General features: G+C 39.0%; 1 protein-coding gene across 2 annotated transcripts; it reads left to right on the top strand.

The window, feature by feature from the left end:
* The first annotated feature begins 29,568 nt into the window (after positions 1 to 29,568).
* On the top strand, positions 29,569 to 33,868 carry LOC149243873 (lipase-like PAD4). 2 transcript variants are annotated; one of them, XM_089374644.1, is made up of 4 exons: positions 29,569 to 29,989; positions 31,065 to 31,392; positions 31,514 to 32,248; positions 32,818 to 33,868. In XM_089374644.1, exons 1-4 carry the CDS (start codon positions 29,982 to 29,984, stop codon positions 33,580 to 33,582), a joined length of 1,836 nt encoding a protein of 611 aa, XP_089230770.1. In that variant the 5' UTR covers positions 29,569 to 29,981; the 3' UTR covers positions 33,583 to 33,868. The 2 variants fall into 2 exon arrangements, with proteins under 2 accessions (XP_089230770.1, XP_089230769.1); XM_089374643.1 differs by having other exon boundaries at positions 29,570 to 29,989; positions 32,815 to 33,868.
* Positions 33,869 to 144,179: the final 110,311 nt, after the last annotated feature.

Here is a 144,179-nt window from a genome sequence, read left to right as displayed (position 1 = left end):
CGATGCCCATTGACAAGCATGGGAATGGCTTCCTCATCAATGGTTCGAATGAGGAAAGATCCATTGTCATGGCATTTCTCCACTGCATATGGTCCTAGCCATCTGGTTCTCAGCTTCCCCTTGAAATCTTTGTATCTGGAGTCATACAACAAAGCCCAATCTCCCGGCTGAAATTACTTGTCATGGAGATGTTGGTCATGCCACACCTTTCTCTGAAGTTGAACCACTTCTGAGTGAAGGAGGGCCTGCATTTGGTGCTCATCCAGGCCATTCAGCTGCAGTAGCCTTTCTTGTTGTGCATGGCTGAGATCTAGGTCCAGCTGAGCTGCCATCCTCAAAGTGTTGTATTCAAACTCAATGGACAGCAAAGCTTTCTTCCCATAGACCAGCTCATACGGTGTGAAGCCGGTGGTGGTCTTCCAAGTGGTGTTGTAAGCCCATGTGGCTTCAACCAGGCGATCTGCCCAGTCCTTTCTGCTGCTACTCACCACCTTAGTCAAGATCCCTTCTAATGCTCTATTGGTGACTTCCACCTACCCGTTTGCTTGAGGGTGATAAGGGGTGGAAGTCCTATGCTTGATCTTGTGATGAGCTAGTAGATCTTCAACCAGGTTGGAGGTGAACTGGCTCCCTTGATCGGTGATCAGCTCTCTTGGATAGCCAAACTTATAGAAGATGTTTTCTCTTAGGAACTCGGCCACCTTTTCTTCTGTTGCTGCTTTGATTGCTTTGGTCTCTGCCCACTTTGTCAAATAGTCAGTACACACAATGATGTAAGTCCTTTGCCTCGAAGAGGGGTTGATTGGGCCCACAAATTCCATGCCCCACTTCTCAAATGGCTCAAGAGTCACTTGAGGTTGGAGAGGCATCTCATCCCTTTGGGTCGGTTTCCCCATTCTTTGGCATTGGTCACACTGACTGACATATCTTCTGACATCTTGATGAAGTGTGGGCCAATAGTAGCCTGCCTGCAGGATTTTGAAGGCAGTTCTCTTTGCTGCGAAATGTCCTCCACAAGGCCCATCATGACAAGTGAGGAGGATATCAAAGACTTCCTCCTCGCTTACACAACGCCTTAAGATCTGATCGGGGCCAAGCTTGAACAGATTGCCCCCGATCCAAGTAAATGAGGCACTTTTTTTGATGATTCTGCTCTTCTCTCTGGAAGATAGGTGTGGAGGGAACTGTGCTGAAACAAGATAGTTTGCTATATCAGCAAACCATGGAGAGAGTACTGAAATAGCAAACAGATGTTCATCGGGCATCTGGTCATCCACTGTTCCATCCTCATCTGCAGACAAATCCAATCTAGATAAAAAGTCAGCAACAACATTTTCTCTACCTGGTTTGTCAACAATGGTCAAATCAAACTGCTGCAATAAAAGTAACCATCTAATAATACGAGCATTCACATCTGGTTTATTCATTAAATATCTAATTGCAGCATGGTCAGTATGTACAAAGGTCTGGTAACCAGTAATATAATATCGGAACTTGTTCAGTGCATGGACCACTGTTGTAGGGAAAAGTATCCGACTCGGATGACCCTAACCCACTCTAAGGGTGACAGTTCCTTAGCAACAACTGTAAAACAAACTACTGAAGGTTTACTTCTTTATGAAAGAAAAAGAGGATGGAGAGAGCACTAACCGTTGCCTTGCGCTTAATGTCGAATCCAAACTCTTCTCTTTGGCCGCTTGCTCCTAGCTCTTTGTCCTTCTGCCCGCCCAGCTACAATGAGATCCTGCACAATGACAAAGAAGGAAACTACAAGAGGCATGCAATCATAACTGGTTCATGGATTAGTGTAAACCAAACATGCAATCATCACAATACATAATTGAAACAAGAGCACATAGAAGAACCTCAATAGCTTTTATTAATGAAGAAATAAAGGTTCTGAGAGGATTACAACCATTGCAGGCTCCAACCCAGCAACACCTCCCAGCAGAAAGAATTGCTCTTCTTCACCTCTCTCAAACAATCACCCAATAACTCAAGAATGAAACCAACAGCATATCATTACTTTGCACAAAATTCCCGCCTCCTCAGCTCATAGGAGAGAGCTCAATATATAGATGAATTGAGAAAGGATGAGTCAGCTTGCAACTGATGTGTAGCTGCCTTGTGTCCTCTCTCTCTTCAGTTAATCTTTAGTTGATCTTCAGTTCTTGAGTCCACTTGGTGAACCTTGCTTCCACTTGGAGAAACAAAGCCTCTGACTCATCACAAGGCGAAATACCTGACCCAAGTGTCATTTTTGGAAGATTCCAAAGCAATGACTCACTGTGCCACATGTCCAAACTCGCCCAACGCATGTGGGCTTTGTTCTGCCTGCTTTGCAACGTAGGTACACCATGGAGCAGTTGTGTTTCAGCGCAGAAACCCAGTGGAGCACCTGCTTTGATTTCAGGATTGCTTGTTTTTGAGTGTTTTCAGGTGGAGAACTGATCTGAGAGCTTTTGGTTTGCTGACCTTGTTTCTCTAGGGGTAGGAACATCATGTTTAGGGAACTTTGGATCCCTTGGATTATTGACAATTCATGCTTGTTGCTGTAAGGCACAAAATTGTCTATAACAGATGCCCCCTAAAGTATGAGGTCGTTTATCGGGTGAAATACTTTATTGAGAGGATCCGAAGTTCATTCGATCTGCTCAGAAGTGTCCTGTAATAAGATACAATACAATACATTATTTTTCATACATTTTTCATGATCTAGCTGAGGCGGGCATTCCCATGCTCAGCCTTATAAATACATTTTGGTACATAGAACAGACGATCGTCTGATGCTAGACTGATAATTCTCTGCCGAATTTATCATCCTTTGAAAAGGATGATCATCTGTTGCAATGATGTACATATCAAATGTCTTTATGTCCTGAATATATATCGCAGCCCGGATGGATGAAACTAGATCCTGGGTCTTCAGTCTCTTCCGATCTTCACTCGATGTACAAGTCGATCCATGTGAGAATTTATTGAAGTCGAACATGGAAAGACATCGCTTGATTACCGGTCAATAATGTAAACCGTTAACAAGCGCGAGAGGAATCACCGATAAGGATGATGACCCTCAAGGTACAACAGTACAATCTACATGGTGGGAATAAAGGACTTGGCGTCGACCACCATGCAAAATCTTCTGGTCGAAGGTCATTGATGTATACCTGTCGTCGGAAGTGAGAAGCTTGCCATTGAGGCATGCAAGCTTCAAAGTACTGAGGGGGGTGTTCCTAGATCAACTCCTTGGATAATGAGTTGATGTCGACAAGGAGCGATCCGTCAAAGGAGGGCCTTAATGAATCCCACATCAGTGACACAGAACGGAGCTAGTGATTATGATGAGGTGAAAACAAACTGTGATGTATGATTCAGGGTGGCGGTCATGAAGTGGATGAAGGATAATGTATGGCAGTGGGTGGAACACGGTTGACTCTTTACAGAACCACATCTCTTGAACATATAACGACACTGATGTGATGGATTGGTAGCATTACCCCAATTGTGGACGGTGTGGCGAGGACCATGGTTCTGAGACCGGTGAATGAAACAACCCAACCCGAAGTGCTACGGAGGACAAAGTGTCATGTTCAAGAGCGACTTGCTACCATTAATGCTGTGAGGTTCTCCCAATTTTTCCCCAGTCATTGCTGACCAGTACCTCTTTATCTTTGTCAAGCTTGAGGAGGATAACATATGCTTGTTCTATAACCTGCCCTTCAGGCAAGCCCATCGCTATGTTTTAACGAGCCTAGCGATAGGGAAACTCGTTCTCGTCTAAAGACAATTTTGTCGCTATTTAATCATTTTAACGAGTCTAACAACAAGGAAAACTCGGTCCTTTTCATTTTTAGAGAGTCTGAAAAGGTACGGAAAGTTAACTCCAAAATTCCTTTTTCGTCTTCTAATCCCTTAAGTCCGAAAAAGTATAAAACAATACAGAAGGGATGAATTTTCGGTTGCTTTAACGAGCCGAACAAAACAAGCGCTCGATCTTTTTGTGCAATAATCCCTCAGGTCCAAAAAGATTAAAATCTAGAGGAGGGATAGCTTTCCGGTCGCTTTAACGAGCTGGAAGGCCAAAACTCGGCAAACTTTTCATATTTTACGAGTCAGTGAAAAGAGCTCAAAGAAGACTCGTCTTTTGAGGAACGAGTGATGAACAGGGATAGCAGCAGATTCCAGGTACAGGTTGGAATTTTCCAATCACGGCAGTGTCACAAGGATGGCTAAGTGAAATCACTCTTCGCAGCTGTTCCTCAAAATGGGTAAACAAACATATGGAGGTGAACGATTGGCCAAATGAACGGATGGAGGTGATGGCATAAAAACACGACCAAGGGCTTTTAATATGGCTTTCAAGGGTTACATTTCTCGAGGTTGTTTACCGGTTCATTTTTTCTAGATGAGCTTGAACTGCTAGGGAAAGATTGCTCACAAATTATGTTTATTTTTTAACGAGCATGAACTCTACACAAAAACTGCTCAATTCTTGCGTTTATTTTTTAACGAGCATGAACATTGCTAAAACTGCTCGATCCTATGTTTGCATGCCCCCAGCATAATAACGCAAATCGAGGTGCATGCCCCCCAAGCTTCATTGCATTCAAATTTGTTGGTTGGAATGAAGGTTTACCATTGAGATCTGGAAAGGGGATCGTTTCATTTTTTAATGAGGTTGACATAGTGAAAGAACTATCCTCATTGCCCACTGTATTTACAGTACTCGATAAAAAATCGAAAACTGAAGGATGATAAAGGTTATTTTGAGTATCTTCCCCACAACCCGGGAGAAGGGAACGATGGTGGGAATCATTCCATGGTGCCCCGTCAATCACCATTGATTGGACTATTCCTTTGTCGGTTCCATGCACTCGCGACCAAGGACTTAAAGGGGTGCCATATTCTCTAGACCTATCTATCCAAACGCTTGATGAGCGTTGATTTGGGGTTGCCCCCCAGGCCAAGAAAATTGATTGCTACAATATTTCCATTAGGCTTGGGGACCAAACCTTTGCATGATCCATGCTGATATCGTTTCCTGACATCTTTTGTGCGGAAGATATCATATTGCAGGTTCCTACTGTCACCACTTCTCCCACAATGAATGTTGGCGGAAGGGTGAAAGTTCCCATTAATGTAGGATCTTTTAGTAGGCCTACTCCGATATTTTGAAACGAATGGTCGCTTCCATGGATCAGAGGAACGCTTCCTGTAACTTGTGAACCATTAGGGAGGAAATTTTGTTGGTCAATGATCGTAATCCCTCCTTGAAAGGGGAATGCGATTTTCCTAAAATAGGTCGACACAACAGCTTCCATGGCATAAATCCATGGTCTTCCCAGTAGGATGTTATAGTCAAGATTGCCATCGATGACTTCAACATCTATTTCTATTGTTTTTCCCCCTAGTTCAACTTTCAAGTTACTAAGGATACCGTAAGGGGTATATGTCCTTCCGTCGAATGCTTTTAATGTTGTCGATGATCGCGACAAGGTTGGAGATCCTAAAGTTTTCCAGCAACTCATCGACATAATACATGTCGATGCCCCTTCATCAATAATTGTTCGATGAACAGTTTTGTTGAGGGCTTTCACTTGGACGAGGAAAGCTAGTTGAGCTGGTAACTGAGGATCATATCCTTTGTGATCAAAGGATACAAGATTGGAATCTTTAGGATCCACCCCACCAATTGCTGATAACAATGCCTGCCTTTGGGATGGGCAATTTTGTAGTACTTCAAGAGTCGACATAGCAGATGGCGATTGCGCCAAATCTTCCACTATATTATAATGTTGTGCCGCTCTGGCACGAGGATTAAATGTCGACTTGTGTACTACTCCCTTTGGCAGTTTTATTGTTAATTCATGTGTGATGGGGGGTACAACTTCTGCCGAAGTTGTTGTCGAACTGCTAGGTTGATCTTTACCTTTATCGTTCGATACCTGTGGATTCCCGTAATCTTTGTTCCTTGTCGAAATCAAAGCATCATTCTGTTGCTTCGATATCGATAACATAAGCACTTGCGACGGTGAAGCATTTCCACTACCAACCAGATTTTTTCCTCGATCGGGAAACGGATCAGTTAACACAGCTAGAGTTTGCGAACTCTTTAAGAATCTTTTTAGATCAGCTTTGTATGGACATTCTCTCGTCCAGTGATCCTCATCACATATCTGACACCCATAAGGTGGTTTCCTATCTCGAGGAGGGCTTGAAGAAGTTTTTCGAGGAGATGACTCTCCTTGTTTCTTCTTCTTCCCTTTGTTTTGACTTTTCTTGCTTCCTGGTTGATTGGTTTCTTTGCCCTTATCTGCTGATACGGTATTTACTTCCGAAGCAAGAACTTCTTCATGCGCATTTTGATTTGAATCCTTACGGGCCTTCTTTTGATTGGTCCTTTTCGGATTCGTGTTTGCCGTGCCAATCACGCCATCGCCGGCATGAGAGTCACTGTTTGATTTAGGAGGAGGAGGGATTGAAAACTCTGGTCTAGGGGCGTCTGGTATTTTGTCATAGAGCGTGCTGGACTGAGTATATACTAAATCCAAGTATTGTGCACGAGCGATAACCTGCTCTTCTATTACGACTCCTCCCTTTGCTACATCTTCCGTTATAGCCGGAAGTAATGACTTTATAAACCACTCAGCTAAAAGCTGATCAGGAACGTATGTTTTAACCATTCTTCGTCGACGTCGCCACTCATGTATATGATCTGATATATGAGTCGCGGTTGTTTGTTTGAAGTTAGTCAATATCTCTGTTCCTGTTTCATACCTTATTGGTAATTGAAAGTGGGTCAAGAATGTTGTGGCAAGGGAGCCAAAATTGTCGAACGAAGCTCTAGGCAATTCTATATACCATTTTGCCGCCGGACCTATCAATGTCCTCTGAAAGAGGCGAAGCCTTATCGAATCGTCATTCAAAGTGTTCGACGAACACCATAGATGAAATGTCATCACATGATTCGACGGGTCTTCACCTGGATTTCCATTGAATTTAGGAATGTCGGATGGAAGTTTGTGCGGAATCACTGGCCACCAAGGGGCGTAAGCAATTGGATCGTTTGTTAATCGATGTAAATCAGGTAACTCTAAAGTTGCCACGAATGGTAACTGCTGGTTCAAGTTAGGTGAAGCGTAACCAGGATACGATGGAATCGCCTGAACAGTCGGTCTTTGCATACCAGCATAATGGAGTTGATGTTGGTATGATGAATACGGTTGATGGAGTTGACCACTATAAAGTGGTTGATTTTGACCATTTTGAATATATGGTTGTCCAGTATTCGCAAATATTTGCTGTTCAGAACCTTGGTACACTTGTTGGAATTGCGGCTGTTGGTATTGCACTATCCACGGTTGCGACACCATGGGTTGTTGCGCTACACTAACCATTGGACCAAGATGTGGGGTAGTTGTACCCAACTGTACTTGTGTTGCCCCACCAGTAGGCGATTGTGGTTGGGTCGCAGGGTCAAGGGGCTGTTGCATGAGAACCTGAGAAATCTGAGGTTGACATACAACAGGCATTGTTTGAACTTGCGACACGGTCACAATAGCCGGTGTAGTTGGGATGTTTGTCACAGGTACACACTGTTGCATAGAATATACAACTCTCGGTGGCTGGGATAGCATAGGTACCCAAATACTCGTTGCAATTCCGCCATAACTTGAATAAGGTTGAGAACTCCCGTATGGGTACTGCCCCCCATACGGTAGCAACCCAGAACTCAAGGCAATTGACTGTCTTGGAGGACTGGATGGCCTAATTAGATTCCCAAAAGGGTCAATTTGATGAGCCTCACCATGAGAGTTACCAGACATTACTCCGGAACAAACAGGAACAGACCATACTGTCGAGATAGTCTCTTGGTGGACTCCTTCTAGCGACTGAGAGCTAGTTGGGACAGATGGTATGCCGGCGAACATTGTTGGATTTGCAGCAGGTAATTCTGCCGTCGCCATGTCATTTGACACAGTCCTAGATGTCGACGGTTGTTCAGTCATTTTTAGTCTATCCAATTGATCACCTAGTGATTCTACAGGAACTTCCACTGGTGATGGACAAACTTCTGTTGTAGCAGGAAATAGAGTGACCCCTACTCCAAATTGAATTGGAGTGGATACTTGCGGTTCCTCTATAATTTCCTCTATCGCAATCAGACCAGGTGGAAGAGGAAGACCGTCAGGTCCGTAAAAGATTTCCGGTGCCGAAGAAGGGGTTGTATCGACCGCGACAGATGTTTGAGGAACAAAACTCTCTGGACCGGTTACAGATGGAACTGGTTCAGTCATACAAGTATTTGCCCCCAGACTAAGATCAGTATTACTGTCCCTCTATGGCGATTGAACTTCTTCTATGGAGGCAGGGTTTCCGGAAATGTTTGGAGTAACCAGAATCTCAGATGTTGTTGGAACACTTGTTCTAACTTTTAAAGGAGATTTTGAACTGGTTCGACGAGCTCGCTTTGTCTGGATTGTTTTCGATTCCAGAGACAAAGACGGTTGACTCGCAAGCCTCCGAGAACGACGGATATTCAATTGACTTTCTTCCACGATTGCGGATTACTCGATCAACTAAAATATGAAGGGGAAATTTGTGTTTCCGATTTGAATGAATTTTATTAGACGCTTTTAAACATAACTTTGCTTTTTCATGTTTTAAGAGTCGAGAAAAAGCTAAAGATGACTCTAGTCTCCTTCGATGTATTAACGAGCCCGAAGTGACAAATGCTCGGTTGGACCTTTTCAGTTATAGAGTTCGAAAAGGGCCAAAAGAAATTGTTCTGGAGATCTAGGCAGAGGGTGTGCCAAACCTTTCGCGAAACCACAGAATACGTTTTACGGTACGGGTGGTCGATCTTCGTGAATGTTGTGTTCACTGCATCGCGATTAGTAGGGCGGCCGACACGGCTTCCTATGGATAAAGGATAATTGCCTATAGGGGTCCCCCGATATATACTCGACAGTACGTGGGAGCACAAGTCCGTATTAGTGCCACCGACTCTCAGGAGGAATCACCCACCTTCGTAGAGATCGATAGTCACTATGTTTAACGACGCCGGAACACGTCTCTACCTAGACCTCTAGATGTTTCCGTTATGTTTCAAATGCGTTGTTAGGTTCATTCAGTATATTTTAAGTTGATCTTTTTAAAGTTTGCCTTTCAAGGTTCACCACGAGATGTATATGACAAATTCCTAAATGCAGCCTAAGATGAGAAGCAAGCTTTTTCAAATCTTTTTGACTGATGAAAATCTTAGCTACTGAGGGAGAAGAAAGGCAAATTCTTTTCACACAGTTCATACAGCACAAACTAATGCACTTTCTCCTAAATCATCATGCAAACTTTTTCAAATGCAAAATGCACAATGCATGTATTTTCTTTTGCCTTTCTTAATGTGGGTGGATTACAAAAAGAAAGTGGTTATATAACTTTGATTTCGATTTAAAGCGAAAGTAAACAAGTTTGTCCAAAATCAAAAGACACCTTAAGATTCACTTGCTTAATCACTGGAAATACATGAAATCAAACCATACTAACGAAAGTAAAATGACTAATCAGCTATGGACAGCAAGCAAGCTAACTCCTTAGACCAGCAAAATGCCTAACACAGGTTCAGATCTAAGAGGCCAAAAGCATGACAAGTTTACTTTTCGTTATAGGAAATTGTAAATGAATAAGAAATACAAAGAACAAGTACAATTTCGTTATATAACAGAGGCAGAATGATGGCAAGTAATATTGATTTCAAAACAGGCACAAGACTGACACCTAGCAGCAAAACTAAGTGAAAACAGGCAAGAGAAAGGAGGAAACCCCAAATGCACTAAGCAAATTTGGGCCAACGCAGGCTCTGCACAGCCAAACTGGCTCTTAGCGCAGGTGGTCCCTTCGGGACCTGCGTTGCAAAGCAGGTAGCCTGTGTACTACCTGCTTTGGAAAACGAGACTTGCGTTTTCACAGTTTCCGGGTCATAATTTTCTCAAAAATGCTCGGTTTTTGCTCAAATCAGAAGCAATCAGTCAAGCACACTCAAAGGGATGATTTAGAAGGTGCAAAGCTATCACTAAGAGCTTACAAGGATCTTTGTAGATCAGCTCTTCAAATCATGAATTTGCTCAGAAAATGAGCAAGAGTAGCTGCCCTCTACTTCGCTTTTGATATAGTCAAAAGATTTTCGATTTGGTACTCTTTCGTTTAGTAAATGAATAGCAAAATACTACAAACACAATCAAACGGATACGATCCCCAGCGGAGTCGCCAGTTTTTTGTAGGGAAAAGTATCCGACTCGGATGACCCTAACCCACTCTAAGGGTGACAGTTCCTTAGCAACAACTGTAAAACAAACTACTGAAGGTTTACTTCTTTATGAAAGCAAAAGAGGATGGAGAGAGCACTAACCGTTGCCTTGCGCTTAATGTCGAATCCAAACTCTTCTCTTTGGCCGCTTGCTCCTAGCTCTTTGTCCTTCTGCCCGCCCAGCTACAATGAGATCCTGCACAATGACAAAGAAGGAAACTACAAGAGGCATGCAATCATAACTGGTTCATGGATTAGTGTAAACCAAACATGCAATCATCACAATACATAATTGAAACAAGAGCACATAGAAGAACCTCAATAGCTTTTATTAATGAAGAAATAAAGGTTCTGAGAGGATTACAACCATTGCAGGCTCCAACCCAGCAACACCTCCCAGCAGAAAGAATTGCTCTTCTTCACCTCTCTCAAACAATCACCCAATAACTCAAGAATGAAACCAACAGCATATCATTACTTTGCACAAAATTCCCGCCTCCTCAGCTCATAGGAGAGAGCTCAATATATAGATGAATTGAGAAAGGATGAGTCAGCTTGCAACTGATGTGTAGCTGCCTTGTGTCCTCTCTCTCTTCAGTTAATCTTTAGTTGATCTTCAGTTCTTGAGTCCACTTGGTGAACCTTGCTTCCACTTGGAGAAACAAAGCCTCTGACTCATCACAAGGCGAAATACCTGACCCAAGTGTCATTTTTGGAAGATTCCAAAGCAATGACTCACTGTGCCACATGTCCAAACTCGCCCAACGCAGGTGGGCTTTGTTCTGCCTGCTTTGCAACCCAGGTACACCATGGAGCAGTTGTGTTTCAGCGCAGAAACCCAGTGGAGCACCTGCTTTGATTTCAGGATTGCTTGTTTTTGAGTGTTTTCAGGTGGAGAACTGATCTGAGAGCTGTTGGTTTGCTGACCTTGTTTCTCTAGGGGTAGGAACATCATGTTTAGGGAACTTTGGATCCCTTGGATTATTGACAATTCATGCTTGTTGCTGTAAGGCACAAAATTGTCTATAACAACCACAACCAAGAATTCTTTCTCGGTTACAGTGTAATTCAGCTCAGCTTTGGACAAGTTTTTGCTAACAAAGTAAATGGCATATGGAAGTTTTTGCTCAACTTGTCCTAAAGCTGCACCTATGGCTTTGTTCGAGGCATCAGTGTGGATGTGGAAAGGTAGGGCCCAGTTTGGACCTCTCAGGATTGGGGCTGACACCAACTTGTCCTTCAATTCATTTAAAGCCCTCTGACAATCGTCAGTCCAATTGAACTCCACATCTTTTGCCAACAGGCCAAACAATGGCGAGGCTAGCTTGCTGAAATCTTTAATGAATCTCCGGTAGTATCCTGCTAATCCAAAGAAACTCCGGACATCCCTTACCTTTTGAGGAGGTGGAACCCTCTTGATGAGAGCAATTTTGTTAGGATCCACCTGCGACCCTTGGCAAGAAATGGTATGGCCTAGCACGGTCCCTTCAGTCATTAGGAATTCACATTTTTCAGGACTAAGGGACAAGTTCATCTCGGTGCATTTGGTTAGGAATTTTCCCAGGTTGGACAATGCTTCCTGGAAGTTGGCCCCATAAGGAGTAAAGTCATCCATATAGATTTCTACCGCATCATGGACCAGCTCCAAGAAGATGCTCAAGACAGCTCTCTGGAAGGTAGCAGGAGCATTGCATACCCCAAAGGGAAGGACTCGGTAGGCAAAGGTACCCCAAGGACAAGTGAAGGTGGTCTTATCTTGGTCTTCCGGGCTGATTTGGATTTGGTTGTACCCGCTAAACCCATCCAGGAAAGAGAAGAACTTCTTTCCTGCCAGTCCATCCAACACTTGATCGATGAAAGGTAGAGGGAAATGGTCCTTCTTGGTAGCTTTGTTCAGTTCTCGGTAGTCCACACAGATTCTCCATTTCCCATTTTTCTTGGGAACCAACACTAGAGGGGACACCCATTCACTATCTGAGATGGGGTAGATGAACCCGGCATCCAACAGTTTTTGCAATTCTTCCTTGAAAATGTCCTTAAGGGCTGGATACATTCTCCTCTGAGGTTGCCTAACCGGTTTACAATCCTCTTTGATGTATATATGATGGGTACAGACCGAAGGATGGACTCCTTTCATTTCCTTATAGCTCCAAGCAAAAGCATCAAGGTGGTTGGCCAACAGACTACACGGCTCCTTTTCCTGGGAAGGAGATAGGGAGGAGCTGATCTTCAATGCTTTCTCAGGGCCGAACTCCACATTCTTGACTCTGGGAGTAACAGGGTTGGTTGTACAAAGATCCACTAAGGTGCTGGCTTGGGCATCCTCCACCAATCTCTCTAAGGGTAGTGCACTGGAAGGTGGATTCTGGATCAAGGTCTCGATCAAGTCATCCTCGGTTGGGGGGTCTCTTCTAGTGGTATCTAAGGTGCACAGAGGTGCTGAGTACACCTCGTCTTCCTCTCCTTCTTCTAACCAGAGTGGTAAGTCATGCTCTAAGGAGGGTTGGGCAGGAGGGTATAGGACTAGCTGCTTGGACATGGGACCATTTTTGATGGTCATGTTTCCTGCACGACAACTTATGTAAGCATTTGCAGTAGCTAACCAAGGCCTTCCAAAAATGAGAGGATATCCAGTAAGCTTTGCCTTTGGTTGCAGAACCAGGAAGTCTGCAGGGTATTCCCAAGAGTCAATAGAGACCAAGACATCCTCCACAATCCCTTCGGGAGTCACGGTGGAGCGATCTGCTAATTGCAGTACTGTCGAGGTCTTCCTCACGGAACCCTGAAGATTAATTTTAAGCATGGTATCCCTAGTCATCACATTAATGGCAGCCCCCAGATCAATCAAGGTGTGAGGTATAATGGTGCCATTGATGTGAACATCTACTACAGGACTTCCAGGATCTAGGTACTTTGGGCAGATGACTTGTCCTAACATAAGGTCAGATAGTTGTCCTATGACATTGATAGTTGAAGCATCTTTCTTCCGTCTGCCTGGGTGTTTGAAACACTTCTCCTTAACCAGTTTGTTGTATATTGGCACATCCTTGATGGCTTGGAGAAGTGATATTTTTACACACAACTGCTTGAGCTCACCCAGAAGCTCATCCTCCTCTGGGTTGGGTTGTGTGGTGGCTGTTAGTCTCTCAGGAAAGGGTGGAATAGCCTTTGGTTCACTTTCCTGTTTATCTTCCTCATCCTCTAGGGGAGGAGGTTGGCGATCTGGTAGATTCTTTCCAGATCGAAGATTGATCTCCTGGATCTCCACAGCATAGGTAGGGCATGAGGTTTCCCTAGTGTATACCTGTTGGGCCTGTCTATTGTTGGGGTTCAGGTTTGGTTGAGCAGGCATTTGAGGTTGCCTTGGAGGAGCAGGAGGCAATGGCTGAGGTTGAACTGGTGGTGGAGGCAAGATGGCAGGAGGAGTGTTGTATTGGGGCCTCCACCCCGACTGAGGTGCATTCCATTGAGGTTGTGGCTGGGCATGTGAGTGATATGAATGAGAAGTAGGTTGAGTGGGGTACTGAGGTGGATAAGACCATGGAGGAGGCATGGACCATGAAGGATGAGCAGGGGGTCCCCAGGAAGGCATAGGAGTCGATTGGTTGGGGTTGTAATAAGCTTGAGATGCCCCTTGCATCCCCTGCTGATAAGGTCTAGATCCTTGTGGCCTCCTTTGGTTGAGGTAATAGAGAGGTTCAGTGGGAGCTTCTGTCCCTTGGTACATGGCTTTGAACCCAGGTAAGGTTGGACACTGATTTGTGGGATGGTCCTCCTCACAAATGAAACACACTTCAACCGAATGCAATGGACATTCGTTCTTAGGGTGTCTCCTTGTGCACCTAGGGTAGAAGACAGCCAAGGCTCTCTCAGCTTCTTCTTTCTTTTGCTGAATCCTGAATGTGTCAAGCTGCATGGCAATGGTCTGTCTCACCTCACTCTTAAGATCTTCTAATTGATTTGCAAGCTCATGTTTGGAGAAAGGGACACTAGTTGAGAGGTGGTTTCCTCTACCTCGTTTCCGAGCTGCCCTGGAGTGGTTTCTAAACACAGTCTTGATGTACTCATAAGGCAGTTGGTAAATGTCCCCCCCAGCTAACAGGTGAAGGGTATCTAAGATGTCTTCAGGGACTCCTCGGAGCAGGACCAACTTGAGGGATTCAGGGTCAAGTGTGCACCTGGCCCGCTTATAGCTTAGTTGGAACCTCTCCTCATAATCCTCTAAGGACTCATCATTTCCCATGGTCATCCGAAAGATTTCCCCCTTTGTTTCCTTGGACCTACAGTAATCCCGGTACTTGGTATTGAAAGCTTGTTGTATCTGAGCCCAAGTGGTGATGCTATTCCCAGGTAAGCCCATGAACCAGCGTAATGTTGCATCCTTAAGAGTGGAAGGGAAAAGTTTCAGCTTTTTCTCATCTTCAGTATAGTCATAGGTTCTACAAAGGACAACAAACTCAAACAGGAGGGTATCCGGATCTTCAGTGGTCAGCCCATGGAAGTGAGGTAAGGCGGAGGGGCTAATGTTCTTCATTTTCATCTCTCCATTGGTCTCTCGGATGGGGAAGGCACCTTATATTCTCTCATCTTCTCTTCTATTGTCAGCCATAGCTTCAGATGGAGTGGTCTCTAACTCTTCTTCTACTATAGGATCTTTGTATATCTTAGGATGTTCACCTATAGGTTCCTCTGGGTCACTGTCACCAAAGAAGAGAGAAGGGTGACTCAGTGATGTGGTGGGGGTGTTTGGTAGGAATTTGCCTGATCTATCTCGGTTCCTACGAGGCATGAAATGGAAAAGACTTTCTTTTTCTTTTGATTGTTTTTGCTTTGCTTTTCTTTTGGTACCTGCAAAACTGAGACAGATTGATCTACACTAACTATGAAAGATGCAGAATTAAACTGAAAGCAGGAAAGAACTATTCTACTTTGCTCAAATGAAATTGCAGAAAGGAAATGCTAGTCTACGCTTGCGAAATTGAAATGCTAATCTACGCTTGCAGAAATGAAATTGCGGAATTGAAATGCTAATCTACGCTTGCAGAAATGAAATTGCAGAATTGAAATGCTAATCTATGAAAGCAAGAAATGCTAATCTACTTTTTCATAAATGAAATTGCATAATGGAAATGAAATAAACTACTTAGCAGAAGGTTGTAGTAGAAAATAGAAGAATAGCAACAATCACCAATACTCTGCCGCTTCCCCGGCAACGGCGCCAAAAAGATGGTGGGCTCCAGTATTGTAGCAATAATTCTACAACTCTTGGAGCTTCCTATCTCTAATTTTATCAACCTGGTAGTTCGTACAAACTTGGAAGCGACGGTGATGTATGCACAAGTACTAGCTCTTGTCGCAGCTGTCACTTGGTCAGCTGGCACAAGTCCGCTAGGGCTCAAGCCAACTACTATATGCTCACAGAAGAAGCTTTATGAATGATAGACGAAAGCTAACTCAAAGGAGACTAGTCTATTTGCATAAAGAAACTGAAAGCCAACAAAGCATGAAAACCCTAGTAAACCCTAATTTGACTAGCTAGACCCTTACAATGCAAAACTGTGAATGAAACCACTACCAATAATGCCATTACTTGCAGTGAACTGAAATACATGTATCTAAGCTACTTGCATCTGAAAAGACATGTTTTTGTATTTTTTCATTAAGTGGTTGGATTTATTGTGATGATGCTTTTGATTAGGGTTTGGTTGTGCAGGAGCGGTTTGAATGGAAGGAAAGCATGGGCAAGGTCAGGATGGCTAGGGGAGGTCCCAGAGGGTCTCTAGCATCAGTCCTCAGAATTCTACCACGTTCAGATGCTTAGCAACCGAGTTTGCAGGCTTCTACAGGAAGTCTGCAGGGGATCCTACAGGAAACTCAGGGATTCTACAGGAAGTCTGTGCAATTCTACAGGATGTTCAAGTTCTTCTTGTGGACAGTTTTGATGTAACTCTTCATTTCTTGATCAATAAAGATGAATCCAGCTTTGCACCAGCTCTAAATCTCTCTTAGGAGGCTACAACTCTTGGGGTTGGGCCCATCTCAAGCACCCAATACCTCCTTTGATTATCTTTATGTGTCTTTGTTGCATTCTTAGAATAAAATTTGCTATTTAGATCTAAATCTTGTTTTGTTATTTAGTTTGTTTTTTGATAAGTAAAATAGATTTTCATGCTCAAATTTATTTGATAGGTTGTTAACAGAAAAAGCTTCAAGAAAAGGGCCAACAAACATCTGTGGTTTCACCTCTCCCTTAGTGGGATCAGGAGCTGTGACTAGGATGACTTTGTTGCCCACAAAAACACTGACTTTGCTTTACCATGCAATCATTAGTGTTTGGTTTTCATTTGCAGAAGTTGGTTACATGTTCAGAGCTTTGAATTCTTCAGTTCATAGTTAATATACATGGTCTCCTTGCAAATAAAGTTGTTGTCCATTCTTATTACTGTTCGCTAGATCATATTAGGGTAGCATAACTAGATCTTTGTTTTTTGCATGTCTTTGTTTGTTCAGTTTGGAAAACCACTTGCAGAGTACCTATTACCCTTCCTTACCTGCACATACTCCATCCAACTTACCTGCTCCACCCTCTACTTAGAACCCTTGCTTCACGTTTGCCATTCGCTCCCAAAACCCTAATTTTTGTGCAACATTGCTTCACTCTCCCTTGAACAAATCCAATCGCTCCTTAGCCTCATCCACCGAGCCTTAGACCTCTTCACATCCCCATTTCACCTCCATACTCATTCCTCCATCTTTTTCCCTCCATCCATGCTCCAAAATCCCATTTCGAAACATCCTGTAGAAGACTTACAGAACTTCCTGTAGAAACCCCTGCAGACTTCCTGTAGAAGTTCATAAGCACGGTTGCATGGCCTCCAGACTTTGTGAAACTCTAATAAAGAATGCTAGGGATCCCTTAGACCCTCTCTGTACCATCCCAACCTTTCCCAAAGCATTTCATCCCTTGATCCATCCTTGCACAATGGAAAACTAGTTAGAAGCACATGCATGATAATTCCAACAACTTAATCAAAAATACAAAAAGATGTTTTCTTCAGATAGTGATAACTTAGACACATGCATTTTACCTTCCTAGAAGTAATGGCATCTCTTCTCATAGTTTGCATTCTCATTTTTGCATCAGTAGGACTAGTTGGTAGAATTAGGGTTTGCTAGGGTTTGCGTTTCTTTTTGGCTTTCAGTTTCTTTCCGCAAGTAGATTAGCTTCCTTTGAGTTAGCTTTCATCCATCAGTTAAAAAGCTTCTTCTAAGAGCTCATAGAAGTTGGCTTGAGCCCCTAGCGGACTTGTGCCAGCTGACCAAGTGACAGCTGCGGCAAGAGCTAGTACTTGTGCATACAGCACCGTCGCTTCCAAGTTTGTACGAACTACCGGGTTGATAAAATTAGAGATAGGAAGCTCCAGGAGTTGTAGCATTATTGCTACAATACTGGAGCCCACCAAGGAGCAAAGAGGAACACGCAGCGAGGAAAGAGCCAGCAGGAAAAACAACTGTCAGAAGAGCAGGGGTAGGAAATTATGACGCAAGTCCCGCACTCGTGAAGTCCCACAAACCGTCATTTGTGATAAAGTTTTGGACCTGGTTGAGTTATCAAAAGAAGCTTATTGGAATACCGCATCGCAAGTTATGAAAGGCTTGTCACATGGGATCCCCCGACTGCGATATAAGGGGTGGACCTTATCGCTCCATTATAAACCGCCCTGTTGTAATATCACATTCGCATGGACCCGTTATCATATTATGGACCCGTTACACCATTAAAACATGATTTAATGTTATATCGCATTCGCATTGGAAGTCATGTATTAAAAAGGAATGCCACTTGAAATCTGCGATTGCGATATATATATGGACCCACGGGACCATTACAATACGTTGTAATACAACATCACATCTGCCACATTATAAGTTGTTAAAGCTATTGTCACATTAAAACCCCAATTGCGACATAAGTATGCAGACGCACTGTACCATTATAATACACCCTAAAGAAGTCTCGAATCTGTCGCATATCGCAAGTCTTGAAGAGATGTAACAATGGAAAATCGTTGATTGCGATAAGATTATGGACCCGATGGGGTTATTAACAACTACTTAAGATCACATCGCATCAGCTCCATCAACAGTAGCGGAATCACTATGTTATGTGCGAACCTCTGAAAAATTGCGATTGCAATTAAGGTGATGATGTGGCTGGTGGGACCACCCATTATATGTTTTTTTTTAACTATGTTGATATATGAAGATTGATGATGTTGATATCGGAGGACAGAGTATGTTATGGGCATGACTTGTAAAAGACCTCCGGAAGCTGCGATTGTGATTAAAGGAATGATGCGGCATGTGGATCTCCAATATGGGTATAACCTCTCCTGTGATGCAATTTCCGTGAACAATTAATGTATATTGTATGAATATTAAAAAGGGCCTCTCTGATATATTTTTTAATATGCAACACTTTTGTAATTCGACCTCTCTTCCAAATGAACATGTCCTTTGAGTATTAGTGAATTCGAAGAGACAGAGGAAGCCGAAGAGCGAGTGTAGAGGAAGCCGAAAAATCAAGCGAGCGAAAAGGAAACCAAAGGTCAGGTGTATCTGGAATATATATCAGAGAACAACGAAAGTTTACAGGTTGGTGAAACTGTAAGAAATATTGGAAGTACAAGGTCTGGCAGATGTGGAAGAAGCAGGAGGACAGAAGTAAGTCATAGGTCCAGCAGGGTTGGGAGCAGAGAATTACTACCAAACAGAACCAGACAATTTACAACAGAGGGTTGGTGCCTCAGAACTAGAAGGATTGGTGTCCTGGGAGTTGGTGCTCCTAAATCCAAGGTTGGTTCCTTGACAAGACATGGTTGGTGCTCTGGAGGTTGGAGCCTCACAAAAAGTCCAAGTTGGTGCTTGGCAACTGGTTGAAGCTATATATATATATATATATATATATATATAGATATATATATATATATATATATATACATTGTACTTGATTTATTGCAAAGATTATATTAATAAAAGCATTCATTCCTGTTATTTATTTATGTGTTCTAAATATAAATTATTTAACTGAAAAAATTAACAATTGAAAAGAAATATTGATTCACCCCCCCCCCCCAGTATTTCCAACAATTGGTATCAGAGCAGGCTTCTTCATATCAGCCTAACAGCTTGAAGAAGGATTCTTAGTCATGATGAGAAATCAAGAAGTGTTAGGAAGACCTCCTCTGTTCGATGGCACAAATTTTGGTTTTTGGAAAGAGAGAGTGTCCCACTACTTAATTTCCCTTGGACCTAAAGTTTGGCATTCAGTTTTAAATGAGTACATAGCTCCTTCCACTCTTCCAATAGATCAAGACGAAAGGAAAGCCTACATTGCAAATGCAAAAGCCTTAAACTCCATCACTAGTGGAATCACTGATTTTGAATTTACAAAAGTCATGAATTGTAACTTGGCCAAAGAAGTATGGGATAAGCTAATTAGCTTATACGATGGGGACTCCAAAGTTAAGAAGGCTAAGCTTCAAACTCATAGAAGGCAATTTGAAAGTCTGAAAATGGATGATAAAGAAGATATTGCATCATAATTTCTTTGAGTAGCTGAAGTAGTCAACTCTCTTAAAGAATTGGAAGAAAACATTGAAGAACACACTATTGTTCAAAAGGTCTTAAGATCTCTCCTAGACAGATTTGACTCCAAAGTAAGTGCTATAGAAGAAATGAAGGATCTAGATACTCTCAAGATGGATGAACTTCATGGAATCCTCATTGCCTATGAGATGAGAAAAGGATGCCCAAGTTCCAAAGATGCAGCATTCAAGGCCTCAAAATCAAAAAAGGGGAAAGAATGGAATGCTAGCAATGATGACTCCGATGTTGAATCCGAATTGGTGCAATTTGTATGAAGACTAAAGAAAGGATCTAAGCTAAAAGGTAAGTACCCTCTTATTTGTTTCAAATGTGGAAAAATAGGTCATTATGCTGCAAAATGTCCTCATAAGCATGATAGTGATGGTGAGGAAAATTCTAAAAGGATGGTATACAAAAAGAAAGGGTTCAATAAGAAGAATTTCTTCTCTAAGCAAGATGAGTCTGATGAAGATGAATTTGTAGTCATAAAAAAGAAATCAACTAATCAGTTCCCTCACTGCAAAGGAGGTAATGAAGAATCAGATGAAGAAAATGACCATGCTGGAAGCCAAAGAGTATTATTCATGGCATTCAAAAATTATGATGATTCAAGGCTAGAAGGAAGTGTAGATGAATTGCTAATGAGTGCCATTCAAGAAAATGAGAAATTACGAAATAAAATCATCTCTCTCAAGGTAGAAAATGAGGAAACAAAAAGAAGGAAAGACCTCTTGAAAAATAAGCTAAAAGAAAAAGAAGAAGTTTGTGAAGAACGTGAAGCCGAAATAGTATCTCCGAGGAATGAATTGGAGCAAGTCAAGAAGGGTTGGGAAAGCTCTCAAATAGTTGACACTATCCTAAGTAATCAAAAACCTCAACATGACAAATCTGGAATCGGTTTTAAAGGAGAATCATCAAGTACTAAGAACAATGCGAAAAGCTATGCTGACGTACTTTCTAGCAACACAAAAGAAGAAATATTATTTCATCAAAGGCCCATCTCAGATCCAAAGAATGAAGAGAGAGTAACTCCAAGGAAGAATGTTGATTCGAATCATGGCTATTACAACAGGTACAAAACATTATTTCATCAAAGGCCCATCTCAAATCCAAAGAATGAAGAGGGAGTAACTCCAAGGAAGAATGTTGATTCAAATCATGGCTATTACAACAGGTACAAAACTATCATTTTTGGGCATTGTTTTTATTGTAAAAATTTTGGTCATCAAGCTAGACATTGCATGGCCCGTATGTAAAAATTCCCACTGTAGATCAACAAATTATGCAATATACTAAAACACAATACAAGATCTACTTCTACAACACTTTGCGGAAGCTTAATCGAATTGATCAAGATCAAGAGAACACATATAACTGAGAATGAGAAATCAATCACACATAACACAGAAGAAATAACCCGGGGAAAGCCTCAGCCTAAAACCCCAATCTCTGTATTAAGTGGAAATATGTCTGAATTACACAAATCTTTAGCTCACAAGCTATCCAGCTATCAATACAATCCCTCAATGCTGCTCATAGATAGAATAGACAATGCATATGCCTTCCTTCAGTCCTCCAATCCTCCTATTTCCTTGCGCAATTTCTCCTAGGTTCTCAAGTTGCCACCTGTGTGTAATAATCCCTCGCACACTGCTCTGACCTCTGAAATAACTACACAAAACTGAAGGAGATAATTCCTTCTGCATGGATGAACTTCCTTTATAGGAAAAATCCTCCAACTGATAGTACATTGTCCCTTCCTCTGATCTCAACTGGGTCTCTGACTGAACTGACATGCATGAGTTATTTATGAGAGAATATTCAGTTATCTAGAGAGCAACAGTTACATGCATGCAAGCATTAACTAACTGAACTCACAATTAATTCCACAAACTGTTGGAACTAATCTAATTGGACTTAACTCGGTTCTTTGAGATAACTAATTACAACTCAAATTACAACTCATCCTTATCTCTTTAACTAAGAGATAAATTCCTCAATCAATTGAGAAACTATTGCATGTCCCCACATAAACTTCATGTTTGATTTTCTACAACTAATTAACTCAAAATGAATTAATTAATTATTTTACAAACAACTGCTAAGATCAAATTCGAATTTTACTTCTCAATTTTAGTTCAGGGACAAACTAAAATTGGAATCCATCCTGAAATGCTATTTATAGAAATGTTATTTTTAGCACTTCCATTTTTCATTCCTTGTTGCTATGTCCAACACTGGTACCCGAACTGCTATTTATAGCAGTGCTATTTTTAGCACTTCTATTTTTAGCATTTCTTGTTGCTATTTTCACACAGTAAGAATGAAAAACCAAAATTGAAGGATCAAACAAATAAATCATATGGTTCCAAAGGGCAAGGACAAATCAAGACCTACAACTCTTTTGATCCCTTGGCCAAATTTGATCAAATTTGCTCATTATGTAATGATAATGGACACAATGAACAAAATTTCCCCCTCAGAAGAAGAAAAGCAAAAAATGAGAATCCCAACATGGATAAATGTGGCCTAACTCTATGTGCTCACAGTGATGAAAATCATTGGTTTGTAGATAGTGGGTGCTCCAAACACATGAGAGGGGACAAAAGGAAGTTTGTCTCATTTAACAAAAAGGAAGGAAATGTATCCTTTGGAAGTGGATCTACCAAAATTACTGGAAAAGGAACTGTTACCCTTATAAATGGAAAAGGAAAAGCTCAAAATGCTTTACTAGTAAATGGGCTCAAACACAATCTCCTGAGTGTTAGCCAAATCTATGATCAAGGACATAAAGTTGTCTTTAGCACTAAAGACTTTGAAATAAGGAACTCCTCATCAGGGGAACTTGTGGTGAAAGGGGTTAGAACACCAAACAATATTGACATTTTGAACAAAATTCAAGAAGATAAATGTTACTTAAGTCAAACAAATGAAATTTCGCTGTGGCACAAGCAACTTGGACATGCAAGCTTCGATAACTTGATCAATATCAGCAAGATTAATGTAGTATGAGACATCCCAAAGATATTGAAGCCAAATCAAGGAGTATGTGGTCCATGTCAACATGAAAAGAAAACTAGAACCAACCACAAGACCAAAGAGTTTTCTACATCAAAGCCTTTGGAGATCATCCATGTTGATTTATGTGGACCAACTAGAACTTCGACACTCCAAGGAGAAAGGTACTTTGCTTTATTTGTTGATGACTATACTAGAATGATGTGGGTATATTTCATAAAATATAAATGCGAAGAATTTGAGTGTTTTAAGAATCTTAAAGCTCTTGTAGAAAATGAAAAGGACTCTAAGATTAAGTGTCTCAGAACAGACAGAGGGGGAGAATTCACATCAAAATAATTTGATGAATTTTGTAAAGAACATGGAATCAAAAGAGAAATCTCTGCTGCCAGAACACCCAAGCAAAATGGGGTAGTTGAAAGAAGAAACCGAACAGTTCAAGAAATGGCAAGAACAATGTTAATAGCAGTTGACTTGCAGCCAAAATTCTGGAGAGAAGTAGTCAGGACAACTGTCTATACCTTGAATCGAACTCAATTAAGACCAAATAATGAGAAGACTCCCTATGAATTATGGAAAGGAAGACCTGCCTCAGTAAAATACTTCAAGATTTTTGGAAGCAAGTGCTTCATAAAAATCAATGATGGCTCACCAGGAAAATTTGATTCTTGGGTTGATGAAGGGATCTTCCTTGGATATTATACAAGGAGAAAAGCCTACAAGTGCTACAATAATTGACTACGGAAAATAGTGGAAAGCATTGATGTGAAGATTGATGAAGACCTTCCAGAAAAAGAAATTGAAGAACATGAAGTTGACCCTCTCATTGAAGAAGAACTTGAAAAAGAAGAAAAAGATCAAGAAAAACCCAAGGAAAAAGAACCATCTCAAACCCCTTCAAAGATGAAGTTTCTCCAAAAATATCACCCAGAAGAGCAGATTATTGGGATGAAAACCTGAAGAAGGATGACAAGTACACCAAAGAAAAATGATGTTACTCTACTATCCATGATAGAACTAGAAACATTTACTCAAGCAAGTAAGGATCCTCATTGGGTAAAATCCATGGAAGAAGAAATGTCTCAAATCGAGAAGAATGAGACATGGGAGCTGGTACCTCGTCCAAAGGATAAAAATATAATTGGAACCAAGTGGGTGTTCAAAAACAAAATGAATGAAGATGGACAAATCATTAGAAATAAGGCAAGGCTTGTTTGTAAAGGCTATTCACAAATTGAAGGAAATGACTTTGAAGAAACCTTCACACCAGTACCTCGTGTGGAAGCTATCAGGATGTTCTTGGCATTCTCTTGCTCAAAAGGATTTAAAATCTATCAAATGGACATAAAATCAACATTTCTGAATGGGGAACTCAAGGAAGAAGTCTACATGGAGCAACCAGAAGGGTTTAATCTAGCAGAAGGAAAATACTTTGTTTGTAAGTTGAAAATGGAATTATATGGGTTGAAACAAGCTCATAGAGCTTGGTACGCAAGATTGGATCACTATCTACAACAACAAGGCTTCAAGAAGGGGGTAGCAGGAAGTAATCTCTACGTAAAGCCGGATGAGGATAAGTTACTAGTGACACTTCTCTATGTTGATGATCTAATTTTTGCTAGTAATAATGATGAAATGAACCATGAGTTTGCTCAAAATATGTCAAAAGAGTCCAAGATGTCGATGATAGGAGAGTTATCTTACTTCCCTGGACTACAAGTATCTCAAACCATGACAGGCATGTTCATATCTCAAGCCAAATATCTTAAAGACATGCTTAAAAGAAATGGAATGGAACACTGTGCACCCATGAGCACACCTATGACCACAGATTGCAAATTAAGCAAAGATGATGACTCCCCTCTGGTAGATGCAACTCATTACAGGTCAATAATTGGAGCCCTTATATACTTAACAGCTACGAGACTCGACATTATGCAAGCAGTAGGAATGGTGGGAAGGTTTTAATCAGCCCCTAAACAATCCCATTTGATGGTTGTAAAAAGAATTCTCAGATACTTGAAAGGAACTCCTGATTTCGGTCTTTAGTACCCTAAGAGCTCAACTCTTACTGTGACCGCATACACCGATGCTGATTGGGCCGGAAGTGTCGATGATCGAAAAAGTACTAGTGGAAATGCATTCTTCCTGGGAGACTGTCTAGTATCTTGGCTCAGCAAAAAACAGACATCCATATCACTATCTACAGCTGAAGCCGAGTATATAGCTGCTGCAGATTATTGTACTCAAATATTATGGATGAAGGAAGCTCTGAAAGATGTCAACATAGGTACAAATCAACCAATCACCATCTATTGTGATAACACAAGTGCTATCAGCCTCAACAAAAATCCAGTGATGCACTCAAAGACCAAACATATACCAATCAAGTATCATTTCCTTCATGAACAAGTAGCTGAACAAAACATCATCTTGGAATATATCAATACTAAGGAGTAGATAGCTGATATTTTCACAAAACCTCTTCCTCGAGAAGCATTTGAACATATTTGTCAAAACATGGGGGTTATTTCTTTAGCATCACTTTAAGTTGATTCATAAAGATGTTGCATGACAGGGGAGCAGTTCGACAAGGGGAGTCCTTGTGCATTTGATGTCAAAATGGAGAGAGAAGAAGAATATTGCCATCAATAAAAAAGGGGGAGATTGTTGATCTAGATTGTCATTGATGTCAATATGGAAATATTCTAGATACTAAATAACGATGTGAAGCCAAGGAGAAGCAGAGCAAATCCGTGAAGAAACTGGAACAAGAAGCCAAGGAGCGAAGCCACAAGAAAGCCAAGGAGCGAAGCCAAGCCATGAGTAAGAGTCTGTTACAAACTGTTCTTATTAAGATATCACATGAAACATCAGAGGAGCCAACATATCAAAGGAGTTAACATTGGAGGAACCATATCGGGGGTATCGCATGTAACATATGCCCAAGAAGTCCCACAAAGAGGAAGAATTCATGAGAAGGAGCAAAGAGGAACACGTAGCGAGGAAAGACCCAACAAGAACAATAGTCGTTGGAAGAGTAGGGGTAGGAAAGTATGACTCAAGTCCTGTACTCGGGAAGTCCCGCAAACCATCGTTTGTGATAAAGTTGTGGACCCGGTTGAGTTATCAAAAGAAGCTTATTGGAATACTGCATCACAAGTTATGAAAGGCTTGTCACATGGAATCGCCCGACTGCGATATAAGGAGTGGACCCAATTGCTCCATTATAAACCGCCCTATTGTAATATCGCATCCGCGTGGACCCGTTATATTATTATGGACCCTTTACACCATTACAAGATGATTTAATGTTATATCACATCTGCATTGGAAGTCATGTATCAAAAAGGAATGCCACTTGAAATCTGCGATTGCGATATATATACGGACCCATGGGACCATTACAATACGCTGTAATACAACATCGCATCCACCACATCACAAGTTTTTAAAGCTATTGTCACATTAAAACCCTGATTGCGACATAAGTATGCGGACCTGCTGCACCATTATAATACGCCCTAAAGAAATATCACATCCGTCGCATATCGCAAGTCTTGAAGAGATGTAATAATGGAAAACCGCCAATTGCGATAAGGTTATGGACCCGACGGGGTTATTAACAACTACTTAAGATCACATCGCATCCGCTCCATCAGTAGTAGCGGAATCACTATGTTATGTGCGAACCTCCGAAAAACTACGATTGCGATTAAGGTGATGATGTGGCTGGTGGGACCACCCATTATATGTTTTGTTTTTAACTATGTTGATATATGAAGATTGATGATGTTGATATCGGAGGACAGAGTATGTTATGGGCACGACTTGTAAAAGACCTCCGGAAGCTGCGATTGCAATTAAAGGAATGACGCGGCATGTGGATCTCCAATATGGGTATAACCTCTCTTGTGATGCGATTTTCGTGAACAATTAATGTATATTGTATGAATATTAAAAAGGGCCTCTCTAATATAGTTTTTAATATGCAACACTTTTGTAATTCGGCCTCTCTTCCGAATGAACGCGTCCTTTGAGTATTGGTGAATTCGAAGAGACAGAGGAAGCCGAAGAGCGAGTGCAGAGGAAGCCGAAAGATCAAGCGAGTGAAAAGGAAGCCAAAGGTCAGGCATATTAGGCATATATAACAAAGAACAAGGAAAGTTTACAGGTTGGTGAAACTGTAAGAAACAGTGGAAGTCGAAGGTCTGGCAGATGTGGAAGAAGCAGGAGGACATAATTAAGTCATAGGTCCAGCAGGGTTGGGAGCAGAGAATTACTACCAAATAGATCCAAACAATTTACAGGAGAGAGTTGGAGCCCTTGGGGTTGGTGCCTCAGAACTGGAAGGATTGGTGTCCTGGGATTTGGTGCTCCTAAATCCAAGGTTGGTGCCTTGACAAGATAGGGTTGGTGCTCTGGAGGTTGGAGCCTCACAAAAAGTCCAAGTTGGTGCTTGGCAACTAGTTGAAGCTATATATATATATATATATATACATTGTACTTGATTTATTGCAAAGATTATATTAATGAAAGCATTCATTCCTCTTATTTATTTCTGTGTTCTAAATATAAATTATTTAACTGAAAAAAATTAACAACTGAAAAGAAATACTAATTCAGCACCCCCCCCCCCCTCCCCTTAGTATTTCCAACAACATCCATTTCTTTATTTCCTCTTTAGAACTAGGACAATCTTGCCAATTAATTCTGTATTTTCTCATCCACTTGTCATTTTGCTTCTTCCAAGTTTTTTTCCTATGCTTTAGTTCCTCTGCAGCAATCATCTTGGGCCAACGATGTGCATCCATGTTTTCCACCTTTTTTAAATAACCTAACAAACGAATGATCGTTGAAGCCTCCATCGGGAACATACCAGCCTCAGCTAGTAGGATCTCATATGGGACCGTTGACTTGACTTTGAGGTTACTAATCATTAAGTGGTTTTGAATTCTTTTGAGTTGTCTCCACTTGTGATTTGACATGCTGCTCCCCAAACTTCACATCCATAGGGGACAACTGAGGTAAACAACACTCCAAAAAGAGTTTTTGTGGTTTTCCAATCCCATAGTTCTGCTTTCTTACATCTGTTTTGGAGAAGGTAAGAAGCTCTCCAACCCCCTTGGATCCTTTTAGTTATGCATGTCTCCCAATTAAGCTAAAAAACAATTCCTAGGTATTTGTACTCTTCAAATATAAAGCTAACACACTGCTTTTTCCATTTCAAAGAGAAGATCATGACTTTGGTTTCGTTGGTGTTTACTTGCATCCCAACCTCACAAAAAAACTCTAAGACCTTTAAATATTCTCTCAAACCATAAACAAATTTTACAATTAAATTAAAATCCTACAAAAGTAACTTTACCACATAACCCGCTAATTAAATACCCTCTCCACCGATGGTATTTCCGATGGTATTTCCGATGGTATTTAGCCATTCTTCTAGCTTAAGAGCGAGGAACCTATGGCACAAAATTTATTAAAGAAATGGAGAAGTAGTTCAATAAACATAGTCAAGCCCACGGACCACGTTTCACGTGGTGTTGATGTTACTTATGTTTACAAAACTCCACGATACCTGGATTCACATTGACATATATAATTGCCTGTTTCAGTGCTGTTTATCTGAAGCTTGTACGGTGCTGTATATTCATTTAAAAAAAAAAAAGCAAATTTCCTGTTTGAGTGCTGTTTATCCCTCGCTTTTTTATTTTTATATGCTCATTATAGTAAAGCAAATCAAATTGTGGTCTGTGCTCATTACAATAACGCAAATTCCAGACTATCTGGAATTAAATATAACGGGGGGAAATATATTATAGTTCCGTGAAGAACCAAGGTCAATGTAAAATATGGAAGGCATGCTAGAACAGTTTCAGGAATGGTACTAAAAAAAGGTCAAGTGAAAATACTGTTTATTGGAATATCATAAATAGTTCAAAATTAAATAATTTCGAAAATAAATAGAAACTTTATCAAAGATAATATTTTAGTGAGATTTTTTGGAAGTTTTTTTTGGTGGGTTTTTAGGGTATAATTTGTCTAAAATCCAGCAGGAATTTATTGAAATCACAAGTTTGATGGGTAATCTATGCACATTCGAAGTGCCTCAGGAGTTTTTCAAGAATCTATATATACAGTGAAAAAAAGGTTTAAATAACACAAATCAATATTTCACCTCAAATTTTTCTGCTCCAAAGTCCAAAAAATCGACAACTTTTCTTTTTATATACTCTGAAAACCTATCATAACTCACTTGTCAAACCAGTGAGGGCAACCATCTCTGGCTTCTAACTGCTAAACGGACTTTCACTTCTGCAAAATATCTCTTAGATGATTAACCTACTTCCTTACCACACAAACTTTTAACCAAACAAAAATAATTTCTTTGCTGTTATAACACAGTTAGAAGTCATAACTTCTACTAATAACAAAGCATTAATTATCAAAATTTACATATGTTAATATTTTTGTCGCCTTAACAGTTGTAACCGATTTTTTCGGCTTTTAAAGTATTATAACAGAGAACAAATGATCATAATGCCTTGATTCTTGACTCTTTACGCCCGCAACAGTCAACCGATCTTTTCGTCTGTATACCACTGGTTTGGTAGGTAGTTTAATCAAAAATATATTTTCGATGTAGCCCTAGATAAGGAGCCTACACATCAATGTCCTCGAAGCTTCTTTATTTTTGTCTTAGGAATCTTCTTTCCTTTTATTTTCCACTGTAGATTCTGCCCCTTTTTATATGAGTTAGACACGTATCGGGCTTTACGAGGAATTTTTCTCCCTTAAATCCAATACTATTGTGAAGCAAATGAATCCAATACTATTGTGAAGCAAATGAAGAAACAGCAGCAGATCATGACGGGAAACTTCCCCTTTCCACTAAAAGGATACGCCTGAAAGATCATATTCTTTTTGCAAGATATGGCGGTTTTCTTTACATTCTCATAAAGGCTTCCGTGCGTTACAGTTTGAAAGCATTTTGTACCAATTTTAAATGGACAGGTAGGTGACGAATTCAGTTATAGCAGGAAATTCTTTATAAGTTGAAGATTGAGTTCTTGTACTCGTTTAAGATGGGTTTGGGGGGCAATTTTGGATTTTTGAAGTGATCAGAACAGAATCATTCCTTGCAGTTTGATGGGTTTATGCCGCAACACAGACGACCAGAGATATTTTTTGGGAAAGTTTTCTTTACTCTTTAATTTTTGGTGTGAATTTTGTTGGGTTTTATTCAAGTTGCCTGTGCAGACCTCCTCAGCCATAACATCAGAACTATTAAACATCGAGTGCTTTATTCACTCAATTGTTTTTCTTTAACTTTGAAAAGGTTGCACGATCACTGTCTCTTTGGACTGAACAGTTTAAGAGATCATTCTAAAAACAACACCTTTAAAGTCATGAAAATGCTTGTCATCCTTATCTCCCCGGCCCTGGCTTGACAAAAACAAGTCTTGACCCTCTGAGTGTTCTAGAGTCTTTATTCTATCTTCGGTTACCCAAAACATGTGTTAGAGGATATCCAAGACATTGGTTATTTTAATGTAGTAACCTCTGTATCTATGTTGTTTTTTTCTGAACTGATAAAAAACATGACATAATTTTTAATTTGGAGTGGGCCTGTGGTAGGTGGTGGTCTGGTCCTAGTAATTGGAGTTTGATTCAGCTCAGTGACGGCAGATCCGATAATCTGGTATTTAACCTGCAGCTTTTGGCAAACTAATTGTTTTTAGGATGATGGACAGAGTTATCCTATTTAAAAAACTATGTGTATGTATGCATAATCCTATACAGTGCATTTTCTTTCATAACATCTTTAATTTCCATCTCCCACCATGAAAGCATTGTTTTATTTTCCTGAATTTGATCATCTACTAGAAGCCACCAGATCTACAAATCTGTGTAAACTGACCTATTGAATGCACAAGGATTTGAATTGAGAAGGATTCAGAGCTCACTTGTCCAATGGTCATATCTTTTCACTATGAAAAGTCTACATATTTATTATCCTCAACTCTAAATTGAAGGGGTCCATTCTTGGGTGCCCATATGGTGCTGATTTACAGAAATGTTAATGCAGATTCACCGTTGGTGAGGAGATTGCAACTTTTCTTGTTTCCTGCGAATTTCTGCTGCCCACGGCTTGGAAAGAGTCTCTTCGTGCAAACATAACAGAGACTTTTACTCTGAACGAGTATGAAGATGTTGCATATGTTGCTTTCCCTTCATTTGATAGAATAGAAGATTTCATTGTCAACGACAGCCAATATGGAGAGGGAAATATTCAAACTGGAAACGAAGTTTTCTCTGGTTGCCTCAAGGGTAATGATAATCAACTAGCCCTTGTCCATCAGGGAGCTCTTAAGATGTTCCTCCATATTATGGAGAATACAGATTTCAAAACAAAGGTAAATTCAATTATCTACTACAACTGGTGACAGAGTGACCTTATTTAAATCATGAAAGGATGGTTTAAAATTCAAAACTAAAATCAATATTTTTTGTTTTGTGTATTCCATGATCAATCAGTTGCAGCTATATATGAACTCGAAACAAAAGAAACTCAAACCCATTATATTTGTGGGCCATTCCTTGGGAGGCGCGGTTGCAACCTTGGTTACATTATGGGTGCTGGAAAAGAGACTGAAACAAAGCTCTCCTTTTTGTGTCACATTAAAGCAAAGCTGTCCATTTTGTATCACATTTGGTTGCCCTTTAGTGGGAGATGAAAGACTTGTTCAAGCAGTTGGCCGCGAGAATTGGAGAGGCAACTTTTGTCACGTGGTTTCCCAGCATGATATTGTTCCGCGGATGCTTTTTGCACAGTTCGAGTCAATTGCTGAGCACTTAACTGCTATTTTTCCATATTGGCAGGGCATAAAGGTACCTGATGCGTTTATTCAAGATGCTTGTAGGACTCTTCTTAATAATGTCCTTGGTTCTCTAAGGGAATTAGATGGGGCCTTCAAAAGAAGTCCATACATGCCTTTTGGCACTTACATGTTTTGCTCATGCAATGGTGCTACTTGCATTGAAAACCCTCAGACAGTTTTGAAGATGCTTCATTGGACAATGCAAAGCCAAGAACCATTTTCCAAAGAGATTGTACAGGATTGCCTTTTAGAGCACATAAGTTATGGCTCTGTTTTGGAGAATGTCAAACAAAAATCCATAAGAGGGAGAAGAACTGTGAATTCCAGTAAAGAATCCTCTTATGAGATGGGAATCTCATTGCAGCTGGAAGCTATTGGTGATGAAGTTCAGGTATTACTGAATTACTTTCCAAAATGAATAATTTACATCTTATGCTTATGTTGTGCTGTTAGTTTTTACACCAATTATATGTTTTCAAAGTATTATGTTTCAGCATAAATTCAACCAAGAATGTTAACTTAATATTAAACACCAAGAAGGATTAAAAAAATTTGAAGTTCTTAATAGGCCATACTTCTCCAGTCAACCTACCTGGATAGTGGACTCTTGTTTATGCTAAGAGGAACATTAAATATATATACATACGAAGACAGGCATGGACATCTGCTCCACCTGGGATGTAAAGCACCTGGGAATGTTTTGTTTCCAATCTGACCTTTTGAGCTTTCTAAGATGAACAGAGTATATTAAAATCTATTGGCTTTGAGTAGTTGATAAGAGTATAAGACGATCCTCTGAGCTGGTTATATCCTATGGATGCTAGTTTCTTAACATCTAAGATTTGATATTAAATTTTAATGTGGCACTGCACTTTTTTGACATTTAATGTTATTTTCCTTTTTGAAGTACACTAATTGATTTTTGAAATGTGTTCTTTAATTGGTGATGACAACCAGAAGGATCAAGCAAAGCAGGCTTTACTCAACCTGGGAAGAATAGAACACAAACATAGCATAGATGTTTCCAATCTAGCTATTAAATTAAGCAAAAAGAATTGTACTAGGGTTGAGCTTGAATGGTATAAAGAGTGTTGTGAGAAGGATGACATTGGCGGCTATTATGATTCCTTCAAAAACCAATATACCATGAAGGATATTGATGCTAATGGGCGTAGATTAAAGCTGGGGGAGTTCTGGGATGAAATTATTGAAATGTGGGAGAATCACGCGTTGCCCAGTGATTTCCAATCCCAAAATAAGTGGGTAAATGCTGGCATGACACATAGCCAACTTGTAGAGCCTCTGGATATTGCTTATTATTATCGCAAGTCTCAGGGAAAAGGTAACTATTTTACAGATGGAAGACCTAAGCGTTATAAAATTCTTCAAAAATGGTTGGAAGAGAAAGAGAAAACTCGCAAACCAAAAGGTCAGATAGTTCGCACAAAGCTACCGTTCCTCATTCCAGACACATGCTTTTGGGCACATGTAGAAGAAGCTTTGAAAGACCTTGAACAAGGTTTACATCGGAAGGGGGAAAGTCTCAAAAAATTTGAAGAGTATGTCACGCAGCTGATCAAGGATCGTAACATTTCTTCATATGTTTTCTTGGAAAGGAGCAGCTTCATGAGGTGGTGGCAAGAGTACAAGCAAATTCAATCTCCTGAATGGAAATTAAACTCTTCATTGTACAAGATCATGGAAAGTGAAAGTTGGAAGGGGTGAATTCAACGTATCTATCTGTATGAGAACTCTCTTTGAACAACTTCTAGGTAGAGAATATTCTTCCGATAAAATTTAATTCCGTGCTGTTTTAGTCTCAATTCTCATTTCTTTGTTCAGATAGCATGCTGACTGTTATATCCTTATATTGATGGCAAACATGTTCTCAACCAGGGATCTATTGAGACCCCTATAGAATCTAATAGTTTTATAAATCTGCTTAACATGATGCAATGTTAAGAAGGAACCACACCGGACCAGTGGATGTTCTTGAAAAAACTTAAAGATTCATGTGGTGTAGTGAGTTTTTTATGTTCATAGTTATTGCTTGAAATGGCTGAACATTTTACCGAGAGAAAATTAATTGGCCGTATTATATGTATTATGTAAATTATAGAGATTTATTTTAGAGTTAAATTCAAAACTAGAGTAGTTTCATTATAATATGGGATTTATTATGCTTTTTATTACCTATTCATATATATGGGTAATTTTAGGAGAAAAAATTTCTCCTACATTGCAACTTGTCAACCAGTAGTTCTATTACGATCCATAGATAACCAGCTTCCTCTCATTCGTTTTCGAGTCAATGTATTCATTGATTTAACTTACTCATCTAGTGAAGGTGGGTCATCTATTTGAGGTATTTTAACCATTTTTGCATTTAAGTGCTTTCATTTAATGTTTGAGGCATTCTAGTATGGATCGCAAGTTGAAATTGGATTATCAGCCGCTATTAGCTGTGCACTTGTACCCTTGCCTCACCTCAGAGGTTATCATGTCTCCATAGTCCAATGCGATTTTCCTTGGGGTCTTTCTTTCACTGTCTAGGAGGGGCACAAATAAGAGGCTTTAATGATGGTAGTAGTGAATGTTATTCATACTTGTCATCATTCCCTTATATTTGTTATTCCATCTTTTGCTCGATTGTCTTTAGTCACTCGTATTGGTTCCCTATTGGCCTGTTTCTATGAGAAGGAGTTGAATATACTTGAGGTTGATGCAGTCATAAAAAAGGAGAAGGCATGAGCTAATTGTCAAAATGCGAAATAATGGCAAGGAATGTAAAGCACGCAAAAACTAGTTTTAGGTTGAGCTCTACCTTCTCTTATATAGCCACTCAACCTCCAGAGTATACGTGCATATCATGCTTATCAACTTAGAAGGAACTATTGGTAATCATCATGATCCTAATGAAGAGATAAACTACCCATCATTAAAAGGGGATTATATGATCATTATTATTTGATAAGTCTAAAAATCTTGTTAAGCAAGCCATATTAAAGCAAGAAAGAAAAAGACTAATATGGGGGATTGGAAACACAAAGGCGAGGGAAGGTAACTCAAGCATCTTAGCGCTCCCTCTACAAAAGTGCATATAGACATTGGTTTGCATAACCTAGTATAAGACTCTGACACCATTCATAAAGTAATCCCCAAGCCATAATACCTATCATTTTCACCTATCATTTGAAAAGGTTGACCTAGGAAAATATTCATCTCCTTAGGGTTGGAAACAACTAATAAGGTCACATGATGTCCTTAACATACCTAACTGGGCAACTTGTGCATAATCACAAGCTAGTAGGACATTTGAAGATGTTACTTGTGTGAAGTATGGCTTTAACATTGAATATGGCTGACCTTGATGTTTTTATGGTTCTTGTACCCACGATGTTAATCTTACTTGATTCCTTGAGTATGTTTTAGGTGATTCTTACAAGTGTATCCAAGATCTCTTGAGGGACAAGTAATGCTCCTCCAACACTTTGTAGAGCATTCCAACCACATTCCTTGATGATGTGGGACACTTGATGATGGATGTTTGAGCCCCTCTAGGGAACATTGGCCTTGATGAGGACTTAGCACTGATGAGGTGACTATCTTCCATCGCCATGACCTTGGAACATTGGCCATTAGTGCTAGGACGTTGGCTTAAGATGAATGGACATCCTCAAGCTACTAGTGTACTGCCTTGATGGTCAATGCACTTTTCTTACTGGTAATTGCCAATGTTGATCACATGGGATACCTTTGGAGGGGTATATGCTACTTCTACCATCACGACATCATGCCCTAGCTAGATGATGATATTCTAGTTTCTCATTTGATGATGACATGAAGCTTTTGGAGGATGATGTGGGCTTTGGAGAGTTATATGGAGATTCATGAATTATGGGATAAGATACATCCCTTGAGTACTCCTTGCATGTTTTCATGTAGAGAAATGCCCTTTGGGATGTGATGTTGGCTTTGGAGGATGTTAGACTCACCTGTGTGGGCTATTTGAGGGTTAATTTTATGTTATTTCATTGATTTGGCTATATTTGGGGGTCAACTTGTGGCCTATCCACCTTATTTCGTGGATTTTAATATTTTTAGGGGATTTTAATCTGATTTGAGGAAAATTGACTTGGATACCCTCATATAAATAAGGGGAGTCAATTTCCTTTGGATCATTGTCACACTTGGATTACTACAATTGTTAATTAGTGATGTTTCTCTCTAGTGTGCAATAGAGACCTAGTTAAGCGATTTTCTTGGGTGGATTATATGATGTGATCTCTTTTCATGGTTTCTTATGGTGGATCTTGGATATTACATGGTGAAGCAAATTATTTTATTTTCTTTATCCTAGTTTTATGTTCCATTAGATATATGTTCTTGTGCTAAGTTAGTTTATTTGGTATTTGTGTCATTATCCCTTCTTGAGCTAAGCCTTCCTCCAAGTATGATCCCTTAGTCATCCAAAAAATTGAGAACTTAAATTTCAAACCCTAGGGTAAGTTAATTTATTTTCCCTAGTTTTGTTTAGATTTAGAGTCACCCCAAAAGAAACCCTAGAAAAGTTTGTATCCTAGACTCCATTTTCCTTAGATTGAGAAGACACTGGCCTTTTTTATTTGTGAAATTCCTTGAAAACACTAAAATCATTTTCCCTTTTGTTTGATGGTAAATTAAGGTTATATTACAACAATTCTTGTGCTTTTAGCATTTAATGTCTCGTTGATGTATTCTTGAGGGTTAGGTTTTGTTTAAAAGGGCATTAAAGAATCAAATTCAAAGTTTTTCATGCATTTTTCATCCATTTTCTTGGGTTAATGTCACACTTTATTTGTAGTTATATACTTTATTAATAGCCAAACTTTGTTGTAATTTTGTCCTTGGTTTACTGTTAAATTTAGCCTTCATTCCATATAACTTTTACACACTTTTAGCAACTAAATTTGGTACTATTAAAACTATTGTTTTGTTGCAATTTGCCGGCCTAGAACCCTAGGGTATAGTAGTTTTGAGTTTTCTTGATTTAGTGTGTTTGAGTAACATATATTAGACTCCTTAGGTTAACCCTATCTTATAGATTGATCTGTAGGGCCTTTGAACCCGAGCCTTAAACTTAATCCTTCATCCACTGCAAATCTAGTTGGTCATACCCTTATTTAGTGTATTTTTGTTGTAAGATCCATACGAGAATTTAACTTATGATCCTTGGGTTACTTGATTGCTAAGTTGTACTAGGGCAACCTCCCTTGTGTTGAATTATGTCCTTCACTAAAAAGAGGGGAGTAGTTGATGAGGTGATAGTGGTAACACTCTTGTGTGTTGCACATTGTCTAAGTCACCTAGTGAGGCCTTGTGTTAGGTGCTAAATTTTGCTATAACATTTTTGGCGCCACTACTAGGGAGGAGTTGTGTCCTCCTTAAGATCCAAAGTCTATGCTTCAATATTTTCCTTGATGAGTGCATTCCAAAGCATATTTTAACTTATTCATCTGGAAAATCCACATATGGATTTAGAAATTGTTGAATATAGCTCCATTAGGACATATCAAAGAAAGTCTAAAATGACCATTCCTTTGAATGATTCAATATTTTACAAAGTTGTGAATACTATGGTTAATAGGCCATGGATCAATTGTAATTTTAAGCCTCTTTATATGATTGAAATGCAAGGCTTCCTAAATAAAATGCTTAACAATTTTTACCAATGGTTGCCTAAATTTTGTGGTGATACCCCAACTCAAGAACATCTCAAAACTTTTGAAAAGCCTTGTATTATCAACACAAATGTAGAAATTATTGAAGATGTACAAATGAGATTGTTTTCCTTGGATTTGCTTGGTAATGCTAGGATTTGGTACGTGAACCTTCCTAACCACAATATTAAAACTCTGGATGAATTTGAGGACATTTTTGAAAAGATGGGAAGTTAAATTAAACACACATTCATTATTTGTTAAATTATGTAATTGTAAGAAAGAGGACTTTGAAAGTGTCAAGGTATTTAAGCAAATATTTGAGAAATTAGTAAAGTATATTCCCACAAATCTTATACCCACTGAGGATTTTATTCTTTTAAAATATATTGATTCCTTTGAAGGTCATTTCTTTTTATTTTTCCTCATAAACAAGAACCCCTTTGATGTGTTCTTGGCCAAATAATATGCTTGCAATATTGAGGATAATAGTTTAATAGAACTGTCTATCTATGCATTTTAACCTATACAATTAATCAGTGCAAACATATTCTCAATAAATAAAAAATATACAATATAAAAGTCTCACATTTACACAGATTTTATCTTGTAAACCCAAACCTAGGAAAACTAGCAAGTTTTTTTTTCATACGTTTTATGTACAATATACTATAACACAATATACATCGCATGACACATGAACTTCCGAAAAATTTGTATTTCCAAAACTAAAATTACAAAACCATGGACAAAACCACCATGTGCCACAAAACCACCTGTCGTTTGTGGTGCATATAGGTCATGCAAAGAATATAACACATACCAAACATTCTCCCACTTGTTTCCTTTGCACATAGGGGGTCACATGAGTACAAAAAAAAATAATTCAGAGAAACAATGCCTATTGTTTCTCTACACTGAGATAACTTTTTAGTGCTAACAAATTTTGTTAATGCATCTGCAACATTCTTCAAAGTGCCCACTGTTTTAAGCAATGCTGATCCGGATTTAAACAGGAACGCAACAAATTACAGAGATAACCATATACACAAAGATGCAACGGAAATAATACTTCATTTCATTAATGGAAAATACTGAAATATGCTTACAAACAGAAATGGCAATAAACTAGCTAGGGCGATGGTAGCTTATCTCTGAGAAGAGATGTGATGGCTACATGCCTCTGAACTATGTTACAATGAGGCTCGAAGGCCTATTTATTGTTGAGAAACAATGGAAAAACTCTTCACATTCCAAAACCTAACCCTAGGAGATGAAACGCCAAACTGTGGGCCCCGTTTGGGGGTAAGTTGGTACATCAACTTCCCGGGGTCGTAACTTTGGCATATGATCTCCGTTTGACGCGTACAATAGCTCATTAGAAAGATCTATCCGAGCACTATCATTGTTTAGGGCCTCAAAACGGCTCCGGAAGTTCAGGACCCGAAAAACTGCTAAAAATAGTAAGTTGTGCTACAATTAAGGAAACTGAAAATGCTGAGAAAGACAATGGTGGGGGTCCAGGTGGACTTGGCAGGTGGCCACCAATATCCACCTGGATCAAATGCCTTGTCTTTGATCATGTGTGTACAACTCAAGCAATGAGGAATTTTTTTTATCAAAAAGAAAAACTTGAGAAATTCATTAAAAGCAAAGATAGTTTAGATCTTCTACTTGAAGAGAAACAAGGAACATGTGAGAAACTAGAAGAAGAGAATAGTCATCTAACACAAGAGTTGGTCAAAGTGAAGAAGGAAATCATCTAAAAAACATGCAAAGATGAAATTTTGTTCCTAAAAGTCAAATTAGAAGAAGTTAAATGAAAAGAACAAGTTATTAATGATTTTATCCATGAATGGGAAGAATATTTTCAGAGTATTGAGGAAGAAGTTGTCTCTCTATGAATAGATCTTGAGGGATTGGAGACCGAGAATGGTATAAATGAAAAGTTTCCAAAAGGAACAAGGAATCTAGATTAAATTCTGAACACTCTAAGATCTCCAGAAAACAAAACAAGCCTTAGATATTTTAGACCACATGAATCTTCTATGGGGAAGTTCGAACTTCAGGTCTACATGATTTTAGGAACCTCAGAGCTATGCAAAAGTTCATCAATAAATAATCAATGAATATAGAAAGGTATTAAGCCATAGACGAGCCCATCACTAGAATAATAATTCCAACTTATCGAAGGATTCATACCAATAGAGAATGAATCAATTAGAAAGACAACAACAGTACCTTCATGCACAAACTCATGAAGTTTACAACTTCAAGTACTGTCATTTATTTTATGTTCATTGTTATAAATGGCATATCTTTCGACATAAATATGTTGATTGTAGAAAGGAAAAAGGTGAAAGAGATCTAAATTCAAAATAAAATAAATATCAGAATTATAGATTTCAAAACTTTCCTCCCTCTGATATAAATCCCTTCTCTCCCCTAATGGATGATTTTGAGTGCTTCAAATGTAATAATTGTGGGCACACAAAAAGTTAATGTAGAATCATATTTGAGTATTCATCTAAATCCAAAAAATCTTGGCAACCATATTTTCAAAAGGATAAGAAGAGTTGGAAACGTAAGTCTGGAAAGAAGATGGAATGTGGACTTGCTCTGTCATCATGTGATTAAGAAAAAAGATGGTATGTGGGCAGTGGTTATTCCAAGCATATTACAAGGCATAAAAGTAAATTCTTGTAACTAAAAGAAAAGAATAGAGGGAATAGTGTCACTTTCGACAACAACGCCCAAGCAAGAATTAAGGGTAAGGGCATAGTTAGTCTTGATGAAAAGACTAAAGCCCAAAATGTCTTGTATGTAGAGGGTCTCAAGAACAACTTTCTTAGTGTGACCCACATGTGTGATAATGGCTATAATGTGACCTTTCAATCCAAGGACTGTGAGATCTGAAATGAAGAAAATGGAAAGCTACTAGGAAAGATAGTCAGAACTCACAACAATGTATATGTGTTTGGTGACTCTAGAGTGAGTTGATACTTTGAGCAAGACAATTCAAACTGGGTTGTGGCACATGAGACTTGGTCATATAATTTTTGACAATCTGATAAAATTCAGCAAGATAGGAGAAGGAAGAGGATTTCCAAGACTATCAAGGCCTGATAATTCAATATACAAGTCTTGTCAATTTGGTAAGCAGAGGAGGACTGTTTTTAAGACAAGGAATTCTCTTCATCTAGACCATTGGAGCTAAATCACATAGATATCGATTGGCCAATTAGATTAAAAATCCCTAGAGAGAGGTATTTCATGTTTCATATTGATGATTTTACCAAAGCCACATGGATAATGCTCTTGAAAGAAAAAAATGGAAGAACTTAAGCATTTTAATACATTTAAAGCTTATGTAGAAAATGATAAAGATCTAAATATCAAATGCTTAAGATTAGATAGAGGAAGAGAATAAACTTCAATAGAGTTTGAATAATTATGTGAAGAGAATGGCATAAGGAGGCAGTATTCTGTGGCCAGAACTCCATAGAAAAATGGAGTAGTTGAGAGAAAGAACAGAAAAATCCAGGAGATGGCAAGATATATGATGGATGAATTAGAAGTACCTCACAACTTTTGGGGAGAAGAAGCACAAGCAATAGTATACCTATCAAACAGAACACAACTCAGGCCTAATAGTGATAAGACTCCCTATGAGTTATGGAAAGGGAGACCTGGATCAGTGAAATAGTACAAGGAATTTTGGAGAAAATTATTTTTCAAAGGAATGATAAAATCCTGGAACTTTCAATCCATGCGCTAATGAGGGTATATTTCTCGAGTAATCTGTAAGAAGTAAAGGATACAAGTGTTACAAAGAAAGGACAAAGAGAGTTGAGCACTGCGTTGATGTAGTAGTAGATTAACTAGTACAACAATCTAAGTCCTCAAAAGGAAACATGAACTCATATGGAGAAGATAGTTCATCCATCCTCAGACCATGAAGAAACAGAGTCAGATAATGAAGATGAAGAAACGATCACAACTCCAAGGACCAAAACAATGGCCAGGTGTGTACAAAAACAACATCCTGAGAGTCAAATTATTGGAGATCAAATACTTGGTGTTCAAACTAGGAGGAAATTTTTTGGTAGTCAAAGTTGTGCAAATCTTGCTCTATTATTTCAAGTTGAGCCTAAGAATATCAGTCAGGAAAGTGAGGGCAAGTCCTAGATGAGAGCTTTGAATGAAATTGACCAATTTGAGAAGAATGACACTTGGGAGCCTATTCCAAGGCCCAAAGAGAAAATAATCATAGGCACAAAATGGGTCTCCAAAAATAAGCTAAATGATAAAGGTCAAGTAATTGGGAACAAGGCTTAACTAGTCTGCAAAGGCTATGCCCAGATAGAGGGGATAGATTTTGAGGAAACCTTCACACCAGTAGCTATATTGGAAGTCATCATAATGTCTCTTGATTTTTCCAATCATAAAAACATCAAGGTATATCATATGTATGAGAAATCATCCTTTCTCAAAGGTGATTTAGAAGAAGAAGTATACATTGAGCAACCATATGGTTTCATACTCACAGAAAATGGAGGTTTTGTTCACAAACTAGAAAATGCCTTATACGGGCTCAAACATGCCCCTAGAGCCTAGTATGCCAGATTGGATAGATATCTTCAGGAATGAGTATTTAAAAGGGGTACTGCAAATATAAATGTATATATAAAATCTTTTGATGACCACCTATTGATTATGGTAGTGTATGTAGATGGTGTAATCTTTGGCAGTGATCTAGAATGATTCTAGGACATCAATTTTCAAACTATATGCAAACAGAGTTTGAGATGTCCATGATAGGAGAACTATCCTTTTTATTAGGCCTGCAAATTTCTCAATCAAAGGATGTAATATTTGTCTCCCAATCCAAGTATCTACGAGAAACACTAAAGAAATTTAGACTATAAGATTGCAATCCAGTTAGCACTCCCATGGTTACAGGTTGTAAGTTATGCAAAGAAGATGAGACGCTGCTAGTAAATCACACTATCTACAAATCGATGATAGGAATCTTGTTGTATCTTATAACGTCTAGACCATATAGCATGCAAGCATTAGGTCTGGTGGTCAGATTTCAAGCCTTCCCTTGTGAAAGTATTGTCATTGTTGTCAAAAGGATTTTCAAATACCTCCAAGGGATAGAAGACTATGGACTTTAGTATGCTAGAAGCAGAGAATTTAAATTGATGGCCTATACTGATGTTGATTGGGAAGGCAATTTTGATGACATGAAGAGTACCTCTGGTGCAAAATCATTTTGGAAAACTCCTTAGTGTCCTTGGTCAGTGAGAAAGAAGACTCCATTTCTTTATTTATTGTTGAAGTAGAGTATATTGCAGTTGCCACTTGTTGCTCACAAAATATCTGGATGAAGCAGACCTTGAACGAAATTAAGGTAGAGTTTACTAATCCAATTCCAATCATGTGTGACAAAATTAGTGTGATGAACATCTCTAACAATCTTATCATGCATTCAAAGACAAAGAACATTCCTATCAAGTTACATTTCCTAAGAGAATAGGTTGCAACTAATGTTGTTTGACTTGAATATGTGGCCACTAAAAAGTAACCTATAAACATCTTTACTAATCCACTCACAAGAGATCCATTTCAGTATCTCTAGTAGAAGATAGTTGTTTTAAATCCTCCTCCCATATGACTCAATCATAGTGAGAACTGGAAACTGTGTAGCTTGTGTGATCAAATAAAGAGTAGGTTGCAGTGTTTCAAGGGTGATTTTAAAGAGAATCCTTTGCCATTGATGACAAAGGGGAATAAAATTACCAATGCTAAGGAGAAGAACAGCAAGAAAGAATACCATGCCTAGTTTCAGGGGGAGCTTAGTGTGTTTCAATAAATGGGAAAGGGGGATATTTTTGGATATTTGGAATGGACTGAATGATTGGTGGCACCTGATATGTTGGTATTGATGTCAAATGGATTGGAATTAAGAAGAGAGGCATAGCTTTTGGCATTGAGGAGCACGTTGTTCAGGGGGGAGTCCCATGGTTGTTGTAATGTTCTATAAAGCATCATCACAGTAGAAAGCTTAGTGGAGAAGCCATAAAAAGATGACAGTGATGGTTGGGGAGCCCCAAACTATTGAGAGGATTATTTCTCAAGAGATCATATTTGTTACTCCTCAAAGTGGCATAGTTGGAAGGTGCCTAGAAAGATCTTTCCAATGGTATGTTGAATTCCACAAACAGTCTCCTTGATCGAAAGATATTAGCAGTCAAAGTAAGGACCTTGAAGTCCTTAGAAGCAATCCATGGAACCCCAAAAATTTGGAATCCTAGAATCCCAACATTTTATTTAAAAGAGACACGGGATTGCAGTGAGTCATGGTCACAGGAACAAATCCTAGAAGGTCATAACCCTGTAACTTGTTGTTAAATGAATTCCTTATAATAATTAGATTTGAGGGTAGTAGGGAATAGTGGCAAAGAAATAGAAGCCTGTAAGATAGAGGAAATTAATTTTATAAAATTTATGGGCTCCAGGACATATAAGGTCCATATTAGCAACGACACAAGTGGGATTGACAGGAAAAATATAGGTAAAGGCTCCAAAGAATGGTTTTAAGGTGGAAATTGGACCAAGCTCGAAACTTTCAATAACAACGTACAAAGGAAGAAGAGAAAGCATTGGAAGCACTGCACACTGGTGGGCCAGCCCAAAATGATGACGAAGAATGCTGAAATGGAAATTTTGGGTGTTACCTTAGAAATCCTGAATCCTGTAACTCCTTTATAATTGCATTTCTAATAATTTATGGGATTGGGAGCTCTAGATATTGGAGTTGGCTCTTGGTCACTTTTATGTTATCTGTAGAACCGAGGCCGCATATCATTTTCACAGGGAAATAGGCCCATGATAGGACTTTGAAGGGTTTAGCACCTACAGTCCTAACCAAAGGTCACAACACCTAGTCCTCTAGAGGAAAATAGGTAAAGGCATAAAGGGAAAGGGGCTTAGCATAAGTGGGCTAGGTCAAAAGCATGTGGGTCCATAAGTCTTAATAAATGCTATTTAAAAGCGATACAAGCATGTGGTCATCCAGGCCTCTGATTGGATGACAACATAGGTTTGAAGGATGAATGAGTCGAAAGTTGTTAGTAAATGTGTGCAGTTAGTCTCGAGTTGAAGCAAGCCTGCTATGATGTTACTTGCACGCCTCCAAGAAGTAAATGTAGAGAATGGTTTTGGTCCATCATAATAGATAATCTATGGGCTCCAACCAAGTGCTGCAACTAATGCATGAAGGGAAGCCATGCCTTCATTACATTTAGGTCTCTAATAAGTATTTAAGAGGGAATGGGGAGCCTTATTTCAGTGTACAAGATAACCAAGTGGTTTGCACGAAGTGAACTCATTAAATGTTCTTGTTGAGTGAAAAGGTAAGATTTAGATTCAATTCACAGTATGGGAGAAAAATTAGATGGTCATTCTATACATTAATTATAATGAAATTGTAGATGTTGAAGTACACTCAGATGTTAACTATGTGGTTTAATGCAACTATAGTGGGTAGGAAATTTGATGGAACAATAACATGGAGAGCCACATAGAAGTATGCTTGTAGGTATAGTGTGTATTGAACATCAGAAGAACACATCATTCCTAGTGTAGCAGAAGAACAAAACAGTAGAGTGCAATTGAAAAAAGTGGGGGAATATGGAATTATTGTGAGCTTAAGAGTGCAATATTGTGAGTGTGTAAATGAAAGGGTGAATGGCCATGTGTTTAACTAAGATACAACGCTGTAGAGGTTTTTGATCAAATCTTGTGGACTAGTAGAAAACACAATTTTGAGGATAACTACAGAGCTGAAGGAAAAGGGTTGGTATTGTTGTAGATCAGATTTATATTTTTATGCATATGCATTTACCTCTATTTTTAGTTTGAAAATTGTATGGAAAGTAGAATAGTTGCTAGATCAGGTAGTAGTTTGCATTCATAAGAGGTTGGTACCTCTTGTTAAGTTGTGGCTTGCTATCTGAAGGGAGTTGGGGCCTCCTGTGAGTAGGTTCTCACAAACAAATTGATGTAATAAAGTAGGTGCTTAATTTACATCATAACAAAAAACAGATTGGTGGTTTTCTCCCTTTGGGTTTTTGCGTAAAAATACCTGTGTCAATATGTGTGTGTTGCTCATTTGATGGTTTTTGTGTCCACATGAAATGATTATCTTCTGGTTATTTGTAATGTACTATGAATCCACTCACAAGTAACTGATAGTAGTGAAAAGAATAAAAGATTTGTGTTTAAAGCTCTAAGAATATCTATATTACGTATTCACCCCCCATCTCAGTAATTCCTTATTCCAACAATAACTATATAATTAATTTATTTATATAAATTCACATAATTATAATTTTGTATAATTATAACTTATGTAATTAATTATTATGTAACTAGGAACCACAAAACAAAAAGACAGGGACAAGGCAGAAGTTGAGGGTGTGATGATCGAGGCAATTGAAAAGAAAATTCAGCGGGGCATAGGATTGTGTCATCAAATCAACAGTTCAAGAGAAAGGCATGGGTGGGTGACAAGGTTATGATAGACCGACAAGGTTACAATGCGGTAGGTAGGAGGAAATGAGGCAGCCTAACAAGGTTATAGCGCAACAGGCAGGAGGAAACGAGGCGACATTCGAGTGAGACATTTCATGAGTAAGAATAATGGAAAAGGACCTGGATTGGATTTTGAACATGGGATATTTTTTTGCAGCGGTTCTAACCAGTGAAATAGGTTTTACACAGAGGGTGACACAATCTAGCACAACAAGTTGAATAAAGAATGTAAGTAGTGGATGATATTGAATGGCATCAGTGAGGAATGAGACATTGGAACAAGCTACATGATAAACTCAGTAATGGAATTGACATGATTTGTCCAGCGAGTCCAGAGGATCAAGTGCTATGATTCCACTATTAGAACAAAATTTTATGTTATGTTGTATAGTTTGTATTTTTATATAAAGTAATTATATATATATATATATATATATATATATATATATATATATATATATATATTGAATAGAATGAAAATTGGTGAATACATGCCTTCATGGTGGTTGCCTATATAGGCATTGACTGGGCCACAAAGGTGAATGGTCATGTTATTTGACATTTTTCCCCTTAATGACTAATATTTGATATTAACTAATTAATTAATTAATTAATTCATTAATTATTATTATTATTATTATTATTATTATTTGATTCATAACAATGAGTCTCAACTTTGACCCATCTAGTGCACCTATCAAACACCCTTTTTGACCCATTATCCTCTATTTCACCTTCTGTTTCCCTATAGTTTCTTAATATTCCTAGCAATGTCATGCATTTAGTATTTTTGAGTTACTAAAGTGATTACTCATCATTTCACACATTTTTTTCATTAATTTGGTTTATATTTTGGTGTGTTTGCTCTACTAAATCTCTTTGGGCATTGCAACTCGTTTGTATAAGTTACAAGATCAACAATTGTTGGTTACCACAATGTGTTGGCCATACACACCAAGTTGAGCTATCAAAAGTGGCCTCTAAAAGTAGTAACTGGAAGCCTTAGTGAATAGATAGTCAATGTCCAACATTAATATTCATGCAAGTGACTAGTCCAACCAATGTGATCAGTACCACTTAGGATGTGTTCTTTTTGTTGTAACATAGGGTATTCTTGTTTAAGAATATATTTTCCAAAATGTATAATGTTTGTTGGAAGGTTGTGTCCTTTGTATTAATTTTCTATAAGTTTTCCACGTAGTTGTAATGACCATCATAGGATCAAAATCTCTATTTTGGGTTTCTTGGCCTAAGCTAGGTCGTATCTACTTATATAAATATCATTTCAAACAACTTAGTAGGTTATCCTCCATAATTTTGTACTCTGTAAATTTTGAGGACTTAATATAAAAAGCATTTTTTGTTGGTTTCATTTTGACGTAAAGGTTCTCCTCACCTGTAGTTCTTCTAGTCAAGAGGGCCCTAATCTGGATGCACTTGCAGTTCAGTAAATGTCTGGTAAATTCATTACTTTATTTTATTTTTAGTTTTGTAAGTTTATGGTAGACACATTACTTTATATTAGTAGGAATCCTACAAAGTTAATTTATTTTCTAAAGTTTTGCATTTACATTTATGCAAGTTGAGTGATTTCATTTGTGAGGAGTGAGGGCCCTATGTGGAGAGTTAACAACCCAGGGATCCACCGGGAGTTGAAAGAAATCCAAAAACTTGACTGGTATTTGTCAAAGAGTTTGGTTTGTCTTTTTTTCCAACATAGTGTGGTTTATGCATTTACTTCTTTAGCTGTAGAGGTTATTGAACCTATCAGACATCCCTATGATGTCGATGATTGGAACAAAATTTTAAAATAAATGTTTATTTTATGTTTATGTAGCATGCAAGTGATGAATCCATGTTCAATAAAAACATGTTATAAATAGAATGTTGTAGTCTTTATTAATTGAAAAATAGTCATATTTACTTATGCATATACTTTGTCAGCACCTCGCCAGCTTACGAGCCTCAGTTAATAATTTAATCTGTAGAAATTTAAATAGTTAAAATTCCCAACACCAACCCTTTCAAATGATAGGTGCAAGTGATAGGCATTATGGCTTAGGGTTTATTTCGTGAAAGGTGCCATAACATTTAACTAAGTTATGGAAACCAATGTCCCAGTGAGTGCCTTTATGAGGGAGCATTTAGCTACTTGAGTTACTTTCCCTTGGGCTAGTTTTTTTCCAAGCCCCCATACTTTCGTTTCTTCTTGCTTCGATATACTATACTAACAATATTTGTGGATTTGTCAAGTAATAATGATCATATAATCCCCCTTTAATGATGAGCAGTTTATTGCTTCATTAGAGTCAAGATGCTTACTCATAGTTCCTTTTACTTTGATAGGCATGATATGTATGGATACTCTTAGGGAAAAGTGGCTATATAGGAGGAGGTAAAGCTTAAACTAAAATTAGCTTTTGCTTGCTTTACATCCCTTTCTATTCTTCTGCATTCTAACATTTTTTTCATGTTTTTTATTTTCTTACAACTACATTAACCTATGGTATATTCAACCCCCTCTTTTAATAAGAAAAGGCCAATAGGGAACTATTATAAGTAACTGATAACAAACAATGAAAAGATAGGATAACGGACTTAAGTAAATTATGACAAGTGCTAAGTATGAATGAAAAGGAGTTCTATTTTCACCATATCCTCTTATTTGTTCCCCTTCTAGAAAATGAAAGAAATACCTTAATGAATATCACACCATACTAGGGACACACTATAACCATTAGGGTGAAGCAATGGAACAAGTGCATAGTTAGTAATGGCTGCTAATCCAATTTCAAATTATTATCCATATTAGAATGCCTCAAACATTAAATGAAACCAATTTAATCCAAAAATGTTTAATGTATCTTAGAATAGATGAACCACCTTCATTAGATGAGTAAGCTAGACTGATGAATGAATTGACTGGAAAATTGATGACAAGAATCTAAGGTTGGCATTGAATTAGAAATAGATGAGGGGCATCCAAGTTTGGTAATGTGTTGATGATGGTAGGGTTGTTGGTTGGAAATCGATAATGTAAGAAAAAAAAATTATCCTTGGGTTACCCATGTATATGGATTGCTAACATCAAGCTCTAACTCGAGGACATGTTCTCACCATAGAGTGCATGATCCATGTACTTGAATGGGAAATGTATGAGAATCCCAACAATCCCTAGCGATTTAAGGATTATAACATGAATCATTATAACGTTTTTTAGATTGTACAAAGGAAACTATTAGTTGCATAGTAGTAAGGCAATACCTTCACCTTAGAATAGGAAAATATATTAAAACTACATATCAAAATGTACACCAAACTACCATTTATTTTATTTAAATAACAAAATAACCATGCAATGAAATCAAGATGATAAAATCAAGGAAGAATGTAAAATCAATATGCATGACACACGACCTACCCTATTTTACTCTAACAATTCAGAGTCAATAAAGTGCCAATGGGAAAATAAATCTTAAGTAATTGTCTAGGTAACCTTTCCCCTGCTACGTCCATCAAATGACAAGATTTTATCCCATATTTCTCTTGAATGTTTTAAGATCCATCTAGAGGCCATCAAACTTTTTGTGCATACTAGGGTTCTCCTTTCTCTTGTCCCACAGCAAGACCATATCTCCTTCCTTGAAATATCTATGCCTTACTCTTTGATCAAATGTTTCCTTAATTATTTCTTGATTTTTAGCCAATTGATCATAGGCTAGGCATCAATATACATCCAACTCCACAATTCGATTAATTATTTCCTAGATTGCATCTCCATCTATCGTAAGTTGTTGCATACATTGGAAATTTGGTAATTGGAGATGGATGAGTAACTTGACTTCAAGCCCACAGACCAAATTAAATGGGATTTTTCCAATTTATGACTTAAAATTGGTGTGGTCAGCGCATAATGCATATTTTTTCTTACCATCCCAACTCTTTTTATTTTCTCGAACTATCTTCTTGATGATATCCATAATGTTCGTATTACTTGACTCTACCAATCCCTTTCCTTGTGGATAATAATTAAAAGAATGGTATAACATAATTTTGTATTTAAAACAAATGTATCTAGAGAAGTGAAACTAAAGGACTTAGAATTATTTGTAATAATATTAGTTAGTGTTCCAATTCTTGTTATTATTTTAGCTTCTAAAAAATTCATCACAACTTCATCATTGGGCTTTTTGGTAGGTATAACTTTCGCCCACTTACTAAAATAATTAGTAGCAGGTAAGATCCAATGATGTACATTACTAGAGTTATCTTTGAATTCCCTAATAGTTTCTAACCCCCATTGCTTGAATGGCGCTTCAACTATAACAAGAATTAAGGGAAAGCAGATATTTACTTCATTTTGAAAAATAATTGGAAAGGTTGACATGACCTAACATACCCATGGGTATCAGTGAAAATACTAGGCCAATAATTAACTTCCCTTAAAATATTATGCATTATAATCCTTGATTCAAATTTCCCTCCAAAAAATCCTAAATGGAAATCCATTATCAAATTTGCTTCTTCTTCCTTGCTAACACATCTAAATATTAATCCATCGAGATTTTTCCAACCAAACACATCTTGGTTTGTAATACTTTGTGGCTTTCAATGTTAAGGATCTTCTCTTGCAATCAACTAGTTGGGAAGGACATAACATATTTTTAAAATAATATGTAATATTGTAGTACCAATCGTCACTTTCCATGTCCCCAATTATAGCACAAACTTGTTCACTTTGTCATAAATGAAGGTCCCTTTCATTTTCTTATGTTAAAATCTCAACTAAACCTTTCCCTTTAAATACATTCCTATATATAATATCAATATTGTACCTTTATATCTTAGAGACCCACTTTTCCATAGTTCTTAAGAGATATTATTGGCCTAACACATATTTTGCAGAAAGATAAGGGACATATGCCACAACCTTTTTATACCCAATATAATCTCCAAAATGTTTCATGGATTTCACAAGAGAATATGCCTACCTTTTAGTGATAGCATATATCTCAATTGTATATCTCGAAGAACCTTACTCATGAATTCTATAGGCCTCTCATTTCCTTCAACTTCCTTTCATGAAAGGATGCCTGCAATAGTATCTTGATAATCAAAAGAATAAATGATGAGATCCTTGGATTTTTTGGCTAATGTGAATAGGTGTAGATGTTATCCTTTCTTTAATACCATATGAATACTTTCTACTTGATCGCTCCATGTAAACATTGTATTTTTATTAAGAAAAACATTTGTAGGTTGAAAATTTAGCAATGATTGGAATAAATCTTTTGATGGAATTAACTTAGCAAATAATTATTGCAACGCCATCTTGTCCTTTGGGAGAAGAATAGATTGTGTTAAACATAACCACAGTGAAGACATGATATGAAAGATAAAACATGAATTTCATTTATATTAACATAGATATACATTTATAATACAAACCTGTGACTCTTGGATTCATCTTCCAAGGTCTCTTGGACTCCCTTTGACATTCAACTTCTACACGTCAACCCTTAGCGGATTAGGTGTCCAACATTCCCCCCCTTAATCCAAAGGGGTATATACGAGTCCAAGAAGAGAGCTCTAATACAAAAATACAAAAATGCATGTAAGCAATAACCTAAATATACTCCCTGAGATGATGGCATAAGGTGGGAGAACTTGAGGTCTCAACTAATGATGGTTTAAGTATTACCACCAACACTGGAATGCTTAGTGCAGGTCCAGGAACTCTTGCAAATTTGGCAAGCAGTTAAGGTCTTCTACTAGAGGAAGTGATCCTAATGCTTTGGAGAGGGATACCTTCAACCTAGAAAAAGGGAGGTCTACAACCTGCGGTGGTTTAAGGAAGGCCACCAACCAAAGGCATGCTCAGGGGATTATGTCTTTGGCTATAACTCTGAATCTGGGTATGTATGTCACTATTTGTAGGCTCGGGTAACAGGTTTAGGTTGTGGCTCAAGCTCACTGATGCAACTTTGAAACTTATATAATACCATCACTTCCTCCCCAACATATACAAGTTGAGAAGATGAAGAGAACTCAACTACAAGACTTTTCAAGACTCTAGAAGAAATTCTGACATATGATTGAAATATCTTTGTGGATGTTGAAGCCCATTGCCAAGAAGCGATCCATCCAAGGTGAATCTTTATTGTTGTAGGAGGTTTATTTTTCAAGCATATGTGTGAAAAATGAGTGTGATCACCACAATGCTTTCACGATTGAAGATCAAAATAGTGATCCTTCACATGGCCAACTCAGTCACAATGGTGGCATTTGACAACTTTTGGCTATGAATGTGGAGGAGCAGAATCTGGAACACGTGAAGTTGAATTGTCATGAAGAAATCCGACACTCTAAAATTTGATGGGATTTGAGTAATCTGCAATATCAAAGTACACCTCCTTATCATATCCAAGACTTGTTTTGTGCTTTTTGTTAACAAGCTCTTCGTAAGGTCTGATGCTGAACTTGGGAATGCAGGTTGAATTTCTGCATTGGCATGCAAATATGACTTTTCAATGACTTGATTAGTTTTTGATAGTTGATGGGATTTAGTCTCAGTCATAAAGAGAGGATTTTCTTGAACAAAGACAAGTTTGTAATGATGAATATGCTTATTTAACTCCTCTTGTTGTAGTTGTGATTCAAGCTGCAAAAATTTGATGTTTTCTTGTGCATTTTGCAAATAGGTTTGAATTTCTATGAGAGTGACTTTTCTCACTTTTAGCATATTATCAACATTAGAATGTATTAAATTATTTAATAATTCTAGCAAATTAGCATGTCTGGACATTTTGTCAATAATTCAAGTCCAACAAATGAAAGTATCGACAATATTCCAAAAATCGATGTATTCACCTATCTTATATGTAAGAACCATTCATCATATACCATAAAATATATATTGGCTTGTTGACAGGATTAGACTTACAAACATGTAAGGGGATCTCCCCAGTAAGAAGTCCCAATTAGACCTCAGACCATTTGGTTTAGGAGTCCCAGCAATGGGTCGTACGGTAATGCCTTGACCACGATTTCACACAGAGGCATGTAAGATGTCTCTATTGGTAGCAAGGGTGTGACAACTGCAACAAGCTAAGGAAGATGCACGAGAGGTTATAACACACTGAAGGTGGGATGAATGCACCCCTTGAAAACCTGTGATAACACTCAGCTTTGAAGGGAACACACAAGAAAATATATATCACAACAGGGAAGGCAAGTTAGCGCACAATCCAAAGTGATGGTTAAACCAACAACATATTTCAGAAAGATCCATACATACTTATACAAAATAGTCTATACATGCATGCATAAGAAAGAAAATATATATATCATTTAGAGTAAACCAAATAGCATAGAATACAATACAACATATGCATAAAACGTGTTGGCTCTTGCTACATTAAGAAGTGTAAGTTCTGGTCATACAATACATCCATGTCTAACCACTAGTTCCAATAGTGGAACATTACTGCCACAACTGCTTGCTCCTCCAAGAGATGTACTACTCTGTGCAATGGAGAAGCTAAGGTTCGTTACAATACTGTCCAAACTCTCTCCAAGATAGTCTTTTAGGAAGCTTGGCTGACCAAAATCCTTTACAATGAGTTATGAGGTTCTATTTATAACAAAGGGTGGGGTGACCCTTGACATAACCCTTTGTGATAGTTCATCTACCGTCATGACCCTTCCTATGACTGTTACATCCAACTATTGACACTTGAACTTCCACTTGACATGACGTTACATTACAATGCATATGTGCTCATGTGAGACAAAATGGCTTGAGCAAGCCATGCAAGATGTCACTGATACTCGGTCCATTGTGGTGAGACCAAATCTTTGACATGCTTGTGATGGTGAAGGTAGTGAGCTAATGCCAAGCTTGGTTGTCTGTGATGGTGTGCATGCACCCCATGGTGACATCTTATTGAAGTGAACTCTTGCCTTCGTTGCATTCGGGTGCATTGGTGTGGCTCCTTCATCCAACTCATCTGCTAGCATGCTAATGGTCTTCTTGATGCAACCAAACTGGCAACACACTGATGCATAGTGTCTATGTTGGTCTTCCAATGTGTGTTGGTGGTCATGTGCATCAACTGTCAACTACATGTAGCTCAGCCCCAGTCAGAATTACTTCTTATCTTCGCCTTGGTGAGTGTGTTGAATGGGTTGGATCACATGCCTACACATAATGACATGCATTCTACCAAATCCCTTTCATGTGATCAACAACATTGCTCATCATGTCTACTCCGTGCCAGCTGCTCGGATGGATCTATAACTTGTACTTGCACAATTTCATCTGTGAGTGCATGTTGCACCCCCTACTATTCTTGTTCCTACTACAACTCATTCTCTTGTCTATGCAACTCATTTTCTTCCTTGAGTTGCTGCTTCAGCACATGCAACTCCTTCTTTGTTCCATTCTCTATCCTCGCATGATCGTGCTATCACCTCATAGGTTGAGTCTCCAAATTTTCTTTCATCATTAATGGATCTGCTTGAGCTTGCAACTTTGTTCTTCCTCCGTGTTGTCAACAACCTTCCTCTTGCATTCGTTGCATCTAGTATGTTGCCTTCAACTACTATTCACGTTGCTTCTCATTATGATGTTGCTATCGTCATATCTTGACGTCCTTATCTACGAACAACTTGATGTCTTCGTGAGTAGGAAAGCCCATAGACACTTAATCAACTGCATCCCCAAGCGTGCTTTGAAACAGTATCCTCGACTCTGCTCTCCTGGAAACCATTGTAATTGTTCTGATGAGGTATATGAAAACTTATGATACCTAGAGACATGGAAAATGGTTTGAAAAACCGACATCGTATGCAAAAGTTAGAGCTTCTGCAAGTTTGGTAAAAAATAAGCCCCCGGGCCAACCCCCACCCCATGTGACCAAGCGCCCGAACTAGGAGTTTGGGGCCAACTGTTAAGGGGGATTAGTGTGCCACTAATAAGTTTAGTATTTAACTAATCCTTAATTAAGTTGGTGGAATTTATGGCAGATCCAGTAAATTTGGAACCGCCACCAAAGTTGGCGGACTTAATTGGCAGTTCTCTAGATTTAGAGGAGGTTTTTTAGGAAAAATTGTTTGAACCATAATTTACTCAATTATCAACCAAATTTCAAAATTGAATAGTCATTTTCGACTAATTGGCATGATGGGAATTCATTGGAGTAGGTTTCAGAGGTGGAAGAGGTCATCTAAAGATGGTTTTGTTCACTTGAACATTTTTGAAGCCTAGGGCCACCAGGGGTTGGAGGCCATTCCCAGAGAAATTGGTAACCAAATTGAGTAAAAAAATAGTCATTTATAATATATTTGAATGTTTTAAACTCATTGGAGTAGGTTTTAGAGGCAAGAGAGGTCATCTATAGGTGTCTTGATTCACTTGAATATTTTTGAAGCCCAGGGCCACTAGGTGTTGGAGGTCATTCCCAGAGCAGCTGGTAACCAAATTTAGTAAAAAAATAGTCAATTATGATAGATTTGAATGTTTTAAACTCATTGGAACAGGTTCCAAGAGCATTGGATGCATGTAAAAAAAAATTGAGCACTATTGCTAATACAAAGGCCCACACTATGACGTTGGACCAAGGAGATGTAGCTTAGAAGGGGTGAACTCCTTTAACAAAAAATTTTGTATTCAACTCTGTTATTTGTGCTTGCTATGTTCTTATATGCTTATATTCATCCATTTAAATTCATGCTTTTAAGTTCATGCAAAACACTAAATTTCACCAAGTTAGATGAATTGATAATCACATGCTCATGGATAAACTCTCTATGGATAAGCAAACCAAAGCAAATAAAATTTTATATCTGGAAATGATACTAGCATAGCATTAACTAGCAATCAATTTCAGATCAAGTTGGTATTAGAGCACAAGCTTTCTTGATTGATTTTCTTGAATGGTTTAATAGTTTCAATTGATGTTATGATTACAAGGTTGAAGTTGCAGAGAGGAGAAGGGAAGCTATGGATAGCTAGTCCTGAGATTAGGACAAGAATGAAGAAGGCTAACAAAGCACCATCCTCATGAAAAGGACCACTCAAGGAAACACCTGAATCACCCCAAGTTCCATCTCCATCTATTGAGATAGAAGTGGCACAGATTGCACAAGAGGCTAAAGTGATTGAAGAAGTACAATCAATACAAATTTCTGAGCCTGAATCCATTGCCATTATGTCTGGAGAAAGAGAGCATGAAGGTCCCTCTTCAGAAGAGGAATAATTCAAGAAATATTTCTATAATTTAACTGAGATGGTTAAAATCCTATATGAAGAGAGGAACACTAGAATGGTTGGAGAGAGTTCTAAAGCTCCACATGGAGAAGGAAGCTCAGAGGACGAAAAAGATGATAAGAAGGACTCCAAAGGGAATGGTGTAAAGCCACCTCCATCTCCACCATCCTCATCATCTTCCTCATCATCTTCACCATCTCACACGTCATCATCTTCCTCATCATCTTCACCATCTCACACAGCATCATCTTCCACTACCACCACTATGCATACTCATTCCAAAACCCCAAAAGAAAAAACTCCATTACTGAAATTGGACATAAAATTTGAACTTCCCACGTACAATGGAGAAGTGAATGCAAAAAAGTTGGACAATTGGATTCGACAGTTGGAGGTATACTGCAGAATTCAGAACCTTCAAGAAGACGACATATAGATCCAGCTGGCTTCACTGAGGCTAGAAGGAGTTGCACTAGTTTTGTGGGAAGCAAGGACTCAATAGGAAATGCGAATCCATGCTAAGATATCCATTTCTTGGGTTGAATTTGTTTCTACAATTAAAAGACAATTTTATCCTTTAGCCTATATGCAAAAAGTCATTATGAGTTGGTAGAATTTTAGGTAGCTTAAAGGCCAAACGGTCCAGGATTATACGCAGGGGTTTAGAAAGAAGGATTTGTTATTAGAAGTAAATTTGAATTCACAAGACACACTCTTGAAATATATTGGAGGTTTACATTCCTATTTGCAGCATACTATCCTTATATTTAACCCAAGCAAGTTAGATGAAGTATGTGTGCAAGCCACACATCTTGAGGCAAGGGGAAAACAAAACATAGAGGAGAAAGGTGAAATCGAGGGTAAGGGAAAAGAGAAGGGAGGAAAATGGAAGGGAAATAAGAACGCAAGTATCAAAAAAGAGAAGGAAAAACTCACATGCAAAAATTGTTCAAAGATTGGCCATGATGAAGACCATTGTTGGCAACTTCAACCATAATTAAAACCAGATAGATTGAAAGTCAAAGAGAAGGGAAATTTTTTTACTATAGCTTAAAAAGACTTAGGTTTAGATTTATGAGATGAGACAAAAATTACAGCTATGGGTTTGAAAGGTTAACATGTTGAAAGTACTAGTTCCTCAAATAGTCACAAAAACACTCTAAATGAAGACAAAAGGGAAGAGTTGTTCACTTTCAGAGTAATCTCAAATCATGCCAAGATTGATGCACTCTTTAATAGTGGATCACAAGCAAACCTAATTTTAGAAGACTTAGTTAAAGAGCTTAAACTTGAAACCATACCATGTCATAAACCATACCCTTTGGGTTTGATAGTTAAGGATGCCATTTTACAGGTTTCAAGGAAATGCATTTTTACATTTGCTATTACTGCAAATTTTTTTTATGAAGTCGAGTTAGACGTGCTTCCACTTGACATTTTTGGAATTATATTGGGAAGTCCATATTTGCATTACTATAAAGTGGTGTTTCATCGCTATGAGCAAAAATATCATTTTCTTAAAGATGGGTTGAAGTACATTGTGAAAGCTCATCGCAAGAAACTGAACATTTCTTTAGGTAATGCAGGGAAAATGAAGAGGCTAGTGAATGAAAGTCATAATTTGACATTGTTTATGATCAAACAAAGAGATGTTTTCAATCATACTTTTCATAAAGATGCTTATATTTGTAATGAGTTGATTCAGAATGATAACAGGTTGCCTTCGAAAGAAGGTGAAAAACATTTGCAGTAGCCAACATTGGTGTTGAGTGGTGTTAAAAACAAGATGTTGGTGCAAGAAGTTGCAAAGGTCAAAGAGAAGAGGACAAAGCAGCTTGGAAAAGAAGGCATGGGTTTCACAAATGTTCATTGCTGGTTTCCAAAAGGCACATTACAATGGCGAAGAAACTTGGGGAAGAGTTGACTCAAGTATAAGGAAAAAGTAGCTAAAAATCGCCATAGAGACAAAATGAAAGGTGAGAAAGATTCCAAGTTTCTTTTGATTATTGACCAAGGTAGGAACTAGATGTTCTTTGCAAAACTAGATTGTTGTTCTACAAATTCAGAAATATTGCAGCATGACAGTGTCAAAGACAACAATAGATGGTCGCCAGAATTAAGGAAAATTTTGACTTTTTATGAAAAGCTCCAAATGATGAAATTAGGAAAATTTCAATGGATAAAGACTAGAAGGATGAGGGAATAGTCCCCTCATCAACATAGTCAGTGATCAAGAGAGATTTTGGGGTCCAAAAGGCTTCTAGTGGGGAGGAACAGTCAGGGATCAGTATTTTAGCTAAAAAATGAAAGTGCTAAGAATTTCTTCAGACATGAATTAATGGATAGAGTTCATCTCTAGCTTTCCAACACTGTAAATGGTTCAAAAAACCAACATCATATGCAAAAGTTAGAGCTTCTGCAAGTTTGGTAAAATAATAAGCCCCCGGGCCATCCCCCACCCCATGTGACCAAGCGCCCAAACCAGGAGCTAGGGGCCAACTGTTAAGAGCGATTAGTGTGCCACTAATCATTTTAGAATTTAATCAATCCATAATTAAGTTGGCGGAATTTAAAGTGGAGCCACTGAATTTGTAACTGCCACCAAACTTGGTGGACTTAATTGGCAGTCCTCTAGATTTAGAGGAGGTTTTCTAGGGAAAACTTTTTGAGCCATAACTTACTCAATTCTCAACCAAATTTCGAAAATGAATAGTAATTTTTAGCTAATTGGCATGTTGGGAATTAATTGGAGTAGGTTTAAAAGGTAGAAGAGGTCATCTACATGTTTTTTTGTTCACTTGAATATTTTTGAAGCCCAGGGCCACTAGGTGTTGGAGGCGATTCCCAGAGCAACACGTAACCAAATTGAGTAGAAAAATAGTCATTTATGATATATTTGAATGTTTTAAACTCATTGGAGTAGGTTTCAGAGGTAGAAGAGGTCATATTTAGGTGCATTTTTTCACTTGAAGATTCTTGAAGAGAAGGGCCACTAGGTGTTGGAGGTCATTCTAAGAGAAACTGGTAACCAAATTTAGTAAAAAAATAGTCAATTATGATATATTTGAATGTTTTAAATGCATTGGAATAGGTTCCAAGAGCATTGGATGCATTTAACAACAATTTGAGCACTATTGAAGCTAATACAAATGCCCACACTATGAAGTTGGACCAAGGAGATGTAGCCCAGGAGGGGTGAACTCCTTCAACAAAGAATTGTGTATTGAGCTTTGTTATTTGTGCTTGCTGTGTTTTTATATGCTTTTTTTCAGCCATTTAAATTCATGCTTTTAAGTTCACGCAAAACATGAAATTTCACCAAGTTAGATGAATTGACAATCACATGCTCATGGAGAAACTCTCTATGGATAAGCAAACCAAAGCAAAGAAAATTTTATATTTGGAAATGATACTAGCATAGCATTAACTAGAAATCAATTTTAGATCAACAACACTCATGGCAATCAATCTGTCAGGTGAAAACCAAAATGAAATTGAGAACTGATTTGCAACATACCTATGTGACTAATCATGAAGGTCATGCAATTTTGGACAGTAGGTCAGGATACTGAGTGCCAAAATTACGCAAGGCACAGGATGGGATTCTGGAAGGCTGACTGAATATTGGAGTTATGCAATGCATAGTCTAGTCTAGCTGCTGACTGTTGGAATTGCACAATGCACAATCTTAGCTGGAAATGGTTGCAGGCTCAGTGACTGCATTGTGCAATTCTCTGTGCCAGCAGTCAATGTCCCTAAAATTTGTGCAAAGCAAGCCTAGAGAACATGTATTGGGAAAAAATGCACATTTCTGGAGAGGAAGACAGGGCCTTCCTTCTCAGGATTACGTAATGTTGTCTTGGTCAAGCAGAGTCCGGGCCGAGGCTACCTTGACTCACTGACAGGAAATTGAATGCAAATGTGAAAGAGAATGCATGGCGATACTAATTGTAAGCATAAGAGAGAGATAATGCATGCAAACGGTGAATGACAAATTTTGAAAACTGAACAACATGCATGTGTGTGAGGCGAGTCACCAAATCGATGACCGTTCATGAAAAACAGTTTCATGCATGTGACAACAGTGGGATGTTAATGAAATCTAAAACGATGCTAGTACAAGCTAGTATGTATAAAAATGACAGGAAATTCTCACTGAAATCAAGCAGACATTGTTCATATGAAGTGAAACAAAAAAGCACCAGAAATGCAACATAAGACATGGAAAGCAGGATTACCCCAAAACAACTGAGCTGAATGTGTCGACAACTCCTAGATGCGATGTGGGATGTCAGAGCTGCAATGTTGATGTGAGGAATGAGCTTTGCAGTCTCCGTTTGATGAGTTTTGATAAAATCAAGGTTGTTACGTGCATGCCATAGATCTAGGGAAAGAGACACTTGGTGGGAGGTTTGTGACATGATCCTTGCATGTAACCTCCAACTGCCAAAAATAGATTCTTGAAATAAGGGATGCCTTTGCATGCTGCCTTGGGAGAAGCTACCCATGCATGCAAGACTATTTTTCTCGATCCCGGAGGAATCTGGTCAACTTCACTGCACATGCAAGAGGCTGCTCGACTTCTAGGAGAAAATGTGCATTTCTAGCTAGGAGTTGCGCTAGTTGGTCAAAATATTTGTGTAATTTCTGGGCCGAGCAGCTAAATGTTGCCTAGATTTGTGCAAATTTTGGGCTGAGTAGCCCAGTTAAGAAGGATTGCACAATTTTTTGGGTGAAGCTTGCTCAACATAATTGTGCAATTATGGGGCCTAATAGGCTACCACTCAAGATTGCACAATTTATGGAGGGAAGGGTGGTTGCCGTCCAAATTTGTGCAAATTTTTGAAGGACTTACTTAGCCTATTGCTGGACCAAGTCCTGATGAACAGCTTATGAGGGGAATGCATCAAGGTTTGATCGATAGGCTGTCTCTCTACAAGAAAAACCACTAGAACTTGTGTACTTGATGAAGCAAGACATGTTGCTGTGAAGGTTGGTAGGGAGGCTCCAAAACAAAGCTAAGGAAAAATTTTGGAGGGTGGTTGTAGTCACTACAACACTTGGCGACATATTTGTAGAACTCTAGCTCTTTGAATGGGCCTTCTGCATGAAAAACAAGTCTAACACCTCCGAAGTATTGTCCAGTTCTCAGTTTGTCTTGGTTTCCACACTTGCTTGATTGTAAGATGTAGCATCTGCCAAGCTCTTGGTCGATTGACACACATTCCAAGCCAATTCAACATAGTTGTTTCGATTGGGGTTGAGGGGTATATTGATGCACAAGAATTATAGTCATCAGAGTCTTAGTTTCATCTCTGGTGTTGCTCTACCACTAACAGGCCTCAACAATACCCCAATGAAGCCACATAGGAGCACAAGCATGGCTCGAGTGCCAGCGAACCTAGCCAATACCCTGGCAGATTTACTTGCATCACTTCTTTGTGTAGGAAGCCTTTCTCTTCTTTCACCTTTTTCAGTTTCATTTTTTCAAACTTCTTTCACTTTTCATTTTTTTTTCATTTTTGATAACTGTACATAGGACTTATTCATTTCAGAGGCAAAAGAGGGATCCCGAATTATTGAGAGCAGAAGAGATTGTTCCAACAGAGAAGTAGTTTACTATACCTCTAATGTACCTGTTAAGTTTTTCCCCTTCACCTTACTCTACTTAACTGAGCTGCCAAGGATTAACCCAAAGACAACTAACTAGAGTAGGTGATACTAGTGAGCATGCAAGCATTGTGCTTTCACCAAAGTTCACTTTGAATAGTACATATTTTCCATTGATGTGTCATGGACTAAAGACAACAAGTTCTTACATAAGAGAGTGGACAACAGATAACCAAATGTTGATAGTTGTACAAGTCCTCTCGTACTTTACCCAACTTGCTTCAAGAGTCATACATTGTTTCATCCAGAACTAACCTACAAACAAAGCAAGCAAACAAACCACAAAGAAAAGTAGAAGTGGAAGCAAAAGCGACAGAAAAGCGAGCAAGCAAACAAGCAAGAAGACAAATAAACCAACAAAGAAAGTAAGCATGCAAGCAAACAAACTGAAATCAAACACTACTCCAACTCCTAATCTAATGGTGCATTGGCCATCTCACATGAAGTGATACTTCCAATGCAGCCACTGATGCATTGGTTGACCCATGTTGGTGAAGGCATGGTTTGCGAACAAGACAATTATGCGAACCAGCAAACAAGAAAGATGTAACAGTTTAGACAAACACCCTTTGAGTTTAAAAGTGTCCACAGAACAAAAATGAGTGAAAGCACATGACATGCACTATGTGGACTTTCCATGGTGTTGTGCTACACTACATGGAGAGGTTGAGTGTGTGCATTCTCATGACTATGACATGCAAGAAAATGTGAGAAAGGTAGACAAGTTATGTTATGCATGAGTTATTGTTGTGTAAGATTACTCCAACACATGAGTGATGGGATTGTGTAGTTCGACTAGAGGAAGCGAAATCTAGGTGTTTGGTTGACCTTCAATTCAAAGTAGAGAGTGACGAGGAGCCTTGAGTGTTTCAAAAATTTCCTAACCGAAAGTGAAACCAACCTCAGGATAGCGAGGACTTGACATAACCATCATCTTGGGACGAAGTGCCTCGACAGTCTACGGGGTTTCAACTTCGTTGAGAGACAGATCATTGCAGACCAGTGTCTTAGATAGATTAAAAACGTTTGAATCAACATCGTGATCAATTTAAGAAGTAGAGATAACATGACATCCAAGATTAGAAAAGTTAGGATGTTTTTCGACATCCTCATGATTTGATGAATCAGGTAGAGGGGTAGATGAGAAGAAAAGATGATCACCCTCTATGTTTTCGAAAATGATAGATGAACGATTGAATGGATTTCCAATCGAAGATGTCTCCTCTTTGCACTGTGATGATAGACTGACATCTAACATGTCTTGTGAATGATCGAAAGTAGAAACATCTGGAAATGGGTTTTCACAGGGGAAATCAATAGTGGCAGAATCATAAGGGATGTTAGGATGAAGCAGATGAGGCGCAGCTGGAAGGGAGTCATCCTTCACCATGGGTTCTTCTTTAGATTACCACACATACTCGTCATGAATGATGGTGTAGGTTGTCTGCATAACACCAAATCTGTCGACAACTTGATCCTGGTTCACAATAGTTGAGGAGCCCAAAATGGAAGAACACAAGATAGTACAATCCAGAGGATCAACAAAACATGAGGATGGAGGTCGAGGGAATGAATCCATGTGACAGCCAATAGGCTTGCAAGCCAAATCTGCACAGATATCAAGAGCAAGTGGGATGGGAGGATGTGACAGTTCAACAAAGGTATGTGCATGATATTCCACATCACTTCGCGGTGGTGGATTTGTTTGATGAGGTGAAGGCAGACAGTCACTTGTGATAGTGATTGTGCTTGCTCGTGATTGCATAGTTCCATCACTGGAGTATGAGCTGGATTCAAGTGATTTCAATAATTGCGTATTTTCATATATGTAAATAAGATACTCAAATCTCCCATCAATAAATTCCCAATCAATATCATCTTCAGGAAATCGGTATGCAAGATTACAAAAGCGTGTGTTAAACTATTCAACGGATTCATCGGGTGCTTTTCGTAATTTCAGAATTTCTTTGTTGAGTGCTTTACGGTCACAGTAATTGAAAGCATGGTCTATCTCTGTGACTAGATGAACAAGAGAATGAATATATTTTTTGGGCAGTGTGGCACACAAGTGCATTGGGTGCCCTCGAAGTGTGTAGACGAACAACGCACATTGCATGTATTCTTAAAATAATCCATGTCTTTCGCATGAGCCTACAATGCTGACTGCATGCCTAACCAAGGCTATGTGGCCTCCACCATCATATGTTTTATGAGACAAGTTAACTGAGAGATTTTCTGAGATAATGAAGGTGTTTCCATAAGATGTGCACTCTAAAAGAGCAACTCGGTAGCTAGTCATGATAGATATGTAGAGATTCAAAATAGATATGAGGACTCAACTTGTAATCTAGCCCTCCTTCTAGTGCCAAAATGTTGATGGTGTTGAACCCACCAACATGTAAGGGGATCTCCCCAGTAATAATTCCCAATTAGACCTTAGACTATTTGGTGTAGGAGTCCCAATAGTGGGTCGTACGGTAATGCCTTGACCGCAATTTCATATAGAGGCAAGTAAGATGTCTCTGTTGGTAGCAAGGGTGTGACAACTGAAGCAAGTTAAGGAAGGTGCATGAGAGGTTGTAACACACTAAGGGTGAGGTGAGTGCACCCCTTAGAAACCTATGATAACACTCAGCTTTGAAGGGAAGACACAAGAAAAGATACATCACACCATGGAAGGCAATTTAGCGAGTAATCCAAAGTGATGGTTAAAACAACAACACATTTCAGAAAGATTCGTACATACTTATACAGAATAGTCTATACATTCATGCGTAAGAAAGAAAATACATATATTATTTAGAGTAAACGAGATAGCATAGAATACAATACAAAATATGCATGAAATGAGTTGGCTCTTGTTATATTAAAAAGTGTAATTTTCAGTCATACAATACATCCATATCCAACCACTAGTTCCAATAGTGGAACATTATAGCCACAACTACCTGCTCCTCCAAAGAGATGTACTAGCTTTGCAAAATGGAGAAGCTAAGGCTTGTTACAATAATGTCCAAGCTCTCTCCAAGATAGTCTTTTAGGAAGCTTGGCTGACCAAAAGACTTTACAATGAGTTATGAGGTTCTATTTATAGCAAAGGGTGGGGTGACCCTTGACATTCCCATTTGTGATAGTTCATCTACCCTCATGACTCTTCATCTACTCTGTGATTGTTACATCCAACTATTGACACTTGAACTTCCACTTGACACGACATTACATTACAATGCACATGTGCTCATGTGAGACAAAATGACTTGAGAAAGGCATGCAAGACATTGATAACACTCGGTTTGTTGTGGTGAGACCAACTCTTTAACATGCTTGTGATGGTGAAGGTGGTGAGTTGATGCCATGTTGGGTCGTCCGTGATGGTGTGCATGCACCCCATGGTGACATGTTGCTGAATTGAACTCTTGCCTCCGTTACATCCGAGTGCATTGGTGTGGCTCCTTTATCCAACTCCTCTACTAACATGTGCATGGTATTCTTGGTGCAACCGAACTGGCATCACTCTAATGCATAATGTCCATGCTAGACTTCTAGTGTGTGTTAGTGGTCATGCGCATCAATTCTCAACTACATGCTCAGCTCCAATTGGACTTTCTTCTTGTCTTCACCTTGGTGAGTGTGTTGAATGGGTTGGATTGCATGTGTGCGTACAATGACATGCATGCTTCTGAATCCCTTCCAGGTGATCAACAACACTTCTCACCATGTCTACTCTATGCCAACTGCTAGGATGGATCTATAACTTGTACAGGCGTAGTTTCATCCATGAGTGCATGTTGGACCCCCTGTTTTTCTTGTTCCTGCTACAACTCATTTTCTTGTTTGTGCAACTCATGTTCTTCCTTGAGTTGCTACTTCAACACATGAAAATCCTTCTTTGTTCCATTCTCTATCTTCGCACGATCGCACCGTCACCTCATAGCTTGAGTCTCCAAAGTTTCTTTCATCATCAATGGATCTGCTTGAGCTTGCAATTTTGTTCCACCTTCGTTTTGTCAACAACCTTCCTCTTGCATTCGTTGCATCTGGTATGTTACCTTCGGCTGTTTTTCATGATGTTGCTCATTGTGATGTTGTTGTCGTCATACCTTGATGTCCTTGTATAGAAACAACTTTATGTCTTCGTGAGTAGGCAACCTCATGGAGACTTGATTGACTGCATCCCCAAGTGTGCTCTAAATGGTGTTTTCAACTCTAATCTCCTGGAAACCATTGTACCTATGCTGTTGAGAGGTAGATGAACACCTGTGATACCTAGTGACATGGAAACACTCATGGCAAAAAATCTGTCAGTCGAAAACCAAAATGAACTTGAGAACTGATTTGCAACATACCTATGTGACTAATCATGAAGGTCGCGCAATTTCGGCTGAGAGGTCGGGAGAATGAGTGCCAAAACTATGCAAGGCATAGTCTGGGCTGTTGGGAGGATGACTGACTACTGGAACTGTGCAATGCACAGTCCAGTCTAGTTGATGACGGCTGGAATTACACAATTCACAAGCTCAGTTGGAAATGGTTACAGGCTTAGTGACTGTGTTACACAATTCTCTGGGCTAGCAATCACTATCCCTCATATTTGCACAAAGGAAGCCTATATTATAGCTCCTGGGTAGAAATGTGCATTTGTGGAGAGGAAGACAAAGCCTTCCATCATAGGATTGTGCAATGTTGTCTTGGTGAGGCAGAGTTTGGGCCGAGGCTACCCAAACTCGTCGACGAGCAACTGAATGCAAATGTGAAAGAGAATGCATGGTGATACTGAGTGTAAGGATAAGAGAAATATCATTCATGCAAATGATGAATGAAAGATTCATAACATGGAACAACAGGCATGTGGGTGAGGCGAGTTGCCAAATTGGCAATCGTTCATGAAAAATAGTTTCATGCATGCAATAACAATGAGATGTTAATGTATCAAAATGATAGGAAGCACTCATTTAAATCAAGTAGACAACGTTCACATGAAGCGAAACATAAAAAGCGTCTGAAATGAAACACAAGGCATGGAAAGCAAGCTTACCCCAAATCTAAATGTGCTGACATGTCCTAGATGCGATGTGGTATGTCAAAGCTGCAAGGTTGATGCAAGGAATGAGCTCTACAACATCTAGTTGATTAGTTTTGATCAAATCAAGGTTGTGACATGCATGCCATAGATATAGGGAAAGCGACACTTGGTGGGAGGTTTCTGAAATGATCCTTGCATGTAACTTCCAAATACCAAAAATAGATCCCTGAAACAAGGGATGCCTTTGCGTGCTTCCTTGGGAGAAGCATCCCATGCATGCAAGTATGTTTTTCTCAGTCCCAGAGGAAACCGTTCAACTCAGCTGCACATGTAAGAGGTTGCTCAACTGCTGGGAGAAATGTGCATTTCTAGTTGGGAGCTGGGCTAGCTGCTTAGAAGATTTGTGCAATTTCTGGGTAGAGCAGTTGACTGTTGCCCAAGTTTGTGCAAGTTCTAGGCTGAGCAGCCTAGCTGGGAAATATTGCGCAATTTTCTGGGTGAAGCTTGCTCAACAGAATTGCACAATTCAGGAGCCTAGTAGGCTACTAGTCAGGATTGTGCAATTTCTGGGGGGTAGGTTGGTTGCCCTCCAGATTTGCACAAATTCTTTAAGGAGCTTCTCATCCTACAGCTGGACGAAGTCTGGATGAACAACTTGTGAGGGGACTACATCAAGGTTTGATCGACAAGCTATCTCTCTGCAGTAAAATCATTGAAGCTTGTGCACTTGATGAAGTAAGACATGTTGCTGTGAAGGTTGGTAGGGAGGCTCCAAAATGAAGCTAAGGAAAAATTTTGGAGGGTGGTTGTAGCCACTACAACACGACTCCTTTAAAAATTCATCTCATAATCAATGGAATTTGGATTTTTTCGAAAATATTTAAAAAACTATTCAACATATTCCATCCACTACCAATAAAAATTTCAACACACTAGTCAATGAAGGTACCAACAAAACATGTACCAACATAACGCACAATCTTAGAAAATGATTTAATGCACCGTATACCATACATGACTCCCTTCAGCATGCACCACAAAAATAACTTCAAGCTTGAGGTTGTCATTTGTTGAGATCAAAATTTACTAGTACATACTACTGCTCAACACCACGACACCATCTCTCCATGCATTTGAAGCCAAAACGAAGCAATAAATTGTTGTTTGCTCTTTAGTACACAAATTTAATGGGACCCGCATAGGAAATAAAGTAAATCAGAATGCATACAAGCCAATCAGATAACTAATGGACTGAAATTTGAAAAGAATCATCGAAGGCACATCGTAGAGAATAGATTGAGTTGTATTCACATTTTCCAAAGTTACAGTGAACTATACTTTGGCGAGGAATGGATGTCTAGATCCAACAATTAATTAAACTAATTTTTTCGAGTGCAAGAATGGAAAGTCAAATTAATTAAACTCTTCATTCCTTCTGCTGAATTCTCCAAGTACCTTTACAAAAACCACAGATTCACTATCATCTTTATTACGTGCAAATTGATGTTCTCAGGTTCTCACCATCCCTTTTGGAACACAGTTGGAACCTAGATACCTGTTGCAGGAATGAGTTACGTATATGTTTTGCAAATGACAACGGTTGTAATTTGGACCTAGTAGAAGGATTGAGAGATGGATTGAAAGAAATTTTGACTTTGACAGGTGTGCATTTTTCATGAAGGAGTTGCATAGAGCACTCGTATGAGGGAGGCGAAATAGATTCCCATGAAGAATCGAACTCAGTATAAATCTGATTTATACAAGTATTAATACTAACTGGAATACTCACCATTAAATTATTTGTTGAGACATAGATTGTCAAAAAGTTGGTTGTGAGAAATATCAAAATATTTCAAGCTACGAAAATCCAAAATATCAGGGAAAAGGTTGAACAGTGGTCAACATTATGTTCAGTGAGCGATGTACAGATAAAATAGGTAAGAATATTAACATTCTGACGAAAATATGAAAGGATTCCCACCATCATAAATATTTTCATGGGTCTTGTTAAAATGATTCATTAGGCGAAGCTCAAAGATGTTCTCTTCTTTCAATAAAATGGACACTGAAACATTTTTCCATTGTAGAACTCCACTGACTATGATGAGTGTATTTTCTCATGCCATTTCAACCTTAATTTGGGCTTTTTCATTCTCAACCACGTTTCACTAGGATTTTAAAATGTCGCCTATCATAGCAGGAGAGCATTCAAAGTTGATAATCGCCTTGGCTCAACTAGCATAGTCCATTCACATTCTACATTGTCTGCATAAAACAAAAAGAACAATTCTTGAACAATATCAAGACCGAGTCTAACCCACAAAAACTTGTTCAAAACTTCAAGAAATGTGCAGAGAATGGAAATCCACACTATGCCTGACCTTTAACACATTGCCGAGTTCATATTTATAATCACATTCAACAATCCAAGGCATAAGCTACATATTTAAGAATGGAACAACGTATTTGACTCACTATGACCAATGCATCTGAAACATTATTTCAATGCTTTCCATACACCATGTTGTCATATTCATTTAATGCACCAAATATTATACATATTCCCAACAAAAATATATACAACGAACTCAATCATATTGTTTCAAGCTTATGCAGGAACACAACAGAATACAAATATAAACATAAACACATAGATGAAGCAATAAAACTTCATTTAATTAATATCAAAGAACTGAAATATGCTTACATACAAAATGGAAATAAAATAGCTTGAGCAATGATAGCTTATCTCTAAGAAGAGATGTGGTGGCTACATGCCTCTAAAAATACATTAACATGAGCCTTTAAATCCTATTTATTATTGAGAAAGAATGGAAAAACCTAAATATATGAAAACATAACCATAGGAGATGAAGCACCAAAACTATGGGCCCCGTTGGGGTAAATTGGTACATCAAATTCCCGGGGTCTTAACTTTGGCATATGATCTCTGTTTGATGAGCATGATACCTCGTTCTAAAAATATATCTGAGGAATATAACTTTCAACTTCAAATATAAGTCTGAGACACACTTTTTTCTATTTCCAAAAAAAAAAAATCGCTTAAGGCCTTAAAATGGCTCTAGAAGTTCAAGACCCGAAAAACAACCAAAAATACTAAATTGCGCTACAATAAAGGAAACTAAAAAAATAAAAGAGACAATGGTGAGAGTCCAAGTGAAATAGGTCGGTAGACACTAATATCCACCTATATTAGTCCTCCACCCTTAGGAGGCAATGGTCCCCATTGCATTGAGTTCCTCCATGAGATCTGGAAACTTCTGCTGAACTTGGTCCTTGGTGAGCCACTTGCCTTGGTGCAAGAGTCGGCCAGCTTTGATACCCCAATACAGTCAGATCATCTACTGTCAATTTTTATTGATCTGTGTGTCCATGATCCAATCAGTTCTGGTATGTTCCATGCAGCCTGGGTTTAACTCTGTTGGTGTGAGTTGTTCTGCAATGTCTCATGTGTCCAATAATGGTGGAAAGTATGATCGAAGGTGGTCCACATTGAACACTGGGTACAGGCTAAGGAATGGGTAATGCTGAGATCAAAGGAATTATCTCCCGCAACCTTGGTAATGGTGTAAGGCCCATACTAGAGTGCTCTGAGCTTTTGATGGGCTCTAGTAAGGCGCTCTTTCTGCAAATGCAACCAAACTTGGTTGCCCACCTGAAACTTGTGTGGCACCCGATGTTGATCATGTCACTACTTATACTTGGAATTGAACTTCTCCAATATGTCATGAACCTACTAGGAGATGTTCTAGATGCATTCAATAAGTATGGTTACTTTATTAGCCTTAGAAAGTACATGTGTGGATTTTGTATGTGTAGTCGCATGAAGCATGGCACCATCAATCAGATAAAATGGTTGTGTTGTAGCAGTTGCAACACCCTCCAAAATTTTGGCCTGCATCCAATTTCAAAGCCTTCCTTGGGTTTTTCCTTGATGTTTGCAACCACTAGGGCTCATCCCATGAGCTCATCTTAAGTCTTTGCACCCTCCTCGCTTGACTATTCAATGGACATCCTTTTTCATGTTGGTCACAATGTCATGCTTGCAATCATGTTCTAGCCATGCACAAGGTCCGCCTTCATGCGTACTAGTTGTGTCTACTATGTAAAAATTCATTGCACTCATACACGAATTTGTATTCACTATCACTCAAGCATCATCGCATTCATTCAACAATCTATCACAAGTGTCGCACTTGTTGCTCACATCATCGGTTAGTCACACTAAGTGTATGTTGTCTTGTTGGTTTGAGGTGTCCTGTCGTCAAGTCATGTTGAGTGTGAGTTCGCAAGTTCATGCATGTACAAAGTCACACATTCACACAATTAGTCATTTTTTTGAAGCTTTTTCGACTGGACCATCCTCCAACAACCGAACATCCATTGAGTGATTACATAGTTTCATCTCTCAGTAATTATGTACTACTACCTAGAATTGCACAGAGCTTGAGGCTACTTCCCAAGAAGTCTACAATGCGCAACCTTGGAATTGACTTGATTGACTGTCACCTAGAATAGCGCAAAAGTTTCCCAACAAGCCATTTCAATCTGTGTTTCCCGCAAGCACATCAATCAAGCCTCCAACTTCTCAACCAAAGAGTTTGACCGCGTATTCACACCGGGACTCACTCCCCCAAAAAAATTGTGCAAAATATGCAATGAATTCCCACTCCACTAACTAAAGAGATTGCGTAGACATGTTGGACAGAAACCATATGTCTGTCACTGTCGCCCTCAAAAAATTGCGTAGTTTTTCTAGCTAGTCACCTAGTCAATCAGCTTGTTGCTTACCCGGAAACTGTGCAGTTTTCATGAGAATTTTGCTAGCTACCCAGCATCCCACTCAACTTAAAAACTGCAGAAGGATGTCTAGCAAGCTAGCCTCCCAGCATTACATAGTTTTTTCTAGTAGCACTCTTGTAGCTCGTTACTAGCTCCCTAGAAAAATTGTGCAGTTTTTGTCAACAGCATTCCTGCAGCCCACTGCCAGCTCCCCAGAGAAGTAGCACAATTTTTGCTACCAATCCCCCTTTGCTGCCTGCACTACCTTCCTAAAAACAATTGCACAGATCTTTCCTCTAGCTGCATCAGATCTCGTGGACAGTCACTGCTGATCTTGGTTGTCCATCTTAGTCTCTCGGTGACCTCTGTGCAATTTTCACCGGTAGTACCCGGAGCCCGCATCCAGCTTGAAATCTACCTTGCGTAGTTTCAGAGCCTTTTCCTCTCTCTCGGTGACTAGCTTCCGAAAGCGAACAACAATACATCATGGTAGACTAAGATATTTCTAGATCTAATGGAGTCTCATCATGATTTATTGCAGATACAGGTACATAGATGAGACATGATGTGATGGCGAACGAGATGAACAAGGAGAGCATGCAAGGAGATTTTTTCGTGAATGAATGAACCAGAAATGCATGCGAGGAGATTTTTTCACAAACAGATAAATGAGGAATTCATGCGAGGGGATTTTTTTGTGAACGGACGAACACATGAAGCATGCCAAAGTACAAGAGAAGGAGCGATGTGCACATGCAACATCAAGCAAACACTAAGACCATAGAAGACTCCGTACACCTTGCGATGTGAAGGTTAAGCTATGATACACCAAGAGGACATCCATCACTTAGTAGCACTACAGCTCGACATGCGCACCACCACCAGCATGAACACACCAGCTCTGTCATGTCGAGTTCTATCATGAGTCATCTCTTCCACATCACTATTGTGGGCCACACTGTTGTAATCAATGTAATGTAACATGGAATTCCAAGGGACCCACATGTAAATCTAAAGAGTCATGTAAGTCAAATAGTCACAAGGGCTAGTTTGACCCCTCGTTATAAATACCCCTTAGTTGTATATGCAAAATACTTTTCACCTTGGCTCCTCCCACATAGCCTTGAGAGTTTGGAATCTTTTATTTGAGGAGCAAGAAGTGGCTCCAACGTCCCGCTATCGGGGTTAGTGATGTAATGGTGTATAGACGTTTCTTGGAACTTTGGCTTAATTCAAAAGCTTGTTAACAAGCTAGCACGTTTTCACACATGTATTGTATTCATTTGTAAGACTATTCTTTGGATGCTTGTAATGCTTGTTTCTTTAACCTATATTAAGACAATTGAACTTGTTTGGTTGTTTTAGTACATATGCTATTGGAAATGTGTTGTATCAGTTATTAACATTGTCTTGCCTGTGTGGGCTATCCCGCTGGACTCTCGACAAATTCATTCATGTAAACTTGTTATAACACCTTTCACACTCATGTGGACTATTCCATTGAGCGTTGTATGTGTTATGTGCACCTTATGTTTGTGACAACTGCATCCATGTCGACTATTCCACCGGAAGTTGCGCATGTCCTATTGTGTTGTGTGTCTCTAGTAGAGTTGGGACTATTCCCTCTCAACCTAAAACTCACTTCCACCCTCACCCTTTGTAGTGAAATAAATCTAACATAAATGGCACTAAGAACTCACCAAGCATGTGAACCTTGATGTTTGAAGACAAAGAAAATCACTCTCACATGCTAACAAGCAAGAGCTAAGGCATATATTTAAGATAATGGTAACCGGGCCATCGTACTGGATGCAACTCCTACACCAAACGATGTGAGGTCTAGTTGGGACTTCATACTAAGGAGATTCCCTGAATTTTTGTGGGTCCAGCACTGTCAACATTTCTGGCACTAGAAGGTGGACCAAATGACAAGTTGAGTCCTCACAATATATTTTGAATCTTCGCACATCTATCATGGAGTTTGTTATAGTTCACCCTCTTTAATGTCTATCGTATGGACATATCTTTCATGTCAAGAGGGAGTTATGGGATGACTTGTCACAAATCATGTATGATGGTGAAGATGAAGTGGCATGGCCTCAACACTTAGATGACTTCCATGCGCTCATGGAGAACGTGGAAGGTTTTAATGAAACCGAGGTTTGTTTGTTGCTTGCACACAAACTTCATGACCACCCATTGTGATGGTGTAGCATACTGCCTCATAACTCTGTGCACTCATTCAAGAAATTTAGTGATGTAATTGAATCTGTTTTTCACCATTTTGATCCTGAGGCACTTGATAAAAAATTGTTAAAACAATGGAAGGTGTTGCATGAATCACCTATGTATTTTTTGCAGTGATTCTTTCTATTCATGTTTGAAGCTCTGAAAAGTGAAATGAAATTCCAATGTCTCATGGACAGATTTGAATATTTCATTACAAATCACTCTGTCCCAAAATGAAGTTAAAGTTTAAACCCCACTCATATTACATTGGTGATGGATTTTCGCAATCACAAGAAGACACAGTCGTTGTCACAAGTGATTGTTTTCCTTCTCCTCATCCAACAGCTCCACCACCACAGAGTGATGTGGTAGAATATGTGCACATGTCTATTCAACTGCCACATCCTCCCACCATCACTACTCTCAAAATCTACGCAGATTTGGTTGGGAAGTCCATGGGTTTTCATACACACTTGTTAACTTAACCTCTGTCTCCACGTTTTTTTGATTCTCCGGATTGCAATGTCTTGTGCTCTTCTATTCTAGATGTTACACATGTTTTGAATGAGGATTAATCCATCGATGGAGTTGATGTTGCACAACCAACCTGCATTGTCATTCACGAAGAGTAATATCCGAGCATCGAAGCATGAACCTATGGTGAAGGATGACCCCCTTCTATCCGTGCCTCCTCCGTTTTTCTTGACATCGTTCGTGACTATGTTATCTCTCATTGTCCTTGCATTAATCCATCTGCGGATGCATCTACTTCCTATCATTCGCAAAACACACCTGATGTCAATCCATCATTTGACAGTAGAGAGAACAAATCGTTCATTAAAAATCCACTTGATTTTTCATCTACTTTTTTCAGAAATGCAAAAGGTGAACATTCTTGTTTCTCATCTACCGCTCTATATGATTCATCAAATCATGAGTATGTCGACAAACATCCTAGATTTTCTGATCATGGTTGTTGTGATCTATGTACTTCTTCATCTGATCACGATGTTGATTCACTCATTGTTAATCTGTCTAAGCCACTGGTCTCTGATGATTTATCTATTGACGAAGTGGAAACCCCACGGGCTATTGAGGCACTTCAGCCTATGCTGATGGTTATGTCAGGCCTTCATTATCCTGAGGTTAGTTCCACTTCCTATCAAAAAATTTGTGAAACACCCTAGGCTCCTCATCACTCATCTGTATGCACTGAATTCATTCCAACACACAGATTTATCTTCCTCCACTGGAATCACATGATCCCATTACTTGTGCAATGGAGGAATCAATCACAACAAGCACACTCGCAAGGAGTAAGTTGTGTCCTTTTCTCATGTTTTTTATCTATTGCATTCATGAGAGTGCATATTCTTATCATCTGTACGCAATGTGTCACAACACCATCATAAGTCCACAGAGGGTTTGTCTTGCTCTTTCACTATTTTCTTTTCTATGGACGTGTTTAAACTCAGAGTGTGTTGGGCTTCATTGTTCTATATTTTATGCTTTCTAGTTCATTTGACTATGCTTCTCGCAAACCATGCCTTCTCCAACATGGGCCAGTCAATGTGTCGGTGGTTTCATTGGAAATATCACTTCATGTGAGTAAGGTGATGCACTATTTAGTGTAGGAGTAGGATTAGTGTTTGTTTGTTTTCTGACTTTTCTTGCTTGTTGTTTTGTTTGCTTTGCTTATTAGTTTTGTTTTCTTTTGTTTTTTTTCGTAGTATCATGATATTTTTATTTTTGTAAATAAGTGTTACCCTCTACTGAATTCTGGATTTTGAATGAGTATGTGGCTAAGATCTAAAGAATATTGTGACACTGCAGCACATGGCCAGTCCCGTGTCCATCCTCTCTATGCTTGGTTAACCCTTCTGCTGATGAAGCATTGATGGAAAATACGACCTGTCTGCAAGAGAAGCTCGTGTCCAACCATGAACCTGTGTCCACACTAGGAAACCCCATGCATGTACTCAACTTCTGCTCTATGTGTTCAAGCTCATCCAACTAGTAGAAACAGAGAAGGGGAAATATAAATGAGAAAACCTATGTCAGAGGTCTTACATGCTTCTCTAAAGGAACAACCTCTTTTTCTCTCAATAATTTAGGATCCCTCTTCCACCCAAAAAAAAAAGTGCTTATGCACAGTCCTCTTAAAAAATACAAAGGTGAAAGAAGAAAAATGCTTCCTGTACAGAGACGTGAAGCATGCAACTCCATCGATGTACTAACCAAGCTCACTGGAAGTGGAGAAATGTGTGTGTTCTTGCATGACTCTGTCAGGGTACTATCCATGCTTGTTGGCAGTGGAGAAACACTAGAGATGAAAACTTATAGTCTAATTTTTTTTAACTCACGAGCTAAACTACCCTTACTGATTTCGAAACACTATGATCAAGTTGAAACATGTTGTTGTGTTTGACTGAGTTGGTGAAAGGTGAACCATGTCTACCCATGGGGTAGGTGGGGAAGCAGAAGTAACCTGCACATTGATTCAATACTCCCTGAAAGACCAAGGAACTGTGTTGTCAATGAACAAAAAAAAAGAAGCTAGAGTTCAACTAGTGTGTCACCAAGTGTTGTAGCGGCTACAACACCCTCCAAAATTTTGGCCTGTATTCAATTTCAAATCCTTCCTTTGGTTTTTCCTTGATGTTTGCAAGCACTTGGGCTCATCCCGTGAGCTCGTGTTGATTCTTTGCACCCTCTTCGCTTGACCATTCAACAGACATATTTTTGCATGTTGGTCACAATGTCATGCTTGCAGTCATGTTCTAGCCATGCACAAGGTCCACCTTCGTGTGTACAAGTTGTGTCCGCTATGTAAACATCCGTCGCACTCACACACGAAGTTGTATGCACTCTCGCTCAAGCGTTGTCATGGTCATTCAACGATCTATCACAAGTGTCATGCTTGTTGCTCACACTGTCGGTCAGTTACACTAAGTGTATGTTGTCTTGTTGGCTTGAGGTGTCTTATCATCAAGTCATGTTGAGTGTGTGTTCGGGAGGTAATTCATGTACGAAGCCACTCATTCACATACTTAGTCATTTTTTTGAAGCTTTGTCGATCAGACCATCCTTCAACAACCGGACATCCGTCGAACTACATGGCATGCTAGACATCCTTTCGTAGTTTCTGAGATGAGTGGGATGACGTCACGCAGTTATCTAGCCTACTACTCGCCAAGAAAAATATGCAGTTTTCATGAGAAATTACCTAGCTGCCCAACATCTAAATCATCTCATAAACTACGCAAGGATGTCTAGCAGGCCAACCTCCCAACATTGCATAATTTTGTCTAGCAGCACTCGCGCAGCCCATTTCCAGCTCCCTAAAATATTGCACAGTTTTTGTCAGCAGCACTCCTACTGCTCGTTGTTGGATCCCGGAAGAAATTACGTAGTTTTTGCTGTCAGTCCCCCTCTACCAAGCCAGATCCCGAGGAAAATCACTGCTGATATGGATTGTCCATCTCATTCTCCTGGTGATATATACACAATTTTCACTAGCAGTTCCCGGAGCCTGCATCCTGACTTGAAATATTCCTTGCATAGTTTGAGAGCCTTGTCGTCTCTCCCGATCACCTGCATATGAAAGCGAACGACAATGCATCATGATAGACTAGGATATTTATGGATTTTATGTCATCTCGTAATGAGTGATTGCAGATACAGGTACATGGACGAGATATGATGCGAGACGAACAAGATGAACAAGGAGAGCATGCGAGGCGATTTGTTCACGAACGGATGAACCACAAATGCATGCGAGGAGATTGTTTCATGAATGGATGAATTATGAATGCGTGCTAAGAGATATTTATCGTGAACAGATGAACACATGAGGCATGCCAAAGTACAAGCGAACGAGCGACATGCACATGCAACATCAAGCGAACACCAAGACCATCGAAGAATCCGCACACCTTGCGATGTGGAGGTGAAGCTATGATACACCAAGAGGTCATCCATCACAAATCATCATTGCAGCTCGAGATGCACACCACCACAAGCATGAACACAACAACTCTTTTGTGTCGAGTCATGTCATAAGTCATCTCAGCCACATCACTACTATGGGCCACACAATTGTAATCAATGTAATGTAACGTGAAGCCCAAGAGACCAACATGTAAATGTGAAGAGTCATATAAATTTGAAGAGTCATGTAAGTCAAATAGTCATGAGGGAAGTCGAACAGTCACAAGGGCCAGTTTTACCCGTCGTGATAAATACCCCTCATTTGTACATGCAAAATAATTTTCACATTGGCTCCTCCCACACAACCTTGAGAGTTTGTAATCTTTTCTTTGAGGAGCAAGTAGTGGCTCCAACGCCCCGTTAACAGGGTTAGCTATGTAATGGTGTACAGATGTGTCTTGGAGCTTTTGCTTAATTGAAAAGCATGTTAACAGGCCAACATGTTTTCATAAATATATTTTATTCATTTGTAAGACTATTATTTGAACACTTGTAATGCATGTTGCTTTAACCTATATTAAGATAGTTGAACTATTTTGGTTGTTTTAGTACATATGTTATTGGAAATGTGTTGTATTGGTTTTTAATGGCATCTTTCCCATGTGGGCTATCATGATGGAAACTCGAAAGATTCATTCGTGTAAACTTGTTGTAATGCCCATCGCACTCGTGTGGACTATTTTGCTAGGTGTTGTACTTGCTATCTACACCTTTTGTTTTTTACTACCACATTTGTGTCGACTATTCCACTGGAATCTACACATGTCCTATTGTGTTGCGTGTCTCTAGCAGAGTTAGGACTATTCCCTCTCAACCTGAGACTCACTTCCACCCTCTCCCTCTATAGTGAAAGAACTCGGACACAAATGACACTAAGCACTCACCAGGCACATGAACCTCGTTGTTCGAAGACAAAGCAAACCACTCTCATGTACTAACAAGTTATAGCTATGGCATATCTTTAAGATAATGGAAACTGGGACATCGTACCAGATGGGAATCCTACACCAAATGGTGTGAGGTATAGTTGGGACTTCATATCAGGGAGATCCTCTGAAAGTTGGTGGGTCTAGCACCATAAACAGGTTGAAATCCTAGGCCCACTTCAAAGGGATTAGGACCAGTCGAGATATGGATAAATCTATTATAATTGTGTTGCACATAGGGAAGGCTCTCAACCCATGTTCATGTATTCTTGGAGTTGTACATCTAGAGTATGTGCACTATAATCCTATTGACGACCTATGTTTGGCCATCAATTTTGGGATAGAATGCAGTCAACTTGGTGATTTTGGTGTCTAATAGTGTCCAGAGGCTTGACTAGAATGTGTTCAGGAATGTTATATCATGATCTGATGTAATGGTCTGTGGGATCCTTAAATGTGACCACACTCATTAAAAGAAGAGTTTGGTAGTGTCCTCTACTGTGATACTCTTCTTGCAGGTTGCCAATATAGCCATCTTAGAAAATTTGTCCATGACCACAAATACACAGTCATTACCATGCTTGGTAGAAGGGAGACTAGACAAATAGACCATGGAGATAGATTTCCAAGGTTGGCTAGGAGTAGGGAGAGGAGTGTACAAGCCTTGCCTCTTGATGGTTGGATTGGTGATGGCACAGGAAATGCATGATATGATATAATTCCCAACATCTTGTCGGAGTTTTTCCTAATAAAAGTACTTTTGTAGTACGTCCATAGTTTTATCCACACCAAAGTGTCCTACAACCCGACTGTAGTGTGCCTCGCAAATCAACTTGGCACGCTCTCTTGAAGGAACACAAAGGTGGCTCAAGCAGCATAATAATGCATCCTATAGGTGGAAATCAAGAACTTGCTTTCCATATACTAGCATCTGGTATGTGTAAAAGAATCAGGATCATTTTTGTAAAGTCGCAGTCATCCATAGGTCTCGTGGCCATAAGAGTTGAGAATAATTGTCAGTGCTACAACTAAGGGCCAGCTGAGGCATTCTGGAACATGATTGGTGTTTCCCTTCTTATATTTAATGTTCAACTGGAATTGTTGTAGATATTTATATCAATTTTTATGGTGATAATTATACAAATTCTCTTATGTCTATATAAATTGAAGAGGTCGATGATTGGTGTGGATGGCTATCTCCTTCCCTAGAATGTAATGCTTCCATTGTCGGTAAGCCTGCACAATGGAATACATCTCTTTATCATAGATGGGGTACTTCGGAATTGTGTCGGAAAATGTTTCACTATGATAGGCCACTAGATGCCTGTGTTGGGTGACAATTGCACCAATAGCATAGTTGAAGGTGTCTGTCTCAATTTCAAATGGTTGTTGCATGTCTGGAAATGTGAGTATCGATGCAAAGTTGAGGCAGTGCTTCAACTCAATGAATTCCTTATGTTGCGACTCAGACCAACAAAACTTTTCTTTCGCTCTACCCTTGGTAATTTGACTCAAAGGATAAGTGATATGGGAGAATCCCAGCATGAACCTCTGATAAACATTTGCAAGGCCCAAAAAGGTGAAAATCTGTGCTAGAGTGGTCAGGGTTTGCCAATCCCGAATGACTTGAATATTAGTTGGATCCACATGCACGCCTCACTCATCTATGATTTAAACCAAATATTGGACCTGACTCATGCCAAATGTGCATTTCTCCAAGTTGGCACACAGTTTGTGCTACTGTAAGGTTTGAAGGACCTGTAGAATGTGTTGTAAGTGTTCTTCCCAGCTCTTGTTGAAGATGAGCATGTCATCCAGATAAACAACCATGAATGAGTTGGTGAAAGGCCGCAAGATGTCATCCATTAGCCTCATAAAACTTGCAGGGGCATTTTTCAACACAAAGGGCACAACCAACCATTCAAAAAGGCCTTCCCTAGACTTGAAGGTCGTATTCCATACATCTGTGGACTCTATTGGAACCTAGTGATAGATAAACTTCATATCGATCTTGTTGAAATACATGTCCCCCTTGAGTTGGTCTAGAAGGTCATCAATCCGTGCACTACAACAAAATAGGTAATTTGCACCAGATTTAGCACCAAATTTTAGTGCATTTTTTTCTCAATTGTGATGAGTAGCCTGGCACTAAATCTTGCTCTATTGTACAATTTTTAAATCATCCTTTTTTGTGCCAAATTTTGCATCATCTTTTACACCAAATTTTGCATCATATTTTGAACCAAGATTTGCATTTGGTTTTACAATAGGTTTTTCTTCTAGTTTTGTGCCATTTTTTGCATCTATTTTTTGCTTCCCGTTTTGTGCCATTCTTTGCTTCTAATTTGTATCGAATTTTACACCATATTTTGCATCGAGATTGTGCCAGTTTTTGCATCTAGTCTTATGCCATTTTTTGCTTCTAATTTTGTACTTATTTTTACATCTATTTTTGTGCTAGTTTTTTTGCCTATTTTCACACCATTTTTTGCATCCAATTTTGCACCATATGTTGAATCTGATTTAGAGCCAAATTTTTCATCCATTTTTGCACCATTTTTTGCATCCACTTTTGTTTTTTATTTGTCGCCCTTTTTTGCATTTTATTTTGCACCATATTTTTCATCTAATTTTGCATCATTTGTTGCATCCAATTTAGCATCATTTTTAACACCATTTCTTGCATCCAATTTTGGATCCTTTTGAGCATCTAAATTTGTATTCTGTGTTGAACCAAGTGTTGCATCCACCTTTGCACCCGATTTTGTGTCTAATGTTACATTCAATTTTGAGCCATTTTTTTCGTCTACTTCTGCATTTTTTTTACACCAAGTTTTGAATCATTTGTTGCACCTCATTTTGCATCAAATGTTGCATCTCAATTTTCATCCAAATTTGAGCCATTTTTATGCCCATTTTAGCACCATTTTTTCTAATTTTTTGTCCAATTTTGCACCATTTTTATGTCCAATTTTGCATCCTTTTTGGTATCTAAATTTGCAACCTTTTTGGCATCCAAATTTGCATCCTTTTTTTCTGCCACATTTTGTGTCCACATTTGCATCTCATTTTGCACCAAGATTTTAATTTAAATTTTCATCTAGTTATGCATCATTCTTGGCATCCTTGGTTTAAACTCTTTTTAGTCCCATTTTGCATCTTGCTTTATGTGTTTTCTTACATCCTTTTTGTACCCAATTTTTCATCCTAAGTTTACATCATTCTTTGCATCCCCATTTTGGTGTCCAATTTTGAGACTTTTTTTACACCCAATTTGGTATCCTTCTGTATGCCCTATTTTGTTCTCTTCTTTGTGTCTAGTGTTGCACCCTCTTTTAATTCTACTTTAAAACCATTTTTGTGTCATTGCTTGCATCTTGTTTTGATGGCTAGTTTAACCTTCAATTCTACTCTCAATTTTGCATCCATGGTTACATCTACCTTTGGCTTCTTGTTTAGAGTTTTACTTTTATTTCCATTTATGAATCCCTTTATGGGTTCATTTTACTAATTTTAATTACATAGTGAATATATTACAGTTTCTAAATATCATTTTGTTGTAGGATTTAATGTATAGTTAGATGAACATAAAACCCTCTCAGTTTATCCCGAAAACCTAGGACAAGCCGATTAAGAGAAAGGTTGTTCTAAGGCTCAAGATTCTTAGTAGATAAAGATGTAGAATATAGATTAAGAAAAAGAGAAGGGATTCCTGTGAGTCCTCACATGCAGGTCTTGTTTGAGTTCTTAGTGCAGCTAGGAAGCACTCCTAGCTAGCTCCAAAGCTTTGTCCTACACATAAGAGAGAGAACAAAGCAACCTTCATAATATAATATCTCGATAATGGAAACTATCAGAAACATATAAATATTACTGAATAATAAATATAAACCAAAATCCCATACATTCATTAGTTAAATAGAATAAGTAAAGAATGAATAGAAGAAAATGGAAGGAATAACAATCGATCTATATTAATACAGGAGTTGGAGGAAATTTACAACCATTAGATGCAGTTGCAGCAGAACCTTCTCAACTCTTAGCTCCAAAACTCTCCCTCTTAAGATAGATCTTAGCAGCATGACAATACAAGAATTCCCATCTTTTTCTCAATGGCCAAGCCTCCAATATAGGAAAGTGAAGGCTATGAAGTTTTCCCAAATTCCTCATTAGTTGAATTTGAGAAAAATATTTTGGGTGCATAATGTTTCCTCATATAAAAATGTCATTTTCTACTTTTTAGATATTTTTGTGCTTAGGAAAAAGGTTCCCGTGATTTATGGTTCTTTCTTGCTTTTGTATTCTTTTTTAGGGAAAAGCTAAAGATGAGGATAAAGAGATCACATTCCATCATATGAGTTTATGAAAGTGAACAAAAGTGTCAAATTCTAGGCAACTCGTGCTTTTTCCCTCATGATAGAGTGAGAATTTTGGTAACAAAAGTTAGATGAAGGGGAAAATTTGTTATAGACTAGGATAACATGGTCCTCACGGTACATAACTTGGATTATAGTCTTATATAGTCTAGGATAAAGGGGTATTTCAACCAACAACATAATATTCTACTCCAAGATGATGAGGAGGTATTTTCATGTATAACACATTTAAGAAGATATCACAATTCAAATTGATAACTTAATATTTGTAAACAAATTTAAGGGTAATTGACAACATTCATAAAAAAGATAGCAGTATCCTCATATATAAGAATTCTCCATAAAAAAATCATTGAAAATTTTCAATATACATATATGACTGCTAAATCAACATTTATCGCATATATCATCATTCCAAGGTAAATCCACAATATTACATCCAAAAATAGTAATATCATCATACGTAATGATTTTCCATCAAAAAACATTGACAATTTTCAACACATATATAAAGTAACATGATAATGCTAATAATAGCCTCGTCATCTTTAATAAAATCAACTAAGATTCAAATGTGTGATTATCATATCAAAATATTTTGTGAACACCATTATTCTAAGATAAATTCACAACATTCATCAAAATATAGTAATATCATCATACATATTAATTCTCCATCAAACTAATGTTGATAATTTTCAATATATACATAAAATAACAAGATAAAAATGATAATACCATCATCATATTTAATCAAATCAACTAAAAGTCAGTGTAAGAATACCAAATAAAAATGTTTTATAGATATCATTATTCTAAGGTAAATTCACAATATCCATTAAAAAAATAGGAATGACATCATACACAATAATTCTTCATAAAAAAATGTAAAAAAATTTCAACACATTCATAAGGTAACGATATATTATCAATAGTATCATCACCATTATTCAAATCAATTAAAATTCAAATGTATGATTACCATATGAAGACATCCCAACTAAATATAAAAAATAATGCATGGCTAGCTAGGACCACGAAAATCATAGTCAAGATCATCATCATGATCATTTCATAATATCATCCACATAATCATCACCAACACCATTTCCATCCTCATCATCATCATCTCTGATATATGATGTAATATAAACATAGTTTGCATCATCATCTTTGTGGTCATTACCTGTAGCGTTCTGGAAAAAAAAATATTACATGTTAGTACTAATTCTATAACACAATGCATATTTTTAGTAAAATGCTAACATTAAATGGGGTATGACATAATGACATTTAATAGTACTAAAAAATAAAATGAAATATGGTTTAAGATATATTGGAGATCCAATTAAGATTACACTTGTAATTCACATTAAGTAGTAGAAGAATTTTTTAATGCATATGAAGTAGGTACCCATTTGTTCTTCATATTATATTGTGAATGTTTATTATGATGTCCATGCACGATTGGTAATTTAAAAGTTAATGGAAGCTTTATTTCAAATTACAATTGTAATTTAGATTAGAAATAGAAGAAATTTTAACAAAAAAAAGAATATCACATGAAAAAGTAAATTACTTTTAATGAAAAATAAGTCACATACAATATGAATGTCACATGAAATATTGAGTTGTTTTTAATGCATGTACTTTTTTCTATGATAAAATGGATACTAATGTTTGTTCAAGAGCAAATGCTCACAAATAATTACTTCATTTGATCCATTATCACACTTAATCCATTATACCTAATGATGAAAATGATTCCATTCAAATTGCTTTGAACTGCCTAAATATAATGTAAAAGAGAAAACTCCATGACCACGACCACGACTGCAACCCCCTCCCTTGCCTCGTCCACCATCAGAGACAATGAAATTGGGTTTATGACCACGATAGAAACCCCTCCCTTGCCTCGTGTACACCATTAATTAGAGGCATTGAACTTAGAATTAAGAGTACTCACGTTTTCTTTGCTCTAATTAATCGTCAAGGAATCAAAACTTGATTTATCAAGGAATCCATCAAGAAATAGATATATCATAGGTGAAGCTCAATAGGCTTTGTCAAAAGAGTGTGAAATAACACTTATCTCTATTTTATGAAATAACTTGAATGGAATGAATGGTGGGAAACACTTACCAAGGAAAGGAATATTTTTTGTCCGTCCTTATTTCTATTATTATTTTTGCTTCTTAGAATGGAAGGAAGTGTTTAGAAAAATTCTAAAAATTATTTAAAAAAAAATTGCTTATGTTTTAGTTTTTTTTTAATATATATTTCGTTTTAGTATTTTTTATTTTCTAAAAGATCATATTTAGTTTTGGTATTTTTTTTTATAGCAAAAATTGTATTTTTTTTTTGTAAAAATGGATTGTAAACATTCCATTCATGCTAAATTTGTGATGTTATGATAGAAGTTTAAATTATATATAAAAAAGTAACTTAATTCCATGTGTTGTGTCGCTGAGATGGGTATTATATATCTCTTCCTTGCTATGTCATAGCATGTGCTTGGGTTTTCTTAATGCAATAAAATTAATTATGCTCTTCATTATATCCTGAGATGTTCAACTTGCACCTTGTTACACATCATTTTCTCACTGTCCCTATACTCCCCGTTCCTTGATCCTGGAGGACCTTTAAAATGAACCCTTCATGCTTTCCCATCATGAATAACCTCCATTGTGTTCCTCTTCATGAGCAGAATAATTCCCCTTTGCATCATTTTCCCAAACTCTTCTGTTTTTCCCAGTTTACAAGACCGACGCTAATGAACCTTGTCCTCCTCGCGCCGATATGTAGAGATTACAACTATCCCTAGCACCAATCAGATCAACTGATCCTTTTTCCAGTTGCGCTGATCCTCTTTTGGAAAGTTTTTTAAATTTGGAGCCAAATCTTCCATCTCTAGAAGCTTCGTAGTGAAAGTCTAGTAAATGATTAGGCCGGATGGAGCCGAGGAGGTCAGATCACGAAAATTTCCCCTATTAGGATGGAACTACCTCAAGAGATAATACCTTCCATGAGAAGAGGAACCATATCCCATCCATTCAAGCTATATAAACCTCCACTTTTCCCAAGCACAAGCTAGTGTTAGTGTGTGTGTGCTAGTGCTAATTAAGTTTTGTTTGGAGTAATCAACAATCTATCCATACTTTGTAGCTCTCTAGTTTGTGCTTAAGGGAGAGTTGTGAGTTGTTTTGGTGTGAAGCCTAAAGGGAAGAGCCTTGAGACTATCATTGTTGAGGTCATCCATGGAATGCTAGCAGAAGTGTGTGGGAACCCGGATTTGTTAGAGGAGAATAGCAACGTCAAGACATCAGTTGTAATCTCTTCTTGATTTAATCAAGATGCAACTATCGATTGATTTCCTACATAAGATGTCATTCCACATGTTTATGGCTTAATGTTTCTTGAATTTTTAAGTAGGTTGAATAAAATTTATATATTATCACGATTGTTGTCTGTTGTTGTCTACTTGTTTCATGTGTTCACAAGAAGAAACATAAGATAGTTGGAGCAAGGAAACAAGGTCATCATCAAAAGGATAGCGTACTAAGAGGTGGGCCCTCTTAATTGGTTCTAACCTAAGGAAATCTTCGATAGAATGTCTTGTTTGTGGCTAGAACTTCTCTCAGGCTAGAGGAATTATTTGTGTCTGCACTTAGAATTTCACCTACACCACAAATTGGCAACTCTGCTGGGGAGCCAATCCTTCTTTTTTCTTGTTTGTAATTCCATGGTTTTGTGTGAACTTTTCTAGTATCACCATTTCCCTCTAGTTCTATCTGCTTTGCCTTGATTATTACTCTGGTTCTGAAATTTATAGTATCAAGTCTAGTCTCAGCCTTTGAATTTTTTTTATTTTTTCCTTGCATCCTCGGTCAGCGTGCTTATTTCGCCGATAGTCACGCCGATCAGCACGACATATTCAGAAAAAATTGCGTCGACCCCCTTCTGGAACTTGTTGTTTGTTAGGTAGCCATGTCGATGCCTATAGGTGTAGATTAGGGTTCACCCCAGATCTCGACTAGTGTTTCTTACTCTTTTTATTTCTACCTTCTAGCTTGTTTAGATTGTTTTCTCCTTGACCGAAAAGCTGCATTTTGACTTGGTTTATTTGCTTGTTGACTTTCCTTCTTTTTATTTGATTTCTTGAGTCTATGGATGGTTTTTAGCCCTAGGGCATCTAGGTTTTCATCCATTCGGTTGATTGTGAACTCAGTGAATCAAGTTGTTGGTGAATTTACTCCTTGCATTTCGTTTATAGTCCTCTTACTGCTTTGATCTCCATCACACAAGTTTGAAAAGTTTTTTTTTCTTGTTTAAACATATCTTTTCTAGCATAACTTACATTGCTTGTCTTGTTGTTGGTAGAGTCATTGCTTCATTAGTTTGAAAGAGAGCCTCTTTTGTGCCTTTTCATTTGCTTGAGGATTGATTGTCTCAAAAAAAAATTCATTGAAGTATTTGATGAAATATTTGTTGTCATTTCATGAAAAGCACATAATTCTAGTTTGTTGCATCAATATGGTGTGTTAGTTAGCATCATTGAAGACTAGGGTTGAATTTTCATTTGAAAAGAAAGAAGAATTCTATTTACTTTTGAAAGAATTGTTTGGAGTGCACTTGTTAGGAAACTAGGAACTAGAAAGAGTTTTTTCATTAGTTTATTTTCAAAAAGTAAAGTAGTGAAAAGATCATTTCTTATTTTAGTTGCTTGGTATTTTGCATATGATTTTTTTTTTTTTCCCTCTCTAGTGTAGACGATTCATCAAATTGAAAGAGTCTTGTCTCATTTAGTTTCATATAGAATTTTTCGAGTAACATCACTAAGGCCTGGAAATCGAGACATGATTCAAGATAAACTTTAAAATGAACTCAATTAATCTAAGTCGCATTTGAAACCTAATGATCACATCTAGAGGGTCTAGGCTAGAGACATGTTCCGACATATTTAAACCTAGTAGTTGTCATTAGCTTCGACACTAGACAACGCTAGTATGGACTTGTGCTCCCCATACCATCGAGTATATAAAGGGAGACCCTACTAGGTTGCAATCATTTATCCATAGGAAGTTGAGTCTGCTGCCTTGTAAATGTGATACACTGAACACAACATTTGGGGAGATTGCCTACCCATACTTCTCGGTTCACCGGGAGGTATTCTGCAGTTCACGGTTACCTGGTAATCCTTTTTACCTAGATCATCTAGAGTAGTCATTTGATCTTTTTGACTCATTAAACTTAAAAGAGCATCTGAGAGTTTGTCCTCTCGAGCCTGTTTCTAATCGAAAGTGATAGAGTCATCTTTGCTTCTTTCTCGATAGAGTCAGTCCTGGTGCAACCCACTGTTCCGAACCTTCTTGTCTCATCCATCCAAGTCACCCATCCAGTTCAACCGATGGTCTTGAGTCATGTTGTTGTCAGTTCTTCGACCCCTCTAGTAAGTGGGCAAGTTGTACCACCACCTGGGGGGCAGAATCTGATTTTTTCTATGGTGTTAGGAACAACCAATGTGAGTAGCTCACAACCTCACAAGTTTGGGATGGACCAACCTTCTTCTTATGCTCTTCAAAACCCTACTGGTCCTGTTTGATCACGAAATGTCCAATACCAATAGGTCCAAAATCCCATTGGTCCGTCTGGGTCAATAAATTTCTAGTATCAACAGCCTTATGAGACTCACATGCAGTACCAAACTCCTTATGTTCCATATGATTCCCAAGGAATGGTCAATCCACCCTACATCCTGCAGCTTGGACAGTATGTTCATTTTGATCCATCCTCCTTTCCTAGTGGCTATGGCCAGATATAGTTTGGAAAATTTCAAGGTCTCAATCAGGGAATAGTTCAAGTACCCTTACAACAGCAAGGATAGCCTCTGTCGCAACAAGGGAAGCCTTTGTTGTAGTAAGGGCCATCCATGCAACAGCAGGGGTAGATGATGCTGCAACGAGGACAACTGCAACAACTATAGAGGAAACCTTTGCAACAGTTGTAGCAAACCATGCAGCCACAAATGTAATATGTTCAGCAAACTTACCATCCTATGTCTTTGTAAGCCCAACCTCCGCAGCCGCAGGGACAACCTTTGCAACCACAAGGTCAGCCCTTGCAGCATCAGGGCCATCCCGGGTAGCAACAACCTTCATATACATACCAACAGGGTCAACCCTTGCAAGGACAAGGTCAGGGTCAAGTCCTACAGCAGAAGACCCAAAATCCTAATGTCCAAGGGAAATAGGTTCAAAATCCTTTTTTCCAGGGGCAGCAAGTCCAAAATTTGTAGAAATTTTGAATAATATGACACATATTCACAGAGATTATCCTGATTATACACTTATAAGCGGAACATGCATAATACATAACCTCCTCTACGTTGATCATCAATTTATAGAAGCAGAAACATTCACAGGCGCACATAGAAGCATCAATCAAACTCATAAACACAGTATGTATCCCGGGGAAAGCATATCGCTAAAAACCCCACACTATTTGTATATTATATTGATTGAATCATGTAACATTACAAAGTACAATTCTTATCACAAGCAATCCAGTACCAGCTCCACCTGTTACACACAATACAGCTCAGATCTAATCTCCAAATCTATTCCACTACTTGCCTGCCTCTCCAGCTCAATACCTGCTCAAGAACTAATGAGAATGGCTTACCAAACTCGTATTTGACCTGCAAATAATCACTCACACTCTGTTGGACGTGAGCACAAACTACAATTCTTGATATTGGCCAATTCATTGGCATACTCAATCCCTCTGATTGTGCAAATCATCATGCACAACTATAGTCACAATTGATAGCAATCTGATCCTCTAACACCTGTCCCTGCTGAACTGAACATGCACTGACATGCAACTGAGTTAACTAATGTATTCTATAGTTGCATTATGAGTTAATAACTTGTGAATTAATTAATAACTAATTCACCCAACTCATCTCTAGTCTATTGATCAGTTAGACTAAATACAACCAGTTTAACAAAGTTAAACTGAACACAACTCCATCAACTGCACCTCCAGTCCACTAAACTCAACTCACTTGAGTTCTAACTGAAGTCCTGCATGCAAATATTAGTCATCCCATAGGTAACCACGTATTTCCCTCTGGGATCTGCATGTACCACATCCGTATCTCATCCTGAAGTGCTCCAAGAGAATAAGATCAAGTTTATAGTCCAAATATTATTATGAGACAATAATATTTGACTTTTCTAATTTTGACAGCCAGTCTAAAAATAGACTTTGATCACTCACACTGTGATCACTCACACTGTGATCACTCACACTGTTGTCACCCACACTGTTGTCACCCACACTGTGATCACCCACACTGTGATCACCCACATTGTGATCAATCACACTGTGGTCACCCACACTGTGATCATCCACACTGTGATAAAAAATAGAACTTGCGCCATATTTGCCTGCGGGCCCACTTAGTGAAGGCGACTCTTTTTCACTAAGCTCCATCATATTGTTGCAATCTCAACAAGCATTTCTTTTTGCACACTTTTCAACACTCCCTATCAACAAGAAAGGCTTCCTCTCAAACCCGATCCTGTAACTCTGGAATGTTCTCCATGCAATACATCTGGCTGGTCCACTTGCTCTGTCATCAAAGTCTTTGACTGCTATTGCCTCTATTGACTGAAGACTCTGCATCTCTGTGCTCTTCAATATCTGACTGCTTTAGCCTCTGTCACTTTGATCTCTAACTGCATCCGTGCTGCTGCTGGTTCTATCTCCTAGCATTGCATCCAGACTGCACCTCCCAACTGACCTCCCTATTGGTATAGAAACATCCTCTGATGCTGAAGCTCTACTTGCTGCTGACAAGTGCTCCCTCTCTGAAATCTTCGCTCCTGCAACATCTCCATGCATATCGCACCATTGCACACCTCTCTGTGCCACCTAGCACTGTGCAAAACACTTGTGCCTCTCGCATTGCTGCAGCCTGCTAGCTATGCGTTGTCCTGGGATTCCCTGCACTGTCACTCTCTCTGCCGCTCCATCCGCATCGGTCTCTACCCAATCAGTCAGTTCCTGCTAAAACACATCTGGGGCTCCCGTAGCAAGGTCTCATCCAAGAGTTTGGGTACCTCAAGGATCCTGCCCCTCCTCCTTGGGACAATCAATCCACATCACCCCACCTCCTACCTAGAGGTATGGCTGCATGCGATCCCTCAGCCCACCTAGATCGAAGTTTCCCCTTACTAGAGGTCTCTGCATGAGTAGATGTCTCTACTCGATCTCCACTCAGCTTCCCCTGTTGTGGCTCCTCCACAACCTCCTGAAGTTGTTGCACCAATCGTGGCTCCTCCACAATTGTTTGAGACTTCTTCTGGCTCTGCATGTTGAGAGGTAATATACGCTCCCTCTCAACCACCAAGTCTCCATCAGTTGCCTCACTGCTCAAGGCTTTGAATGCATCTTTGAACCTCAAGAGCATATAGGTTCCTGACCCGTGAACCCTCCTCATGACAACGAAAGCATCACACTTTCGATTTGTCAACCTTCTTCCCACCACTGGAAGAACTGGATTCGGAAAGAGAAATCTTCTTCTTTCCCTTCTTCACCTTACTCGCTAAGGAACAGTTCTCCTCATCATGCATAGATGAAGAACGGTCTCTGGTGTGTCATCTAATCTCCTCCTGCATCAAATCCGACCATAGTCATTCCCAATTTGGCAGTTTCTCCCTTCCATTCACCGAGTTCTGGTAGCTATGCCAACTCTTAGGAAGGTCAAGGAGTGCTAGACTCACCATCCTCATCCGACAGTCACCCCCACACTTCCCAGCACATCCCGGCATTGGGTGAACTTTGTGAGATACTGGGGCATACTGTCTCCATTCTCACACTTAATGTTTCTGAGTTTCGCTCTTGCTTTGGAATTAAATTCGAATTCCACCAGCTCAAAACTCAACCGCTTTCGATCTAGAATTCGTGAGAACAAAGTATTTATTGTACAGAGATCGACTGTATGGCATTCACCGGATATCTCACCTTCCAAAAGAAGGATGAATCCAGAGGCTACCTAGCCCGATTACAGACTCTGCCTGAAGAAATAAAATGTAAACACTTTCTGAATAATAGATCCGATGATCGATCCTCACTCTGATATCCTGTAAAAATCTCTTCTACAAATCAGGCAGCGCTGATACCATGTAGAAATTTTGAATAATATGACACATATTCACAGAGATTATATTGATTATACACTTATAAGTGGAACATGCATAATACATAACCTCCTCTACGTTGATCATCAATTTACAGAAGCAGAAACATTCACAGGCGCACATAGAAGCATCAATCAAACTCATAAACACAGTATGTATCCCGGGGAAAGCATCTCGCTAAAAACCCCACACTATCTGTATATTATATTGATTGAATCATGTAACATTACAAAGTACAATTCTTATCACAAGCAATCCAGTACTAGCTCCACCTGTTACACACAATACAGCTCAGATCTGATCTCCAAATCTATTCCACTGCTTGCCTGCCTCTCCAGCGCAATACCTGCTCAAGAACTGATGAGAATGGCTTACCAAACTCGTATTTGACCTGCAAATAATCACTCACACTCTGTTGGACGTGAGCACAAGCTACAATTCTTGATATTGGCCAATTCATTGGCATACTCAATCCCTCTGATTGTGCAAATCATCATGCACAGCTATAGTCACAACTGATAGCAATCTGATCCTCTAACACCTGTCCCTGCTGAACTGAACATGCACTGACATGCAACTGAGTTAACTGATGTATTCTATAGTTTCATTATGAGTTAATAACTTGTGAATTAATTAATAACTAATTCACCCAACTCATCTCTAGTCTATTGATCAGTTAGCCTAAATACAACCAGTTTAACAAAGTTAAATTGAACACAACTCCATCAACTGCACCTCCAGTCCACTAAACTCAACTCACTTGAGTTCTAACTGAAGTCCTGCATGCAAATATTAGTCATCCCATAGGTAACCACGTATTTCCCTTTGGGATCTGCATGTACCACATCCGTAGCTCATCCTGAAGTGCTCTAAGAGAATAAGATCAAGTTTATAGTCCAAATATTATTATGAGACAATAACATTTGACTTTTCTATTTTGACAGCCAGTCTAAAAATAGACTTTGATCACTCACACTGTGATCACTCACACTGTGGTCACCCACACTATGATCAGCCACACTGTGATCACTCACACTGTGATCACTCACATTGTGGTCACCCACACTGTGATCATCCACACTGTGATCAAAAATAGAACTTGCGCCATAATTTGCCTGTGGGCCCACTTAGTGAAGGCGACTATTTTTCACTAATCTCCATCATCTTGTTGCAATCTCAACAAGCATTTCTTGTTGCACACTTTTCAACAAGGTCAGCCCTTGCAGCATAAGGGCCATCCCGGGTAGCAACAACCTTCATATACATACCAACACGGTCAACCCTTGCAAGGACAAGGTCAGGGTCAAGTCCTACAGCAGCAGACCCAAAATCCTAATGTCTAAGGGAAATAGGTTCAAAATCCTTTTTTCCAAGGACAACAGGTCCAAAATCCCTATGCCCAAGGGCAGTAAGTGTAGAATCCTTATGTCCAAAGGTAGTAGGTCCAAAATCCTCTTGTTCAGGGGTAGTAGGTTCAAAACCCGTATGTCCAAGGACAACAGGTGCAGTATCCATATGTCCAAGGTCAACAGGTTCAACAACCTTCCAACCTGTATGTTGCTTATCAGCAACCTATGGATAGACAATTTCTAGGTTTTCAAAGTCAAAATCCTTCCTACGGATGAGGTAACCTATAGTGGGTGAAAAATCAAATGTTGTATCGACAAAACCCTCCACTATGAGGCCAAAATCCTTACTAACAGGGATGGGTTCCTCTATTTGGACCCGCTTATCAACCTCCAATGCCTTTCAATACGCAATTGTCATTCTTGGCTACATTAGAGTTTCCAAATGTGTCTCAACTTACGAATGATCCAATTCTTCATTCGGCATACTAGCCTCCAGTTTTGTCCAAGATCCCGATTGATTGTCCGAAGTTCGATGGAAAAGCAAAAGAATATCCCCAAGCCCATGTGATGACATGTCACTTGGGGTGCTCTTTGAATTCTTACATTGATAATTATATTTGTCTTCGTCTCTTCCAACAAACTCTTACAAGCGCTGCAGCCAAGTGGTACATCAAGCTCCCTGAAATTACTTATCCTGAATTCAACTCTTTAGCCATGGATTTCCTCACGCATTTTTAGTTGTCGGTTCACTATGAAACTGGCACATATTTTCTCACATCGCTCAGGAAAAATATTGCAACACATGGTGAGCACCAATAATACAACAATAATGCTGCAACTCCTGGCTGCCTACTTTACTCTTATCAACCCGATAGTTCGTAACAAACTTGGAAGCGACGGTGTTGTATGCACAAGTACTAGTTCTTACTGTAGGTTGTCACCTGGTCAGCCGACGCAAGATCACTAGGAGCTCAAGCCAACTTCTATGGATTCTAGAAGAAGCTCTATATGTGATGAAAGAAAGGAAAGCTTACTCTACAGAGGCTACTCTAATTGCAAAAAGGAGAAAGACTGAAATGTAAATCAAACCTAGTAAACCCTAATTAACCAACTAATCCTAATTTTGCAGAAGCACTATGAAAACCATCAAATGAATGCCATTACCTACTCAAGGAAGTAAACAAAATCTACTTAAGCTATTTCTGGAAGAAATTGAGAAAAAAAAAAACATTTTTTTGGATTTTTATGTATTTTATGTGAATTTGACATGCATGTATTTTATTGTGTGTGAAGATGGAAGTGAATAGGTGGTGTTGGAGAGCGACTTTGGGACTTGATGGGATGTAGGATGGTGTGGATGGGTCCTAGGAGGTATCGGGTGGCCTTCTGAAGGCTTCTCCCACATTCGACCTTCAAAAGAAAGTCTATAGGGAAATCTATAGGAGGACGCGGGGGATCTACAGGAGGATGTCGAGAGCCGTTTTGAAGGTTTTTGAGGGTGTGAGATTGGGTGGAAAAGGTAGATGAAGGTTGGGATGAGGTTTTAAGGCACCTAGGGTCCACCAAGAATCACTAGGAGAGAGAAGGATGATTGGTTTCACTCAAGGAGGGAGGAAGAAGTTCTATGGAAAAAGGCAGAAAACTAAGGCAGATTTTAGGTGAACTTTGGGTGACCTGGAGGGCATGGATCAGGGAGAGAATGTGATGGCTGATAGGCTGACCTGATGTGAGAAGGGATATACTACAAAATAACTAACAGTCAACCAATAAGATCAAAACAAGCAATGAAATAAGTGCATCTAGAAAAACATAATTTTGCATCTAGCAAGTATAAACGATGATCTATGGAAGTGAATGCTGAGCAATGCTACAAGAAAAGAGAGTATGGAAGAATACTTATTGAAAATACAGAAGTGATCATGGTGGAAGAGATCTAAAGCAAAGCATTAACCTTCTAACAAACTGCAAACACTAGAAGTCCTGTGAAGAAGGAAAATATGTGTTTTTGGGGTAGCAAGAGGGTCTTTGCCTCAATTCATAGTCCCAAAGGGAGGAAGAGAGGACAAGGCACTATTTCTAGCCTTTTGAATCTTGTTTCTATCACTGCTTAACCTATTATAGAAAGCACAAATGAAAGCAAACTACTAAACCATAAAAAACAACCTATTCTTAACCAAGAAAGAAATTCATCTACCAGGAACTAATCCATAAATTGAAACAAAGCATATAAATACAAACAAAGAGGAGCTTAGCTGCTTGGATTGGGACCTAACCCAAGAGCTTCAACCCTCTAAGCTAACTCAGTGCTAGCTCAAAAAGGATCTCATCTTTATTATCAAAATAGTAATAATATTACATGAAACTGCCACCAAAAAAATAAGCTCGAAGTTGAGCAGAGTTTACATCATCAAAAGTACAACAAAAATATGACAAACATTTCCCCTAGTGAGGCCCTAGGCCTCTCTACCTATACAACTAAAGCTCCCAATAGCTTCCTTAAAATTAGGGAGGCTTGGCTCCCAAAACTCGAGATAAACATCAGTTATCGTCCACTTGCTCGGCTGCCTCCTAGTGCATTGATTTGGTTGTTTGTACTCTGAGCTGCATGAAGGGGAATTCGAAGTGGGGAGTAATAAATGAGGGGGATTCCCTCCTATAAATCCTCTCCTTTGTCCACTTCAAGTTATTACCGCCAATTTTCCATTGAATCTTTGACTTTGTCTTCAAAATTCAACAAACATCTGCATTAAACAGATGTTAGACCACATGGCATCATAACTAACTCAACTCACTCCATAAGCATAAATATAATCGAAAAACATGCAATAAGCTAAGAGAATGGTTGATTTAGCTATGTTAGGAGGCAAAATGAGCCCATATAATTACCCGTTTATGGGGTCAACATCACCCCCTACTGAAGGTATTGCTCATCCTCTGAGCAACTTAGTCCATCTCCTCATCTTTTATGGCACTGGTGGCCTCTCTAGCACCCCAAGCTTTTGATGTTGTTTCCTCTTCCTTGTCATAGAAGCCTACTTTTCTGTCTATCTCTTCCCTCTACCTCTGCTCTTCTTCTTCCGTTCTTCCTACTAGCATGCCTAATAGTAGTGGTGGACTTAGTTTTATGAAATTTCTCTTCTTCTATGGACTCAATTCCTCCTTAAAATGATATCATTCCTTGAACATACTGATAATCAAGGTGGGTATGCATGGAACCTACCTCCTCAAGCCAGAAATCATGCTAAAAACCTGTGTTTTCTTCTTAAAAACAACTCACTGCCCCTCCTATAGAACTGCCTTTAGGTGCTCCTGTAGAACCTGTAAGTGCTCCTATAGACAACACTGAGAGTAGGAGGATGGGTAAGATCGATGGAGAACAATGGTTTCGAGGCTGTGAGGGCACAAGGAGTTTGTTGTAGCTAAGTTTACGAGGAGAGAATGAAGGAAAGGGTGGTGAGAGTGCTCGAGGAGGAGTACTTATTACTTCTTTTGGATATTTTCGGTGATGGGGGTGAGCTAGAAAAAATGTATGTTGGCCATATTTGGACCATTGGTCCCCACCTGCCTTGTCATCATGGTTCCTTCCTGCAATCACCTCTCATTATTGCATTAGAGTTTACATACCCTCCACTACCTGTCCTTGGTATCTTTCTCTGAGTTGACTATGCACACGTGTGGGTGACATCTTTGGATGAGTGCAGTCAACTAGATGAGGGTGGCCAAGTTAACTGGTCACCTTTTCCTCATTTAGCCTCAACCATCTCATTGCTCATGCATAACTTTCAATTACACAAATGCAAACAGAGGAGCAGATTAGTCACTTACCTGTGAGTCAAATGTATGTACTGTGAGGTATTTTGGCTCCTTCTACTGTTGCATGCCTATATTTCCTTTACTATCTGCTTTTTGATGTGTGGTTATTTGTCTTGTGCAGGTATCCTCTGGCTAGATTTAAGCTTCATATGTCTCCTTTAATCTTCATGGTTGCACTTCTTTTTCTTAGTGTGGCTTGATTTCAATGGGATCAGCTGCTACAGGAATTCCAAAAGGAGCTCCTATAGTTGCTTCTCCCCTTGAAATTTCAGCTTATTTCTGTGCTGGGAGCTGTGAGGATGATGCCAAAGATGAAAATGGAGATGGAGAGGTAATAGGTAAGCTGCAGGTGAGGTTTAAGGTGCTTCTTCCTCTCTTATTTTTGTTTTTTTTCTTTTTACTAAAAATTGTTTTTCTATGACAGGTAGAAAAAATGATGATGATGATGTGATGCAGGCATGGAATGGATGACAAGGAGGGTTGATAGCTGTAGGAGGGTTTATAGGTCCTTTATAAAGCTTCCCTACCCCTAAAACTGCTTTTTGGAACCATTTTTGGCTCTCTGTAATTCCTACATGAGCCTCATGTAGAAAACATAGAGCCTCCTGTAGAACACAGTTTCTGAAACAGGAGCATAGTGGGTGCAAGAAAGGTCAAAAATGGTGGAGAAGAGTGTGGAGGAGATGAAATAGGTGCTGGTGTGGGTGTTAGGGCTCTGTGGCATCTTCTCTTTCTCCCTATGGTCCTCCTGCAAACTTGCAATGCACATTAAAATTCAATTTTATTTTCCTTTTGTTTTTTTTTTTTTTTTTGAAAACAACCAGGGTGCCTCAAGGAGGTTTTCACCCTGGTTTCTTGCCTTGGGTGCCTCTAGGGGAGGTTTTCACCCAGGGATCTTATTCTCCTTTCTTTTCTTTTTTCTGTTTTTGGCATCACTGGGCCGCCTCAGAAGAGGTTTTCAACCCAATGATGGGGCTCAAGCACCTCATGGAGGTTTTCACTTGAGTCCTTATTTTTTATTTTTTCTCTTTTTCTTCAGTGAGTGGGTGAAGTGGAGGCTAAGACATTCTCCACTACCATCACTGTTTTATTCAAATCTTCAATGAAATCTCGCTTGGAGAGGGGATTATTGTAAATTTTCAACTAATTTCCATTGACAAGCATGGGGATGGCTTCATCATCAATGGTTCTGATCAGAACCGAACCATTGTCATTGCATTTTTCCATAGTGTAGAGTCCCAACCATCGTGTCCTCAGCTTTCCTTTGAAGCCTTTATTCCTTGAATCATAGAGCAGTGCCTAATATCCCTCTTGGAATTTCTTCTCCTTGATATTTTTGTCATGCCATATCTTCCTTTAAAGGTTAACTAACTCTGTGTGGATAAGGGCCTGCAATCTTTGTTCATCCAATCCATTGATTTGGAGTAATATTTCCTTCTATGCATGGCTGAAGTCCAGGTCCAACTGAGCTGCCATCTTTAGTGTATTGAATTCAAATTTTATTGATAGTAAAGCCTTCTTCCCATAGACCAGTTCATAGGGTGTGAACCCTGTAGTGGTCTTCTATGTTGTGTTGTAGCCCCTGGTGGCCTCAACTAATCTGTCTACTCAATCTTTTCTGCTACTGCTCACTACCTTGGTCAGGATTCCTTCCAAAGCTCTGTTAGTGACTTCCACCTGCCCATTGGCTTGTGGATAGTAAGTGGTGGAAGTCTTGTGCTTGATTTTATGATGTGTGAGCAGGTCTTCAATCAAATTAGAAGTGAATTGACTGCTTTGATCTCTGACCAATTCTCTTGGATACCCGAACTTGTAGAAAATGTTGTCTCTCAAAAACTCAACTACTTTTTCCTCTATTTTTGCTTTGATTGCTTTTGTTTCTGCCCACTTTGTCAGGTAATCAGTGCACACTATGATGTATTGTTTCTGTTTTGAAGGAGGGCTGATAGGACCCACAAAGTCCATTCCCCACTTCTCAAATGGCTAAAAGGTCACTTGAAGTTGCATGGACATCTCATCCTTTTGAGTAGGTTTCCCAATCCTTTGACACCGATCACATTGGCTGGTGTATCTCCTCACATCTTGATGAAGAGTGGGCCAATAGTAGCTTGCTTGCAATATCTTGAAGGCAGTTCTCTTTGCTGCAAAATGACCTCCACAAGGCCCATCATGATAGGTCAGGAGAATGTCAAAGACTTCCTCCTCCTTGACACATCTTCTCAAGATCTGATCTGGGCCAAGTTTGAAGAGATTACCCCCAATCCAAGTGAAAGGGGCGCTTTTCCTTACTATCTTTCTCTTCTCCTTTGAGGAGAGGTTTGGTGGAAACTGTTCTGAAACCAAGTAGTTTGCTATATCAGCAAACCATAGAGAGAGTACTGAAATAGCAAACAGATGTTCATCTCGCATTTGGTCATCCACCATTCCTTCTTCACTTGTAGGCAAATTTACTCTAGACAAAAAGTTAGCAACAACATTTTCTTTACCAGACTTATCAATAATGGTTAGATCAAACTGCTGCAGTAAAAGAAACCATCTAATAATATGGGCATTTACATCTGGTTTATTCATCAAATATCTAATTACAGCATGATCAGTGTGCACGAAGGTTTGATAGCCTGTGATATAATGTCTAAATTTGTTTAAGGAATGCACAACAACTAGGAGTTCCTTCTCAGTCACTGTATATTTTAACTCTGCCTTTGACAAGTTTTTGCTTATAAAGTATATGGCATAAGGTAACTTTTCATCAATTTCTCCTAAGGCTGCTCCTATTGCTTTGTTTGAGGCATCTGTATGAATTTGAAAGGGTAAGGCCCAGTTTAGCCCTTTGAGAATTGGGGCAGTTACTAACTTGCTCTTCAAGGTACCTAGGGCTTCTTGATAGTTTTCAAACCATATGAACTCAACATATTTGCCTAAAACGCCAAACAAAGGAGAGGCTAGCTTACTGAAATCTTTAATGAATCTTCTGTAATATCCAGCTAAACCTAAGAAACTTCTGACATCTCTCACCTTTTGAGGAGGTGGGACCCTTTGGATGATGGCAATCTTGTTGGGGTCCACCTGCAATCCTTGTTGAGATATTGCATGACCTAACATGGTCCCTTCAGTCATCAAAAATTCACATTTTTCAAGACTGAGGGATAGGTTCATCTCAATACACTTGTCTAGAACTTTTCGTAGGTTAGATAAAGCTTGCTGAAAGTTAGAACCATAAGGAGTAAAATCATCCATATATATTTTCACTGCATCATGAACCAGTTCAGAAAATATACTCAAAACCGCTCTTTGTAAAGTGGCTGGAGTGTTGCACAAACCAAAAGGAAGGACCCGGTATGCAAAGGTACCCCAAGGGAAAGTGAAAGTGGTCTTATCTTGATCTTCTAGTCTGATTTGAATATGATTGTACTTGATAAACCCATCTAAGAAGGAGAATAACTTTTTGCCTGCCAGACCATCTAACACTTGATCTATGAAAGGTAAAGGAAAATGGTCTTTCTTAGTGGCTTTGTTCAATTCTTGATAGTCAACACAGATTCTCCACTTACCATTTTCCTTTGGCACTAGCAGCAAAGGAGAGATCCATTCACTGTCAAAGATGGGGTAGATGAATCCTGCATAAAGCAATTTTTGTAGTTCTTCCTTAACAATATGTTTAAGTGCTGGATTCATCCTCCTTTGAGGCTACCTGACTAGTTTGCAATCTTCCTGAATTTATATATGATGAGTACATACTAAAGGGTGCACTCCCTTCATCTCCTTATAACTCCAGATGAAGGCATCTAAATGTTTTCTCAGTAAGCTGTACAGCTCCTCCTGGGAAGTGGATAGGCATGGATTGATTTTCAAGGTTCTTTTTTGGCCGAACTCTATATTCTTAACATGGAGAGAGTTTGGGTCAGCCACACAGAGATCAGTTGAGGGGTTGGTTTGGGTTTCTCTCACTATGTCCTCTAAGGGTACTACACTGGGAGGTGGATTCTAAATCAAATTTTCAATCATGTCATCCTCATCTTGCGGTTTCCCCCCATGACGATTTCTAATGCACAAAGTAGTGCTGAATAGACTTCATTCTTATCCTCCTCCTCCAACCAGAGAAGTAGATCATGTTCTAGCAAGTTTTGGGCAGAAGGGTATAGAATTAACTACTTGGACATATGTTCGTTCTTTATGGTCATGTTCCCAGCTCGACAGCTGATGTAGGCATCGGCAGTACCCAACCAGGGTCTTCCCAAGATGAGAGGATACCCAGAGCGCTTTGCCTTCGGCTAGAGAACTAAAAATTAGTAGGGTACTCCCAAGAATCAATGGAGACCATCACATCTTCCACAATCCCTTCAGGGGTGATGGTGGAGGGGTCTGTCAGTTGCAGTGCTGTCATGGTCTTCCTCAAGGAGCCCCGGAGGTTAAGTTTGACCACTGTGTCCTGTTTCATCACATTAATGGCAGCTCCCAGATCAATCAAGGTAGGGATCATGGTGCCATTAATGTGGACATAAACTACTAGACTTCCAGGGTTCAGATATTTTGGACAGATTACTTGCCCCAACATCAGGTCGAACAGTTGTCCTATGACATTGATGTTTGGGGCATCTCTCTTGTGCCTTCCTGGATGCCTAAAGCACTTCCCTTTGATCAACCTATTGTATATAGGCACATCCTTTATGGCTTGGAGAAGTGGTATCTTCACACCTAACTGTTTCAATTCTCATAGAAGTTCAGTTTCTTCTGGGGTAGGCTGTGTTGTCCTAGATAGTCTTTCAGGAAAGGGTGGAATTGCTTTGGGTTCACTTCCCTCTTTATCTTCCTCAACCTCCTTGGGTGGAGGTTGGATATTTGGGAGAAGCTTCCCAGATCGTAGGTTAATCTCCTGAATCTCCACAGCATAAGTTGGGCATGATGGTTCCCCACTATACACTTGTTGAGCTTGCCTGTTGTTCGGGTTCGGGTTCGGCTAGGCAGGAATTTGGGGTTGCCTTGGTGGAACAGAAGGTAATGGTTGTGGTTGAGCAAGTGGTGGAGGCAAAAGAGTGGGAGAAGAGTTGTACTGGGGCCTCCATCCCTGATGAGATGCATTCCACTGAGGTTGTGGCTAAACATAGGATTGAAATGAATGAGCGGCTGGTTGGGCACGATATTGAGATGGGAAGGACCAAGGAGGAGGCATGGACCAGGAAGGATGAGCAAGAGGCCCCAAAGAAGGTATGCAAGTGACTTGGCTTGGGTTGTAGTATGCCTGAGATGTACCTTGCATTCCCTTCTGGTATGGTCTAGGTCCATGCGGTCTCCTTTGGTTCATGAAATAGAGTGGCTCAGTGGCTCCCTCGGCCCCTTGGTATATAGCTTTAAGTCCGAGCAAGGAAGGGCACTTATCTATAGAATGATCTTCTTCATAGACTGAACAAACCTCTATAGAGTTCAATGGACATTTATTCCTAGGATGCCTGCTACTACATCTAGGACAAAAGATGGCCAAAGCCCTCTCTGCTTCCTATTGGTTTATTTCGATATGAAAGGTATCCATTTACATTGGAATAGTTTGTAGCATCTCACTTTTGAAGTCTTCCATCATGTTTCCATTTTCACCTTTAATGGATGAATTGGAAGAGGGAGTACTGGCTATGGGTTGACTCCCCCTACCTTTCTTTCTGGTTGCTCTAGAATGGTTTCTAAAAACAGTCTTTATGTCTTCATAAGATAGTTGGTGGATGTCTCCCCTGGCCAGTAAATGGAGGGTGTATAGAAGGTCTTCTGAAATTCCCCTGAGTAGGACCAATTTCAGAGATTCGGGGTCAAGTTTACACCTAGCCCTTTTGTAACTGAGATGGAACCTCTCTTCATAATCTTCCAAGGATTCATCACTTCCCATGGTCATTTAGAAGATTTCTTCTTTCGTATCTTTTGAGTTATAGTAGTCTCGATACTTATCATTAAAGGCCTGCTGCATCTGAGCCCAAGTTGTGATGCTATTTCCAGGTAACTCCATGAACTAGCATAATGCTGCATCCTTGAGAGTAGAAGGGAATAGCTTCAACTTTTTCTCAACTTCTGCATAGTCATAGGTTCGATAGATGACAACAAACTCGAACAAGAAGGTGTCAGGATCTTATGTAATCAAACCATGGAAGTGAGGTAGGGCTAAAGGGATTATATTCTTCATTTTGGTGTCCCAATTGGTCTCCCGAATGGGAAAGGTACCCTATATTCTTTCTCCATTTCCCCTGGCATTTATGTTTTCAGCCATTGGCTCAGGAGGGATGTTTTCTTCTTCTTCTTCCCCTATAGGTTCTTCAAATATCTCTAGTTCCTAAAGGTACTTCTTTATCACTGCCACCGAAGAATAGAGAAGGTTGGCTGTGTGATGTGGTGGGGGTGTTGGGAAAGAATTTTCCTGAATTATCTCTATTCCTATGAGGCATGAAAGGAAATCTTTTTGGTTGGTTTTTGTTTTTTTTTTTCACACTGATTGTACTTGCAAAACTAAAATTGATTGAACAACACAAATTGCAACTACCTAAAATGAACTTGCTGAGATGAAATTTGTAGAATTGAAAAGGAAAGAAATGAAATGCAAAACTTGAAGGAAAATAAATAACTAGTCTACTCTTGCTGAAATGACATTTGCAGAATTGAAAAGGAAAGCAAGGAAATGCAGAAACTGAAAGAAATGACTATTCTACTTTTGCTGAAATAAACTATTTAGCATGATGCTGCAATATAAAATAGAAGAAAGCAGTAATCACATAATACTTTGACGCTTCCCCGGCAATGGCGCCAAAAAGTGGTGAGCACCTGTACTGCAACAATAATGCTGCAACTCCTCAGCTGCCTACTTTACTCTTATCAACCTAGTAGTTCGTAACAAACTTGGAAGTGACGGTGCCATATGCACAAGTACTAGTTCTTACTATAGGTTGTCACTTGGTCAGCTGATGCAAGATCACTAGTAGCTCAAGTCAACTTCTATGGATTCCAGAAGAAGCTCTATATGTCACTAGTGGATTACCTATTTACACTAAGCCAATCCTATCAACCTAGCTCTCTATGTATGTATTCTATCTCGTTTTCCCCATTCTTGATGGCTATACGTTCGCTTATTTGGTTGCTTGGGTGTAGTTGATTGATTGATGAAATAAAGGAAAGCTTACTCTATAAAGGCTACTCTAATTGCAGAAAGGAGAAAGACTGAAATGTAAAGCAAACCTAGTAAACCCTAATTAACCAACTAATCCTTCTTTTGCAGAAAGCACTATGAAAACTATGAAATGAATGCCATTACCTACTCAAGGAAGTAAACAACATCTACTTAATCTATTTCTGGAAGAAATTGAGAAAAAAACATCTTTTTGGATTTTTATGTATTTTCATGTGAATTTGACATGCATGTATTTTCTTGTGTGTGAAGGTGGAAATGAATAGGTGGTCTTGGAGGGGAACATTGGGACTTGACAGGATTTAGGATGGTGTGGATGGGTCCTAGGAGGTCTCGGGTGGCCTTCTGGAGGCTTCTCCCACATTCGGCCTTCAAAAGAAATCTTACAGAAAAATCTACAGGGGGACGCAGGGGATCCACAGGAGATCTATAGGAGGTCTACAAGAGGATGCCGAGAGAAGTTTTGAAGGTTTTGAGGGTGTGAGAGTGGGTGGAAAAGGTAGATCAAGGTTGGGATGAGGTGTTAAGGCACCTAGGCTCCACCAAGAATCACTAGGAGAGAGAAGGATGATTGGGTTCGCTCAAGGAGGGAGGAAGAAGTTCTATGGAGAAAGGCAGAAAACAAAGGCAGATTTGAGGTGAACTTTGGGAGACCTGGAGGGCATGGATTAGGGAGAGAATGTGATGGCTGATAGTTTGACCTACTGTGAGAAGAGGTCTGTTGCAAAAGAACTGACAGTCAACCAATAAGATCAAAACAAGTAATGAAATGAGTGCATCTAGTAAAACATAATTTTACATCAAGCTAGTCTAAACTATGATCTATGGAAGTGAATGCTGAGCAATGCTACAAGAAAAGAGAGCATGGAAGAAGACTTATTGAAAATACAGAAGTGATCATGGTGGAAGAGATCTAAAGCAAAGCATTAACCTTCTAACAAACTGCAAACACTAGAAGTCCTATGAAGGACGAAAATCTGTGTTTTGGGGGCAGCAAGAGGGTCTTTGCCTCAATTCATAGTCCCAAAGGGAGAAAGAGAGGCCAAGGCACTATTGATAGCCTTTTGAATCTTCTTTATATCACTTCTTAACCTACTATCGAAAGCACAAATGAAAGCAAACTACTAAACCATCAAAAACAACCTATTCTTATCCAAGAAAGAAATTCATCTACCAGCAACTAATCCATAAACTAAAACAAAGCATATAAATACAAACAAAGAGGATCTTGGCTACTTGGATTGGGCCCTAACCCAAGAGCTTCAGCCCTCTGAAGTAATTCAGTGCTAGCTCAAAAAGTATCTTATCTTTATTATCAAAAAAGTAATAAGATTACATGAAACTGTCACAAAAAAAAATAAGCTCGAAGTTTAGCAGAGTTTACATCAGAAAATGTACAAAAAAAATATGACAAAAATTTCCCCTAGTGAGGCCCTAGGCCTCTCTACTTATACAACTGAAGCTCCCAACAACTTCCTTAAAATCAAGGAGGCTTGGCTCCCAAAACTTGAGATAAACATCAGTTATCCTCCACTTGCTCGACTGCCTCCTAATGCATTGAATTGGTTGTTTGTACTTCGATCTGCATGAAGGGGAATTCGAAGTGGGGAGTAATAAATGAGGGGGATTCCCTCCTATAAATCCTCTCCTTTTTCCAATTCGAGTTATTGCTGCCAATTTTCCGTTGAAGCTTTGACTTTGTCTTCAAAGTTAAACAAAAATCTGCATTAAACACATATTAGACCACATGGCATCATAACTAACTCAACTCACTCCATAAGCATAAATATAATTAAAAAATATGCAATAAGCTAAGAGAATGGTTGATTTAGCTATGTTAGGAGGCAAAATGAGCCTATATAATTACCCATTTGTGGGGTTCATCAACACACATATCTGATCACATCCATGAATGGAGACGTAGGCGTCGCCTAATCAAGTTCGAGATTGCTGATCAGTTATTGATTGAATGGTTTACCAAGCCATTAGTCACTCCAATTGCTTGAAATATATCTATAGGTGGGTGCATTATGGAGGAGCAAGCCATTTCACGTTCCCAGTACCTGGATTTTATTTACTCCCATCTGGAAATTTGTATGAGTTATTACCTGATGCTCCGAGGCCATCATCTAATCCAACGCCATCGAAGTCACAGGCTACATCTCCTGTCGATGGAGTAATTGTTTCAGTGTCTTAGGCCCCTACAAAATCTTCTTCCAGACAGAAGTTCATTTCAAACACTATTATCCAACAGTCCATCCCAAAATTTACCTAGCCTTGGTAAAACCTCAAAGGCCCATGTTGTCCAGTCTACCGCAACAGAAAAATCCTCGAAAGGTAAGAAGAAAGGCAAAGGCAAGGGTAAAGTCGATGCCCCAAAACAGGGTCCTCCCAAGTCGTCTTTTGGTGATACTTCACAACGAAAGCCTAAGTATTTGTGCCTCATTTGTGAGGAGGATCACTATACTAAGGATTGTCCTTGACGATTCGAAGTTAGTCGCTTGCTCAAAGGGACCCCAGCTGTCCTGAAAGAGTCATTTCCATCTCAACAAACTCAAATGGTAGACCAGCATCAATCATTTGCCTCCTCTGGTTCACAAGTGTTCATGATGAGTATGCGAATTAATGTGGCTACTAGATCAAAAGATTATCAAACTCCTGCTTTGACAGCCAGGAAAGAGAAAGAGGCCACCCCTTCTTCTTTTGCCCCACTAAGTTCTGGTCCTCTCTATATAGAGTGACCTAACCTTGATTCCACTATTCGTCCACCTTCTCGAATTGTGCTAAGGAATTACTCATATAATCCCAACGCTCAATCCACTCAACATTATAATATTGTTGAGGATTTGGCTCAGGCACCATCAACTATGTCTACTCTCAAGGTACTTTAAAGTTGTTCATCCCATCGAAAGTCATTATTGTCGACTATTAGGGGTATTGATCCTACTAATTCTAATTTGATATTTTTTTATATAGAGAACCATGTTCCACATTTGCCTCATCAGATTGATTTTCTTATTTAGGTAATCATTAATGAGAAAAACCATTTGTAGGATTACCATCGATGAAGATGCCTCTACCTGCATCATGTCAGTCTCTTGTTGGAAGGAAATTGGTTCTCCTACTCTGAACCAATCACCTAACACTTTAGAAACTTTCGATGAGTGCGATTCACGAACATTTGGTGTCTTACCAAACCTTTCCATTACTTTGGAAGGCAAGACAGTACATGTTGAGGTAGAGATTGTTGATGTTAATCTCAATCATAATCTTCTAATCAAACAAAGTTGGACCCACGCAATGCATGTTGTAGCCTCCTCCTTGTTCTGTGTGATTCATTTTCCCCATCAAGGAAAGATAGTCACAGTTGATCAACTATCCTTCTTTGCCTCTTCCTATTCATATGGGAATGTTCCGTATGTCAAGAACACCAGTGCTCCTTATGAGAGTGTGGGGGCAGGATGTTTTAAAGATTCTACTTTGATGGGAATTTTTCTACTTCCACCTCCTCATGTTGCCTCTGTCAACATGATCTTAAATCTAATCCTTGGGTCATACCTTCAACAAATCTTGTCGATACTTGGGGTAAGGTTATGCCACTTAGTCCTGTCGAAATCAATTATGTGGAAATTGTTTCGGCCTCAAGTTCCATATCCTCTGATTTTCCTGTTTCAAGGACATCTCTCGATACATATTCACAATCCCCATGGCTTGGTGCTTCGAAATCTCCTAATCCCTTAGCTGAGACTTTTCTTTCTTATGAGAGCATCATGGAGGTATTGTCTCTGGAGGAACCAACTTGGAACGATACTCATCATCGTTCCTCGTTCCTTCCTAGCTCAACAATCATGTCTACTTATCTAGAAGATTTCTCTTCTCAGTTCAATTCCCTACCACTTCAAGCACCAATCATGACTCATGAATTATGATTGAAAGTAAATTTGGGTAACGTTACCCAAATGATAGCAATTGATATTTTTTTCAAGCCTGGTGTCATGGAAAATGCCCATATCGAGGTAACTTGTTCTCTAGATGAGATCAAGTTCTATACTCGTTTGTTCCAAGAATTTTGTGATGTGTTTGTGTGGTGAGGAAATGATTGGCATTGATCCTAGCATCATCATGAATGAAATACCAACTTATCCTCATGCTAATCCCATTCGCCAACGACTCCACCCAGTGCACCCTAGGAAAGTGGCCGCTATCAAGGGTGAAGTTGAAAAACATCTCAAAGATGGATTTATTTATCTGATCCCTCTTGTAGATTGGGTGTCAAATATTGTATCGGTTGCAAAGAAACAAGGCACGATCCACATTTGTGTTGATTACCATGATCTTAATCGTGCCTATCCAAAGGATAACTATCCCACTCCCTTATGTTATGTGGAATTTTTCATCTACAAATAAACACAATTTCTCTAGATGGGTAGCTACACCTAGAACAACATATTTAAAGTGATTAACCTTTTTCTATAGAAGATAAATAAGACAAGGGACCTACTTGTTATCTTTCACTTTCCATTTGTCTCATTTGTATGCCTCTCATCTCTCCTTCTCGAAATTAATCCACTCGGCAAGTACCTGCAATCATAAACAGAGGACAAAAACCAATCAAAGCAAGAGATTTATCTACTATAAGAAAATGGAATTGAAATAATTTACACATATAATCTTCATACATGAAGACAATAATATGGCAAAAGGTGTAAACAACTTTATTAAGTAGAAGGAAGAATTACAACCATGAAGTCTAATCCATTGTCACTCTTTTGGCTTTGGTTCCAACCAACATCACATAAAAAACACAACACTCTGGTAGCATAACAATACTTGCTTACAATCTCAATCCTCACACCAACAATATCTCCTTACAAATTCTCAAATTCCAGTGCCTGGTCACTTAGATGAGTGCTCAATTTATAGGAAAATGGAGGAGGTTTGGTCATAAATCAGGGTATTGAATGGCCTTCCAAACTTAGAGTTAGTTTCCATGGAGGAAGGGATGAGAGGATAGGAGGTTACTTAACTCATTCCCTACCTAATTTTTATCTCATAGGAGATGATAAGTGTGGGAATCTTCTAGATGGCTCTAAAAGATAAGAATATTCTGAGAACCCTATGATGATTTCGCTTCTATCTCACCCAGCGTAGGTCAAAGTGGGCCTAAGTGCTCTGGAAAGCACCTTGATATGGGCCTACTTACACTAAAGCAAACTTACCCCTGACCAAGGCTACGTTGGTCCCTCAAAGAGGCATTTCTGGAGGGCTTCAGGCCAAGAAACTCTCATGGAAGGAGGCATTCAAAGTGATGACTTGTCTAGGGCATGTAGCAACTGAATTAGGGTTTGATGAGCCCTAATGGTACTAATCTTAATGATGGGAGTGATGTTCCCAAATGGATCTGTAACAATTGCCCCCTAAAGCATGAAGTCGAAAATAATAATGTCGAGTGATATGCTTTATGATGTGATGAGGAGGTTCCAATATATAATATCATGATATTTTGACTTTTTCATGAATCACTGAGGGAAGGCATACCCATGCTCAACATATAAAATTTCATTACAAGTACAGATATAGACCCATGATGGGATGACCATCAATGTAAAGCCATTGTACAGATGATTTGGTACTTTCCTGAAATCACACCTTGTCTGGATGAAACTAGATCTGGGGTCTTCTGTCTCGTTCAATCCTTCGCTCAAGTACGAATCTAACCATGCGAATATATGATCTGAAGTCGAACATGGGAAGACACTGTCTGATTACCAGCCAATGATGTAAGCTATTAAGAGATGCGAGAGAAATCACCGATAATGATAATGATCCTCAAGGTATTGTAGTACATTCTGCATGGTGTGAATGGATGTATTGATGTCAAACACCATACAAACTCTTTCAGTCGAAGGCCAGTGTTGTCAACCTATCGCCGGAAGTGAGAAACCTGTCATTGATGTATGCAAGCCTCATGGTACTGGAAGGGTGTTTCTAAGTCAACTTCTTTGATAATGTGTTGATGTCGACAAGAAGCGACTCATCACAGGAGGGTCTTGATGTATCCCAAATCAATGACACGAAATGAGTGTAATTATTTTGGAGACGGAATTTGATTGACGACACAAGGTTCAGGAATGGCGGTCATGAAAATGAAGGTTTATGAGTATTGCAAAGGATGAATTTTAACTAAGTGACTTCTCTTGAACATGTCGGCGACACTGAATGAATTCGAAACATTGATCCAAAACCAAAGTAATGGATGGTGTGATAGACCAAGGTATGATGACCATCAAGTAGACAACCCAACCCATGTAGTCACAATGATCAAGTAAAAGTGTCATGTTCAATAGAGACCTACTTCCATAAAGTGGTTTACCCCTTTTCCCATTTTCCCCAGTCATTACTGACTAGTACCTCTTTATTTTTTATCAAGCTTAAGGAGGATAACATATGCTTGTTGTACAATTCCACCCTTCGGGTAAATCCATCGTGATGTGATATTTTAATGAGTCTAGCGAAGGTGAAACTCGGTCTTGTCGTGATGGACAAATTTGTCTCTACTTGATGTTTTAACGAGTTTAACGATGATGATAACTTAGTCCTTTTCATGTTTAGAGAGTTTGAAAAAGGGAAAAGAAGAAAACTCCACAAGTTATTTTTCGTAGATTTGTCTCTCAAGTCTGAAAAAGCATAAAACAATACGAGAGAGAACCTATTGAACATGTTCAACCAACATATTCCTTTTTCGTATATTAGTTTAGAAAAGGGTTAAACTTATACTAAGTAGATGTCATTTCCAATCCGTTAACGAGTTGAAAATGTGACCCATGATTTGTAACTATAGCTTGTGGTACACCAAACCAAGCAACCACGTGGTTGAAAAAGAAAAGTCCAACTATCTTACCACTGTTGTTTAATGTCGCCATCACCTCAGCCCATTTTGTAAAATAGTCAAAAACGACTATAATGTACCCATGTCCCCGGGTTGAGGTGGGGTTACATGTCATGAATTCAATTCCCCATTTGGCAAATGGTCCAACAGTGATGACAGGATGCAATGGTGCAGGTCGTAATCTAGCTTTACGGTCATAGATTTGGCATGCATGACAGCTTCTGATGGCAATAATGCAATATTTGAATAAGGTAGGCCAAAAGTAACCAGCACAAAGAATTCTTTGTGCGATAGCATAACCAGATAAGTATCCACCATAAGCACCAAAATGTTAATCATTCAAAACTTTCTCAGCTTCCTCATGAGTGAGGCACCTTCGTAAAATTGTATCGATACCAGGACAATAAAGAGTGTTGCCAACGATCAGATAATCTTTGGCTTGGTATTAGATACGTTGTTGTTGTGAGCGAGAGGTATGAGGCCAAAAGGTTTTGGTCTAGAGATAAATCAGTATATCTCCATACCACGTGTCAAATGACGAAATCAGGAACAAATACTCATCCAGAATTGATGGTTCTAATGTTGAACCAATGGTATTCGAGGAAAGGTCGTAAAGAAGCTCAACGAAAACTAGAGATTTCTTCGATTTGGATTTGATGAACTCGAAATAAAATCCTTGCAAAATGACGATCCATTTTGAGTATTTTCCCCCCAGCAATTGACGTGACAAAATATATGTCATAGGGTTGAAATCTAAAATGACAATGGTCTTTCGAAGCAGGATATAGGGGCGAAATTGCTATACAGCTTGAACAGTAGCCAGAGCTAACTTTTTGATGTAAAAGTACTTAACTTCTGTATCATTGAGATTGTGTCTCAAATAATATATTACATGTTCAATCCCTTCTTCTTCTTGGACTAAAACCATTCCAATGGTTGTAACTACAGCGGAAAAATACAGGAAGTGGTCGTTTTGATAATTCGGGAGACATTAATGAGGCTCTAATAAAGGTATCTTTAAGAGCATCAAAGGAAGCTTACGCAACATGATCCCAATGGAAGGGTATCCCCTTTTTCAAAACATGAGTAAATACTTTTGCCATTACAACGTAACTGGGAATGGACCTCCTAAGAAAGTTGGCCTTCCCTTGGAGTCTATATAACTGTAGTAGATTGGAAGGTGGAGGCAAGTCAAGAATTGCCTGAACCTTAAGTGGATCAAGTTGAATTCCCTCGTTAGACACTACGAATCCAAGCAAACGACCAAAACCAACACAAAACACACATTTGTGTGGATTGAGTCGTATTTTGTAGTGTTAGCATTGTAAACATATAGCTCTCAAATGCGGCAGGTGATCAGTCTGCTTTCATGAATGAGTAGGAAAATCATCAAGGTATAGTTGAACAATATGTTTGATGTCAAGGAAGCCATAATTCATTACCCTCTGAAAAGTTTTCCATGTGTTCTTCAAACCAAAAGTGAGTTTCCTATAAGCGAATGTACCCCATGGATAAATAAAAGCAGGTTTAGATTGGTCCTTTCGGTGGATATTCATCTAATTATAGCTAGAAAAACCACCCATAAATGAGAATATTTCACATCTAGCACATTCATCAATAATCTGGTTGATAAAGGGAGTGGGATAATTGTCTTTTGGACAAGCCTAATTAACATCCCTATAATCGACGCACACTCGTATTGTCCCTTGTTTCTTCATGATAGGAACCATATTGGAAACCCAATCAGTAAGAGGAACAGGGTAAATGAAACCAACATGCAAAATTTTTTCAACTTCTATTTTAATAGCAGTTGTTATTGTCAGTATCTGCATACTTTCATTTTCATTTTAGGGGCCCCATACTGAAAATTTTACATCATTCCATTAGGTCATGTCAAACTGATCCATTGATGGTTGTATTCTCTTCAGAAAATCTAAATTTCTTCCTCATAGAGTATACTTGCTGAACCTTCTTCAGGTTGCTTTCAGTTATGGTTTCATGGTCAATTTGCAATCATGCTTTCATTAGGTCACAGGGCATGTTTCATTAGGTCTTAAGGTTTCATTTCCAAGGTCAAAAGCCCGATTTAAAAATGTAAATAAAGGGTAGCAAGGGTATGAGGATATTAAATAAGTCAAGTATGATGGCTTGTAGGCCATAGTCACTTTATCATTATCTTTTAACCCAATGTAATTTTCACCTCAAAAACATGTTTTTTGAGGTGAAAACAGAGTATTTTGAGTTAATTTGTATTTGTTATGTAATATAAAGTAACTATATGTAATAAATGATCCTAGCTGCACCAAAGCATCTCTCCTTGCTGCAAAACAAAGAAACACTGCAAAAATTAGTTCAAGTTGAGCATTATCCACCTGAAGAGAAACAAAGAAGAAAAGGCATTAAAAACAAAGTTTTGAAGAAGGTCAAGAAACATTAGAAAGTGGGTTTTTCAAGTGAAAAATCAAAATTTACTCCTATACAAAGCCTCACATTTCATTTTCAAGTTTGTCATTCTCATTTGGCAAGTAAGGAGCCAAAAATTGAGAAGAAGAGGAAAGTTCGAGTGAGTTTTGGGCAAATAAGATTTGGTGATGCGCTTCTGGAGCAGTCGTGGAGTGGTGTTGCATGTTTCAGGCAGTCAGACTTAGTGTTGTGTGTTGAGAGCTTGGTGCTGCGCGTTGAGGCCCGACGCTGCGCGTCTAACAAGTTTCCCAGTGTAAATTTACATTGCATTGCGCGTATGTGCACCGGCACTGCGCATTGAATAGAAAGGCCTCAAAACTCAAAAAAACTTTAAAATTGTTCTCTCTTACCTTCATTGCAAGTAAGTTGACCTCCTTTGCTGCAGTTCTGGTTTACATATCAACATCTTAAGCATCATTCTCCATGATAAACATGAAACCCTAAATTTTCCCCTAATTATGCCTGAAACCTTAAACCTCCATTGTTCCTCCTATCACCTATCAACATAACCCTAAATTCTTTACCTATCCCTTTACCCCTATATCTCTTTATCCCCTTATCCCTATTCCATATCATCCCTATCCCTTTATACCTCTCCCCCAAGGGAAATTTTTCAAACAAAACAAGCCCTCCCTCTCATTTCCTACTCCCTCATTCATTTTCTATCCACAAGCTCATCTCCCATCCCCTCACAAAAAAAAAAAAATCACTCATTCCCTTCATACAAACTCAAGCCTTGCAAACATGGACAAAGAGGACCAAGACTATGAGGAGGAGGAAAAAACAGGCAGTGACACCTCAACAGACAGAGCTAGGCAATAGAGAAAACCACACAAGGGAGGCAGGATTATCAAAGAAGAGCCATCAAAACTTAGAGAATTGGAGGCCTCTCAGTTGGTTATCACATGTTTTAGATATCTTGGCTACTATGAGTTCTGTGAGCAGGTAGAGAGAGTTTAATACCACCCTGAGCTCACTAGAATTTTTGTAGCTCATCTTCAGGACAACAAGGTGACTCTTGCTGGGGTAACATTCACCGTCTCACCCTCCATCATTTCAAATGCAACCAGGATTCTGAATGTAAGGGAGAAGTGGTACAAGGCCAAGGACTTGGAGGAAAACTATTATGAGCCATATATCAAACCCCGATACAGAAATGAGATGAAGAGACTCTTTCCTTTCAGATTTCTTGAAAACAAGTATGTCCCCATGATGAAAATCATCATGAAATATTTCACCTGTGAGGGTAGATTTTCCAGGCTGTACACCTATCACATCAGGCTCCTCATGCATTTTACCAGGGTTTAGGATGTTAAACCTAAATTACTTCTTGTTCAGGAATATTTAGAAGATGGCTCATTTTGTCCAGAAGAAGCCATATCCTCAGCAGATGAGCAGTCTCTATCACTATTCCCTAATCAAGATAATTGTGCTTCATCATCTTAGTCTCCTCAACATATCTTGGGAGACATTTATCACTCGTGAAATCTTCAAGGGTCCTCAAATTCCTCCACCATTGTCTCAAGAAGTAGGGGGGCCTTCTAGCAGTGCTCAGTTGAAAAAAGATGAGGAAGCCAAAGAGACTAGAGCTAATGAGGTTCCCGGGATTTACATGACATATCAGAGGGGCACAAGGAGATTGTTTGTAGCTGATAGGAAATTGTTTGCTCCACAGGATCTAGAAGGTACCTTGCCTTCTTCATCAACTCATAGGAAAATTCTAGCTCCACAAGATGTGGAAGGTTTTTCCTTCTTCATCAACACAGTAGTTACAGGTGCAGCAGCTGCACAAAGGGAAGGAAAAGATGCCGAAGGAGAGTTTTGATGATGAGGAAGGAAGAGACTGTGATTTGACAGAGAAAGATGAGCTGGAGCAGCATTATACTCATCATGGCATGGAAACAATTGACTTAGAGGCTCGGGATGAAGAAACAATAAAGAAAATCATCATATGGGAAAAGGAGGCTCAATTCCAAGCATTGATGGACAATTTGGAGAGGGCCAAGTATGTCATCACATATTTGGAACAAGAAAACAAGAAATTGAGTGAAAAACAAGTCCTCATGGAGCTAGAAATTCTCAAAGTAAAATGACAAAGTGACAAAGACGCACAAGTCACTTTGACTCCTATTGAGGAGACTGAAGATGATAGAGAGACTTGGCTTGCACCTTGAGAAGTTGCTATAGAAGGCCAATAGAGACAATCAGATGATCAGACACATGGCCTATCATTGCAGGACCCAAAACAATATTTGCAACATGAGGGTCAAAAAGATGAAATCTAGGCTTAGGTACGTTTTGAAAGGCAGAAAGGAGGAGGATAGGCTTAGGTTGCTTGCTGAAGCTTCCTTGGCTCATCAGGACACTTGATGATGGTGCTTCTCACCAATTTTGGGCAAGTTTGGAGGAATTTTTGTCACTTGGAAATTTTAAAATTCCTAGGGGCACCTAATGGAGAAATGGTTTGTATTTTTGGATTCCGAGCGACGAGGACATGCACCCTAGAGATTTTCAAAGTTTTGGGGGCAGAACTAGTCCACCAAAAGGTCAAATGAGCTTCAAATGTAGCAATTCCAGGTGTTCTGGAAAGTAGACTTGAAGAAATTTCCAATGAGCTATCATGAGATCAATTTGGATGCCTAGAAGGCCTCCAAAAGGGACCTGAAAGTGGCGCTACGCGTTGGGCTAGTGGCACTACACATAGGGCGGTTTTTGCACAAGATTGCTTGTTTTCCATTTTTTGACTATGTTCATGGATATTCTCTCATGGAGGATGTTTTACCATTGTAAATTATGACTTGGCATGTAACTATGATAGGAAATTAGTACTAAAGGGTAGACTCATTTCTTTAAAAGTTATTTTGAACTCAAATGAATAAGCTTTTCACTTTTAGAGGCAAGTTGTTAAGATGCCTATATTTTTGTTTTCTTGTTCAGTGTTGGTTAGATTAGCTCCTCATCTTAGGGATTCGACCCTTGAGGATGGGAGGAGGTTGATTTCATGTCTATATCTTCTTCTTCTTTCTCTTTGTAGAGGGTTGGACTTAGCTGGATGCTAAGACCTTGATTGTACACCATTTTGTAGCAGTTTAGCAGGAGATTAATAAGAACTGGAACTATTTTTATGGGATCCATGTGGTATGGAGTTTTAGTAAAATTTCTTCTTCTGTGATTATATGTTAATATGTTTTATGTATTTCGTTAATAATTTCATTTCTTCTAGTTGAATGTTTTCAAGTTGATAGGCAGAATTCATTACATCAGTGCTCTGCGTAGGGAAACCATTCACCATTTCATGTTTTCTACAGTATAGGAAGGATCCATGGTTTTCACATGCTCTTCGTAGCTTCTCACCAATCTTAGAAATCTCATCCCATTAATCCCTAGAGTGTTAAATCCTATGCCTACCTTTCCCCATTAAACACCCTGCAATTCTAACCTAGTTCCCTAGACCTAAATTGTCCAACTCCTCCTGATCTAGCAAAACCCCTTCAAAACTCCAATCAAATATTCATGCTACTATACCTAGCCTAATATCATTTTCCTGATCCAGTCATCTTGGCTAAGATCCTTATGGAGAGATCCCTCTCCTGGCCTAGTAGGGCTAGCTACTTGGCTAAGCGTGGTTTGTGGTTACCCTAGCATTGCCTTCCTTTAGCCGAAGGTTCAATCCAGGTGATAACATAGTGGCAACCATACTGGGGAACAAAAGAATAATCACCCCAGTAATATCTTTCATTTTAATTCTTAAGCTTATGGATGATGAGTTTTAGAATTTACTAGGCTAAATTGGAAAGTTGTAAAGGAGTATATAAAACTTCGAAATTTAAGCACACTGGCTTCGAGAAAGTACACTAGGGCCAATCCAAATCCAAACCCTACCCCAGTAGTGGATAACCCTAACCTGATTTTGAGAAGAAAAGAAATACAAGAAAGTTCAGTCAGTCTAACACCTTCAATAAAAGTCAATTCTTGCCCTGATGAGCGGTTGTTTTTAGAAGACCTCCCATTTGATCTGTTGTTTGATCAATCCCTATTTATAATTAGGTCTGAAAGTGCTCTTGATGACATAGTTCTAGATCCAGAGTTTATTGCAGATATCAAAGTCCAAAAGGCGAACCTATCAATTGATGAGTATATTCTAAATTCCCCTTAATCATCCCTCACTACTTCCAAGATCCCCAAGCTTTCCGAACCAGTTTCCACTACCCTCAGTTCATCATTGTTCTCTTCAACCTCTGAAGTTCATTCCCCGCCTCCATTTATACATTCACTTCCCTATCAACCTATCATTCCCCATCAATCACCTATTACTCCCAATTCTCCATCAACTCCTAGTAGCCCAATCCTTGCTTTAAATCCACCTCGAGTTATGGCTGCTCGGTATGCATCCCTTGTTTTAGCTCAAAATATTGGTGCCATGCCTGCTGATTATCAAAGCAAAATACCTTTTTTTGATGCCACTCAAACCATTACAACTCAGCAACATGTTGATAAAATGAATGATTTCTTTGACCTCCATGAAGTAGAGATTGAAGATGTGATGATGAGATTGTTTGTACAAAGCTTTGGAGATGAAGTTCAGAAATGGTTCAAAGCTTTACCTGCAGCTTCTATCACCACTTTACCAATCCTCCATAAGGAATTCCCAGATCGGTGGGAGGTGAAGAGAAATCCACTTCATATTTTGTCCGAGTATGAGAACATCAAAAGAAATTTCAGCGAGAGTGTGCAAGACTATTGTGTGAGGTTTAATGCACTAAACAATGCTTTCCAGCCAACATTAAACCACCAAATGGATTGGCTTTGCTCAAGTTTCCAGACAATTTCGATGTTGATATGGCATATTAGTTGTGGGAATATGATCCTACCACACTAGAAGCCATGCAAAAGAATGTTGTGAGTGTAGAAGAAAAATTGCTCGACAAAAGAGAAAGAATGAGATCTGAGAAAACAGTGCCACAAAAGAAGAAGCATCTACTTCAAATGTAAAGATGGATACATTGATTCGAATAGTGGAGAGGATTGTTGACCGGTTAACCATCATAGACAGACCTGAACTACCAATCCAGAATCCAAATTTTATAGGACAGTAGCAACCCCAATTCCGAATCAAGCAGAGAGAACAAAAGGCACCAAACCAACCAACACAAGAACAACAGATGAAAACTCCCTTGCAGCAGAATTATATTCAAGGAATGGAAGAAGAACATGAGGATGATTTGGTAGGTGAAGCAAATCATTTTTTCACTGCTGATGGTATGCCCATATTTCTGACCGAAGATGAAGAATACACAGAAGTTCCAGACATTCAAGGGGATGAGGATTATCTCTTAGAAAATGATGTAGTTTTGAAGGTTGAATTTGATGATTATCAGCGTGGTTATATGAATTATTTGACTGCATAGCAGAGGCAGTATTCTTGAAGGAGAAGAGATGTACCGGTCAATTCCATTCAGAAAAGAAAGGATGTGAAATCAAAGAATGATTCCTCAAACACTCAAAAGAAAGGGAAAGATCATGTTGATCTGAATCCCGGCAAGGTACCATCAACAAGTATCATTACAAACGAGAAGAACAATTAGAAAAAAGATAGTGCAACGAAAGAGCAAGCAGATAAGAAGGACATTGGTGTCAAAGAGGTAGAAAAAGTTTCATTCTTTAATTTAGAAAGTGAAATTTCTAAATTAAAAGTATCCATCCCTTTGACTGAGGTTGTTAAGAATATCAATTATAAAAACCATATACCTAGAATATTACAAACAGATCCTTTGTCAAACATGGTGAATGTCGAGGATGATCATCTTGAACTCATTTTAGGTCCAGCGATAGAAGGTCATCTTGAAGATAGTGAAGTCCCTCCATTTTATCTAAGTCTTAGATTGCATGAGTATATTGTCCATAATGCTATATTAGATTCCAGAGCTTCTCACAATTTGATGCCTAAAGCCATTACGGAAACGTTAGGCCTGGATATTACTCAGAAATATCATGATTTGTACTCCTTTGATTCCGATGGAGTTCGTTGCATTGGTCTCATCAAAGATTTGGTGGTTTCTTTAGATCAAATCCCAGCCAAAAATGTCTTGATGGATGTGGTAGTTGCTAATATATCGCCTCGATTTGGTATGCTCTTATCTAGATCGTGGTGTGCTAAACTCAGAGGCACTTTACAACTTCACTTATCTTATGCTACCATCCCTGTTTTCAGTCAATTGAGGAAGTTGTACTGAGAAAAGAAAATGAAATACATGATCACTAGTAAAGAGAAGGTTGTGAATCATCGAATAAATGTTGTACATACTGATTTAGAGTCCTTTGTTTTGTACTCTGATAGTAGATTGAATGATGTAGATATTCAGCTTGTAGAAGTAGCTGATGTACTAGAAATTTCTGAGAATTTTAGAGCAATTCCTAATCAAGAAAAAGAAAAAATAGCAAGTTCTTTTGAGTAGCCTACATAGCAAAAAAGGGTTAATGAAGAGTAGAAAAATGAATTAATCAGCAAAGGTAAGGTAGAGAAGGAGACATAAAATCAACATCTAGAAGATGAAGACGGCCTTTAAAGCATGGACTTTGATGGTGTTGTGGTAAGGATGGTGCTGGTATTGGAATTTGGATTCGAAGCCCTGCTTTCCAACCTGCCAAAGTCACAAGTAACATTAGAGTTTGTTCTTACAAGTTAGCTTTTGATTGCTCTAATAATGAAGCGGAGTATGAGAATTTGATTATAGCTCTTAAAATTTTTAAGAAACTGGATGTGAAAAGGATTTCCATTTATGGTGATTCAGATCTTGTGATTAAACAAGTAAAAGGAGAATATCAAGCAAAGCATCCATGGATGATAGCCTACATAATGCAATTCTGGATATTTTGATGATGTTTCCTGAATATACCTTGACAGCAGTACCCTGAACTCGAAACATTATTGCAGATTACTCGCCACTACGGCCAGCAATTTGAAGATTCCAATGAATTCTAGCAACAAATTTGAAATTTATGTCAAACATAGGCCTGTTGTTCCTGATAATTTGAGGTATTGGCAAGTTTTTTGGGATGATAATGAAATTAATGCCTTTTTGCAGAATGAAGGAAATTTAAAGAATGCTTTTATTGATGATGTTTGTGATTCCGATGAACAAGAGATTGAGGTAAATCAGATGGAGATTTTACAGCTGAAGGATAATATTATTCCTAGGGTTCTCGTACCTTTAGAGGAGCTTTTTGATTAGGATGATGTGGCAAGAAAACCGACCTTGGTTCCTAAGGAAAAAGGAGTTGAAGGTGTAAATCTTGGAATAGCTGACAAGTCCAAGCTTGTAAAGTTATCAAAAGCATTGTCTCTCGAAGTAAAGACTAAGTATGTTAGATTAATTTCTGAATTTTCTGATGTTTTTGCATGGGATTATTTATATTTGAAGGTGTATGAAAAGGATATCATTCAGCATACTATCCCTATCAAGCCAGATCAAAAAAAAATTAGACAAAAGTTGAGAAGAATCAATCCAAAGCTACTGCCATCCATCGAGAAAGAGGTAAATAGATTTTTCAAAGCTAGCATCATTGTTCCAATTAGATTTTTTGATTGGATTTCAAATTTAGTCCCAGTACAAAAGAAGACCAGAGAAATAAGGTTGTGCATAGATTTGCGGAACCTCAACAAAGTATCCTTAAAGGATAATTACCCTCTTCCTAAGATGGACCATATTCTACAAATATTAGTTGGAGCATCACAGATGTCACTACTAGATGGTTATTCAAGCTATAATCAAATCTTGGTGCATGAAAAAGACCAAGACAAAGCTGCCTTCACAACGCCTTGGGGAATTTTTTAGCATGCCAAAATGCCATTTAGGTTGAAGAATGTTGGAGCCACTTTTCAGCGAGCGTTGTTTTCTTGGTAGTTTATTTAGATGATTTGATGGTATTTTCTGGTTCTGATGATGAATATTTGCACCACTTAAGGGTTGTATTTCAGAAATGTAGGAAGTTTGGGATTTCTCTAAACCCGAAAAAGAGTCTTTTTTCCATGGATGAGAGTAAGCTTCTTGGTCATATAATTTCTGAAGATGGTATTTGCATTAATCCTTCAAGGGTGGAGGCAATTCAGCATATAGACTTTCCGAGAAACAAAAATGAGATTCAGGCTCTCAGTGGTAAGATGAATTTCTTATGCAGATTTATACCAAATTTGGCTGAACATTTACGTGAAATAATTAAAATGTTGAAAAAGGACATCATTGTAAAATGGACCAAGGATGCTATGAAATCATTCAATTTGGTAAAGTTTTCTTTGACCATAGCCCCAGTCTTGATTAGTCCTGATTATACTCATGATTTTATTATATTTTCATTTGCATCCAAGCACACCATGGTCGTGGTGTTGATGCAAAACATAGATAAGGTGGAGCAACCCATTTCTTTTTTTAGTAGGACTATTCGAGATGCTGCCTTATGTTACAATATCATTGAAAAACAAGCACTAGCTCCTATAAAAGCATTGAAGGATTTTAGAGTATACATTCTGCATTCACATCCTATAGCATATGTTCCTAATGCAGCAGTCAAGGATGTTCTAATGAAAACTGATCCGAAGGGAAGAAGAGGTAAGTGGATAGCAGCAATGTTGGAGTATGATCTTGAGAATAAACCTACCAAACTGATCAAAGGACAAGGTTTGGAAAAACTGATGGCCGAATCAAATTTGCATGCTCTAGACATAAATCTCATTGCAACAATGTCAGAGGATGAAGATGGTGGCTCACTCATTCAAGTATCAGAAATGTTTCTCAAATCACCTTGTTATTCTAGTCTAGTTTATGTTCTTCAACATCTTTTGCCACCTCCTGGAATGTCAAGAAGTAAAGGTAGATCACTAAAACTAAAGTCTGAAAAATTCTACATTTTAAATAGTGCTCTCTATTGGAAAGATCCGAGAGGAAATCTACTTAATTGTTTGGTTGAAGATGAAGCTCAACAGGTAATGAATGATTTTCATAGATGTAATTGTGGCAGTCATTTATTTTGGAAAACAACAGCTAAAAAAGTGTTGAGAGCAGGATATTATTGGCCAACTTTGTTTTCAGATTTATATAAGACAGTTATGGGCTGCCATGAATGAGAAGTTTTTCAAGGGAAAAGGAAGTTGCTTCCTCTTCCTTTGAAGCCAATTGAAGTAAATGCACATTTCCAGTAGTGGGACTTGATTTCATACGGGAAATCCATCCTACATCATCAGCACAACACAGACGGATTTTGAGAGCTACCGATTACTTCACCAAGTGGACTGAGGCCATTCCAACAAGGCAAGCCACGAACATGGTAATTATCCAATTTTTAGAATCTAATATTTTGTCTCGTTTTTGTTGCCCTCAGAAGATTATAACAAATAATGCATCAACATTTAAGTCCAAGAAGATGGTTGAGTTTTGTAACAAGTACAAAATTACATTGGGTCATTCCACGACATACTACCCGTAGGGAAATGGATTGGCTGAGTCATCAAATAAATCCTTGGTGAATATTATCAAGAAAATGTTGGAGGCAAACAAGAAGAATTGGCATCGTAATCTTGTTAATGCCTTGTGGGCCGACATAGTGAGTAGCACGAAATCTATAAGTATGTCACCTTTTGAGTTTGTTTATAGTATTGATACAGTAATTCCTACATCACTTGCAGTCCCAGTCATGAGATTATTACAGGAAGTTGGCAGTGAAGAGGATGATATCTAGCGCAGAATTAATAAAATGATTCACCTTCAGCCAACAAGAGAAGAGGTTTCCCAAAACACCTTTCGGTTGCAAGAGAAGATAAAGAAAATTTATGACTGCAAAACCAAGGCATAAAAGTTCCAGTTGGAAGATGTAGTGCTGCAGTGGGATGCACGGAATGAGGAAAAGGGAAAGTATGGTAAGTTTGACAATTTATGGAAAGGACCATATAAAATCTCAGCTTATCGAGGAAAAAATGTATTTTTGTTAAAGGAAATGGATGGTCAGGAATATTCAGGAGGGCCAGTGAATGGTAGACGCCTGAAACACTACTACTTTTGAGGTTATTCCCTGAAGTTACTTCACCTACATTGTATATACCAGTTTGCTTTTCCTTGCAAGGTTTCAAGTACATTGTCGTTTGAGCTTGGGGCCCAAAGTGAAGGCTATAAAGTTTGAATGATTAGTGTCAAGTTTGGTTGATTTGGTTTATAGTCAGGTTTAGAGTCAATTGTGAGTCAGTTTTCAATTTCTATTGAGTCATTTTTCACTTTTTTTTGTTTTGACTGTATTTCCCAATGGATGAGGAACTTGGTCTATGGTGTTCTTGACACCTCCAAGGAGCTTCCATCTGCAATAAGGCCAATGTTAGTGTCAATATTTGCATACTTCCATCGGGGATCTAAACTTTCTCTTTGCATTTTCATTTTATGGGTCCCATACTGAAAATTTTACATCATTCCATTAGGTCATGTCAAATTGATCCACTGATGGTTGTCTTCTCTTCAGAAAATCTAAATTTCTCCCTCATAGAGTATACTTGTTGACCCTTCTTCAGGTTGTTTTCAGTTATGGTTTCATGGTCAATTTTGCAATCATGCTTTCATTAGGTCATAGGGCATGTTTGATTAGGTCTTAGGGTTTCATTTCTAAGGTCAAGAGCCTAATTTTACAATGTAAATAAAGGGCAGCAAGGGTATGAGGATGATAAATAATTCAAGCATGATGGCTTGTAGGCCATAGTCACTTTATCATTATCTTTTAACCTAATGTAATTTTCACCTCAAAAACATGTTTTTGAGGTGAAAACAGAGTATTTTGAGTTAATTTGTATTTGTTATGTAATTTAAAGTAACTATATGTAATAAATGATCCTAGCTGCACCAAAGCATCTCTCCTTGCTGCAAAACAAAGAAACACTGCAAAAATTAGTTCAAGTTGAGCATTATCCACCTGAAGAGAAACAAAGAAGAAAAGGCATTAAAAACAAAGTTTTGAAGAAGGTCAAGAAACATTAGAAAGTGGGTTTTTCAAGTGAAAAATCAAAATTTACTCCTATATAAAGCCTCACATTTCATTTTCAAGTTCGTCATTCTCATTTGGCAAGAAAGGAGTCAAAAATTGAGAAGAAGAGGAAAGTTTGAGTGAGTTCTGGGAAAAGAAGAGTTGGCGTTGCGCTTCTGGAGTAGTGGTGGAGTGGCGTTGCGTGTAGGCAGACTGGCACTGTGCATTTCAGGCAGGTAGACTTGGTGTTGTGCATTGAGAGCTTGGCGCTGCCCATTGAGGTCGGGCGCTACGCGTCTAGAAATTTTCCCAGTGTAAATTTACACTATTTTGCGCTTATAGACTAGCGTTGTGCGTCTGTGCATCGGCGCTACGCGTTGAGCAAAAAGGCCTCCAAACTCCAACAAACTCCAAAATTGTTCTCTCTTAGCTTCATTGCAAGTAAGTTGACCTCCTTTGCTGCAGTTTTGGTTTGCATATGAACATTGTAAGTATCATTCTCCATGATAAACATGAAACCCTAAATTATCCCCTAATTATGCCTAAAACCCTAAACCTCCATTGTTCCTCCTATCACCTATCAACACAACCCTGAACTCTTTCCCTATCCTTTTTTTCCCTATCCCTTTATCCCTATATCTCTTTATTGCTTTATCCCTATTCCATATAATCCCTATCCCTTTATCCCTCATCCCTAAGGGAAATTTCTCAAACAAAAAAAGCCCTCCCTCTCATTCCTACTCCCTCATTCATTTTCTAGCCACAAGCTCATCTCCCATCCCCTCACTCTTAAAAAACTTTCACTCACTCCCTTCATACAACCTAAAGCCTTGCAAACATGGACAAAGAGGACCGATAACATGAGGAGGAGGAAAAAATAGGCAGTGACACCTTAGCAGATAGAGCTAGGCAACACAGAAAACCACATAAGGGAGGCAAGATTATCAGAGAAGAGCCATCAAACATTAGATAATTGCATGCCTCTCAGTTAGCTGTCACATGTTTAAGATATCTTGGCTTCTATGAGTTTTTTGAGCAGGTAGAGAGAGTTCAATACCACCCTGAGCTCACCAGACTTTTTGTAGCTCATCTTCAGGACAACAAGGTGACTCTTGCTAAGGTAACATTCAACATCTCACCCTTAATCATTTCAGATGCAACCTAGATGAACACTATTACGAGCCTTATATAAAACCCTGGTACATAAATGAGATGAAGAGACTTTTTCTTTTAAAATTTCTTGAAAACAAGTATGTCCCCATGATGAAAATCATCATGAAATATTTCACTTGTGAGGAAATATTTTCCAGGCTGTATGCCTATCACATTAGGCTCCTCATGCATTTTTCCAGGGTGAGGATGTTAAACCTCCCTTACTTCTTGTTCAGGAATATTGAGCAGATGGCTCATTTTGTCCAGAAGAAGCCATACCCCCAGCAGATGAGCAGTCTCTATCACTATTCCCTGATCAAGATGTTGTGCTTCATAATCTCAGACTCCTCAACATCTCTTGGGAGACATTTATCGCTCATGACATCTTCAGGGGTCCTCAAATTCCTCCACTAGTGTCTCAAGAAGTAGGGGGACCTTCTAGCAGTGCTCAGGTGAAAATAGATGAGGAAGCCAAAGAGACTAGAGCTACTGAGGTGCTCGGGATTTACATGACATATCAAAGGGGCAAAAGGATATTGTTTGTAGCTGATAGGCAAGTGTTTGCTCCACGAGATGTGGAAGGGACCTTGCCTTCTTCATCAACTCATAGGCAAATGCTAGCTCCACAGGATGTGGAAGGGGCTTTGCCTTCTTCATCAACACAGTAGGTACAGGTGCAGCAGCTGCACAAAGGGAAGGAAAAGATGTCGGAGGAGGGTTTTGATGATGAGGAAGAAAGAGACTTTGATTTGATAGAGAAATATGAGTTGGCACAGCATTATACTCATCATGGCATGGAAAAAATTGACTTAGAGGTTCAGGATGAAGAAACAATAAAGGAAATCATCATATGGGAAAAGGAAGCTCAAGTCCAAGCATTGATGGACAATTTGGAGAGGGACAAGTATGTCACCACATATTTGGAACAAGAAAACAAGCAACTGAGTGACAAACAAGTCCTCATGGAGCAAGAAATGCTCAAGGTAAAACAACAAAGTGACAAAGAGGCACAAGTCACTTTGACTCCTATTGAGAAGGAGATTGAAGATGATAGAGAGAATTTTCTTGAGAGAGTCAACTTGCACCTTGAGAAGCTACTACAGAAGGCCAATAGAGAAAATCAAATGATCAGACACATGGCCTATCATTACAGGACCAGAAACAAGATTTGCAAAATGAGGGTCAAAAATATGAAAGCTAGGCTTAGGTGGGTTTTGAAAGGAAAAAGGAAGGAGGATAGGCTTAGTTTTCTTGCTGAAGATTCCTTGGCTCATCAAGACACTTGATGATGGTGCTTCTCACCAATTTTGGGCAAGTTTGGAGGAATTTTTGTCACTTGCAAATTTTGAATGCTTTTCCTAGGGGCACCCAATGGAGAAATGGTTTGAAATTTTGGATTTAGAGTGATGAGGATATGCACCCTAGATATTTTCAAAGTTTTTGGGGCAGAACTAGTCCACCAAAAGGTCAAAAAACCCCCTAAAAATGACCTTTCTGCCACTTTTTGAACACACAAAGCAATCTTGGGAGAATCTAGTTTTGAGGGGTCAAATGAGTGGAAAATGCACAAATTATAGGTGTTGTAGAAATTCGACTTGAAGACCTTTCCAATGAGCTATCATGAGCTCAATTTGGATGTCGAGAAGGCATCCAAAAGGGACCTGAAAGTGGTACTACGTGTTGGACCTGTGGCGCTGCACGTAGGGCAGTTTTTGCATAAGATTGCTAGTTTTCCATTTTTTCACTGTGTTCATGGATCTTCTCTAATGGAGGATGTTTCACCATTGTAAATGATGACTTGGCATGTAACAATGATAGGCAAGCTGTACTAGAGGGTAGATTCATTGCTTTAAAAGTCAGTTTGAACTCAAATGAATCAGTTTTTCACTTTTAGAGGCAAGTTGTTAAGATGCCTATATTTCTGTTTTCTTGTTCAGTGTTGGTTAGATTAGCTCCTCATCTTAGGGATTCGACCCCTGAGGATGGGAGGAGGTTGAATTCATGTCTATTTCTTCTTCTTTCTCTTTGTAGAGGGTTGGACTCAGTTGGATGCTCAGACCTTGATTGTACACCAATTTGTAGTAGTTTAGCAGGAGATTAATAAGAATTGCAGCTATTTTTATGGGATCCACATGGTATGGAGTTTTAGTACAATTTATTCTTCTGTGATTATATGTTAATATGTTTTATGTATTCCGTTAATAATTTCATTGCTTCTAGTTGAATGTTTTCAAGTTGATAGGCATAATTCATTACATCAATGCTCTGCCTTGGGAAACCATTCACCATATCATGTTTTCTGCAGTCTAGGAAGGATCCATGGTTTTCACATGCTCTTCTTAGCTTCTAACCAGTCTTAAAAATCTCACCCCATCAAGCCTAGAGTGCTAAAGCCTATGCCTACCTTGCCCCATTAAACACCTTTCAATTCTGACCTAGTTCCCTAGACCTAAATTGTCAAACTCCTCCTGATCCAGCAAAACCCCTTCAAAAATCCAATCAAAACTTCGTGCTAATATACCTAGCCTAATATCCTTTTCTTGATCCAGTCATCTTATCTAAGATCCTTACTGAGAGAGCCCTCTCCTGGCCTAGTAGGGCTAGCTACTTGGCTAAGTGTGGTTTTTTGCTACCCTGGCATTGCCTTCCTTCGGCCTGAGGTTCAATCCAGGTGATAACAACAGTAGCCTTCTTTGGATGAACAGGACGGAGGCACTGTCACACTAGTTTGACATCAGGATACATTTTGATTTCATGTTAAACTATACTAGATTCAATTCGTGGAATCTCTTCATATGACCATGCAAATATATCTCGGAATTCACGAAAGAGAGCATGGTAAATATCAAGTTCTAATGGAGAACAAGATATGGCAACATGAATGTTTTCTACAATGTTAGGTTTGGTAGAAATATTGATAGAAATAGTTTCTTCGATATTTGACATGTTTTTCTTGGAATCTACTATATCTATGAAAACAAAATTTGAAAGGAAATCAAAAACTGAAGGGTGATTAAGTACATTTAAATAATCTTCTATGTGATCTGGAAGATGGGAACGATGATGATAATCTTCCCATGGTTCTTATTCTGTCATCATTGATTGGATGATTTCTTCATCAGTAGAAAATATACATGAAAAAGGATCGGACGAAGTACCATATTCTAATGAATGATCTACCCATACAATTGACGAAGATGGATTTGAGTTTACCACACAAGCCAGAAATATTGATTTCTATGCAAGCTCAATAGGGCTTAGCGGCATGATTTCATTACTACTATCAACTTCAAAACTATTGGTAATATTCCTTAAGTCAGATGAAGTGGAATATATCATGTTGCAAGTCTCAACGTTTTCACTTCCGCCAAGTTTGATGGTGGTGGTAGTGAAAAAGTACCCATTACGGAGGAATCCTTGAAAAGACCTACACCAATGTTTTGAAGAGATAACGAGGCTTCGTTAACTAAAGGAATACTTCCAGTAGCCTGTGAACTAGAGCCAAAAAAGGCGAGTTGGTCAATAACTGTGATTCCACCCTTATGAGGGAATGCAATTATACGAAAATATATTGAAACCACAACAACCATAGCATAAACCCATGGTCTTCCTAGCAAGATGTTGTAGTCAAGGGCTCTATCAACAACCTAAACTTCAACAATTACTATTTTTCCTCCTAGTTAGATTTTCATATTACTCAATATACCACAAGGCGTATATGCACAACCGTAAAAATATTTTAACGTTGTTGATGAACGTGACAAAGGCAGTGATCCAAGTTCTTTTTAGTAATTCATAGAAATAATACAAGTAGATGCCCCCTCGTTAATAATGGTTCAATGAATAATTTTATTTAAGGCATTTACTTGAGTCAGGAATGCTAATTATGTTGGTAACTGTGGCATATAACCCGCATGGTTGAAACCCACAAGATTGGAATCAGTTGGATCGATTCCACCAATTGATGACAACAAAGCCTGCTTTTGGGAGGGACAATTCTAGAGCACCTCAAGCATTGACATAGCAGAAGGTGATTGAGCCAAATATTCTACTATATTATAGTTCTGTGCAGCTCGAGCTCGAGGGTTAAATGTTGATTTATGTACAGCTCCCTTAGGCGGTTTTATTGTTATATTTGGTGCAATAGGTGGTGGAATAGGATCAGACGAAGTCGAGGTCGAAGGATTAGGTTGATCAGCCTGGTTATTCGATGACAACGGTCAATTTCCATAATCTTTACTTCGTGTAGACACCAAAATATCATTTTTCGGCTTATAGGCGGATAGCATAAGAACTTGGGAAGTGGAAGCATGGTATGTAGCAACCATATGTGTCTTTATTTCTTCGAAGCGGTGAGGACAATCTCACGTAAAATGCTCATCATTACAGATTAAATATGGGTAACGAGGTTTCCTAGGTGAAGAAGAGGAATCAAATGATTTCTCTTAAGGGGAATTATTTTGTTTCTTCTTGTTTTTCCCCTTCTTCTTTCTTCCTGGTTTCTTTTCATTCTTGCCTTTGTCAGATGACATGGCATTGATTTCGGAAGCAAGAGTGTTATCAAATTCATTTGAAGTTTGATTGGAAATGGAAAGTGTTTGACCAGATGGTCTACCTACCATTTGTGTGCTCAAAGAAACAATCACACCGTATGTGGCATGAGAGTCCTTACTCGATGATGGTGGAGGAACAGCGAACGCTAGTCGGAGTGCATTCGGGATCTTGTCATAGAGCATGCCAGACTGTGTATAAATCAAGTCCAAATATTAAGCACGAGAAATTACTTTCTCTTCAGTGACAACTCCACCTTTCGCCAGATCCTCGGTGATAGATGGCAGCAAGGATTTTATAAACCACTTAACCAAGAGCTGATCCGGAACATAATTTTTAACCATTTGATGACGACAACACCACTCATGAATATGATCATAGATATGAGTAGCAGTAGTTTGTTTAATGTTGGTTAATAGTTCGGTTCTAGTTTCATAAAGTATGGGTAATTGGAAGTGGGTTAAAAACATGGTAGCCAAGGTTGTTAGGTTATCAAAAGAAGCTCGTTATAACTCAATGTACCACTTCGATGCTAAACCAGTAAGCGTTCCTGGAAAAGACGTAGTCTAACAGAATCATCATTCAAGGAGTTTGATGAACACCATAAATGAAAAGTCGTGACATGGTTGGACGGGTCTTCTCCAGGGTTTCCATTGAATTTTGGAATATCGGAAGGTAACTTATGAGGAATCAGCGGCCACCAAGATGCATAAAGAATTGGGTCATTGGTGAGCCAATTTAGATCTGGTAACTCAAGTGTCACAATGAAAGGCAAATGTCTATTGAGTTCAAGTTGAGCATATCCAGGGTAAGATGGGATTGCCTGGGCAATAGGCCTTTTCATACCAACATAAGGCATCTGCTACTCATAAAATTGATATGGGTAAGTTTGTTGAGAAAATTTGGTGTAAGGTTGTTGTTGAGCACCAAGATACATTTTCTGTTGTCCAAACCTAGCATAGGCTTGTTGACCAGGACTTGGGTAAACTTGTTGTTGACCAAACCCAACATAGGCTTATTGACCAAGTCCAGGTTGAGGTTGGTATTCCTGAAATTATTGCGGTTGATATTAGGGCTACCAAGGTTGTTGAAGCAACTACTATTGTTGATGATACAACAGTTGTTGATTTAACATTTGTTGCCCACCAATGTAATCTTGACCAGGTTATGAATACACTAAACTAGTGTAAGTCTGAGTCATTCTTGTAAAAGGTAAACTAGCCTGAAGTTGTTGGACTCCAGACACACGTGGTTGTTGTAAAAATGCCTGAGAAGGCTGGATTTTTACACTTGAAACTTGGGGGTCTAAGGTGGAAGGACTAGCTTACACAAGTTGAGATACAACAATATGAGCTTGTGACTGTGGTAAAGATGTAACAACGGGTGTTGTAGGTATGGATGAGAAAAATTTCATAGGTTGTGATGGATACACAAGCCTAGGTTGAACGAGCATTGTTGGCTGCCAATGACAGATAGTCATTCTAGGCTGACCTAAAGATGATGGCATATTGACATATGGTTACCCCCTAGAAAATGGAGGATAAGGAGAATGTGCATATTGTTCTCCATATGGGGGTAGTCCAATCAAAGAAGACACATAGGATGGTAACCATATGAACCAGCTTGATATTGACTTGATGGGTCTAGCTGTTCGATATCGTTAATGAGGAACCAGATAAAATTATTGTAGAGGACATTGGTGAAGACCAAGGGCTAGAAGGAACACCTAAGTGAGTTGCAGAAAAATATTGGTAACCCAATGGGATGGAAGGAACACCATACAAGTGTGACTCAAGTGTCATAGTAAACATTGAAGAGGTTGCGACAGAAGATTCTTCCATAGCTGTAATAGTTGGTATAGTCTGGGATGTTGACTCTGCCATAGTCAAGTGTCCAAATAAGTTTCCTAATGAATCAACAGGTGTCTGAAAGTAATCAAGATCAAAAGGAGTAGTAAAATGATGGGTATGAGGATACAGATAAAGTCCAGTTTCAAAATGGAATTGAGTTCTAAGTGATTCTACCTCAGGTTCATCTTCTATTGAAATCAAACTAGGTGGAAGAATTTCACTGTCAGGTCCGTAATAGATTTTTGGTATTTGTTCCTAAGGTAAATAGTAAGTCTCAACACTTACAGATGTCTGAGGATGTAATGGTCGATCTTCTTCTGGTAAGGTAACAACTTCTAATTGTTCAAAATCAAGATCCAAATGTTCTAGTAAAAGAACACATTTAGGTTGGGCATTGTGAACAACTCTTGGTTCAAAAGTAATTTCTGATTGAACAGTCATGGGTTCAGGATCAACTTCGGATTGAGAATCATCTTGATGTTGAGAAAATTGGGTTACCATTTCACTAGATTCAGTTCTAGTTTCCTTAGGTAATTGTGGAGATTCCACTTCAGTAACAGATGTACCAGTAACTATAGGAGTAACTGGGGTCATAGTACTTACTAGTGTAGGTGTTTTTGGTAATTCATATGAAGAAATAGAAGCTTGTGAAGTACTAGATCTAGTCAAATGAGACTGCTTCAACCAAATAGGTGTAGCTTCGGGCAGTAAAGGTGGCTTACTCACTGCTCTCCACAAACGATGGGGTAAGGGTTGATTTTTCTCCACAGTTGCTGAATGATTTTATTAGAAAAAGAAATAAACAAAGAGGGGTAAACTAGGCAAAAGGTTTACCAAGCAACTGTGAACTGCAAAACACCTCCTGGTGAACCGAGAAGTACGGGTAGGAAATCTCCTCAAATGTTGTGTTTGGTGTATCACAGTGTACAAGGCAGCTGACTCGGTTACCTAACCTAGTTTTGTCCTCCCATATATACCTAAAAGTATGTGGAGGCCCAATCCGTATTAGTGCTATCTAATGAGAAACCACACAGTGAGAGCATTCCTTTATACTTTACATACTGTAACACCGCCCTATATACCTGAAGGTACGTGGATGAGCTATGATATACTCACATATGTGGAATGAGGTATCACACTCATAATGTATCACAGACAAGTTAGTGACAGTTGTTATGTTCTACAACGCCAGAACACATCTCTAACCTAGAACCTATAAATGTTTTGTGTTAGGTGAAAAAGCTCCATTAAGTTAATTAATGTTAATTTTAAGCTAATGTTGATTAAGAATTTTCCTTTTCAAGGTTCATAACGTGATTTATTTTGAAATTCCTAGAATGCAACTAATATGATAAGCATTCTTTTCATTCAATTTTAACAATGAAAACCTTAGCTATTAGGGATAGAGAAATCAAATTCTTTTAATCAAAGAACAAAGAACACATCTAATGAAATTTCCCTAAACTATTCCTATGAGCACACACAAAATCTTTCAATGCACAATGCGAGTTTTTCTTTTCAATTCCCTTAATGTTGAAATAAACAAAAGGAAACTAATGCACATACAACCAATCAATCTTTTTGCAAGAACGAAGACTTTACGACAATTCCATTTCGAAAGAAATGAAGACTTTTACAACACTTTCTTTTGAAGAAAGATTAATCGACTATAAGCTAACTTTGACAATGAATTGATAGTGATAAAGAAATCATTTAATAAACAATAAACAGTCAAGGCCAAAGTAGGGCTAGAAAAGGAAACACAAATTGATTTCAAAGACACAAACATCATTGATCTTTCAGCAAGAAGAACCAAAAGGAAATTTGGGAAAAATCAAGTCAAAGGTTGAATTTTTGACCTAAGGAGGATCAGCACAGCTTTAGATGGGAGACAGTGCACTTCAAAGCACTGTCTTGAAGCCAAGGGTGCTATACAGTGCTTTGTCTCTAGACCAAACCTATGCTGGTGCCAGAGAGGCCATCCTAGGGGCTTTCAAGCACAATTTTTACCAAAAACCACTTCAAAAAGGTTGAAACAAGATCAATGGAAGAAAGTAAAGTATACTAGGGTGTACTAGGATGAAAGTAAACTACCCAAAACAATGATTGTTTCCCAATGGAGTCGCCAATTTGTTATGTGGAATTTTGCATATATAGATAAACACAATTTCCCTAGATGGGTAGCTCACCTAGAACAACATATCTAAAGCACTTAACCTTTTTCTATAGAAGATAAATAAGACAAGGGACCTACTTGTTATCTTTCACTTTCCCTTTGTCTCCTTTGTATGTCTCCCTTCACTCCTTCTCAAACTTAATCCACTCGGCAAGTACCTGCAATCATAAATAGAGGACAAAACCAATCAAAGCAAGAGATCTATATACTATAAGGAAATGGATTCGAAATAATTTACACATATAATAACCATACATGAAGACAAGAATATGGGAAAAGGTGTAAAAAACTTTATTAAGTAGAAGGAAGAATTACAACCACGAAGTCCAATCCATTGTCACTCTTCCAACTTGGGTTCCAACCAATATCACATCAAAAAAACAACACTCTGGCAGCATAAAAATACTTGCTTACAATCTCAATCCTCACACCAATAGTATCTCCTTACAAATTCTCAATGTCCATCCCCTGGTCACTTAGATCAGTGCTCAATTTATAGGAAAATGGAGGAGGTTTAGTTATAAATGAGGGTATTGAATGGCCTTACAAACTTAGAGTTAGTTTCCATAGAGGAAGGGATGAAAGGATAGGAGGTTGCTTAACTCAGTCCCTATTCAATTTCTAGCTCGTAGGAGATAATAAGTGTGGGAATATTCTAGATGGCTCCATAAGACAAGAATATTCCCAAAACCCTATGATGATTTCGCTCAATCTTGCCCAGCGCACGTTAAAGTCGGCCTAAGTGTTCTAGAAAGCACCCTGACATGGGCCTACCTACACTGAAGTGCACTTACCCCTGACCAAGGCTGCGCTGGTCCCTCATGGAGGCATTTCTTGAGGGCTTCAATCCAAGAAACTCTCAGGGAAGGAGTCATTCAAAGTGATGAATTGTCTAGGGCATGTAGCAAATGAATTAGGGTTCGATGAGCCCTAATGGTACGGATCTGAATGATGGGAGTGATGTGCCCAAATGGATCTATAACACCTTAATTGATCAGATCATTGATGAATGTGCTGGGAGCGAAATGTTTTCCTTTATGGACGGTTTTTCTAGTTACAACTAGATTAACATTGCGCCGACAGATCAAGAAAAGACAGCTTTTATCTGTCGATGGGGTACTTTCACATAAAAAATCTCCCTTTTGGCCTAAAAATTGATGGGGCTACATTTTAGAGGGCAATGTCCTATGTGTTTCACGACATTCAAAACATCATTCAGCCTTACTTGGATGACCTTCCCACTCGTTCTCGTAAGCGCTATGATCACCCTGATCATCTTCGACAGATTTTTCTTCACTGTAGGCACTACAATATTCAGTTGAATCTACATCAATGTGTTTTCTGCGTCAAACCTCGACGATTCTGTTGTTCCTTAAGAAACCAATTTCCTAGCTATGGGGAAATTGTGCTTAAGACATTAATAAATATTATTTACTGTCACTTATTGTTTGTTGTGTTCTAAAGTGAAGGACCTGGAAAAATTGGTCTTTAACTCTTAATACATGTATGAACAAAACATATTAGAATGCCATTTGTTGCTATATATAAATGATAAATGAAGAAAATCTGAAGGAGAAGTTAAAGATAGTATGTTGTTCTTTCACAGAAACTACTATTCATCACTTAGAAGAATTATGGAAATGAGAACTAAATCACAGACAATATGTTGATCTTTCATAGAAACTATTGTCTATAATTTAGAAAGGAAGTGAGGACTTCAAGTAAAGGAGCGCTCTTTAAGGGAATTTAACCTTATCTACCTAAGTAAATAAAGACCTGTTGCTTCATTTTTATACTTGAAAAGAAGAAAACATAGCATGACACATGACAGAGAAACTTACAAAATTATATGCAACAACTCATGGGAATTTTTGATTCTTTCATTAATCAACGATGACATCAGGAATACAGTGGCCTACTCTCCGGGTTCCCCAAAATCCCCAACCCTTTCTTGGTAAAATTTCCTCTTCTTATATTTTGTGAAACAGTTGTTGATTTCTAAAATTGCTCAAGTTATCTAACTGTTTCTCTAACTATATGAAGTAAAAACTATTACAAAGGTTTACAGAGGGTAAAATACACCTCAATGAACATGAAATAACAAAAACATAACAGGATTTAGAGGAAAACGATAATTTTTGGCTTGCTCTATTGATCCACTGCCAAATTCCTCTGTAAATTCCCTAATGATGATTAATTCATTTTAGTTGTAATAAAATAAATTTAGTTTGTGTAATCCTGGCTTACGAGGGCATTCTGATTGGCCAAAATGCCAAGAAATATATCAGATTGTCTTCCTCTTAAGCTTCGGCTCTAACCCCATTACACAACGAAATTAACACGATCTTCTAATTAATCCGGAACTCAAAAGAGTAAATCATGTTCTATAAACCTATCAAAGCCATTCAGCACTCCGTTGACTTCCATCACAAATTGCAATCGGCCCAAAAATCCCTGTAAAACTTGACTTATGCATGCGGCCACAATAACTATGAAATGTTTGGAATTATGCATATATCTTTTATAAAGAAAATATGTAATAAAAACCTACTTTTCCGCTTCCAATATGGGCTCAGAAAAATTCCCAAGTTATAGTTCCTGCCGATTCATTCCTACCGTTGATCTATGCCTTTTAGATCGGATGGTCTGTAAAGTTTTCAGGTGATATATAAGCCCAGAGAATAGCCACCCGAAATGGGTGGTTTCCTCTCTCCCCCCGGCTGCTACGTGTTGAATGATAAGTGGGATTGGGTGATCTCCACTAAAAACCACTTACCATTTTCATTCCGCTCGAAATCCTGCCTTATAGCTTGAAATCCACCTTTTAATACGCCTTGCGAACTCGCCAGGGCTTTTAATTATAATATATATATGCTTAAATTCTGGCCTTTCCATTATAATGCTTTACAATAGAAATTCATATTAAATAGCGCAAACAACAAATATATATGAATATCAATAAAAATTGTGATAAGGTGGACATGCTAACTTATAAAATATAGCACATAAACTTATCGGGTCTGGAATCCAATCACTCATCGCAATCAGCGCTTTCCATGTATATATATAATATGTTTTGCAAGGCGGTGGACCCGCCACAATTATAAAACATAATATATATCATTTTGAGTCCAGCTCACCCATATCGCAATCGGCATAGCCACCTACATATATATTAAGAATTATGCGATAACACAGACCCACCGAGAATTATAAATCATAATGTATATATATCGGGTCCGGCCCGCGATCGAAAATCGCAATCGGCGGTGTTCAACATTCGTAGTTCTGTGGTGCAGTGGACCCGATACGCTTTATAAAGCACAGTGTATATATTTCGAGTCTAGTGTTAATGTTTAACACTTGTTTCCCTTTGTAAAGCCTGATATTTTCCTCATTTCTTTTATATCTTGATTTCCAATAGACTTGCCTTATCCTTTTTTCAAAATATTTTTCAAGTGATTTTGAATGAAACAATGAATAAAACAAACAAAAAAATGCATGTTACAACAAACTCCTTGGCTTTATTGTCTCTAAGGAAGGCATTCGCCTTGATCCTCTTAAAGTTAAGGCCATTGTTAATTTACCCCCTCCATCTTCATTGCATCAACTGCAAAGCCTGCAGGGAAAAGCAAATTTCCTCCATCGTTTCGTACCCAATTATGTTGAGCTAGCTTTAGGTTTTACCTGGTTGCTCAAGCAAGGAACGACCCCAAAAGTCTTTTGATGACCTTAAGCCTGACCTCATAAAATCTCCTTTGTTGCATCCCCCGGATTATCATCGAGATTACTTCCTTTATCTAGCTACAGCCTCTAGCACCATCACTATGGTGTTGGTACAAGACAATGACAAAGGCAATGAACATTTTATTTACTACCTCAGTCACAATCTCCTTGACACCGAAACACGTTATTCTTGTCGAGAAGTTGGCTTTGGCTGCCATACAATTTGTACAACTCTTTCAGCACTACATTCTCTTACGCACTAGCATTGTGATTTCTGAATGCAACCCCATGACCTACATCTTGACTCATCAGTTGCTCGGGGGGAAGCATTCTAAATGGATTGTCATCCTTTAAGAATTTGATTTGGTGTTTACTACTGCCAAATCTAAGAAATCACTGGTTTTTACCAAGTTGATTTGCTCCCTTCTTTCTATGTCTCTCCCTATTGGTTTTGATGAGCAGCTCCCAGACGAGATTCTTTCCCTGATTAGCACCCTCGACCCATGGTACGGTGATATCATCGTGTATCTCTAGAAGTCCACGTTCCAACTCCTATATCATTGTGGGAAGTTATGCATTCCACAAACTGAAAGAGTAAAGATAATTCGAGAAGCACACACTTCTCTAATATCAGGTCACTTTGGGGTAAGTAAAATAGTTACACAGCTGCAAAGATTTTGTTATTGGCCAAAAATGAACGAGACAATTTCTAGATATGTAAGAGGATGTACTATTTGTGCTAAAAGCAAGCCCAACAATAGAAAACTAGGCTTGTACACTCCATTACCAGTTCCTTCTCATCCTTGAGAAAGTGTTTCCATGGACTTTGTTGGAGGACTGCCTAAATCTAGGAAAGGTCATGATTATCTGTATGTCGTTGTGGATAGGTTCAGCAAAATGTGTATTTTGATACCTTGTAATACACAGATTACAGTTGAATAAACTACAAAACTGTTGTTTCAACATGTATGGGTTCATTTTGGATTACCCACTTCCATTATATCTGATCGAGACACTCGATTTGTGGGAAAATTTTTGTCAAGTATGTGGGAACTGATGGACACCAAAATGAAGAAAAGTACAGCTTTCCATCCACAAACCGATGGACAGACAGAAGTAGTCAACAGGACATTGATACAGTTGCTCAAGGGATATTGCAGCAAGCATCCTAAGCTTTGGTATGAACATTTGTGTTATGTGCAGCATGCTTACAACCGAGCCAAACATTCTTCCACACAGAGATCTCCTTTTGAGACCTGTTTTGGTTTCACACCAAGGTCTCCCTTGGATTATGTCTTTGGTAAGGACACAACAGTTGAGGGACACAGCGATGTGGACAAGGCAATTAGGTTCATTGAACAAATCCAAGAGATCCATTAGGCAGTACAGGAATAGCTGGAAAAGAGCTAGGCCAAATACAAGGCAAGGCATGACAAGCATCGAATGGAGCATAGTTTCCAAGTTGGTGATCAAGTCTGGCTGTATATCAACAAGGATAGGATGCAAGGTGAAGGTAAAAAGCTAAAACCAATAAGGTATGGACCTTTCAAGATCCTTGAGAAAATTGGCGAGAATGATTTTCGCCTTGATTTTCCAACTTATATGCACATCTACTCAGTCGTCAATGCAGACGGCTTGAGACTATTTGAACCTTCATTATTTGAAGATCCTAAATAACAGAGTCAATTGTCTTCTATTGATGACTTGCTACCTAAATATCTTAATGAATTGCAAGAAGACACAATTCTGGACAGGAAGGTGAGAACGACGCACGGGGGAGATGTTGAGTACCTCAAAATTGGGCTTAGAGGTTCAAAGCCAAGCAGTGCAAAATGGATAGAGATTGGACAGGTGAGAAAGTTGTATCCTCACTTAGTCAATGCTTGAAAACCAACTTTTAGTGGTCCAAAAGCTTTTTCAGTGATAAGATCGTGATCCAAATTGGATCCTCAAACAATTCCATGATTGTTAAGAATGAATGACAGACTTCAAGAAATATTATATCTATCAGAAATAACCTCTGAATAATGGTAATTTGTAGCCAACACGGAGCAACAAGGACCTTCGATCAAAGCGCGCTGACCGTTGGCCCATGGAGACTGTGCATGGCACAAAAATGGTAGTTGGGAAGCTCAAACCCGGAAATGGAGGCTGTTTTTGATACGCGACATGCTAATCGTGTATTGTTGGGAAAAACCCCTCGAGAAGGAAAAGCCTCGAGCGCTCGGTCACAAGGGAAACCAGAAAACCGTGGGAAAGCACTAAAACCGACAGGCAGGTCCCGCATTCAAAATCGGCGGAATATCGAAGGAATTTTGGGCGACAAGTGGGTTTGGCCGAAGACCCAGCGATTCCATACACCAAGTAACGCATGTCTGGTGGGGAGAGAGAAAAACCACTTACATCGCGGACTAACGATCGAGCAACTCAATCGCATGATATAAGCGAAGACTGTAGGATCTGGGGGCTCCAGATCAAATGACGGAGGTTCAACCCAATGGATGACCAGACCCGAGGGAGAAATAAGCTATGGCGCATAAAGATTTGAAGTCCGATTTGACCGATGAGTCGACAGAAGGATCCTTGTCGTAGGCATCTGGGAAATAATAGGGAAAAAAAAAGGAGCATTCAGGAAGAACTGACACTCAGTTCGCAAGAAGATAGGTGGCGACTTCTCTACGAAGCGTTATGCAGCGACGATGATGCAGGGCAGAGGAGTCCTAGTGGACAGAGGCGGGCGATTTAGAGAGTTGGGAAGACAAAGCGAACAATCGAAGAAATGACCTGGATTTGAAGCCACGAACTGACAGAGACAAGATAGAGAGTTAGTGAGGCAGAGAAGCAGTGAAGAAGTCGAAGGCCGAGAGACACAAAAAGAAAGGGAAAATTGCAGAGAATAGAGAAGCCGAGCTGACCATCAGAGTAAGGGAAGCATCGAGCAGATAGAGACTAATTGAGGTTAAAATTCAGTAAGGGGAGTCTGTCAACTCTAAGGACTTGGGAATTCCAAGTGCCATCCTACTGATCATCCTCTATCAAGTGAGACTCAAATTGAGCTCCTTATTGTAACACTCTGCTTTCAAAACATAATAAAAAGGCCACCACTTAAAGCTGGACCAGGAGACATAGCTCAAGAGGATTGGGTGAACTCCTTATTAAATTTTGTTGTGTTTTTGTTTTTCTTACTATGATCTCTTACTGTTTCAAGTGTTTATTTATTTTGCAATCTTGTCGATCCATTGCCTAAGATAACATAGACACACACACCAGCACATGAGTCTCTAATACCTTCATTAATTTCCTGAGGTCACCTAGGGTTGATTTCAGCTCAACAAAGGACGCCACGAGGGTTCGTGAGATCAAGGTATTTTGGATATTCATGGAGGAAAATATCCAGACATGGATCGCTCGCAGACCATGGCTATCCCTGATAGTATACAACAATTTGCAAAGCACGACCGAGTTCAAAGCGGACATGCATAACCTATATATTTGGGCGTGGAAGGATCCAAAACAAACATGGGTAAAGCTTTCGTTCATTGCAACGGACGATGCAATTTACGAGGTAATGGTAGCATGGCCTCCGGAGTGGCATGCCCCGGACGTGGCTACATTAGAAAGGATGGTAGCATGGCAGCGAAAGAAGGAAATCCAGCTGTGATTCACTAAAATGGCGGAAAGGACACGTCAGGGACAAAAGGCAGCTTCGCAGTAGGAGGCGACCAAGGAAGTAATCATCGAAGAGACTAGGGAAGATCAGGAAATGTCCTTGGAGCAGGACAAGCAAAGGGAAACACATACACAAGAACGCACAGACCTTACCACAGAATCGACCCAAGCCAAGAGGTCATGCATCAAGGAGTCACCACATACACGCAAAAAGACAAAGACAGCAAAGACTTTGGAGAAAGAGTTTCTTGAGAGTAGCAAACCGGCGCGTAATGTTACTACAGGTGCATTGGAGGAGCTAATGACAAAGCAGACAACTGTGTTGGGGGAGCTCAGAGCATAGTTGCAAGCATTACAGGTGTGACCCCAGGGAGGGATTATACCAAACCTAACAGATGACACAGCCACAGCCGAGTAGATGGTGCGCACCCACACAATGAACACTTTAAAGTTTCCACAGGTGTTGTCCTAGCAGAAGCCGAAGGTGACATGCGAAGTTGGGGGTTGAATTTGGTCGCCCTTCCTAGTGAAACCATATACTAGCTGCAGGATGGGGTAACTGCTGAGCTCCGTGCCAGGGAAGGACGCGCCCTCCATATCTTAATGGAGCATAAGGCAAATCTAGAGTAGGTTAGTCTACAGCGCGATGAATTGGTCGCACACAACCAGGAAATGGAACAGGCCATAGCGGAGGCCTGCAGCAAGGTACCAGGGTTGGCTATCCCAGCAGAACTTCCAATAGCTGACAAAATTCATCAAATGGCAGCAAGATTTCATATGGCCCAAGAGGAGGTTGTGAAAGATCAGTAGACATTAAATTTACAAATTTTGGAGCTAAGACTGAAGGCGTAGCCATCCACACCCCCGGAAGCTCGAGAGCAACGCTGCGGTGAAATTCAAGCAGGATTAGAAGTGATAAAGCATGTTGTCTAAGATTGTTCTGGATTGTTGGATCAGTCCCTCCTTACGCTCACATCCCTCCAGGAAGACCCAACGCTACAGGAACATCAGGCATATGACAAAGTCCGGGGGACTGTACAAACAGTCGCCATCATGCAGCGATTGGCCAAAATGAGGGAGACCCAGGTTCTCAAGGCACAAGTTGACATTGCTCAGCAGAAGGAAGCAGTGCTTAAAGAACGCATCCAGCCTTGGCTTGATGAGGTATTCACGGTCTCCACCAACATCGAGGGAAAGTTAGAACACATGTAGGCAGTATATGAACCCGGACAAGGAACTGAACCTGATACTGATGCATCGCTGGCTCGCATAGAATGGGTACAACAGATGGCAGGATATTTTGTTGCAAGTGTAAGCGCAACGCAGAAGTTGTTGAATGGCCTCCACGTGAAGATTGCCACACCAGCCGAGTGACTCAGAATGAGTCACGATGATTGCGTTGGGGGCCTGTTGGGTAGCAGATCCCCCCCACCCCGTGTAACAGTTTTGGGGCTTAAAGCCCACAATTTTGGGTAATATTATGGTAAAGGCTTCGCGAGGTGTGCGAAGCGCGAATTTTAATTAGTCAAGTCAAAGGGTTGTCTGCCCGAAAATAATGTAAGAAAATAGAAAGTGAGTCGGCCTGCCCATGGTTCGCAGACCACGGGAATGTATAAATAGAGCAAGTCTCTAAGGTTAGAAGTCAGTTTTTGGTTTGGATCTTGAAGGTTATGGGTCTAGGAAGGTAATATTCTCTTTGGGTTGGGGCTTGACCCAGGTTTAGAAGTGATTTAGCCAAAC

This window comes from Pinus tabuliformis, chromosome 8 (assembly GCF_031772625.1).
Source record: "Pinus tabuliformis cultivar Carrire ecotype Pingquan chromosome 8, CPIR1, whole genome shotgun sequence".
In the NCBI taxonomy this organism is placed as follows: domain Eukaryota; kingdom Viridiplantae; phylum Streptophyta; class Pinopsida; order Pinales; family Pinaceae; genus Pinus; species Pinus tabuliformis.
The sequence above is the reverse complement of the archived record's forward strand: the minus strand, read 5'-3'. Positions and strand labels throughout refer to the sequence as shown.

Bases quoted from the DNA above. Each gene is read 5' to 3' on its own strand.
- LOC149243873 (XM_089374643.1), top strand. The intron at 31,393-31,513 runs GTAAATTCAATT...ATGATCAATCAG, and splicing joins ATACAGATTTCAAAACAAAG to TTGCAGCTATATATGAACTC. The intron at 32,249-32,814 runs GTATTACTGAAT...GATGACAACCAG, and splicing joins CTATTGGTGATGAAGTTCAG to AAGGATCAAGCAAAGCAGGC.